The following is a 144,179-nucleotide window of genomic DNA, read 5'->3' on the forward strand; positions in this document are numbered from 1 at the left end:
CTCAAGCCTATGGGGAAACCAAGTACTCGAAAGAAAAACTACAAAGTTTTGGACAGAACCAAGGCCTTGCATGGTCCTCGGACTCAAGCCTATGGGGAAACCAAGTACAAAAAAGAAAAACTATAAAGTTTTGGACAGAACCAAGGCCTTGCATGGTCCTCGGACTCAAGCCTATGGGGAAACTAAGTACTCGAAGGAAAAACTACAAAGTTTTGGATAGAACCAAGGCCTTGTATGGTCCTCGGACTCAAGCCTATGGGGAAACCAAGTACTCGAAAGAAAAACTACAAGTTTTGAACAGAACTAAGGCCTTGCATGGTCCTCGGACTCAAGCCTATGGGGAAACCAAGTACAAAAAAGAAAAACTATAAAGTTTTGGACAGAACCAAGGCCTTGCATGGTCCTCGGACTCAAGCCTATGGGGAAACCAAGTACTCGAAAGAAAAACTACAAAGTTTTGGACAGAACCAAGGCCTTGCATGGTCCTCGGACTCAAGCCTATGGGGAAACCAAGTACAAAAAAGAAAAACTCTAAAGTTTTGGACAGAACCAAGGCCTTGCATGGTCCTCAGACTCAAGCCTATGGGGAAACCAAGTACTCCAAGGAAAAACTACGATGCCTGGACCTCAGAACCCATCTGAAGAGAACTCTCCATTAACAATTGGATTAATCCCTAGACTGCAGGGATTCCCAAGTCTGCTCTCGGATCCTCGGCACCAAAGGGATTGATGCAATATGGAGCGATATGTTACCAAAAACACAATCGGAGTCCCTTACTGATTCAGTTACCCACTCGGATGAATTATTCAGAGTTTATTGTTCTCGGACGGTCTCCTTGCACGTATTATGAAATATTCAGCTGTTATCTCGGTTAGTTTCCTAAGTTTAATTTACTGTGAATTATCGTTATTATGCCTGGTAATGTCGGTAAGCTAGGGTTAGTCGGATTATGTTTCCAGGTTTTCTGCTCTAAGTATTACTGAAGAGAAACACACACGGAGCACACACATTCACAAAGTAATTGTTGTAAAAAAAAAAAAAAGAAGAAAGAAAAATACTCAAAACAAGTAAATGAATTCCTCTTTTATTAAGACAAAGAAATAGTACAGCGTACAATAAAAAGCTGGAATAAGCTTATATTAAAGCTAACTATATAAGCGAAAAGAAAAATACAAAAGAGTAAAGATAAAGCCGAGGAAGTAGCACAGAAGAGAAGTTGGCTACTGCTTCAAGACGTTGTTCAGGAGAAACCATTCCTCAATACTTTTACATGCCTATAACTCAGGCAGCAAAAGAGCCCGACTTCAGGCCGGCACCGTTGAAGAAAAGGTGCAGGGAACCGGAGGTTGATGAGCCTCCACGGAACCACGCCTGCGGTACCGCAGACGGCGCTGATGGCGGAAAACCTTTCTTCTGACACACCAGAAATCTGGTGTGACCAGAACCTGCTTCGGATTTTGACTAAAAGCGAGGGGAGATACCGCCCCCACCATATCCAAGCGAGAGGACACCTTAAATCTGTGCCTCCCCTGCCCAGACCACATCACCTTAAGTCTTGGAAGGGTCCGGAGCCTCTGTGGCGGGTGAAGTCCCTCCACCTCCACCCAAGCCTCAAACATGTTGCACTAAGGGGAGACGACACTGGAGGTGGGAACTAGTTATGGAGAAAGGATTATGATTCTGAAGCGAGCAGAAGAGTTTACATGCCAGGAAAACAACCACCCGTCCTACTTATATAACGGGTAAGGAAGTGTCCTTTGATTTAATTTGAGCAGATTCCCAAGAAACGCTGCAGACAAGGCAGCTCTGGCACAACTTCCAACACCATCCTCCACCACAAGATTTAAAGGTCCTCGTGAAGGCGCGCCTCGAATACTGAAATGACAAAGGGCGCTGCGCGGATGAAGAATAAAGCAAGGCCCCCTAATTCGGCACATCTCCCGAGCAAATGAAAGGGCACAAGCGGCAATAAGGCGCGGAACTTGAACAAGTCACGAGGTGGGCCCAACGTCACCAAAACCCTACTCCCCAACTAAACGATCGGGCAGTAGGATTTTGAGGGGCTATTGTGGGGCCTGAGAATTCAGGGCTCAAGCCCATTATACATCAAGGCCCAAGGCCCAGCCCAAGGAAAAACTCCTCCTCGAACAGGCCAGGCCGAGGAGAAAAGGGGACAGTTAGCCATCAGAAAGTGACGTACTCCACGAAAGAGGATAAGGATTAAGAAGGAAAAGGACAAAAGAAAGCATGTAAATATCCAAGAAAAAGCTGCTGCCAATGCATTAAGTGTTCTGCAACTAAAGGAACCCTGCTTTTCAGCCTTTACAACCACCCCCAACGACTTTAGGGATGGGCTGATGGGACAAGTATCAGGACCATAAATATAACTCTACACGTGGACCCTAGAGAGTGGAGGGAAACGAGTATAAAAGGAAACTAAAGCCAAAGGAGTGAGGGGGGGGGGGGGGGAAAGAGGAGAAGAACGGGGAAGAACTTAATGCTCCTCGGACCAATTCCGAGGAGTCCAACCCTTCAGGCTACATCGTCGTAGGGCTTGGATGTTCAGACCGAACTCCCTTCTACATGAGCCCCCCTAAAATCAGGACCAGACCGTTGCCCAGCGACCAAAGGCAAGCCTTTTAAGCCCACTCTCTACAAATCATATTGTGAGGGATCTTTCATGTGCGAGCCCAACGTTATTCTTGGGCCGTCCAATAATCGTGTCCCTACAGGTGTATTTTATTTATATGAACTACTTATATTTGAAACTCTTTTTAATTTTTTAATGTTTTAGAATGTTTGAGACTCATTTATTTTTAATTTTTCTAACCTGTTTCAAATAGGATTGTTTATCATAGTTTGTTTTTATTTTTTATTAACCCAAATAAAAACCCTGTGATTTGATGGTAGTATCACTTCCTCAAGAATTTTTATTTTTATTTTTTTCCTTTTAAATAGTTAAAAAGTTAAAAAGAGTTTGAATAATTAAAAAATTACATTCAAATTTTCACTATTTGTTAAATCTTCACAGGTCATAGCAGTGTCAGTCCCTTAAAAAGTGTGCCAATTAGTAGTAAAAAACTAATCAACTCCCGTGGGTAGGGGCGGATAAAACAAGAGAAAGGAAGATTGAGAGAAAATTAAAAAAAAAGGAAGAGAAGAAGAAGAAAACGAAGCTAAAAGAAGAAGAGGATGAAGCAGTAGTAGCAGCAACGTGAGGCCGAGAAGAAAAAGCAGAGAAATCTGATATCGGCGTTGTGTCGGTGACCGGATCTGTGGTGGCAAGCGACGACAAGGTTTTTATTTTTTTCCTTTTCTTTTCTTTACCGGCCGAAATCCGGATTTTTCTCCGGTACATCCGAAATGGCTCCGGTATGGCAGGTATTTAAACCGGTACCGAATGCCACCGTTTCTGTACCGGCCAAGGTAACGGTACTGAAAATACCGGCCGTTCCGGCCGGTACGGTACGGTATCATCTTCCTTGCTTTTGATAGCTACCGACTCTCTAGTGGCTACAAGCCTAAAAATTTCAAAATCATTGTTGATTATAGAGAATGCTTTTGCCCTCAATGATTGATAGTCACAGTGTAATGAAAAGGGAAAAGTAGTTTTAACCCCGGCCACCAGGTCTTATCTAAGTTTTGGGCTTGATTGATAGCGACCAAAATGGTGTAAACACTATAAATAGTACATGAATCTCTTTTATTTGCTGATTCTTACAAAAAGAAGAAAAAAAAAATCTTTATTTGGTAAAAAAAAGTGAAAAGATAGCTCTGAAGATCTATGTAAGATATGGTATTTGACTATTTGGGGGGATACAAATCTTCTATTTTACATTTTGTTTATTACTTTATGCTACACCTGATATGTTGGAGTTTTTTGGGTTAATATTGTAAAATTTGAACTTAATTTGCGTTATAGGTACTGTTTGAACTTAATTGGGGAATTGAGGAAAGAGAAAGAATTTCGGCAATAGTGTTGCCGAAATTCAACAAAAGTAGGAGAGAGAAAGAGAAAAAGTTGGAGAGGGAAAGAAGAGGAATTTCAGCAATGCTGTTATCGAAATTCCTCTGTCCAAATTCCTACCCGATCCTGTGTAAAAAAGCAATTGCGGCAATGCCATTGCCGAAATAGGGAAAAAAAAGAAATTTTTTTTTTTGGTAATTGTGGCAATGGCATTGTTGAAAATGGGGAAAAAAATTTGAATGGAATTATGGCAATGTCATTGTCGAAAATGAGAGGAAAAAAAAAAGTTGTTGCCGAATCTGGGAAGAAATTTAAAAAAAAATGTTACATTCACAATATTTTTATAATACTTTCACAACAAATCATAGGTGATTCGTTATTATTAGTTCAAATTTAATTTTAACATTGAGATTACTTTTTTAATCTAATAATAACAACCTGCCACTTAAAATTTGTTGTAAAAATTGTGTGCACTTATCATTTCTTAAAAAATAAAAAATAATAATAGAATTGTGGTAATGGGATTACTGAAATAGGTGTAGAAAATTTTCACCTATTTCGACAATGCCATTGTCGAAGAAAAAAAAAAAAAAAAAAAAAGAGAAGAATTGTGGCAATGGGAATTTCGGCAATTACATTGCCACAATTCTTTTTTTTTTTTTTTTTAAGAATTGTGGCAATGGGATTGCCGACATAGGTGAAAATTTTCTACACCTATTTCGGCAATCCTGTTGCCACAATTCTATTCTTTATTTATTTTTTTTAAGAAATAATAGGTACACACAATTTTTACAATATTTTTACAACAAATTTTAAGTGACAGGTTGTTATTATTAGATTAAAAAAGTAATCTCAGTGTTAAAATCAAATTTGAACTAATAATAACTAATCACCTGTGATTTGTTGTGAAAGTATTATAAAAATATTGTGAACGTAACATTTTTTTTTAAATTTCTTCCCAGATTTCGGCAGCAACATTTTTTTTTTCCTCTCATTTTCGGCAATGACATTGCCATAATTCCATTCAATTTTTTTTCCCATTTTCGGCAATGCCATTGCCACAATTACCAAAAAAAAAAAATTTCTTTTTTTTCCCTATTTCGAAAATGGCATTGCCGCAATTGCGTTTTTACACAAGACCGGGCAGGAATTTGGGCAAAGGAATTTCGATAACAGCGTTGCCGAAATTCCTCTTTTTTCTCTCTCCAACTTTTTCTCTTTCTCTCTCCTATTTTTGTTGAATTTCGGCAACACTATTGCCGAAATTCTTTCTCTTTCCTCAATTCCCCAATTAAGTTCAAACAGTACCTATAACGCAAATTAAGTTCAGATTTTGCAATATTAACCCAAAAGACTCTGATATGTTGTGTCTGAATTTTTTTCTATTTTAAATTTTTGTTATTTTATTAAAAAAAAAAAGTAATATATGACAAATTGTGATTGGTAGAACGTAAAATAAAACATAAAGTTAAAAATCTTTTCAAAAATAATTTTTGCAATTGGAAAAATATGCATTATACATGTTAAAAAAAATTGTACAAAATTTCCTCGTGCCCAAGAAAGCTATGATACCGAGTAGCATACAAGAAGTAGATGTACAATAGACCTAAGACCCCAAAAATTGATTTGCCAGGAGAAAGTTATCTTGGCTGCCAACTGGTTCTGGAGACAATAACCTCCTGATTTTTATCCCAATAAAATTTAGGATCAAATCATTATAAATTATTATCACTTATTCAAAAGTATAGTTTAAACGGATAGGAAAATGATAATTTTAATCGTTTAAATATAATATTTAATATCTTCAATATACAGACTTGACCATTACTTAGTTCCAAACTTCCAACCATTCTCATATGATATGATAGGTTTAAACCAAAAGAGTTTAGAACTGTAAAATATGCGTAAGACTGCAACTTATGCATATATCATGTGCTGAATTGTTCATTAAAAAAAAAAAAAAAAAAAAAAAAAAAAAAAAAAAAAAAATTTATGTGCTGAATTCTTATGAAGAAACACAAAACAACAAATAGTCAACCGCTCAAACTTAAATTGAGTGTCACCTACCGAATAAACACTTCTATAGGATAACGACGTATATGTTAAATAAAGAAATATATAAAACTAATAGAGAAGCCATGGTATTTCCAATAAATGACAACATGAATGACTCCAGTTGAAACATCCCATCACATTTCAAACTACTAATCATGGTTTTAAAAATCGAACCGGTCAAAGAACCGTTTTTTTTTAAAATTTCCGGTTCAACCCCGGTTTTTGACCGATTTTTGGTCGGTTTTCCAGTTATTGACCGGTTTTGGAGCTTTTAACCGGACCGGATTGACTTCCGGTTCTCGGTTGAACCGGTTGGACAGGCCGGTCCGGTCCGGTTTTTTAAATAGTGCTACTAATTAATACTAATGGTCATTGGAAGAGAAATTTTATTAAAACAAATAAAATTACCTCAGTAGTCAAGCAATGAAGATAATATAGTAAAACGTCATCGTGGTCTGAGAGAATTAAAGGCAATAGTTGAGTAGTATCACTATCACCTACATGCAGTTGTTAGTTATCAATTCCAGCACTCTTGCTTGGTAAAAGTGGATACGAGAAGAAATAACCTAGGTCATATTCAACATTCGTAACACCTTCCAAAACCTTAGCCATGGTGGACATAGGTCTTTTTGTGAAATTATTTCGCAAACACCATGCTGCAACTCTCATTATATTCACAATGGGTTATATACAGTCCCATTGTGTTTGATGTGGTGCATTTGGAATGAGGGAAGTGGTACGGTTGACCGTCTACTAACTTAAAATTGTATATTTTAGATCTTTTTCCCAGCTCTTAGCATGCAACATTTGATTCTCCTACATATTTTCAAAATTTCCTCTCTCTGTTTGTTATAGATACTTGGTGACAAGTGAAGCCACTTATTTTTTTTTCTTTTTCAAACAAAAACATGTGTGATAGTTTGAACATCAGCAAGCCCAAGTTCTATAATGCAGAGTTTTAGTTCAAAAATTTTATCAACAAGTATTTAATTATCTTTCCTTTTTAGAATTTTCTTTGTTTTGCAATTTTAATTCTTATCCTTCCCTTAAGTAGTAGTTCAAGTTTGCTAAGTCTATGAGAAAAGCTTTGCGGAGCTTCAAATGATTAGGGATAGTTTTGCGAAGCTTATATTGGGGGAAGACATGACTTAGTTGGCAAATGTGTATGTATTATATAGTTGCTATATTTCAAATTCCATAACGATCCTCTATGGTAATCCTTTAATAAGATATTTAAAAGCTAGCCTAATGGAGAGCGAGTAACTATGCTTTAATATTTCAATCCATTTACGTATATTTGTCTTCTTTCACAGCAATTGTATACAGGAAAAATTTGAGGCAAGAATCTCTTGATCCTGAGAAGAAGGCTTTATGGAAAATATAACAAATTTTGCAAGATTCAGATGAATTGAAAAATTGTTGAGGTAAAACGTTTTAGATGCAGCTTTGATGCTTCATTGAAGTTTAAGTTGTTTTTCCCCTATTCTTAAGTAAGTTATGATGTCTGTTAGGTGATGATGATTACGCCAAGTTCAGATTTTTATGTATATCTTCTTGCACAACAGAAGCTTTACATGATGCTCAAAGTAAGTAAATTTTTATTTGCTTATAGTCACATTCTTTTTTTAAAGATTACACTATTTTCTCATAGGTGTGGTAGCTCATAAAAGCGTAAATATTCTTTGACAGGAAATATTGGATGTAAATATTCTTTGACAGGAAATATTGGATGGTTTTGTAGATATTACATTGTTATATGCAAAATAGAGGAGCATTATGAAGAATTCCCTTTGTTTAAGCTCATTTCAACTCAATGAAAGTAAAAAAAAATGGTGGTTACTCATTTCATATATTCCTGCAAGTGGCCTCTTAGAGAAGAGAAGTACAAACATGAAGTGATTTGAAGAGACTAATGTTAAAAAACTGGATACTATTATATGTTTAAATTTACTATATTATTTAGGTTTGAATGCCTACAGTGAAAGTAAGAGAACTAAGTTTATGTTGAATGTAAAGTTCATTAATACATAAAATGATCCTGCACAATAATGCTAGCATTACTAATAGAGAAGCCATGGTATTGCCAATAAATGACAACATGAATGACTCCAATTGAAACCTCCCATCAAATTTCAAATTGCTAATTAATAATAGTCATTGGGATCGAAATTTTATTAAAACAAAGAAAATTACCTCAATAGTCAAGCAACAAAGATGGTACAGCGAAAAGTCACCGTGGTCTTGAGAGAATTGAAGGCAATAGTTGAGTAGTATCACTATCACCTACATGCAATTGCTGGTTATCAACCCTAGCACTCGTGTTTGGTAAAAGTGGATTCGAGAAGAAATAACCTAGGTCATATTCAACATTTGCAACACCCTCCAAAACCTTAACCACGGTGGACATAGAAGGCCTTTTCGTGAAATCAATTTGCAAACACCATGCTGCAACTTTCATTATATTTACAACTTCTACTCCATGTAATTGCATATCTTCATTGTACTTATCAACCAAATCCAACAATTGATCCTCCTCAATTTTTTTCTTGAATAGATGAAGTAGATGCATTGTTTCCTCTGGTTGAGATCGATCAAGATTTCTTCTTCCACACAATATCTCTAAGAGCACCACTCCAAAGCTATACACATCTACTTTTTCTGTAATTACTGAACTCAACCATTCTGGAGCCATATAGCCAGGAGTCCCTCTCATGACTGTCACAACTTGACTCTGGTCACGGTCAACTAGTTTAGACAATCCAAAATCTGAGACTTTTGCATTGAAATTCTCATCTAAAAGAATGTTTTGGGGTTTTATGTCTAAGTGAACAATCTTCTGCCTGCAATCTTCATGTAAATAAGTTAGACCTCTTGCTATGTCAAGGATGATCTTCTTTCTATGTTGCCAATCAAGCAAAATCTTAGGATTTTTGTCAAAAACCCATTTGTCTAAAGACCCATTAGACATGTACTCATAAACAAGAAGCCTATGAGATTTTTCAGCACAAAATCCAATCAATCTCACCAAGTTGAAATGATGAATGCTACCAATTGTCTCAACCTCAGCTAAAAATGATCTCTTGATTTGATTTAAACCATCTAGACGCTTCACAGCAACTTTAGTGCCATCAATTAAAGTCCCTTCAAAAACCGTGCCAAATCCACCAGCACCAAGCTCCTTTTTGAAATTTGCTGTAATGGATTGCAAATCATCATAAGAATATCTTGTGACCATTCCTGGTATATGATCCAAATAATACTCATCACCTTCATCAGCACTTCTCTTCTTCCAAATTAGGAAAACAAAGCTTCCAATCAAAAGAAACAGACCAAATGTGATGCTAGATCCCACAATTATTTTAAGCCCATGTTTTTGCCGTTGAACACCTTGCTCATTAACATCCTGCACCTTAATGTATATTTTAAAGCGAACAAGAGAATATCGGAGTACTTCTGGAGTGGCGGTCGTCATTGAAAAGATTTGGGATTCCAAATAGCAATCCCCAGCTTCTGATCTAATTTTATAATAAAAAATAGCAGCCTTGCACCCACACTTGTTTCGGCATTCATCTTTACATTTCCCTGAAGTTATATTTCGATGGTCTGGTTTTATATCATCTGGGTCTTGTGCTCTAAAGCGAAAATACGTGATGTTCTCGGCCTCCAAAAAACTTTGGCGTCCCAAAGCTTCAGCATCACAGGACAAGTTAGTAACCGGGATGCATCCTTGGTCAGGCTCCCTTTCATTGATTGGCTTAAAATAGCTTGTTCCATTTTTATTTTTTTCCAGAGGACAAATACACTGGTTATTACTCCTGTCGACTTTGTTTTCACAAACACCATAGTTGCCGCAAGCTGTAGGGAAGTCACAGCTATAAAGTTGTGTTGCCAGAAGAATGTCATCCCTGGGTTGCGGACTAAAAGTATAGACTCTCAAGTGTCCGTCATTCTCAAATCTTGCGTACCGCGCAAATGATGCTGAACGACCAGGTAATTCTAATTCTAGAGAACCCAATTTTGAATCTAACAAAACTATGCTTCCATTCCGAAACTCAATACCTGCGATATTGATATCAGAACTTGATAAATGATAAGAATAATAGAGTTGAGGAGGATCGGAATTGATATAAGCAAAAATCCCTTCACTAGTGAGGTTGAGCGAAAACAATCGTCCTTTACTAGTGAGGCTCTTCCCTACCCCCAACTTTTGGTCACGAAACAGCGTGTCCGTTGGGTGTTCATGAGACTGCCAAATTGTTTTATTATTTTTATCCAAGAGCATGAGGTTGCATGTGGCAGTCAACTTTAGGCTAGCCACATATTTGTTGGTGATGTTTGCGGACCACACTTTAGCTCCATCAGCATTTCGTAACACCAAGCCTCTTTTGGACGCGAACTGCAAAGTCGCATTAGCACTGACCGGATTATCTGGGTTAGCAGACCATACTACATGTGGACCCAAATATGTGTCAACCGTCCCGCTGTCGTCTTGGTAATAGTCATCATAATAAAGAACGAAAGTGGCAAAGAGAAAACTGTTGCACGGTGGATTACAGAAGAAGCCACAACCACAAGCATATTCAACACCGTACTCGGATACTTTTACATTTTCACTGACAAGTATGCTTCTCGCAATTGATCCATCATCGAACTTCACAGTATTATTGGAAGCAGAAAAACTGGTGTTCCATGAAGTAGAAGAATTTGGACTCAGAAAACCACGAGGTAAGGCCGTCCCTATGGTGCGAAAAGGTGTTAAGAGAAGAGCAAGCAGGTAAAGAAGAAAACCACAAGAAGCCCAGCTGCTGCTTATACCCATACTGTCTGTAACACGTATACAGTGCTAGAAGAAAGAAAGGCAAAGAGGGCAAGGAAAACCTGATAGAATGACAAGCATCAGTAATTAGACACTTATTTATTTATTTTATTTTTATTTTTTATGTAATTCTGAATCAAGATGGATCAGGATTTTAAAAATTAAAAAAAAAAAAAAAAAAAAAAACTCCAAAAATGCATTTATATAGTATTAAAAAATTATTAATACACAAAATCATTATTTCTAAATTTAATCATCTAACAATAATAAAGACAAAATATATATATATATATATATGTTTTTTTAACTACTAGGCTGACTATGATTTTTCTTTTTGTGAAAATTAGAGCATTTATAATAGTAGTGCTAAAAATTTTAACTTTTAACATCTCAAAAAACTATTTTATTTATTTTATCACCTCACTTTATATACAATACAATCAATATCAAATATTTTATTTCTTTTATCACTTTGTTTAAAATAATATAAACAACTCATTAAAATAATAAAGGAGGAGAGAATTTTTTGAAAAAAGATATATAATCTTAATAAAATATTTTATTTTATTATTAACAACTTGTTACAGTCAATGGTATTTATACCAATTTACTATAGTTACAAAAAATTTAGTTTTAACTTCTCCAACGACACATGATTTTTTTGTTTTTTGTGATAAATTTTTTTTTTTTTTAAATACAATCAACAGTATGAATGTTTTTATTGTTTTTGTTAAGTTTTTGGATTGGATAATTACTATTTGGCTTTAGGGTAGGTAGGCTGATTGGGAAGAAAGATGGCCAAAGGTTTTGGAAATGGCACAACAACAAAAATGAGATACATCATCGCTGTTACCTTTTTCTTTTCACTTTTTAAATTTACACCGAGTCTATTTTTTGGCCTAGTAAATTTTTGTTTAATAACACTTTTTTGTAGTGGCGGAATCAAAAAAGTTTTCTAGAGGGTCCAAGTTAAATATAACAATTTAGAAAATTCTTAAGTAAAAACATTTATTTTATATAAGTTAGCTTTAATTCAATAAAGTTGTGTTTTAAGTTTTTTTTTTGGGTACTTTTTTGGACCAATTTTTTATGGTACTAAAACTACTTATAATTGATCTTAAATTAAATTTTATAGTAGCCTATTTGTTTCATACACAGTTAAATAATCACTCAATTATTACACATACTGCCTTTTTTTTTTTGGGAACAAAATTACACATACTATTTTGTCTAATATAAACATATTTTCCGAGGGGAATAATGAATATAAACAGTAACCATTGTTATAAAATTCAACATAAACATAAAATATTCAGTCAAAAATACAAAATATTAAAAAAAGACGTCAGGCGTTCGTCTGGATTGAGAGAAAAGGAAGAGATAGAGAATAGAGTAGGTTTAGTACAAAGCTTTATTCAATTTTACTCTATTCCTCTCTATCCTTTTCTCCCCTCTTCCATTCAAACAACCATTCAAACAAGCCATGAAAGACACCGATCAAACACGTACGGTAGAAAAACTGACGAAGTGGCGTCATCTACAAGCAGTAACAGTAACAAACTAAATAAAGTAATATAAACCCTACTTCAACAAAATAGAGAGAGACTTTACTAAACAAAGGAGATCTTAGCAGATAACAAAGCAAAACAGTGAGAAAAGGAAAGAGAGATTTACTAGAGGTTGGAGCGGAGCGGACGACGACAGCCAAAGCAGATTGTTGAGGTGTGGAGAAGGGATTTTTTCATTTTATCCAGGTTTTTTGATAAATTTATGGTTTGGAGATTTGTTAGAGTATTTTTGGTGTTTAGATTTGAGGGGCTGTTTTACCAAAAATGGAGGAGCTATTGAGCAAAGGAATGGGCTAGATTTTTTTTTTTTTCCTTGTATTATCTTTTATTTTTTTCGGCCACTGCTTTTCGCTGATCCTTCCTTGGTGATTTTATAAGGCAACTAAGTTGGTTGACTAGTTGACTTACAGAATAAACTCTTTTTTTTTTAAATTTTTTTTGGTGAAAACAAAATCAACTTTTTAGTGTTTTTCCGGTCGCCAAAAAAGTGTTAGGTATGCATTTAAAATATATATTTTGTTATTAAAAAAAATGTGTGGAAATACATATGGATGAAAAAATGTATGAAAATACATATAATATTGTTTAAAAATTGAAAATGGTTGATAAAAATTGTATACCAAACACCCCAACCTTTTCCGCACCGTGTTTGGAGGTTCTCTATCCCTGACTTTGGTAGAAAGGAAATTCAATAACACTAAAAAACCAAATGAGTTACAAAGTATGTTACAAAACCATTAAAACCCAAAAGATAAAAATCTAATAAGTTTATAAGCAGACTATCATACTACACAAATCGAAGGATTGATTGAGTTCCAATCTTGCCAAACTATCAGCACATCTGTTAGTTTTTCAATAGCAATGCTTAACGTGCACATAGGGAAATTGGGAGATCAGTAGCTTACATTAATCATCCACAATGGAAGATACAACATTATTAAAATAACTAGAGTTTTTTTTTTTTCTTTTTTCTTTTTTTGAGCAAAAGAATAACTAGTTAGCTAGAAGATCCATAATAGCTTTAGCATCTAACTGTATTTCTAGAGCGGTTAACTGAAGGTTTTGGCACAAAATAAGACCATACCTTAGAGCACTCACATTTGGCTTCACCAAAAACTACTTTATTTATTATACCTTCTTATTTTACAAAACACTTAACATTAAAGCATTCAAAATGGGAATGTTAAATGTCATGTTGCATTTATTTAGCATTTGCCTCTCAAAAACCTCCACCATCCGGAATTGTAAAACTAAAGAATTGTAAAAAATTTTCCAATGCTGCTACAGTGTTATCCTACTTTTATGATGGTACTGTAGACTATTGTATTTATTTTTTAATCTATTTTATTATTTCTCTCTCCTCTATGTCAGAATTCTTAACTCTCTCTCTTTCCTCATTTCGTCTCCCTCTCTCTGTGAATTGCTCTCAACTCTCACTCTCTCTCTTTGTGCCGATGGTTGAGCCTCCACGCCGGTGTGTGGGTCATGGGTTAGTGGATCGGTGGATCAACGGGTTTGGAGTTCTGGGTTTTTATTTTTATTTTTTGGCTGTGACAAGTGCTTAAAGGAAGAGATGGGTATGGCTGAATTGGGTATAGCTGAAGTGGGTCATGGCTCTCTCAAGTCTGATGTTGCTGAGTTTTGTTGGTCGTTGGAGATTGTCGATGTTTGGGTCCGATTTTGTTGGGTTTTGTTGGTCATCAGATATCGTCGGTGTTTAGGTCTAATTTTGCTAGGTTTTTGTTGGTCATTTGTGGGTTTTGTTTTGGCGATGGTGGGTGATGGGCAGTGAAGCCTTACTTGTATAATCTTTGATTTGAATATAATTCTCTTTGTTTTGAATCAATTTTGAATAATTGGTGTGTGATTTTGATTTTTTGTGTGTTGTTGTAGATTCGGTATTTAGAGAGAGGCTGAATAAGATTATGGCTTCAGACTATTTCACCACCTCGCCGGAAATGAAGGCTCAAGTGGAAGTTGTAGCTGGAAGAGAGGTAAAAATTAGAGAGAGAAGAAAGATGGGAGAGAATAGATATAATTTTGGGATAAATTATTTTATTGTATAGAAATATTATTTTAATGTGCTGTGTAAAGTCCCGATTTAAGACCATCCCTTAATGCCCATAACTTTGCTAAGAAGCTAGTGGTGATTCCAATTTTACTTGAGAATCCGCCAAGCCATCCACCCAGCTCATCTTGCACAACACCTCCACATATTCCAGGGTTACCAAGACAAGAGCCATCACTGTTTAGCTTAGCCCATCCCATGCAAAGCTTTTCCCACTAATACGCCTCACAACCTGTCCAACTGCAGCTTTGTGGGAGTACTGTGCACAATGGATAAATTCCATATCTCTTTGAAGGTGATCTTCCAGGAGGGATGATTAGGAACCTTACTATATTCCACTTTGCTGTTTTTTCCAAGCCAATCTTGGAGATTACAAGAGAAAAAATCACTATCAAAATGGTTAATTTCCAACTGGTTCCAATTTGTCTTCACAACATCACAGGCCCTTAATGTATGAATGATCATTTCCAGTTCTCTTCGGCAAAGGGCGCTGATTGTGTCATTGACGATACCTCTTGCCATTAAAAAACAATCCTTTAAATCTATGCTATCATGGAAATACATCCACACAAAAACTTGAATTCGAGGAAGTATATTAATTTTCCAAATCCACTTACCCATAAAATTAAACATAGAAAATAACATGTTTGAGAAGTAGGATACTGTTTACAAAATGTGTTAATATTAGACAAAGTTCACTTGTGGGTCCAGTCCTGCTGTACTAGCTATAATGCCCTTGCCCTTAACTCTTTATTGTGCTAATATTATTAGACCCGATGATTTGTGCCTCTATATATAAGCCTGTCTCCGTAAAGTTGAATGTGTACTCTATATATATATAAAGAGAAAAGAGAGGAGAGGAGCTAGGTCCGTCTCTAACTAACATTTGAATAAGAAGCTCAATTAGGAAGAGAAGAAATGGCAATAAGCCAAATATATTCAATTGCTCAATTGTTCTTTTACAAATGAATTTGGTATAAGCTTGTTATGTAGTAGGGGCCTATATTCAAAACATATTTAAAATTATATACAGCTATAAACCAAATCGTTAAAATGTTAATAATGATGTTATTATTTGCCTTCTACAAATTATCAAGATGGAAGCAAATCTTTTTAAGTGCTAGTATTTAACTACTTATGACCATGTGATGCACGGCTTAACCACTAATAATTATATCTCACCTAAAAATTAATTTGATAAGCTATTAGTTTGGACCGTCCGTATTCAAATTAATTTTCTTTGTATAAGCTATTAGCGGCAATAATATTCTTGCCTTAATTAAATTAAAATGTTAAGTGATATTGTTTTCATAAAAAAAAATCATAAAAAAAATGTAAAGTGATATTGGAGGAGTCTTTAGTATACTCTTGTAGTTTGAATTTGATTATGATAGAATCAAGATTCATCTTCGTTAGCTTATCTAATTTTCAAGCTGTTTTATAACTTTAGTTTCTGTCTTCTCTGTAAATGGGGTAAGGCCGCAAGGCTACCAAGACCAATTGGCAACTGGACCTTAAAAAGCATATTTTTCTGTTGGTCGAAGTAATATCATTCTTAAGGTTTATCACTATGAAGGTCAGAAGCTCGTCTTTCTCAAATTATATATACTAGTGTGTAGTCTGTACATATGCATAAATACAATTAAATATGACAGTTTTTAGACTCCTTAAACAATTGATTAAACCTAGGTAATTAGCCAAGTTGTTACTTAGTCCAATTAAACAAGTCTAGGTTATCACAATAATAAAGATCAAATCATGCAAACCAGTGGAAAATAAATAACGCACAATATGATCACCCAGGAAACCAAACCGGTAAAAACTTGGGGAGGATTTGACCTACCTATCCTCAAGGTAAACTTGAATCCACTATCTTGAAAGAATCAAAGTTCATACAAAAGGACTTATAAGCACCCCCGCTTGACTTCCTAATGCTACCAACCAGTAGAACTTACTGACACGACCACGTGCTAGCTCTGAATTCACGGACTCCTTCTTTCTTGGATTCCCACCAGCTACAAGCACCCCCGCTTGTGTATCCTTTAAGCTTTAATGGCAGCAACTGTTTTGATCATCAAGGTGTAGAGAATATCTCCTCCTTGAAAACCCTAAGTTTGTGTAAAGGAAAGCTCCTCTAGATCTCATAAGAGATTTACACAAACCGCAATATGAGCAACCCTAAAACGTGGCTAGGGTTTGCCTTTTATACTTAGGACAAATAAGAAACCCTAAAAACGTTTTAAAATAAGTAGGGCTGAGTTAGAAAATTCTGCAGAAAAGCAATCTGCCCGAGCTTTGATCGGTCGAGCCTAAGCTTCGATCGATCGAGCCAGGCCGAAAGCCACAGTGCTTTCTGCTTTACACTCGATTCCAACTTTACATTGACATACAACTTTGAGCTAGCTTTAAACACTTCTAAACACATTGTTTTGATCATGGTTTGTCAACAATACAGATTAGAGTTCTAAATACACAAAGTCTTAAACTTTAGAACCTAACAAACTCCCCCTTTGGCAATCCGTGACAAAACACAACTTAGAAGCTCAAAGTTTACAAATTGAAAAGCCCTTTACAAAATAATGCTCATAAACCAAATTCAATCCTAACTACTATCCATCAGTTGTAAGTGTAGACAGCAGCTCAATTGAATCAACCTATATGTTTCCTGAAACACTAAACAAAATGCATAACCGCATGTGTGGAAATAATACAAGTAAACAAAATAACTTCTTGATTTCAAACAACACACAAATAAAGACATATATCAATGAATAACTCATAAATATAAATCAATAAGCAGTTTGAAACAAGAAACAAATAAAGTACCAACAAAAACATAAAACTCCCCCTAACATGAATATCCCATCAAAAAACAAGGAAAGAGCTAAAAATGTTAAGTACACAGTGAAGTACCTAGATACAATCTAAAACTCCACAAGCTCCAACCAAAAACAAAAAGTCTCCCCCTGAAAACAAAAACCTACAAGTACTCCCCCTTTTTGTGACGGAATGCCAAAGGGCAAACAAGATATCCATCATCAAAAGGGAGGTGGTCTAAACTGCGCCAACTCCGCACGCAAGGCACGGATCTCATCAAGTACGTCCACCAAAATCTGTCCTTGAGCCGCCTGAATGGTCAAGACACGATCCAACGTGCGACAAATGTCTGAATTATCCATAGCATTCGGTGGAGGAACAGCAGCATCAGCATCAGCAGCAGCACCTGAAGTCTCAGCAGCAGCTGTACCTGTAGAAGAGGGAGGAGGGGGAACACTACTAGATGACGCATCTTTAGGACGAGTAGGAGGGACCCTCAATTGAGCAGCCCTCTGACGAAGAAAGGTGGCACCTATAGGAGCTATCACATGAACAGGCTCACCTGACGGAAAACCATCTAGACCTAAATAGAGCAGAATCCTATGAATGAAAATAGGATGAATCAGCGCATGCCCTACGGCAGAACTCCTATGAACCTCGTTCAAAGAACGAAGGAACAAGTGAGGAAAACTGATAGACGCTCCAAAAGTAAAGGCGTACAAAAACACACATCGTTCTAAAAGGATGGTGTGAAAGTGAGAGATAGGTCACAAGGAATGACACGCAATCCTAAATAAGAGATAGGCAGTCTCGGTAAGCTCAGCGGACGTGATCAGAGGATCAGAACTCCACTGGATAGAAGACCAGTGATGTAAGACATGATAACATCTAAAGAGGGTGACTCATCATAGGGATAGACAGCATCCCGAACAACCGGCACCCCAAGAGCCTTAGCCACCACCCGAGGGGTAATGGTGAACTCTACACCTCGTATCCAACTCTTAACTAGGGTGTTGGAATCATAGATGTGGCAAGAGAGGTTCGAGTAGAACTCTCTAATCAGGGCAGTCGGAGGTGGATGATCTATCTCTTCGAGAGGCAACCAACCCCTAGACTCAAAATTGGCCCTAATGGCCGGATCAAGCGCATCTAACACAACGGCTCGCTCAGACCAAATCTTACGCTTATAGTTCAAGGTGTCATAGGCTTCTCTACACTTATCATTCTTAAACAGCTTTACTCTAGGTGAAGACTCAGAGGAAGTGGAAGTGGTCCTATGAGCTCTAGTTTTCCTAGGCATGGTGCTAAGATAAGGATCAAACCACAGAGCGAAAGAACAAAACCACAAAACAAAACCAAGGGCAGACTGCAAGTTAGCACAAAAACAAACAAAAAAAAAATAGAATCAAAATCTATATGATGCATGAACAAGTTTAAATGTCATGATGCATGTGCTAATGCAGTGAATTAAGTCAAAAAGATTCAAATTACAAAATTGGCTTGCACATAAAGGTTTTTAACACAAAAAACCCCAAAATATAGAAACCACTTGATCAATTTAAAAAAATTGACGAATTGATCATAATACATGATATAATAACAACAATAATGACCAATTACATCAATTGGAGAAACCAATTTGACAAAATCCCCAATTCAGATCAAATTCAAAACCCTAGAATTTCCAATTTTTCAAAAACCACAAAATTGATCAAATTAAACTATAGGGAACATTAATATAACATCATGGCACAAAAACCCATTGATCAATTACACAAGAATAGGCTTGAATCATCAAAAACCCTAAAAATTTTGAAGATGCCGAAAATAGCCATGAGAATGCATGAAAAATGCATGAAAACAAGAAATAAACTTGAAAAAGAAGGGAAAAAGGGTCTTACCGGCTTCTAAGGACAACAACCTTGCAAAAAACTTGAAGGAAAACGACAAAAATTTGATGGTGGAGCCTTGAGCCAACGCAGAGAGAGAGAGAAAAGCAAGAAAAAGTTTGAATAGTGACTTTGAAAAAGTCCAAATCTGCTTTTTAAAAAACTTGATACACGAGTTTCGATCGGTCGAAAATCAGTCTTGACCGGTCGAAACAGACAAAGACTCCCTCTCTCAAAAAAATTTAAAATTTTAAAAATTTCGATCGGTCGAAAAATAGAATGGACCGATCGAATCAGGCAGAGGCTCACCATATTTTTCAGGAAAAACACAATTTTTGAAAAACAAGTTGGTTTAACTCAAAGCTTTGAAATTTAAGAACAAAAATGCATGAGTATGAGATGATATGATTTTCCAAACAAGAATTTTAAGCCTAATATTCCCAAAAACAAAATTTTGCATTCTCCACAAATTTTCAAGTAACAAATTTAGTTTGCATATAATTCAAAGTGATTGCAAAAACTTGGTTGGTCAGACTATAAACACACACAATAACATGTACAATGTTTAGCAACGAGTAACTCATGTAGTGTGTGTGACTAGCAAAGACATGAGATACATGTGAGGTGATATGTGAATAGCAATCAATCACAAAGTCTACAAAATTCATCACAAAGAATTTAAAAGAGACTATCACCTAAAGAGTTACATCATATAACTCCCACATCTCCTAGATCATAAGCTTACAATCATGTAAGTTTCTTGTATTTATGCCTCATAATATACATTGCAATTTTAAGTTTATGTGAGTTTGGCATCAAGCCTAATAGTACACACCAATTAGATTTTAAGAATTAAGCACTTTTACCGAGGCTTCACCTTATGTTCTTTTTGTGCATGTGCTACACTTTCTCGAGTACAAAATCTTATGATATGCACTAAGGTGTTCATGATTGGCTAGTGAACAATGGTGAGATGGTTATTTATGCCTTTCTCTAAAAGTTCAAGTCCAACATTTAAAAACAAGTGACTTCAAGATTAAGACATAGTAATCAAAAACCATACACATCTTTCCCACACAACATGCACTACAAATCTTCAACTAGTAGAGTGCAATAAATAAGCTCATCAAAGTTAAACAAGGTACAAAAGACATGTTATGTGAAAATAAATTGACCAACCTTGTTCTCAAAAACCAAGAAGAATAGTGCAAAAAACAAAATGTGTTTCATTTTTTTTTTTTTTAATAAAAATAAAAACACCTAGAATGAAATGCATGAATGTTATGCAATGCAAATCCTAGAGACAAAAAAAAAAAAAAAAAAAAAAACACAACCAAAGAACAATGGTCACAAATGGTAGATCAATGAAGCACAAGGACCATGTCAGAAAGACTCAGTTAGGTTGAGTCTTTTGCATCCAAAACTTTTTAGATGCACCACGAGCATTGGAGTTCTTATTCACTTGAGAATGATTACCAACTCCAGGATTGGAATAAAGGTTTAAAGCCTTTACCAAATCACCAATAAGTACCATAGGATCAAGTGCTTGAGGCACAGGTACTTTTGGTTTGTTTGCTCTCTTTGCAGCTTGCAACTTGTAACAATTTGGACATATGTGTCCAGTCTTTCCACAAAAGTGACAAACCCATGCAGGTTTATCATATGTCTTGTCCTTAGATAGGGTAGGCTTCTTAGGCTTAGATTCTTTCAAATCAACCCTAATCTTCCTAGATGATGAACCTTCTAAGGGTTTAGCAACCTCACTCACAGAGGGTTTGACAGTCTCACTCACTATCTCACTCACAGAAGGTTCAGAAGAAGAAGATGAAGGAACAAACTTAGTGGAATGGGGAGCGGACACACAGACGCTATCAACATAACCTAAACTAGTTTTGTCAGAAGATAACTTTTGAACACTCAACATTTGATCAAGTTTAGAACTAGCAGATCTAGCAACAGATAAATCAAGTTCCAAAGATTTAACTTTATCAAGCAAAAGCATGTTTTCAGTTTTCACATTGTTCAAAAGATCATTAGCATCAAACAATTTAACAAGCAAATTTTTCTTTTCAAGCTCAAGAGATTCAATTTTCTTTAGGCCTAAGTTCAACATTCATAGCATCCTTTGCAACAACTTTGTAAAGTTTGTTATAGGCCTCTTGAAGATTTGCATCTTCAGAGAGTTCCCCATCAGAAGGGTTCTCTTCAACAGATACGCTCTCATCAACTACAGCAGTAGCAGTGAAAGCAATGAAGTTTCCATCCTCATCACAATTAGAATCATGATCAGAAACTTCACCATCACTAAGGGTTACAGCCATAACCTTACCCATAGACTTCAAATAGGTTGGACATTCAGATTTCATGTGTCCATACCCCTGACATCCAAAACATTGAGAGCCCAAAGAATTATTGGAAGTTTGACCTACTTTTTCTCTAGGTTTATCATTGTTATTAACTTTAGTGGAATCATGCTTCCTAAAATTTATAGGTTCAGTAGTGTTTGTGCCTCTTGCCTTTCTATTGTTATTCTTGAGAAAGTTTCTAAAGTTCTTGGCAAGATAGGCAATCTCTGTAGCAGAGAGCTCATCATCAAATCCACCACTATCAACATCATCAACTGACTTAAGAGCCATTGATTTGGATTTGGTAGTTTTGGGTAGATCCAACTCATAGGACTGAAGAGATCCTACAAGCTCATCAACAGGGATGGAGTCCACATCCTTGCTTTCAGTAATGACAGTCACCTTGGGTCTAAAGTCTTCAGTCAAAGATTTAAGAATCTTCCTAACAATTTTAGGTTGATTATAGATTTCACCCAAGTTAAAAGCAGAATTAACAATATCATTCAATTTAGCATAGAATTCATCAAAAGATTCATCATCAGACATCCTAATTCTTTCAAATTTAGAAGTCAATTGCTGCAATTTTTTTATTTTGACAGCCTTTGTGCCTTCATGCACAGTCTGGAGGATATTCCAAACAGTATGAGCGATCTCAACATTCGAGATTCTCTTAAATTCCTCCATATAAACAGCACTAAAAATCGCATTCATAGCCTTGCTATTAAATGAAGCTGCTTCTTTCTGAGAAGTTTGCCACTCACTAACAGAAGTAGTGGGCTTCTCCCATCCGTATTCAACGGAGTTCCACACCCTCTCGTCAATGGATTTCAGGAAGGCTTTCATCCTTACTTTCCAGTAAGCATAATTATTCCCATCAAAGTGAGGAGGAATAACTAGAGAGTGTCCGTGTTCCATGACAACAGGGGTCAAGGATCAGTTCAGAGATCAAAGTATCAAAAACAAAAGAGCTACCCGCTTTGATACCACTTGACAGTTTGTAGACCCCTTAAACAATTGATTAAACTAAGTAATTAGCCAAGTTGTTACGTAGTCCAATTAAACAAGTCTAGGTTATCACAATAATAAAGATCAAATTATGCAAAGCAGCGGAAAATAAAGAACACACGATATGATCACCCAGGAAACCAAACCGGTAAAAACTTGGGGAGGATTTGACCTACCTATCCTCAATGTAAACTTGAATCCACTATCTTGAAAGAATCGAAGTTCATACAAAAGGACTTACAAGCACCCCCGCTTGACTTCCTAATGCTACCAACCAGTAGAACTTACTGACACGACTACGTGCAAGCTCCGAATCCACGGACTCCTTCTTTCTTGGATTTCCACTAGCTACAAGCACCCCTGCTTGTGTATTCTTTAAGCTTTAATGGCAGCAACTGTTTTGATCATCAAGGTGTAGAGAATATCTCCTCCTTGAAAACCCTAAATTTGTATAAAGGAAAGCTCCTCTAGATCTCACAAAAGATTTACACAAACCGCAATATGAGCAACCCTAAAACGTGGCTAGGGTTTGCCTTTTATACATAGGACAAACAAGAAACCCTAAAAACGTTTTAAAACAACTAGGGCTGAGTTGGAAAATTCTGCAAAAAAGCAATTTGTCCGAGCTTCGATCGGTCGAGCCTAAGTTTCAATCGATCGAGCCAGGCCGAAAGCCACAGTGCTTTCTGCTTTACACTCGATTCCAACTTTACATTGACATACAACTTTGAGCTAGCTTTAAACACTTCTAAACACATTGTTTTGATCACGGTTTGCCAACAATACAAATTAGAGTTCTAAATACACAAAGTCGTAAACTTTAGAACCTAACAAAATATAATTAAAATTATACGTTTCAAATTATACTTTTTATATATATAAAAGATGTTTAAATTATACATGGCATTAGAATAATAAATGAAAAAAAAAATAGAATTCTATCTAATAAACATTTCAATAATTAATTAAAAGAAAATTTGTAATCATAAATGTACTAACACACCTTATAACTAAAAATTGTTAAAGACGCCATAAAATTTTATAAACTGCCATGGTATCATAAACTAATGTGACAAGAAATAAACTTAATTAACATTATTAAAAAATTATAGATAATAGAAAAATATTACAAATTTGATTAATTATAACATATTAACGTGTCGCCAAATCACAAAACAATAATTTATTATGTTGATTAAATAACACAAATCATATTTTAGACACCTAAATTAATAAATATTTTATGGCAATTTTAGAATTTCCCTCCCACCTTCTAGGGAGGCTCAACGAATTGAGATTTAAAAAATCACTATCTACTAGTAATTTCCTTGTTCTTTCAATAAAAACTGTCATACTTCACAGCTGAGAATGACGTAAATGTAGAGGGTAAAGCGCAAAACCAAACAATTTGGTCACCAAACACTAAAAGATTTCTATGAAAAAAACAAAACTTTGAATTCCAGCACACGGTTTTGTCAAAGACTCAAGAGCTCAATGAATGAGCTATGTCCTTTCCTGTCATAAAAGTGTTTTGCTTTTTGAAAAATTGGTGTTAAGCGTGTTTTTCTTTTCAGACAGCAGGGAGGGAAAATGCCCATTTAGAGAGAGAGAGAGAGAGTATGAAAGCTGCGAAGTCTGTTTTGCTTTTTTTAGTGATAGAATGGTATTTTTATTTTTAGGGAAAAACTGGGAAGTTTGAAAGAAAGAAGAAACTTCAAATATGTTGGCGAGACCAAAAGAGTCAAAAATATCAGACCTGATTACTTGTGCATCACGCTCAATCTCATTGATGACTGATTAAAAGGCAGCTCAGCCAAACAAGAAAGGCCGTATACAAATTATTGCAATCTTCGTGGATTGGATTCTACAGCAGAGTGTCAGAGAATCTTTGAAATAACCATGAAGTCGACTCCACACCATACACACTTAGGCCTTGTTTGGTTTTAAAAAAATGGTCACTCATCATTCATCACTCGTTATTCATCACCTATCACTTATCACTCATCACTCATTACTCATCACTCAAAATATCCCCAATTTCCTACCCACCTGTTTGGCACATATTTTCAATTTCTCATCACTCAATTTTTTCTACTTTTTGTGGGACCCATACCTGAGCACTATGTCATAAATTCTGTTAGCCTACCCGCCTTCCCCCTCACTCTCTTCATTTCATTCTCTTCCACCTTCAGTCACCATTGCCCTGTTACTCTCACTGAAGCTATCCTCATTCTCTTTCATTTCTCATGTACACACACATCAACAAGAACAATCCTATCCCAAACCTACGGCCAAACCATCATAAACATACAAACACAAATGAATACAAACATAAACTCATAGGTACCCACAGATGTTCAAATCAAAACCCACAAATACCCAAATCAAAAATCACAAATACAGACCTTATGCCCAAATCAAATCCGAACCCAAACCACAAATCTGAACCCATAACAGCTACCCACATCTCAGATCTAAACCCACCACAGCCACACCACAAATCTGAACCACACACACACACCCACACCCATGTCTCAAAAATCAAAACCCTATAACCACATCTCAAATCCGAACTCCGCACCCATAAGATAGAGAGATAATTTTTTTTTTAATCGCCTGGGTATTGTTGTTCGCCTGGGTTTCGGTCTCCGCTTGGGTTTCAGTCATGAAAAAAGACTTTCTTCGCTCCAGAAGTTCGATCAACGAATGGAAATTTATGGGTTTTTGTTTCTGGGTATAAATTTATGCATGTATGAAAATGGTGGAGTGGGTCTAAAGAAGAAAGAAAGAAAGAAAAAGAAAGAAGAAGAAGAACCAAAAAAAAAAACATTGGAGTGGGTCTGAAGAAGATGGAAAAAGAAAGAAGAAGAAGAACCAAAAAAAAAAAATCTGAAGAAGGAAAAAGAAAGAAGAAGAAGAAGAACCAAAAAAAAAAAAAAAAAACGTTGGAGTGGGTTTGAAGAAGAAGAAGAACCAAAAAAAAAAATCTGAAGAAGGAAAAAGAATGAAGAAGAAGAACCAAAAAAAAAAACGCTGGAGTGGGTTTGAAGAAGAAGGAAAAAGAAAGAAGAAGAAGAACCAAAAAAAAAATCTGAAGAAGGAAAAAGAATGAAGAAGAAGAACCAAAAAAAAAAAAAAAAAACACTGGAGTGGGTTTGAAGAAGAAGGAAAAAGAAAGAAGAAGAAGAACCAAAAAAAAAATCTGAAGAAGGAAAAAGAATGAAGAAGAAGAACCAAAAAAAAAAAAAAAAACGTTGGAGTGGGTTTGAAGAAGAAGGAAAGAAAGAAAAAGAAAGAAGAAGAAGAAGAAAAAAAAAACATTTGGGGTGGGTCTGAAGAAGAAAGAAAAATAAAGAAGAAGATGAGGGGAAAAAAAAAAGCCTTGGAGCAGGTCTGAAGAAGAAAGAAAAAGAAAGAAAGAAAGAAGGAGACAATGCCGTTGGTGATGGGACAAGTCACTGGTTGAATGGGTCCCACTGAGACAGTTTATTACAAAAGTGCCACTGAATCATGGGTGATGAGTCTTGAAAACAAGGATATTGTGTTTTCATTTTTGGTCATCATCACTCAGTTTTTTGAGTGATTGGATGACCAAAACCGGGTGACCAACTATGGATGATGGTATCCAAACAAAAATTTTTCTGTGGGTCCCACAAATTTTGGATGATGAGTGATGAAAACACAATCATATCACTCAAAACTCTCTCATCCAAACAACCCCTTAGCTTCATTCAATTCATCAATTGTGAGGTAAATGAAATCCTTTCTTTTTGTTTTCTCGTTATAAAAATTGAGAATTCAATTAAAATATAATTAATTAAATTTTTTTTAAGTCTTGATTTTACATATATATATATATATATTTTTTTTTTGTTTGGGTTTGAATCTTTTTCTGAATTGGAATAAGCCGGTAGAATTACTCTTTTCATTTGATGATGACTACTCTCCTCAAATTTTGACAGTTATGACCTATTTCACTTTGGAAGAAGATTTAGATCTTACACCCTCTCTTTGTTTCTCTCTCTGATAGTATCAAAGCCATGAGATTTGTTTCACCTTACTTTGATTAATATGCTTTGATTATTATCTTGATTAGTATCCCCTCTGCCCCCCTCCCCCTAAAAAAAAACCTAGTATAAAAAAAATTAAGATTTGCCTTTATATATATATATATATATATTTGCTTCTCTTCTTTTAAAATATTTAGATATTGACTTACAAGAAAATAAATAAAATTCATGTCACTTTAACTACAAAACCAAAATAAAAAAAATAAATATGGACTAAACAAAAATCACACACAAAATATGAAATACTTATTTAGTATGTTATACTTTGTTAATGTTCTTTATAATATGAAATATTTAAGAAATACTTATTTTGTAGGTAGTATTTTGTTGAATATGAAATAAATGTTAGTTTTTATTTTCATAAATTTTTTTTTTTTTTGGTTTTAAGCTTTGGCCCCTAGGTATGAATCCTGGTTCCGTCCCTGGTTTTTTGAGATGTCAGTATATGGGTATATTTGGATTGAGCTTATTTTTGTTGAAACTGAAAACACTGTAGGAAAATATTTTTTAAATGTGTGAATAGTGCCGTGGGGCCCATTTTTAATGAAAAAGTTATTGAAAAGTGAAATTTGTGGGTTCGTGAGTGCACGGGTGCACTGTTCACCATGGAAAAGTCAACATTTGCGGCTACTATTCATGAATAGTAACCGCATTACTCTTAAAACACGTAAAAAAATAAAAAAGAAGAAGAAGAAGAAGGATGTGTTTACTACGTGCAACTGTAGCGTGCGTCTCATGCTCAAAACGCAAACGCTGAAACGCAGTAAAACGTTCAAACCAAAGGGGTACTATATATATATATATATTCAAACTCTCTTTTACTTATTAGATTTTGTATAGTTAATTTTTTTTTAATGAATACTTAAGAAGATTTTCTGAAGGCACCACACAATAAGTTGGAGCTTGCATTTCACTGTTGATCCAGATTGCCTTTTGGATCTAATCTGTTTGAAAATAAGCCTTAATGACTTAACCAATCATTCTATTGTTTTTTTTTTTTTTTTTTTTGAAGAGCAATCATTCTAATGTTTTTGTTTCTGTTTCTACTATTGTTGTTATAAATTGGGCCAGCCTTCCAAAAGTCCAATAATATCACTTTGCACGTCAAGGTGTCCAGCGCTACATTCTCGACAAACACCCATTGGGCTCGATTAATTCTTTGTTTGCAATACATTTTGTGTACTACTATGCTCGGTATTTTCTCTCGCCTTGTAAAGAGAGGTGACGCTGGGTCAAACTGGTTGTATATATGGGTGTACGGTCAGTATGGGCAAGGACCAGGTGGGTTATTTTCATGGAGTGGGGCTTTCTCTTGTTGTATTCACCATGGTCCATGGCAAAATTATAGAGCCTAGGTATTTGGGTCCAGTCCTTTTATAGGGATAGCATGCATTACCAGTTCTTAGTTTGAATTTTAATTTACTTTGGATTATGAGGAAACACTTGATCGAGAAGCAAGCCTAGATCAAGAGTTTCCTCATCAACCCCTTTTCCTGGTTTTATGTATGAACTGCACATCACACTCATCATGGTAAAGTTCTATTTTTCGTCGATAATTTTTCATTATTTGTGAATTCTAATGCATAAAATTGTTTATTAAAAAAAAATATCATCATTTTAAAAGGAAAAAAAAAAAAAAAAACAGTTCATGTAGATTATGAGGATCGAGAATTTATTTAATGTTCACTAAATTGATATTTAATTTATCTTTTACTAAAGAATTTATTGTAACATATAAAATTAATAGTTGATAATGATGCTCCATTGCAAAGTCATCTTGTTGAGGACCAAATAGAAAAAAAAAACAACTAAACAATCTTTTAGATGGAGTTAAGACAACACATACCCAAATATTGAAATCCCAAACTTTAATTTTGTAATCTAAATAAGCAACAAGCGAATTTCTCAAACCAATACATAGTTATAGTAGATAACCAAATATAATTTAAGTGGCCACTTCAATGTTTGAGTTTTTAAGGACAAATTTCAATTTTTGAGGCTGATTTTTAATTTTTGGGGGGCCAAGAATTTTTTGAAACAAAATTCTCAAATAACGGTCTATTTATTAATTAATTATTTTAGAAAATTTTCTTACTACTATTGTGCTTTTTTTTTTTAATAAAAAGTTTTTAAAAGAATTTTCTAAAAAAGGGTATTTATTGATTAATTATTTAAAAAAAATTCCATACTTCTATTATGTTTTTTTTCTTAATAAAAAGTTTTTTAAAGCATTTCCTAAAGAAAAACCAATTCCGTTTAAACAAAATACTTGTGCCATAAACGATAAGGAATAAATGGCTAAGTAATTGTTTTCATCTTTATTAAAATAAATTACAAAAACCACTTCGGATGCTTGACTATAGTCACATTAAACTTTTTTTATTATGAAAAAACAGTGATAATATATATACACACACAATTATTTTCACAATTTTTTTTTTAAAATGGGATACTTCCACGCAACAACAACATGACTAGGAGTAAATGCCAAAACAAAGAGCTAGCAATAGCAACAGTAGTGACTAGAAATGACTTGTACAGTACATGAGAGGAAAAAATGGCCAATTCATTGTGCAAGGGAGGGGATGGCAGAGAAAAATTTACTGGCATCAAGCAATTATTATACAGTCCAAACTTCCTAGACTTCAGCTTTCCAAAGTCTTTGGGAGTTCCAAACAATGACCAAAGACTTGTGAAACACTAACAATAAGTGTACTAATCTAAATCACACGTTTTCAAGGTTCATTGAATCTTTTAGTAAAAATAGTTGTATTTTGTTTTCTTTCATACAAATTGATGGCAGATATCTTTCATTCAACCACTATGTCTTTTGGTCTTTGCTCGGAACTTCCACCAGACTTGGGAAGTTATAGTCTTGTTTATTAACCAGTGTGCGTTTTCAAGGTTGATGAATGACTGAGTTGAAAGCAACGAACAAGAAAATTGAAAATTGCATGATATAGTGGATAATAGAGATAAACATGTTTCATGCTTACTAAAAAATGTAAATATACTTCAATTACTTTCATGTTTTAAAGTGTTAAATGTTATGTATGTATTTTAGGATTTAAAAAATAAATCCTAGAAAAATTATATTTGCCCCCCCTCACCCTCTAGAATTAAAACTGACCCCTAAAAAACTAAATTAACCCAACAGCCCACAAATAAAATGGTTTACACATTACCATATATATATATATATATAGAGAGAGAGAGAGAGAGAGAGAGAGATCTAACAATTAATTAACCTCCCAACAGAGGTACTTTTCCTCCATGCAACGGTCTCTCTATGTGCTATGGATAATGGAGCAAATAAATAGACCCATTTCTCGTGTGCGGAATCATTTACCTGAAGTGTGTCTCTTGTGAAAGGCGATAGTGAAACGGTGGAATCTGAACCCATTAATTTCTTTTGTCTATGACAATTTATTAACAAGTAACAACAATAGTTATTACTTTTTTTTTTTTTTTTTTTGAGAAAGTTTTAACCTATGGCGTCTGCTCGTAATAATAACTCTTTATTATTGGATTAAGACACTAATCGGTTTTTGGTATAGGCAGGGATTGAACTCCAGATCTCTTATTCAACCATCAGAAATTTTATTAATTGAGCTAATTGGAACTCACAACAATAAAAACATATTGATAATTTGGCAGTAATACACGATCAGTTATTGATTTTGTTGTAGACTATTTGTTAGAGTTAATTTTCAATGTCTGGCAATAGTAAGTTGCTTTTATGTGGGATTCTATAATACTATTGTGTACCACCGAATGTGAATCTATGTCATTCTCAAAAAAATGTGAAACTATGTGGGTATAGTTATGTGGTCATTGTTTGTATTGTTATTTAGCATTTTTCTTTTTGTAACTAATTAGTTTTTCAAAAAGAAATACAAATATTTTAGAAGTCAATGTTAGTGATTCAGTATTACGTACCTTTGATGATGATATCCAAAATTTTGAAATTCCAATTTCATTAAAAAAAAAAAACATTATAATTGTGGAAGAAAATTTTCTAAGGAACTCTTTAAATGTTTGTTGAATCTTTGTTAATTGTGAAAAAAAAAAAAAAATTATTCATGTTTGGCCTCCCCTAATTTCAAATCTTGGTTCTATCCTTGCTGGACTCTTCTGTTTGGTAAAGGTGGATTTGAGAAGAAACAACCTAGGTCATGCTCAACATTCACAACACCCTCCAAAACCTTAACCAAGATGGACATGAAAGGCCTTTTTGTGAAATCATTTTGCAAGCACTATGTTGCAACCCTCATCGTATTCACCACTTCTTCTCTACGTAAATGCATATCTTCATTGTAATTATCAACCAAATTTAACAATTGTTCCTCCTCAATCTTTTTTGTTGAATAGATCAACTAGATGCATTGCTTCCTCTTATTGAGAGCGATCAAACTTTCTCCTTCTACACAATATCTCCAAGATCACTATTCTAAAGCTATTAACACCTACTTTTTCCATAATTTTTGATTTCAACCATTATGGGAGCCATATAGTCAAGAGTCCCTCTCATAGCTATCACAATATGCTTTGGTCAAGATCAATTAGTATACACAATCTGAAATCATAGACTTCTGCATTGAAGTTCTCATCTAAGAGGATGTTATGGGTTTTATATCCATGTGGATTATTTTTTGTATGCAATCCTTATGTAAATAAGCTAGCTATGCTATGTTATAGTTTTTAGATATAATATAGCTAGATAGATATAGATATTATTATTATTATTATTAATATTATAACTTTTGGTATTATTATTATTTATTTTTTCTCTCTTTTAATCAAATAAAATTGTATTTTGACATAATTTGTGAAGCTAGCTTAAAAAAAAAATAATAATAACAAAACACCATTTCAATTTTCAACCTAATATTAGTTTTTGGGGATAGTGACAAAGCCATGATTTTAGCTCAAAGAAAGCGAGATTAAAATGTAAGATTAATTTTTTTTTTTTTTGAGAAACGAAAATAAAATTAATCTAAAAATATATTGATCAATATTAATAGTAAAATAAATAAATAATTATATGCTAATATAATTTTCATACACAATATCTTATAAATGTAAAATCAATATATATTGGCTCCACTATTGGATGGGGGCATATGTCCATCTTGAAATACTTACCATATTAAGAATATATTTAATCAAGAAAAAAATTTACATATATGAGATATGGGGTTCGAATTAGGGGTGTCAATTCGGGTTAGCGTGTCGGGTTCGTGTCGTGTCGAGGTAGGGGTATTCGACTAAATGGCTCAACCCTAACCCGACCCATTTAATAATCGTGTCATGATCCTTCAACCCTAATCTGACCTGTTAATAAGGCGGGTTGACCTGACCCAACCCATTTGACACGCTTAATAAACGAGTCGTGTTGGGATAACATGAATGTAACACAACCCATTTCAACCTACATAATATTAAATATAACATCCATCTAGAAATAATTTTTTTTACATCCTAAAAGGCAGTGCATACATTTCAAGTTTTCAACCCATATTCAAAATAATATAGTTCAACAAAAATATAACATTCATCTAGAATATAAGTTCTTTACACTCCAAAAGAAGTGCATACACTTCAACCCAAATTCAAAATAACAAAGCTTAACAAAAATAAAATAACATAGTTCAACAAAAATATAATATCCTTAAAACTCGCCAAATGCTAAGAATCAATATTGAAAGAATTTGAGCAAATAGTAGACTAATCCTGACTATGACCATGATTATCATCCATAGATTCTTTATTGATGTCCAAATTCATAACATCTTCCACAAGCTCATCCATTTTCATTTGTGCAAGTTCTATGCCAAAAAAAAAAAAAAAAAAAAGTATTAGTAGCTCTAGGGTTTATAAAGTTTCAATTTCAAATTATATCCCTTGTAAATTTTTGTAATTACTCACTTTTCTTTTTAAATTTAAAATAAAATAAATATTTATTTGTTATACGAGTTAAATGGGTTGTGTTATGTGGGTCATTTCGGATTGACACAAATAAATTGGCATGTCAAACGTGTCTATTGTGGGTTACGCGGGTTGACCTGCTTATAACACGTTTCTTATTGTGTTACTTTCGGGTCGACCCGTTTATGACCCAAACCCATTAAGGTCCAACCCTAACCCGAAAAAACCCGTGTCGGGTTCGTGTCGTGTTCACGGGTTGGGTCGAACATTGACACCCCTAGTTCGAATCTTACTTATACCAAAAACCAATTGGTGTATTGGCCTAATGAAAAATACCAATCATCTTAGAGTGAGTAATATAAAGTAAAATTCTATTGTATATATATTTGTTTTTTTAAAAAAAATCTACATATATTCATTAAAAATTAGTACAAAAAAATACCGCATAATCAATAATAAATGTCAAATCAGGGCAAGCTTAATAAGCTCCATAATATAAAAAGCCTCCAAAATCTGTGTGCTACAACAAAGTGCTGTGCCAACTACCATTTAGGAGAGAAACTTGACCAAAGTGAACCGAAATGAACTAAATTGCACCAAAGTGGACCAATAGATCGAATGGACTGAAATGCATTGAAGTAGGCCGGAGTAGACCTTTCTTTTTCTTCTTTTTTTTTGAGAAACAATCGGAGTAGATTAAATGGATTACATTAGCACATTTCAAACCTCTTGCCCTTCACGGAGACAAGGCTGCCTATAAACAAAAGTGAAGAGATGGAACATAAATAATAAATTGTACTTTCTACATGGATTACATTTTTTGTTACTTCTAAGACCTGAAGTTGGATAGCCGAGCAACACAACAGAAGCCCCCACAGCATAGCCCTCCCTTGCTTCCACAAATTCCATAAACCTCCATTTGTGAGTCTAGTTTTTCCCTTCCCTTCTTGTTCTTAGTTTTCATAAGAAATCAAATGGATGGTTTTACCTCTCGGACAATTTTTTTGAGCTGGAACTAAATTTAGAGGAATTGCCTAAACCTCTAATGTTCCATTGGAGGCCCATTTGGGCCAGCCCTCCAAAAGCCCCATGATGTCAGTTTGCTCCAGAAACACCCATTGGGCTTTTATTCTTCTTTCGCAATGCTTTTGTATTACTAGTATGCTCGGCATTTTCTCGCCTTGCGTTGAATCAAACTGGTTAATTGGGCCTATGGTGACTAGAGGTGAGTATGGGCAAGTATCAGGTGGGTTGTTTTCATTGAGTGGGCTTTATCTTATTAGGCTCAGCATGGCAAAATTATACAGCCATGTAGCTGGGTCCAGTCCTTCTAAAGGGATCGTATGCAGTCCCTGGTCCATGGGCTTGATAGAATCACATTTTTAAAAAACCTGTTTTCTAAAGAGGGGGAGGGGGGTAAATTTTCTATTGCTTTTAAGGTTTTATTTTTTAGAGAGTTTCAACTTATGACGTCTACTTCTATTGTTTTAAGGTAGGATTTGAAACTTTTAGATAAATCAATGAAATATGTATATATATTATGTGTTATTGAAACTAAATGGTGTACTATATTTATATGAACTACTTACATTTGGTTTAAAAAAAAAAAAAAACTACTTACATTTGAGACTCTTTCAATATTTTTTTTGTTTTAGAATGTTTGAGACTCCTTTATTTTTATTCTTTCTGATCTGTTTGAAAATAGGGTTAATTTAGCTTAGTTTTTGTGCTTAACAAAAAAATAAAACGATTAATTTTATTTTTTTTTTTGCATAAAAAAAAAATATGATTTGATGATAGTAATATTCCTTTAATTTTATCTTCTGATGATATTTTTCCTTTTATCCTCAGCCTTGATTTTAAATCATTTTTATTTATTCATTTATTTTTACTAACTTTCCAGCCATGCATCCCACACCTTTATATTCATCTCAAGTAGTGGTAAAATATTTAAATTACTACAGAAGATTCTTTTTTTTTTTTCAACTTAAAAAAAAAAATCAAGAATATACTAGGTTAAGCACAAGCCACAAGGTACGAATTTATCAATGTCTTTTTCCCCTCCTTTAATTGGACTGGAAATAGGATAAAGAAATCATCAAAACATCCTTGAAAAACGGTATGAAAATGTTCATTGGAATTGTGTTAGAACTTAGAAACTTGATAAATATTTGACTAAAATACAAATTACATCCATTAAGTTTTGGATAATTTTTATTTTGACCCATCTCATTTTAAAAAATGATAAAGAAATCAAGATAAACTAGGCTTAACAATAGAGTCATCCCAACTACTCCCAAAAAAAAAAAAAAAAATCAATGGAGTCATCCCACGTCAAAAAGATAAACAAATCATAAAAATATATCCCTAAAAAATGACATGAAAATGTTCAATGAAATTGTATTAGGAGCTTGATAAATATTTCACTAAAATGAATTTTACATTATTTAAGTTTGGGATTATTTTTATTTTTGATCCCTACCATTTCAAAATTTGGATTTTGTTCTTTAAAGTTTTATGGAGTCTTGAATTTTGTTTCCTTCTGTCCATGCTTGTTAATGATGTGACTATTAATTGGCAACTACACTTAAAACAACATAGCATCGATGTTCAAAAACAATAGAGACATGGGATGACATAGCATCAATTAAAAATTTGTTCCTTCGATTTACATGATTTGGCAATATGTCTACATCGAAGTTGCAATGATTTTCATTATACTAGAGAGAATAGTACTGAGGTAGCTTACAGTACATCAACAGTGGTGGCTCTAGGAATTTTGTTTAGGAGGTTATTAAAAAGTTTTAATAAAAAAAGAACTTAAATATATCGAGTTACTGACAAGAAAAAAAAAAAAATTAATACATGAAGTCTTACAATTTAATTCTACAAGTATTCAAATTTTGAATTATGAGTATTTATTGCCAATGTGGGTAGGTATGAGCCTACAATCATTTTATTTTGTTAAGTTTATCTAACATTTTTATTTTTATGCAGTTTTTATTATCTATTTGTTATTGTTTTTATAAAAATATTTTAAACAACCATACTCATTCATATATGAAATTATACACTAGTGTCGACTTAATCAATCAAATTCTTGGACAATCACTAACTTTACGATTTTTTTTTTCTTGAATTTTACTAACTTTATAACAAAAAGTTATTATAACATGATAACAATACACACACATGTAACAAACTATCTCTATTTCCTAATTATTAAATTATATAAATTTATATTATATTTATATTGTACACACAAACATCTACACACATCATAATTCACACAAATAACATTATAACAAAAAGTAATGCACACAATCAATATTAGACATACTCACACACATAATATAAATTTATAAAAAATAGTGATACTTACAATTCACAAATACTTACTTTTTATTATTAGAGTTGGAAATACTTATAATAAAAGTGTGCAAAATTTAAGTCAGGGTATGCAAAATTATTTTTAAGAAAAAATTATAGTATTAAACTAACAAAAAAAAAATTTATATATATAATTTTTTTTTTCTTGAAGTCAAGGGGTTCATTTGAACCCTTGAGAATAGTGTAGCGCCACCCCTGTACATGAAACCCTAATTATGAAACAATAATATATATTAGACTCAGAGACTCTTCTATTTTTTGGGTAAAGATCAATAATTTGCTTGAGCGTGTGCTCAGAGGCTATTCTATTTTTTGGGTAAAGATTAATAATTTGCATTTATTATAATTTGAGATTTCTACTTTTTCTAATAAAAAAAAAAATGAATACGTGAGGTGAGTTTTGTAGATTGGAAGAGTTTTAAAATTAACAAAAAAGTGATCCTATTTTGTAGAGAGTTAGAGAGTAGAAGTGAGAATTTAAATTAACGTAAAAGTAGGAGTTTATTAGAAGCAGGAAGGCAACGTAGAAATAGGAATTTATTATTTTTGTCAATTTACTATTTTAACCCCATTTTTAAATTTTAGATAAGGGTATTTTTGATAGTAAAAAAAGCAATAATTAACTTTTTTTTACCAATTTACTATTTTAACCCCATTTTTAAATTGTTGGTTAATTAATCTAGGGATATTTTTGACAAGAAAAAAAGTAATAACTAACTTTCTAAATCCTTTTAATATATACAGATACAAATAACCCCCAAAATTGATCCAAAATGGACCAAAATAAATCAAAAACCCTAGTTTTGAGTCTCCGGCTTGAGACCATCGGCCTAGCCTTTGTTCTATGGCCTAAGTCTCACAAATGGTACTATTTAAAACCATAATGCTTCCATGTGGGGTCGGGTTCAAAGAAGATCAAATACAAAACCATGGCCCACATAGCACATAAACTGAAATCTTTATTCATTAAGGAAGCGGTTTTTTCCTTTTTTTTTACTTGGCAAGTAAACTGAAATCTTGACTGTTTCTGCGGAAGTTTTCACTGTGGCATGCCACTTTGTACTTACCACACATAGGATATGTTCTCTCACTTTTGTTGATTGGTATAGCTTTGAGTGTTATCTCATGAAGCTGGTGCAACACAGGATCTGTGATCCAAGCTGACGCAAGAATAGGAGCAGTGATGCTAGCTGCTGTAATTTAACAGAAGCATAGCTAATGTATGATCTGTTAGTGTAGCTCTGTTAGAGCAAGGTTTCTAGTGTGGCAGGCACTGTTAAGTTTTGTTAAGCTCTTTAAGTAGTAGTTACTAAATCAGGTTGTTACAGGTTAGTTAATAGATCTGTAACGTGACGGTCTAGTGAGATATACGCCTGTACCATTCATAACCAGCCATAAGATCTTGGACTCAAGCCAGAAATGGACACTGATGAATAATAATATAGTTTCTCTCTATTCTCAACTTCTCTAATTATCCTCTTACCTCTAAACCTTGGAGGGCGACTCCTCAAATAAGTCAATTCCTACTCTAATCCGATTTCCTCATCGATACACTTTCACCTAAACACCATTCCATTGAGAAGGTTCATTCCATGTTAGGTGTACCTCTTGGTGCTTGGATGTATTTGTGCAGCTTCAGCTGCGTGCCTTGACTGGCCTTTCATCTAAAAATAAATAAAATATGAGAGACTCCGAGAGCATTGGCAGTGATTATTATTTTTGATGGTGTAGTCGCACTACCAATTAGTAAAATCTTACTATCCCCTATCTCAAAAATGCTCTTAGATCTCAAAAAGGCTCTGCTCTGTACAGAGTTGATGAGCCTCAAGCACACATTAGCATAGAGGCGCTAATGTGCATCAAGAGACCTCTCCCTCTCTCTCTCTCTGTATCTCTCTTCAGAGAGAGAGAATTAAAAATTTTCCGCTTAATAGGTTGTAACTGACATGCTTCGAGAAAGTTATTTTTGCTGCCTGCTTCAGGAGACCAAAAACCACATAATCTTATTATGTATCTTAATAGTTAAAGTTGTGTGGCCTAACATTTTTAAATTTAAAAAGTGGGGTTTTAGGTTTGGGTGAAGATGAGATTCAAACATAGGATCACTTATGATATATTAACTTTTACTACTTGTCTCAAAAATTTAAATTAATGGAAAATAATCAATTTATCCATTTAATCATTATTCTAATCATAGGAACTTCAATATACAAACTTGATCACATATTTCCAACCATTCTCATGTGATTTAAACAAGAATAATTTACTAGATAGCCGAAAAAAAATAACTATATACAATATACGACTCTTAACTTCTCTGCAAACTTACTATGCGTAATAAATACCCACAATGTTAAATAAACATATATGTTACTAACAGAGAAACCAAGCTATTGCCAATAATCATCGACACGAATGACTTAGGCTGAAGTTACCATCAAAATTTACACCAATAATATTAGTTATTAGGTGAAAGAATTTATTAGAAGTACCGAAGTTACCTCATTTGTTAAACAATGAAAGACACTGAAAAGTCACCGCAGTCCTGATAGAACTGATGGCAATACTAGGGTAGTAGCAATAACATGCGCTTTCTGGTTATCAACTCTAGCTCTCGTGTTTGGTAAAGGTGGATTCATGAAAAAAATAATCTAAAAAGATTCAACATCCACGACACCTTCCAAGACCTTAACCACCATAGACATGGAAGGCCTCTTTGTAAAATCAAATTGCAAACACCAATTGGCAACCATCATCATATTTACAACATCTTCACCATGTAATTGCATATCTCCACTGTTCTTATCAATTAGATCTGACAGTCGTTCCTCCTTAATCTTTTTCCTAAAAAGATCAAATAGAAGCATTTCTTCTTCTGGTTGAGAGCGATCTAAATTTATCCTTCCACATAATAACTCCAAAAGCACTACTCCAAAGCTATATACATCTACTTTTTCTGTAATTATCGAATTCAGCCATTCAGGAGCCATATAGCCAGGAGTTCCTCTCATGGTTGTTACAACTTGGCTCTGATCTCGATCAACTAGTTTAGACATCCCAAAATCAGAGACTTTTGCATTAAAATTCTCGTCTAAAAGGATGTTATGGGGTTTTATGTCCAAGTGAACTATCTTCTGTCTGCACTCCTCATGTAAATAAGTTAGTCCCCTTGCTGTATCAAGGATGATCTTCTTTCTATGTTGCCAATCAAGCAACATCTCAGGATTTTTGTGAAATACCCATTTGTCTAAAGACCCATTAGACATGTACTCATAAACAAGAAGCCTATGAGATTTCTCAGCACAAAATCCAATCAGTTGTACCAAGTTGAAATGATGAATGCTGCCAATTGTCTCTACTTCAGCTAAAAATGATTTCTTGATTTGACCAAAACCATCAAGACGCTTCACTGCAACTTTTGTGCCATCAATTAGAGTCCCTTCAAAAACTGTACCAAATCCTCCCTCACCGAGCTCTTTACTAAAATTTTCTGTTATTGCTTGCAAATCATCATAAGAATACCTTGTGGGCATTCCTGGTACATGATCTAAATAATACTCCTCTACTTCATTAGCAGTTTCCTTCTTCCAAACTTTAAAAACAAAGAATCCAATTAAAAGAAACAGAACAAATGCTAGGCTGGATCCCAATATCAATCCAAGCCAATGTTTTTGTTGCTGAGGAGAAAGAGGAACATTTTGCACCTTGATATATACTTTAAAGTAAGTTTCTTCTCTTAAATCTCTTTCATCAGCGTACATCAAGGAAAAAATTTGGGATCGCAAATAGCAGCTCCCAACACGGTTGCTCGAATTATAAATAGCAGCTTTGCACGAACAGACTTTTAAGCAAGACTGTTTGCAACTCTCTAAACTTATGTGTTGGTAGTCTGGATGTACATCTGGGAGGCCTTCTCGAAAGGGAAAGTATGTGATGTTCTGGAGCTCTATGAGAATGTGATTTTTGTTCGCGTCACAAGACAAGGGAGTAACTAGAGAGCATCCAAGGTTTGGTAGCCTGTCATTGATGGGATGAAAATAGTTTGTACCATTTATGGGTGGCGGACAACTACACTGCTCATCTGTACAAATACCATAATTGCCGCAAACCCCAGGATAACCACAGTAACCAATATCCGGATTGAGAAAATCATCGACTTCATACCAGTTTCCATCATACACTTTCAAGTGTCCGTCAGGCCGAAGTTTCATGTACTTTGCAGTAATGGTTAGGCCAAGGACTATGCCAGGTGATGGATAATCAAATTCGAAGGTAGCGAAGCTTTGATTCAGAAATTGAGAGTAATTGTATTTCATATTACTATAAGGATAATAATAATAGATATCAGGAGGATTAGAATTGATATAGAAAAACAAACCTTCACTAGTGATTGAGAATGAAAACATTCCTCCTTCACTAATGAGTTGCTGACCTCTTAGCAACTTTTGGCCAAGAACCAGCGTGTCCGTTGGGTGATCAAAAGATTGCCAAATTGTTGCATTCTTGTCATCCAACAGCATGAGGTTGCAGGTGTCATCGGTTAAGTTTAGGCCAACCACAGATTTGTTGCTGATGTTTGTTGACCACGCTCTACTTCCATTACCATCTTCTAGCACCAAACCTCCTTCCAAAGTGAGCTGTAAAGTCGCATTAAGGCTAACCAGATTCTTTGGGTTAGCAGACCATACTACTTCGGGATAATCCGATACCTTAAAATTGCCCTCTTCGTAATACAGAATGAAATTAGCAAAAAGAGATCTGTTATATGTTCGATTGTAGAAGAAGCCACAACCACAAACATATTGACCATAGTATAGATCGGGTGATACACGGGAAAGTATGATTGTCACAAATGATCCATCATCGAATTTCACAGAATCGGGAGCAGAAAAACTGTTGGTCCACGAAGTAGAAGAGTTTAGTGCCAGAAAACCATCAGGCACCGCAGTCACTGAAATGGGAAGAAGGTTTTGAAACGGAAGAAGGTAGAGAAGAATAGCAAGGCAAGCCCAGCTTAAAGCCATTGTTTGTAACACACGGTGCAGGTAGAAGAAAAAGAAACAGAAAATGGACAACAAAGGGCGGATGGAGTTACAAGCATAACCAAAGAATCTCTTACGGCAGAAATTTAAAAAAAAAAAAAAAAATTTGTAAATGTAATGCATGAGAAATTCTAGTTGACTTTTTCAGCTACAAAATCAACGTTTTTGGTCCACAAACAGCTCGAGCTATATCCGCACAAAAAAGAGGTGCTCTTTTACGCGCGCACACGGCCACAGCATTTTTGTGATTAATAATTTTGAATCTCTATCTGTATGAAATGGCATCAGATCTCGCCTATTACATTTTTTTTTTTTTTTTTCTACTTTCACTTTTTAAATTTTATATTTGATATATTTTTATTTGAAAAATTGTCAATAGAGAACCGGAAGAATAGGAAAATTATGTCCCTAACGAGTATTATTCTTATCAATGGAGAAAACATATCATTTCATTATTTATTTACTCGTATTATTTTCTGCTTGTGTCCGAAAGACAGATTATAAGAAGCTTTATCCTATGATTTTTCAATTTGCAAATAGATAAATACTTCTGCTCTTTTTTTATGATAATTAATCTTCTTATTTGTAAGTACAGATAATGGGTTTTAACCCATGATCTCACTCGCAAGTCGCAACCTAAAACTTATGATTTTGTAACAACTCCATCTATTTTTAGGTGTACCCCAATTAAAAGGTCAATAAATATAGAGGGCAACTCCCCTGATACAAAGGCAGCAACATTTCAGGAGGACATAAAACCAGAATACGTTGCAAAAAATGTATTACTTCCATCTCAAAATGTTGTTCCATCGGATCAGAAACAGTAAGTCAGTACCTTCTTGAAGTGAAGCAAATATGAATAAAAATGGTAAGCTTATAAACATGAATGAGGGGGAGATGGAAGTCAAACCACAAAGGATGTCATTACACTGAGCTATCGCTATCACCTGAACCCAAAACTTAGTAGTCATTTGTGGGACATGGACACAAGACAAGCAACTGAGAACTGATGTAAAATGATAATTAGAGCTTGGAGATGCTCCAAATGTAAATCTATACATGTACTATATAAAAGGAGCACTGAATCTGTGCCAAACTACACTCACTCTCATGTATCATATTATAAAATAACCTCAAAATCAAAGTAACCTCCAACTCTCTTGGTTGGTCTATCGGACTCGTAGATAAAGTAACAACCCAAGATTCCAATGTGATGCATCAACATCTCTATAGCAATCTCTCTAATGACTTTCACCAAACACAAAACTTCCCTAAAAATAGATTGAAATAATTAAATCTAATATTATTAATTTTTTTTAAATCAAAGAAGAATTAATACTACCTAGTACTTTTTTTTTTGAACCAATACTAGTAGGACTAGGAGTAGATTCCTATTTTACCACAATCACGGTTTTTTTTTTTTTTTTTTTGATAGAAAACTAAAATTCCATTAACATGAACGAGAAACAAATATATCAGTTGAGAGAGCGTGTTCTAAAAAACAAGGGCTCTCCTCAATTCAAGTAACATATTGCTCAACACCCTGAGCATGTTTTGCTAACAAGTGAGCTACCTGATTACCTTTCCTACTAACATGTGAAATAGAAAACCTATGAAAAGCACTTAACAGAGAACTAATTCCATACACAACTGATGCAATCGAAGATGGAGGAGGAGAAATGCCAGCAATAGCATTTGAAACCATAACCGAATCCCCCTCAAGAACAATCTCATGAAATCCCTTATCTTTAGCAAACATAATACCCAATTCATAAGCTTTTGCTTCGGCTTCCAGGGAACCTAGATGTTGATTTAGCTTCATTGACAAAGGTCCCATGAACAAACCTTCACAATTGCATATTACAACTCCTACCCCTGACTTACGTTGTTGCGCAAAGACAGCCCTATCAACATTTACTTTAAAAACAGAAGTATCAGAAGGTGACCAAACCTGTCTGCATTGTGGTTTTGCCGAGCCTAATGCAGAAGTTGCAAATGTTGCAGCATTTGCAGAAGTTGCTGCATTTGTAGAATTTGTTGCTGCATTTGCTGAATTTGCAGAACTTGGTAAATTTGAAGAATTTGCTGCCTTGAATGATTCAATATATTTTCCACACCACTTGACTAGCTCAAATCCTGTCATAAACTGCTTGCCATTTCTTTTCTCATTTCGCCTAGACCACAAAGACCAAGCAGTGGTCACAGCTAATGAGAGAACTTCCTCACCACTTTTCTGAACATGCACCCTGAACCAAAATAACTCCATAAAGTCATTAAAAAACAAATGTTGCTGCCTGCAGAACATAGAAGTAAGAACCCAGGTACCCGAAGCACATAAGCAGCTCCAAAACACATGACCTGAGGATTCACAGCCCATTTTACACTCTTCACATAAGTCATTCTCAACAATTCCTCTCTTCTTAGGGTTAGACAATGTTGGTAGAATGATTTTACACGCTCTCCACCCAAAATGTTTCACCTTATTTGGAATTTTCAAACCCCACAGCACCTTCCAAAGTGTCTTCATATCACTATTGTTTGAACAGGAACCAGAATCAGGTTGTACTCTAGACTCCATTGCAATTTTGTAGGCACTCCTCACTAAGAATTTCCCAATTGGGGTTTGCACTCCATATCAAAGCATCTGCAGGTAGAGTTGAACTTAGTGGCAAACCCAAAATGATCTCAGCCTCATATGGTACAAAAATTTGATGAATTAATTCATTTTTCTACTCCCATGTATCACTGTTAATCAAATTAGAGACCAAAGCTTGACAGCCCAACAATCTTGGTGATGATATTACTTTGAAAGTAGATGGATTTGGCAACCATTTATCATACCAAATTCGAATCTTCTACCCATTCCCAACCCGCCATCTTACTCCACTCCTAACAATATGTTGTGTAGCCATTATACTCCGCCACAAATAAGATGGACGCTTTCCAATGGTGGCTGCCACAAACTCATAGTCAAGAAAGTATTTAGCTTTAAGGACTTTATGTGCAAGGCAATTAGTTTCTATTTGAAGCTTCCAACCTTGTTTAGCTAGCAAAGCTAAATTAAATTCCTTAAGTAGTTTAAAACCCATTCCACCGTTACTTTTTGGAACACAAAGTGTCTCCCAACTCATCCAAGGCATCTTCCTTTCATCACCCTTCTGCCCCCACCAAAAATTTCTTACCATACTTGTTAGTTCCTCACAGATAGAATCAGGAAGTTTAAAACAACTCATAGTGTATGTAGGCACTGCTTGGGCAATAGCCTTTATCAAAATTTCCTTGCCACCTTTAGATAATAATTTCTCCTTCCACCTTGCCAATTTGCTAGCTAACTTCCCTTTAAGGTCCAAAAAGGTATTGCGTTTAGAGTGACCCACCAAAGATGGAAGACCAAGATATTTATCATGTTGGCGAATCACTTGAGCATCAAATCTCAATCTGAATTCTTCCTTGACATCATTAGGAGTATTTTTGCTAAAAAATAGAGAAGTTTTTGCTCAATTTTAGAGTTGACCCGAGGCTTTTTCATAAACCCCAATTATTCTTTGCAAAGATTCGCACTCTTCCTTGGAAGCTCTACAAAATATTAAACTATCATTTGCAAAAATTAATTGAGAGATACTTGGTCCGCTTTTACAAGCTGCAACCCCATGTAACACCCCATTCTCCACAGATTTTTTAATTAAAGTAGAAAGCCCTTCAACACAAATCAAAAACAAATAAGGAGATAAAAGATCACCTTGACGTAAGCCTCTAGTTGGAGTTATAGAACCACTTGGTACTCCATTGATCTTCAAAGAATAAGTATCCATGGAAATGCATTGCTTCATCAAACTTCTCCATGTAACATTAAAGCCCATTTTTTCCATTATTTTCTCCAACCAAATCCACTCAACTCTATCATAAGCTTTACTCATATCCAACTTGAGAGATACCTCACCCACTTTTCCTTTCTTCTTCTGGCTAATATGGTGCATAGTTTCAAAAGCAACTAAAACATTGTCAATTATTAATTTGCCATGCACAAAAGCACTTTGAGTATCATTGATAAGATAGGGCAATATTTTCTTGAGTCTATTAATAAGGGTTTTTTATGCTAATTTATACACCACATTACAAAGACTTATTGGACAATATTCAATAATCTTGGTGGGATTTTTTTGTTTTAGGAATAAGAACTATGAGTCTCATTAAATTTTGGTGGCACTTTCCCATGATTTAGAAAATCCAAAACCGTTTTAATTACACAATCACCAACAGATGGCCAAAAGTGTTGATAAAATCAAAATGCATTCAATTTATGAGATTATTGTTCTAAAATTTCAATTTCGCTTCCTGTCTGCCTTGTTTCTTTTAAAAAAGAAAGATTTATTTTATGTGCTATGTTGGGTTTGGATTGATATATATATATATATATAGATGGGTTCAAGTTACACATTTTTTAAACCATTGGATTTAAATAGATCCAATGGTTTAAAAAAAAAAAAAACCCTCATTATTACAAATATTCTTTTTTGGATCTCATTAATTACCCTCATTTATTACATTTTAAATCTATTTCTAAACCCAAAAACGTTTGACGTCTGACTTGTCTGCAGAAAGAAAAAAAAAAAGCCAAACACTAAAAATACGCCATATATATATAGATGAACACAATGGGGGAAATTATGTATAAAGATTTTCAGTCTTCCTAAACTCGTGGAAATTAAGGTTCACAACAATTACCTTGAGAGGTTTGAATTGGAAGAATCAAATCTTCATTATCTATGTTAACGGAGAAGCATATATCCGAGCTCAACTTGCTTCCTTTAAAAAATCTGAAAAAGCTAAATCTAGATATGCCAAACTTAACAGAAAAGTGGCTTCATGACCATCTTTCTGGACTTCCAGTCCTTGAGACCTTAGAGATAACTTCTTGTTATATGCTGAAAAGAATAAAGCTTTCAAGTCATCATCATCATCTTAAATCATTGGGATTGTCGTCATGTGATAATATGGTAGAAGTCATGGTTGATTCTCCTATATTATGTGGACTCTCATACTATGGCAATACTAGCAATATATCTATTTCATTGAATGCTTCGGATCTGTTAGAAGTTAAGTTCTTATGTGGTTTCGGCTATCGTTCTGGAATGCTGAAAGGATTAAATTCCTCTCAAAGATGGGAAATTTAAAAGTATTCGAATTGAGTAGTTTTTCATTTAAGGTATTTCCTTATTTGATTATATATCTTATTCATAAAGTATTCGGCTTGGTTTTTTTTTTTTTTTTTTTGAGAAACAGATAGTAACGTTTTTGGGTTTAGAGATAGGTTTAGAATATAATAAATGAGGGTAATTAATGAGATCATAATAAGAATATTTGTAATAATAAAGGTCTTTTTTTAACCGTTGGATTTAAGTAAATCCAACGGTTTAAAAAATATGTAATTCTAAAGAGGTTTATAGAAGGTTTTTGTGTGTATCTTATTAGGGTTTAATTTCTTATGTATAAGTGTAATCGTACTTACTGTATTTTTTGTATGAATTGTTAGGATTTGGCCATGGCTAGGGCGGTGGATTTGTCCAGACCTGGACTGCCACCAGAGAAAGTAGATGGTAGCAAGTCTCTGTACGCGTGTGTCTCTGTTTGCAAAGGCTACCCTTCTTACATTATCTATTCTATCAAATTGAGCCAACTTCTACCATCTGAATACATATCTAAATCCAAATCCAAAGGTTGCGGCAGCTCCAGCGACAGTGACAGTGTCACCCTTTGCAGCTTACCCACTTCAACATTAACCCCAATTTCATACCCAACCATCTTCAGTGCCAGTCCAAGTTCCAGTTCCAAGGAACAAGAAGGATGCAATTCATATTCAGAATTGAAATGGAATAGATTCGCAACTCTTGGGGGTAATGGTCTCCCCTACGGTATGAATTGCTGTGTTATGGGCTCCAAAATTATTCTCGCCGGTGGCTTATTCAAGAGTTCTGAATATAGCACTTGGATTTTCACCTTGGAAACCAACCCAGCTCTGGATCCCAAGCCCGAATTCCAGAACATAAACAAGAAGAAGAAGAAGATGAAGAACAACAACGACAGGAAAAACAACTTTTCTCTGAAACCTCTAAGCGCTGGCAAATCTGACCCCCTATTGGTGGAAATTGAGGGCAGGCTCTATGCCCTCGCTGGCATTCCCCTTATGCCCATTGAGGAGTTACCCAGCCCTACTTTTGAGGTATTTGACCCATCCACCCAACAGTGGTCACCTCTCCCTCCCCCTCCATTTTTCAACCTTAATGAACCTTGCTGTTTTGCCCCATGGCACGACGATGCTCGTGCTTGCTTCGATTATGTAGTGATGGACTCTAGGATCTCTGTTTGTGGTCCTTTTAGTGTGGGATACACCTTCGACATACCCACCAAAAAATGGTTTCACTGTTTATACTTTGGTATGAGTCCGAGTCCATTTCCACTTTTCAAGTTTCAAGAGTTAATCGACGGAGTATTTATCTTGACTTGTGGGAAAAGTGGGTTACATATGATCTCGACGGCCATGATGACGCCGATGTAGATGACACTATAGCAAATCGTTGCAAATTCATTCGCTTCAAAATCCTCAATACTCATCTCTCTGTATACAAGTCAAAGCCATCCAAATATAAAATTTTCTCTGACTGCATCGGCGCCTATCTCCTGTAACTTGTAAGCCTACTTAACATTCATCCCCTCTTAATTATTCATATGCTTTATTTCGTGCTCCTTTTATATGTTGGATTTTGGAATCCTTCTCTGTCATGGTATGATTTTCGCTCTCCTGTTGATTGTATGCTTATGCTTAATACCTCTTCTGTGCCACTTGCTTCTCTTCTGGTTTTATCCTTTAGTACACCCTTGCTTTTTAAAATGTGCATCGGTTTTGTGACCTTGACTCTCTGTACACTTTAAGCAAGGTAATATTACTGGTAATGACTAGTGAGCAATCTTTTGTTGATGTTGGTGTATTTGAAATGTGTTTGTGTGTGGTTGTAGTGGGCATACTTCTGATAACATAGGGGGAAAAGAGCAAGAATACTATTTATTGAAACAAATAATTTGCTGGAAAATCTGGATTGTGGTTGTTTATAAGTGGTGGGTAGAGAAAATATGTTGGTCATATTATTATTCAAATGTTTCAATCTTGGCTTTCTTTTTTGGTGGGGGGTTTTTATTAATTTTTGTCTTTTCATTTCAGATTTAATTTATTTTTTTATTTTTTTAAAGGAGTTCTTATTGAAGTTTGTCTTGACTTACACCAAACCTTGGATGGGGGAGGTTAACTATCCAGTATCCATTCCAATCACATTAATTAGTATCTTGAACTGATTCTCACTTGGTTCTGCTGTCCTATTCCTAAAACAATATATGGTTAACTGATGAGAGGTCAGTTTTGTGACCCTTGAAGCATGATAATGTTATTGGTATGGATTGTAAATTTGTGATTGTATTGATGTTGAGGTATTGGAAAATTATGCATGCGTCCTTGTGTGGTGATTTGACAGTTAAAATTCCTTAATTTGTGAGGCAGTCTCGTACACTTCTTGCTTTGTGCATGGTGCGACGCCACCTATCAGTAGCATATCAGTGTGCAAGCTTGCTTGATGTGCTGAGGCAAGTACATTTGCGTTCATTCATACTTTCATGCGCTCAACCTCCCTCCCTCCCTCCCATTTTTCATAATTGGATTTGGAGTTGGTCTTTATGTTGTAATTGTACATAGCTGCGCTATATGCATGTGCTTAGGTTGGTTAGTATTTTGTTTCAATTCTTATGTTCTTTTTAATTGCCAGGAAATCGAGGCATCAAACTAGGCACTAGAAGACTGCTCGAGGCTTATTGAGGAGTTACATTGTTGAGCGTGAGAAAAGCCCCTAACATTGGGGTCACAATTATGCTGGGAACCTGATTACCTACAGTTATGTCCGGATGCAAAAAGTATAGGTCATTGGTTAGGTCCAAGCCATAGTTACTTCCTGTCCTACATAAAAATTCTATATATTTTGAAAATTGAAAATTGAAAATCTAACTGAAAGGTTGTATGTTCTTTATGTTCTTAACACACATGTTATGTCAATCGGATTTTATTTATTATTTGATCTATAAACTTATTTTTTATACATAATTTTAAGAGGTCGATTGGAACTCTAAAGCTTAATTATTGTTATGTTTCTAACATCAATTCGCCAAAATCCCATGGAAGTTTCACTGTCTGGTTTCAAAGCTCAATTGAGCTATCTTGAACTGCTAAGGACGCAACAATTATCACAATCATAACCCTCATGTAGCAAAAATATTTGAAATCTCAAAGCACAAAATCACAATATCCTTTTTCATTTCCTTCAAAAGGAAAAAATGAATTCAAGTATTAATGATCCATAAAAACGATTATAAGGACTTGCAACTTAATATATAACAAAAGATTTTATTATACAACAAGCAATTTAACTTATAACAAGCAACATTATGTACACAGTAACGATAGTGACGTTCCTCCAATCGTGTAGTATCAATATTTGGTCGATATGATATGAGACTTTTACATTCTTAAACCTCAGGACCAAAAAGACCTAAATTTCCTCCAACAAACGCAAGTTTTTCAACACAAACCTACTTGTTACCTAACCAACAGATCCCTCAAGCTTCAAACTCATTAGTTGATTCACTTCAGAACCAAACTCGTCAGGAAGCTCATTGAAAACATCCCTGCAAAACCCAGAAATCATGGCAGCCATGGCTTTCTCATACTCAATTCCCCTCTGCTGAAAGTAAAATAGTTGATCTTCACCAATTTTGGAGGTACTGGCTTCATGTTCAATTCGAGCAGTGGGGTTCTTCACCTGTCAAAACATTTTAGAGTATAAGCCACACATAAGGATGAACAGTTTCAACACATAAGGTGTAAGAAGAACTTCAACAAGATACTGCAAAACATTTATCTTTCATTAATGATTTACCAAGGTGATTCACATCACAGACAATGAGTTTTCTAGCTATCTGAAGCGAACTCTCTAACTAAACAACACCCCCAACCGCCACTCCCCCCCCCCCCCACCCCCCCCCCCCCCCCCCCCCAAAAAAAAAAAAAACACATCCTTTCTCTCCCCACCCTGGTCTTCGGATTCAGTTGTGTAAAAGAATAGCAGTAATCATCATATACATTAAAGTTATGGCAGTAGCATTTAGAGTGGACCAATGGAAGTGACATAATTCCATCAATCATTGTCCTACCAAAAACAAGCTCAATTGTTTATTTATTCATTTATTTTCCTCTCTTCTCTCTAGGATGACGGTAATGATGCCTTCATTGTGTCATGTCCAAAAGACAGATTATAAGAAGCTTTACCATATGATATTGCAATTTTGCAAATAGATAAATAGTTCTGCTCTTTTTTAAGATTATTATTTTTTCTAATTCATGAGCACAGAGAATGGGTCTTGAACCCATGATCTCACTCTCCACCTAAAACTTATGATTTTGTAACAACTCCATCTATTTTAAAGTGTACCACAGTTAAAAGGTCAATAAATACAGAGGACAACTCCTCTGATACAAAAAGCAGCAACATCTCAGAAGGACATAATACCAGAATAAGTTGCAAAAAATGTATTAACTTCCATCTCAAAATATCATACCATCAGATCAGAAACAGTATGTCAGTCCCTTCCTTCTTTTTTATTTTTATTTTTATTTTTATTTTTAATATGTAAGTATCTTCTTGAAGTGCAGCAAATATGAATAAAAATGGTATGTTTATAAACATGAAGTAGACATGAAACTCAGTAGACATTAGTTTTTTTTAAAAAAAATTGGTAAATAGTAGTCATTTGTGGGAGAATGAAACAAGATAAACAACTGAGAACTGATGTAAATGATTTTTAGAGTTTGGAGATACTCCAAATGTAATATCTATACTAGTATTATATAAAAGGAAGCACTGAATCAGTGCTAAACTTTACTCACTCTCATGTATCATATTAAAAAATAACATCAAAATCAAAGTAACCTCCAACTCTCTTAATTGGTTTATTGGACATGTAGACAAAGTAACCACCCTATCCCCATGTGATGCATCAAAATCTCTATTGCAATTTCTCTAATGAATTTCACCACCCACAAAAATCTTTCCTGGATATATCAAATCTCCTGATCTCACCATTGGAAAGATTGTGTTCCATACAAAAATCAATCCAATGCTACTTATGAAAACAATCATAAATTCTACTTCATTTTTCTTCCTGAATATCATAAAATGCTACTTATTAAAAAAGAAACTCCAATTGTTTATCACTGAATATGCAATAACAAAACCTGATACATCAATTTTTTTTTGATAAATAAAGAAATTGAGGTACACCGGGGGTGTACATGGGTAGCATACATCAAATATTTATGAGCAGACACTAAAGATGAGACACCTAGAAAAAATTGTCAAATCAGTCAAACGGAAAAAATTCCAATTGCACAACTGATAATTGACTCTAGGATCTATTTAGTCCCAGATTTAATTTCTTCAATATTTTACAATAACTTCAACTTGGATGATATCTTTTTTAAGGAGAAAAAGAAAAAATGTCCAAATTCATATGCACTTTCAACAAACATTCAGGTTTATGACCCAAAACTGCAGTAGACAATAGACTGACACATGTAATGGGTATGTCTGGTTTGGAGGAAAATATGGAGGAAGGAAAAAGGGGGAGGGAATGAAGTTTTCCCTTGTTTCATATGGAAAACTCATAAATTTCCTATTCTTCCAGTTCTCTATCCCCCAATTTTTCATTCTCACTACCAAACCGACCCATAAGAACTAGATACATTGGGTTAGTAAACCACCTCAGAAACTTCAAACCTTCCATTACCAAATGGAAGGGTTTATACAGGACTACAAGAAATATAAATGAAAAAGAGGAAGAAGATGAAAGCAAGAAGAATAAAAAAAGAAGCAATTATACACATCTGTAAAGATTAATAGCTCAGTAACCCTAATTTGCAGACTATTTAATGCTTTTTTGGTAAATTGAAATTAGAAATTGTTGTTGTTTTCAGATAATAAGTCATATACAGAGTTCACTCACTCATCTGTCTCTGCCCTATGACTATGAGGACATGGAGATAATTCTCAGTCCATATCCCTTGCATGAACTTGAAGTAATTATAAAAAGAGAGGAGCAATGAGGCAACTCCAACATTCCAATCATTGAGAATGCCAAAGTCTTAATTGCCTCCACTTCCTCAAACATGAAATGAAACAATGAAATAAAGTACAATACAAGATACAACATCCTGTCCAGATGTAATGAAATCTCTTAAATGCTTAGGTGAAGTCATTTTTTTCCTAAATGGCTTGTAGTTGCTAGTCATTTATTGTCCCAGAAAACTTCTTTTTATGTACAGAAATGCTTCTATAATTGAAGCAGTTTATGTATACAATAATATCTCTAATCTTTCCCAGAAACCTAATTGACTCGTTGACTATCCAGATAGCTTGGACAGTCAGGTAACCTACACATTAAATGCTTGCCCGCACTGATTTTGTGTACTTTGCAAGACAGCCACCTTTGAAACTAATGTTAACTTAAATCACACCTCTAGGTAGATTCCAAAACAATATTGGCATCTTGTCTTCAACTATGCCCAATTGGCCAACTAGCATGATATAAATGGTGTATGCAACTTTCTTTTTAAAAAATGGAAAATTAATAAAAGAAATTATAATTTTTGAAAGAACATCAAAGGGTGTGGCAACCTGTATAAACTGGGAGAAAAGGGGGGGGGGGGGGGGGGGGGGCGCATTTAAATTGTATATAGTGAACATATCTAAGGGTAGGTTTCAGTAGGACCACACAGTGATAAAAAGAAATGCAAGTATGACATCCAGTAACCCCATTGGGCTGGGAAGGAAGGAAAGTGGGATCTGAATACAGAATACTCCATATAAAGCTCTTCGAACAAATTAAAAAACCAAAATAATCAGCATGAGTAATCAATCAAAAATACTAAAAACAGAAATATTAATACAAACAAACTGAAGAAATTACCTGGATGTATGGATATGTATTGGCAGCTGCAGTGTCACCAATAAGCATGGAATCACATTGAGAGGAGTTTCGAGCATTTTCTGCTTTTGACTGAACCTGAACAAGACCCCTATAGCAGTTCCTTGAATGCCCAGCCGATATACCTTTAGAAATAATCCTACTCCTAGTGTTCTTCCCTTTGTGTATCATCTTTGTACCTGTGTCTGCCTGCTGATAATTATTCGTCAAAGCTACTGAATAGAACTCTCCCATGGTATCATCACCCTCCAAAACAACACTCGGATACTTCCAAGTGATGGCAGACCCTGTTTCCACTTGGGTCCAGGATATTTTTGAGCGATCCCCAGCACAAAGGCCTCGCTTTGTAACAAAATTATAAACCCCTCCATTCCCTTCCTCGTCCCCAGCATACCAATTCTGCACCGTGGAGTACTTAATCTGTGCATCCTCAGCACAATGCAACTCCACCACAGCAGCATGAAGCTGGTTTCTATCATATGAAGGCGCAGTACACCCTTCCAAATACTCCACAAAACTCCTGTCATCCGCAACTATTAACGTCCTCTCAAACTGCCCCGTTTCCAATGCATTAATCCGAAAATAAGTCGAAATCTGCATTGGACACTTGGTGTCCTTTGGAATATAACAAAACGAACCATCACTAAACACAGCCGAATTCAACGCTGCATAGTAATTATCTTCACTAGGCACCACCCTCCCCAAATACTTCCTAACCAAATCCGGGTACTCCCTAATAGCCTCTGATATCGAACAAAATATCACACCGGCCTTCTCTAATGTCTTCCTATGTGTCGTGGCAATCGATACACTATCAAGGACGGCATCAACAGCAACATTAGCCAATCGATTCTGCTCATTCAAAGGAACACCCAGTTTATCAAAGTACCTAATGAGTTCCGGGTCGGCCTCTTCGAGGCTATTCAAAGCAGGTTTCTTCTTGGGTGCAGAGTAATAACAAATATCTTGAAAATCAATAAGTGGGTATTGGTTATCAGACCACTGGGGCTCTTTCATCTTCAAAAATTTCTCATAAGCATTCAATCTAAACTCAAGCATCCAATCAGGTTCTTCTTTAAGCGAAGAAATCAATCTAATTGTTTCCTTAGAAAGCCCCTTAGGGATCGAATACGAATCAATATCTATATTAAAACCAAATTTCTTATCGTACTCTATGTTACGAAGAATTTCCTGGATTTTCTCACTAGCACTGGGTGTAGTTGTAGTTGTAGTTGTTGAAATCGAAGACTTACCTGGTGCAGAAGAAGAAAGATTAGAACTTGTACCTTGACCCGAATACCCGACATCTGCTCGGACCTTGAAGAGCCTTGCAGTTGGGGTTTTGAAGTTTGGGAATTTTGGAATTTGGGGTTTTGGGTGAAACCCTTTTGGGAGATTATGTGAATCGTAGGTGGGTTTTGGAGAAAAGCCAGAAATAGTACCGTTAGCTAAGAGAGAAGCCATGGATGTGGTGTGGTTCGAACAGACGTGAGTGAAAGACATCAACACAAATAGAAAGAAAAAAAACTTGTTTTCTGTGCTTTATGTTTTCTTGGCCACAAATTCAAGGGGTCTCGTGTGTACAACACAAACCTCAGAGGATGAGAACACGTGGCTGTAATTTCATGATTTTTTTTTTTTTTTTTTTGGAAGGCCCTGTAGTTTCCTGATGTTTCTAACAAGACTCAAGACAAGAGTGGTAAGAAAATTTCTTAAGCATATCACAAACAAACTGATCCGCCAATCCCCAAACACATTCATAATTCACTTCCAAGTTCCAACCCTACGCATAGACGTGGCAAAACGGGCGGGTCGGGTCGGGTTCGGGTCGGGTCAATCGGGTTTGCGGGTTAAACGGGTCACGGGTCAAAACAGGTCATTTTTAAAACGGGTCAATCGGGTTGCGGGTCAAACGGGTCGCGGGTTGAGTCGGGTCGTGAGTCGGGTCGAGTTGACCCGTATTTTTCAAACAATTTTTTTTTTTTTTTTTGAAATAGATGCCATCTGTCAATTGTTTATGAGTTCCTTAATTGTGATTAGATTCTCACTAGTGATATTGTTACCAATTACCACTAAACACTTGAATTGATACCCAAATTTGGTGCAACTCCTGTTCCAGCTTTCTAGAAACTAATCTTGGTATAATCTTTAATCTATTTAAAGTAGGAAGAGAAAATAAAGGTGGCAAGTAAAAAATAACAAACTATAATGGAATACATAACATATTAAGTAAAAAAGAATAAGTAAATATTTTATAAAAATTACACCTCAATCTAAATCTACTCAACATTGGTAAACGTGGCAAAACGTGCGGGTCGGGTTCGGGTTCGGGTTCGGGTCGGGTCAATCGGGTCGCGGGTCAATCGGGTCGCGGGTCAAAACGGGTCACGGGTCAAAACGGGTCATTTTTAAACGGGTCAATCGGGTTACGGGTCAAACGGGTTGCAGGTCAAACGGGTCGGGTCAAAACGGGTCTGACCCGTTTTGCCATGTCTACCTACGCAAGTACGTAACCCAATTTATTTTTTACTTCCCACGTAAGTACGTAACCCAATTTATGTTTTAACTGATACTAAAATGCCGTTTTAGGCCTAATATTAATTTTAATATGAGTTTATGGGTTCCAGTTAACTCAATTGATAAAGTTTCTAATGATTATATAAGAGATTTGATGTTCAATCTCCGACTATACCAAAAATTTATTGGTGTCTTGATATGATAATAAACAGCTATCATCAAAAGCGGACGCCATAGGTTGAAATTTTCTCAATTTTTTTTTTTTAATAATACAAGTATCAAGCTAAAAACCGGCATCGTTTTAGTAATAGTAAAATTTGAAATAAAATATAAATAAACTCTTGAACGACATCATTTTAAGCTTTAATTTTAATTTTGAATCCTAAGTTAGATTTATTTATAGCTTCACCCTATCTCTCTTGTTAGCCTCCCGAACAGCATGTCTTCCCCTCAATCTCTTTCCTCACTCCTCAACCTCTGTCCCTTGCTGTTACCATCCTTTATTGCTCGATGCCACCATTTGATGCCACCATTCTTGAAATTTCCCCTCTCTTCTCCTTCTTTGTTAGGGCTATTATCTCAAAGTTTCTCCCAAGTTTGCAATGCTTTCTACTAAGTTTGTTTGTTTTTATTTTTATTTTTAATGGTTTTGTTTTATCTTTTATGGGTTGAGTTTGGTTTTTTCCATTTGGGTTTTTGTGATTTGAGAGTGTTTGACTTTGCTTCTAGGGTTGTTTTTAGTTCACTCATGTTGTTTGATTTTGTTCTAGAGTTTTTTTTTTTTTTTTTTTCATCACCACTCATGCCTGTTGTTTCCATGCTTGTTGTTTGATTTGTTTCTAGGGGTCGAAGATTGTAAATAATTCCTTTTAAGCTCATCCCACATAACCAAACTAATAGGCAATAGCATCGACCAAATATGGTGCAAGGCACCTTGTGTAGACCATTCTTAACACTTTACAAGTGAGATATAGTCAAACAGGCAGACATGAGGAGAAACCACAACCTATAGGTGTGGTGTAAACCCCCCAACCCCCCCCCCCCCCCCCCCCCCATCAATACTAAGTGAAAGTGCCTTAGTTTAAGGGATAGGGATAAAATGTTATAATTTTAATTTTTGACGAAAACACCATTTTGGTCTTTACATTTTGAGGTTACAGTCAATTTGGTCCCTACATTTTGAGAGCAGTCAATTTAATCCTTGCTATTTTTAAGTTTCAATCAATTTGTTCCCTACTATTAGATGGCTAACGAAATTTGCTTAAGTGGCAAACAGAATGCACACATAGCACAAATTAAATTAAAATATAAGTAGCCGTCCTACGTGTCTTAAGTGGTCCTTCCACATCAGCTTCCACCACTACTAGTCTCACGTGACCCTCACATGACCCACTTATCAACACCCTCCATTCCTCACTAAAAATGAACAAATCAAAATTTTCTATTCAAAAACACACCCACCAAGGAAATAAGTAATTTCGATTTATTGCGCTTAGATTTCTCTTCCTTTAATTTTCTCACTAACCAAACAAAAACCAAAACCACAAGCAAAATCTATAAGAGCCTAATACCATTGCATCACCACCTACCGTGTGGGTGATTGGAATGATAAAAAGAGATACAGGGATTAACTATTGTGTTGGTGATTTTAAAAAAAAAAAAAAAAAAAGTCAATCAAACAAACAAAAACAAAAAACAAATCTAGGCAGAGATTCAACGCAGAGAAGAAATAAAAAATATAAAAAAAAAAAAAAAAACAAAAACCAAAACAAAACCAACCATATCCAAACCAAATAGTGCTTAAGCAAAAAGAAAGAAAAAAAAAATTCCAACTCAAACCCAAATCCAAACAAAGCTTAAGCAAAAAACAAACAAATATCAAACTCAAACCCAAAGAAAAACCAAAATCCAAATCCAAGTAGAGCTTTAGTGAAGAGAAAAAGAAAGAAAAAAAAATTTCAAAGGTCCTTCTTTGTTAATGGCTTAAAGCCTCTAGAATGTTCTCCATTGAAGCCTAACGAGGAGGGTGTTGATAATTGGGTCTTGTAAGGGTCACACGAGACTAGTAGTGGTGGAAGCTGATGTGGAAGGGCTAATGTGGAAGGATCATTTAAGACACGTAGGATGGCTATTTATATTTTAATTTAATTTGTGCCATGTGTGCATTCCATTTGCCACATATGCAAATTCTGTTAGTCATCTAACAATAAGGACTAAATTGATTGTGACTTGAAAATAGTAGGGATCAAATTGACTGCTCCAAAAATGTAAGGATCAAATTGATCTTGACCCCAAAATGTAGGGACCAAAATGATGTTTTTGCCTTAATTTTTTTTAATTGCGATAATTAAAAACAAAATTGTAATTGTTCAATCTTTTAATAAAAAAGAAAAGGACATAGTACTAAAAAATTAGGAGACAATAATGACACTTTCTATTTTGGTAGGAGACCAAACTCCACGTATTTTGAATCCAAATCCAATTATCCTAAAAAAGAATCCAAATCCAAGAGAGGGGAAATATCATTAAGAGAGAGAGAGAGATGGTGAGAGAGTGGTAGTTTTATCGGAAACGTTTGTTTTTGTTTTTGTTTATTTTAGAAATGAAAAATAAATAAATTAGGATTTTAAAAATTATTCATTTTACTTGTTTATCCTCATTAATTACAGTTTTTTAAGCAAAAAAAAAAAAAAATTATACATGATGGTATTTTAGGAGAGCTGAAAATTCAATCCCAAATTGGAGAATTATGTTATACGTAAAATAGATAAATAGTTAGATGATAGCACTAACAATCTAAGGGTAAATTCGGTAAAAATAAAAATAAAAAGTGAAATTGGGAAATTTAGAAAAGGTTGTAGAGCCTCTTGTAAAAGCTATTAAAAATTGGAGTTTAAATAATATGTTTACTTACTAAAATTATTAGTGGGTTCCAGTTAGTTCAATTGGTAAAGTTTCTGATGGTTGAATAAGAGATCTATGATTCAATTTCTGCCTATACCAAAAACCGATTAGTGTCTTGGTTTGATAATAAAGAGCTATTATTAGGAGTGGACACCATAAGTTGAAACTCTCTCTCTCAAAAAAATAAAAATTACTAAAATTATTGTTTGATAAATGAAAGAATACCATACAAGGGAATTATTTTATACTTGTTTGGTTTTGTCTAGATAATAATAATAACTAGTCGCTAACCCGTGCAATGCACCGGAAAGTTCTTAGAAATGCTAAATATTTTTTTTAATCAAATTAAATGCATTTTTTGTTGGGTTGAGAGAAATTTAACTTAAATGGACATTTTCACTTTGGATTTTAAGGAATAACTCACACAAAAAGGAATATACAAATTTCATTAGGATTTGAGCTGGTCAACCAAGGTAGGTGTGTGTCTGTGTATATATAAGTGGACCTTTTCGCTTTGGATTTTAAGAAATAACTCACACAAAAAGGAATATAAAAATTTCATTAGGATTTGACCTGGTCAACCAAGGTAGGTGTGTGTGTGTGTGTGTGTGTATAGAGACCTTGTCACGTATTTCTTAATCTGCCAACAAAGCAAATTATTGCTCATTTGAAGCAATTTACGATGTTCATTCTAGGCAGAAGCTTACATACTTTTTGTTGTTGTGATTTACAATTTGGGTAGATGAAAAATAATATGATGTTCTATCACTGGTTATTGCCTTCACAACAAAAAGGGTAAAATTTCAAATCAAAAGATTACATATCACATTTTAAAGAAACACTAACAAAAAGTAAAATATATGACATGCACTAATAATAAATGATCATAATATTCAAAGAATTTTGTAAATCAACAACAAAATCTTATTAAATTGCTGGGGGCAGCTTTACTAACTATATTTTATCAATAAAAATAACCTTCTTCATAAGACTTGTTTAAGTTGTCATATTAAATATGAGAAAACAGGTGAAGGCATATTGTTGTTGACTCTACACTGTATCACAAAGAGTCTCTCTTGGATTGCTTCATTCTTCTCTCTGCTCTACAACTAAAGCTCCCCCATCATAAGCAACCTGCCTTGCAAAACTATGCAGACAAAAGCAGAATTCTAGAATTTTCATTTCCTACTTTTGCAGCCCTCAACAAAAGTTAAGATTCATGATTTTATCAAAATCTTCCATGCCATTATTATTAAAATTCTCAATACATACACCATTAGCATAGATACAGATTGATTCAAAAGCAGCCTTGTTTTAAAAACACCATAATGCAGAAATATCACCAGCAAATAATCGTAATATTTGAAGAGAGAAGAACGAAGCAAAATAAAAATAATTAAAATTCACAAAATGAAGAACCAAATATCAAGAACATAGAGGGAGATTGTTGGAAGCAGAATTAACAAGCCTAGCATAAATTGTTAAGATTTTAGACTCAATTGGAAAGGAAGTAATTCTAAAAGTTTTAGCTCGCCAAGCTTTCTTGCGTTGTTTTATATCTCCTGGAGTAGGGATATCAAGGGAGTTACAGGATGAGCAGATAACAGACTAAACAAATCGTCCTGTATATCAACCATCAATAACACACCCAAAATGATAAAAATCTAAATAGATTAAAATGTTAGATTGAGAAAGAACTTAACTATTTATTTATAACTGCCAAAATGTTAAAGGATTTCCAAAACTACTAAAGTTTGTCAGGGTTAAGCCTTATAAATAATAAAAGGTGGACTTGAAACAGCACACATAAATATTTGCATAGGTATGTATTTCCAATTAAAGCAATCCAACATATTTTTATTAGAGCACCCATCTACCAGCAAAGAATCAAACAATCAAGTAACAGAAATCCACACATCAGTAATCAAACCTAGTCTTCAAAAATACAATCAAGTCAGTTCACCCCATCATCACACCCCATTTTTCATATAGCAAAAATATACACCCATGAATATAAGTTATAAAACAGAAATACATGACTTAATGACACATTGAACAGCAAGATGCAGCTTAGTGACCATGGGCCATCATCAAATAGTTTATGCCAATTCATTTATTCTATTATTCCAATACATGTACAACAGTTCTCTTGTAGGCCTTTTGTCAAATACCTAACAGATATAGCCAAGAAATAGAACTTGATTGATGTACAGGTGCTGAAATAGAGGAACTTAAAAAAAATTAGAATAATGTAATCTAGAAATTAAAAACTTATTGACATATTAGGATGAAAGATATAAAAAAATAAAAAAGAAAGAAAGAAAGCAAAGAACGAAAAAAATTATGAAATAGAGGAACTTAAAAAAAATTAGAATAATGTAATCTAGAAATTAAAAACTTATTGACATATTAGGATGAAAGATATAAAAAAAAATGAAAAAATAAAAAAGAAAGCAAAGAACGAAAAAAATTACATATATTTATTTTGATTGATGGTATAATGACTTAAAAATGAATGAAAATATGTAATTTAATTCAAAGTAAAATTGAATCGATCATTCCCCACTTAAGCCAAAAAATCCAATTTATATTCAATACATACAACAAAAGAATTGGGCATGAGGATATAACCTTATTGCAACCGATGAACACCATTGTTAGTCCAGCAAATCCATCTCAAAGAGCTCCTTAACGGTCATTGCAATCTTCTTCCACACACTCATAAGAGAAAAATGTATAACAGAAGGTGCATAGTGGTAAAATACAGTGTTTTTTTTTTTTTTTTTTTTTTTTTTAGAGAAACACGTTGCTAAAATTTGGTTAAAATCAAATAAATAAATTGTGTAGCCATAGAATGATGGAATTAGACGTGTCCCTACTTTCCAGGCCACGCATGAGCCACCTTCATCTAAGATGTTTTGGAATATAGTAGAACCCTCATAAATTTTGAAGAGAAAGAAGTTGTAAAGATAACATTGTGTTGCGGCAAGAGAAGATATATAAATTAGTATGGACAGAAAATACCATACCAGTAGCAGATCATAGACTTTATGCACAAAGCACGGACAGAAACTGCAGATAAATTTTTATGAGAGAAATATGTGTTCTTATCACCAATTGAATAAAAAGACTGCTTTGTCATCCAAGAATGTTTTGTTCAAGGATCACAGCTCTGCAAACTTTTTTTCACTCTTCAATAGGTTGATTTATAAGTTTTTTGGGTCTCATTGGAGATAGAGATAGATAGAGATTGGAGTGAGAGAGAAGGAAGGAGGTAGTTGAAGGTTTCACCGTGTGTTTTTGTAGGTTTTTCAAAAACTTGGAGTTGGTCGTGTATTTTTTTAGGTTTTTTAGAAACTTGGAGTCGGCTTGAAGAGAATCGGGTTTGTATATTATTGGGTTTTATCACTTTATGTATTATCGGGTTTTAGAGAAAAAAAAAATCAGAATTTTTGTTTTTTTTTTTGAAAAATGATGCTAATGTGGAAAATTGTGGTGCCAGCAGAGGCTTTGGTTTTATATATATATATATATATATAGATAATATCTAACACAAACACAATAACAAAAAATAAAAATACCTAATCAATTTGTCAAATAAGATGTAATTTGTAAAATAAAAATACTAAATTCTATATTCTGATGTGAAAGAGATGGCATTGGCAAGACAAGGGCAAAGCGTGTTTGACACAGTGAGCAATTGTGGCCAATTTGGAAATTTAGGGATTTCAAGAACTGGATAATATAGGTATACCGTACATACAAGTGGAGATTTTAAATAAATGTCTAAAATACACTTCTTCTTTTTTGCATAAATTAAGTTTAGAGGGAATTGCAGTAAACCCACCTGTGAACTGGCCTAAAATCACTTTGCCTATCCATGGCTTAAAAGATACCACTTTACCCGCTTAAGGTAAGTTCCGTTTGTCTCCCATAATCTACCCCTGTTAAAATCAAGGGTAAATAGATAGATTGACTTTGCACGCTCCATCCTTCAGCAGTGCTTTAGGATCAGCCCAGTAAAGGCCGAATTGTTTTTAGTTTTGATCTTAATTAATCCATTGGTAAACATTATGAAGATTGGTTGCAAGCTAATCATATCCACATTTACAATAGAGCGGAGCCCAAATCCACCCTACATAGCTGCACTAAAAACAAAGATATTTGGCACTTTTGTCTTCAAGCATTCACAAGCCACAAAGAGTCACAGTGTTGGGATAAACTATGCTAACTGGATTTGCTTTGCTGTCCTTTTATTTCTCTCTCCTCCCAAAACAATATAATACATACAAAACAAGAGAAAACAAGATTAAAAAGTGTTTTTGATATAATTTTTTTTTATGAGGAACAAAGAATTCATCCCAAAACTAAAACTAAATTAAACAAATTCAACCAAATATCCATGGCTTAAAAGATACCACTTTACCCGCTTAAGGTAAGTTCCGTTTGTCTCCCATAATCTACCCCTGTTAAAATCAAGGGTAAATAGATAGATTGACTTTGCACGCTCCATCCTTCAGCAGTGCTTTAGGATCAGCCCAGTAAAGGCCGAATTGTTTTTAGTTTTGATCTTAATTAATCCATTGGTAAACATTATGAAGATTGGTTGCAAGCTAATCATATCCACATTTACAATAGAGCGGAGCCCAAATCCACCCTACATAGCTGCACTAAAAACAAAGATATTTGGCACTTTTGTCTTCAAGCATTCACAAGCCACAAAGAGTCACAGTGTTGGGATAAACTATGCTAACTGGATTTGCTTTGCTGTCCTTTTATTTCTCTCTCCTCCCAAAACAATATAATACATACAAAACAAGAGAAAACAAGATTAAAAAGTGTTTTTGATATAATTTTTTTTTATGAGGAACAAAGAATTCATCCCAAAACTAAAACTAAATTAAACAAATTCAACCAAATATTCAGATTTTATAACTATATATTCAAACCCATCTATCATTCAATTTTGTAACCAAAAACTAAAACTAAATCAAACCTATTCAAATTTTGAACACCCAGATTGTACACACCTAGAAATTTGTATGTTCAACACCTAGAATATGAAGAACATACTCCCACTCCAACCTTCCCTCACTCACCAAAACCACATTTCCTTCCCCAATTCCAAAAAAATAGTTCCCATTTCTCATAAAATCCCTTAGCACCATACCACCAAAACACTATCGTTTCAAAATCCATTTCTCAACTTCAAAGGACAATGAAAACAGAGTCAAGAGAGGTTGCTAAAAACCTTGTTCGTTAGGGTTTCCCTAGAGGTAATTGGTGGAGTCTAGGTGAGGATGATGGCAATATAGAAAGTAGTACAAATCGGCGGTGGCGAAGCCAATCATGATGGTCTTCTCTCTTCAGCAAATGTGTGAATTGATTGCGACTTTGTTTTTTGCATTTAGCATTATTTTTGAAATATTTTAGATAATTGTCATGTTTGCAAAATTATTTAGCAAACTAGCTTTTCGAGACTCTAAAACTTGAGTTGCAAGTGATGGTAATTTGATATGGAAAAAAATCCATGTGAAACTCAGACTTGAGTTCCTGCATTCTCCTCCTTCCTCTATTCCTCTTCTTTTGTTATTCTATTCCCGTATCCTTTATTCTTTTTCAGATTTGCATTCTACTTCTTCCTCTCTTCTTCTTCTTCATCATCTTCTTCTTCTTCTTCTTCTTCTTCTTCTGGTAGTTCTTCGAATCTAGTTCTTCTGGTTCTTTAGAATGCCAACACTAGAACTTGAGTCTCAAAGGCTCGAGTTTATCACCAAACTTGAGTCTTACAAACTCGAGATGCTAGTTTCCTAAATAGTTTCAAAATCATGCTTTCTAATGAAATAGTCTCTAAAATTATGCTAGATGGCAAATATCCCCATTGATTGCTTGTGATTTGCAACCAAAAACTAAAACCAAATCAAACCCACAACCATCATCGAACATAACCCATAAATCTAGAACATAAATCCAGAAAAATCATACCCAAATCAAACACCACAAATTCATCATCCTCTCTATGTCGTCCTTCTCTCTCCTGTCCACCCATAGCTATCACAACCACCATCAAAATCAGATCCAACCCAAAAAAACAAAACACACGAAGCTTATCTTAGATGACATTGTGCATACATGATAGCTTATCTCATTTTTAACATAGGTATGGGAGACAAACAAAGTTTATCTTTACTAAAATGACATTTTTTTTTGTTTTTAATTACGGATAGGCAAAGTGATTTTGGGCCAAATCATAAGTGAGTTTACTACAATTACCCTTTAAGTTAAACATATTTCTTTTTATAAAAAAGAGCTAAGCATCTAAAACTCAAACAAACAAAAAAAATTTCATTTTAACCAATACGCTTTGTCATTCATTTCAAAAATTGGCATTCTTGTTTCAAAAGAGAATGCAAATTTTTGTTCTAAAAACGAAGTCATATTTAAGTGAGTTTCACCTTGCAAGCAATATTATCCAGAGTGTATATTCTTCCAACAAAACATTAGCATAGATAAACTACATCATATTAAATGCCGGTTTGCCCAATATCATATTCACCTAATGTTTGACAAAACTGGTCATTTCCACTTAGAACAACTGTAACAACCCAAGAAAAAGCACTAGCCACATCTGCGCTATACCTCAAAAGGACTAGTCACAATTGAGACTCCTTGTAGTTGTTAATAAAGCATAGATCTACTCAGTAAATACCCGATGTGGGACTCATCACACACCCACACACATCACACAATCAATTAAATTGGGGCATCATAATCTCCTTCACTTAAATCCCTAACGTCCTCATTAGGGCCCACTTTGTGGGGTAGTGTCTCTGAGCCCACACGGGATTACCGAACCTGGTTCTGATACCATATATAACGACTCAAGGAAAAACACTAGCCACATCTGTGCTATACCTCAAAAGGACTAGTTACAATTAAGGCTCCTTGTAGTTGTTAATAAAGCTCAGATCTACCTAGTAAATACCCGATGTGGGACTCATTACACATCCACACACATCACACAGCTAGCGCTTTTCCTTAGGTCGTTACATATGGTATTAGAACCAGTTCGGTAATCTCATGTGGGCTCAGAGACATTACTCCACAAAGTGGGCCTTAACGAAGACGTTAGGGATTTAAGTGGGGGAGATTGTGATATCCCAATTTAATTGATTATGTAATGTGTGTGGGTGTGTGATGAGTCCCACATCCGGTATTTACTGGGTAGATTTGGGCTTTATTAACAACTACAAGGAGTCTCAATTGTGATTAATCCTTTTGAGGCATAGCGTAGATGTGGCTAGTGCTTTTCCTTGGGTCGTTACATATGGTATTAGAGCCGGCTCAGTAACCCTGTGTGGGCTCAGAGACACTACACTACAAAGTGGGCCCTAACGTGGACGTTAGGGATTTAAGTGGGGGAGATTGCGATGCCCTAATTTGATTGATTGTGTGATGTGTATGGGTGTGTGATGAGTCCCACAATGGGTATTTACTGGGCTTTATTAACAACTATAAGGAGCTTCAATTGTGACTAGTCCTTTTGAGGTATAGCGCAAATGTGGCTAGTATTTTTCCTTGGGTCGTTACAACAACAGAAACACAGCAGCAACCCCCTGTCCACAAAAAAAGAAAAAAGAAAAAAAAAGGGTGATGAAGATAGATAGGAAAGAGAGAGGATGCTGCAAAATAGAAGGTTATATCATCAAATTTAACGTGGAAGTAACAAGAACATGAGCACCAAGGAGATAGTAATAATAAACAATTGCATCACCTTTGACATTGCTATACCAAACCATTATATCCTAACTTAGACTGTATGAATCACAACATTGGGCAAAGCTTGTGTCGATTAACGAAGTGCAAGTGCCCTAATTTGAACATGCACCAAGTAGGTTCTGAACCCACGACCTCATCCTCCTCATTTCTATGAGAAGAGCAAGCCCCCTTTGAGCTATATGTAGCAGACAGTTTCATTTTCAAATGATACAAAATCAAACCTTACCTTAATGAATGAATACATGTGGTCGGTGGACTCCAACGGCCAAAAGAGATAAGGAAATCAAGAAACTCATAAATGTAAGAACAGTCGCATACAATGTGAAGTCACCAATCAATTCATCTAGACCAGTGTCATAGTCCTGGTCCCAAGTTCCCCACCTAAATAGCTTTGGGTTGTAAGGAAACGTAAGGTGATGGCACAACCATTGGATTGATTCAGGTTTAGAAAAATTAGTCTCAGGCAAAGCCAAGCAAGAAGTCTATTTGCAGCCTTGGGCTAAGTTTAATTTTATAAGCATCATATATTTTAAGGGCGTTTATATGTGAGTATAGGTCAAGTTCAAACATAAGTTTGCTTACTGGTCAAAGTAGGAGTCGTAGTCCCCATCTTTCTCTTTCTTTTCTATTTTCTTCTCCTCCTTCAGATAGTAGTGTTCGTAGTGTTCATATTGATCATACTCCGCAACCTCACAAAAGTCTCACTTTTACTTTTTCTTTACAACCTAAAATCAAGCACTTCTTACCTATCAAAAACTTTAAAGATCCCACATACTCTAGCAATAGCCACCAAACGACCCCATCAAGCCACCCTTAATTCATAAAAAACCACAATCCAAAATTTTCCAGCAACTTGTTCCTTTCAATAAATAATATTCTTGCTCCATTCACCTATGTGATCAGAACTAAGCCCACGTACAAGCACACATAGACAGATTGATATTTCCTAAGCCTAAACCCCCCAGCAGAACAAATGCATAGATTTCCAAAATTTGTCAGACTCAGAAAGGCACCTCACATAGACAGGATCCGTACTCATGCGCGCGCGCGCACAAAAAAAAAAAAAAAAAAAAAAAAAAAAAAAAAAAAAAAAAAATTCAATAGAAATTTGTGGGCATGACAGGATGAACAGACTGAAATGTACTAGCAGCAGTTCATCAACCAAGTTTACAAATGATTTGGTAAGTTCACAATATGAACAAAGGAAGACGAGTGCTAAATAGCCTCACAAATTAAGAAGTTGAAGTCTCAATCAACTACACAAGGACATGCATAATCTTCGAATACATCAACATCAACAGGAGAATGCTCACTACCAGGAATATTACCTTGTTTCAAGTGTTAAAGTCAAGGTCACAAAACAAATGCACATCCTGATAAGCAAGGGATAACTAAAGGATAGCAACCATGAGAGAAGTCGCACATAGACCAAGAAGATAGTCATAATAACAATTGCATCACCTTTGACGTTGCTATACCTACATTATTATATCCCAGCTTAAACAGAAAGAATTAATCACAACATTGGGCAAAGCTCCGGCTGATTAACAAAATGCAGGCGCCTAGCTGGTTGCTTTTATATATATATATATGTATGTATGTATATATGAAAATTTTAGGAATATGGTCAATAATGTCATAGGATTCCTTGTAAATCCTCTTTCTTGAACTGAACTTTAATGTGGTTCAAAAATACACTTATATTTTACATTTACATAACATAAAACCCATTAACCCCATTCAAAATTTCCACATATAAAAAAAAAAAAAAAAAAAAAAAAATACACCTTCAAAAAATAATCATTCACCTCTCAATCCATTCCAATTCAATGTCTATGTTCTATTTGAATTCAAATACTAGGCCTTAGCCACATGCAGTTACTACTTCATTAAAAAAGAAATACTTATCCTTATACTAATCTTTTCTTGATATATATCACTTTTATTATTATTGTAGAGAGATAAATCTATAAATTCTTCTTGCAACAAGGACGATTTAGGTGTATTTAACTCTCTCTTGGATTCATGTATATTGATTGATTTCAATTCCAAATTTGTAGTTTCATTCTTCTAACTCGATTACAGCGGTGTATTAAAAATTACTAGGTTTTTCTTTTTCCTTTTCTTTTAATTTTTGGGTTTGTAGATGGAAAAACAAATCCTTAAAGTAATATAACTCTGAGAAGAAAGAGTGTGATGAAATAATTTTATTTGTCGATTATCCTACTGATGAGTAGCATGTAAATGGTCGTCTGTTACTCACAAACTGTCCACAACAGTGATGAGTAAGAGTATGGACGAACGTAAATGCATTAATTCCAGACAACAATTAATGATTAAGCAATGAATAGCACGAAATTGTTACCCCCGTCCAATAATATGGAATTAAGGGTCGGTTATGAACAGAAAACGTTGGAAGTAATTTGCCATCATTGAGCATTAATTACTATAGCTGCAGTATAACGGTGCACTAAGTATTAACTCAACATGAGGCTATATAAAGCCAAGAAAGACAGGTAGTAAGACACGATCACACAATTTCCATACAAATTATAGATTTTCCAAAAGAGAATAAGCTAACTTAAGTATCGAAGGGTCCTTCGTAGGCCCCAAACCAGTGCTTTCTGTGACACAGGATTTCAGGACATCCATCATCACCTACTATTGTGATTTTTATGGAATATATATTTTTTAAAAGCTTAGCCCACATAACCAAACTAATAGCATCAAATTGATACGGTGCATGGCACCTTGTGTAGACCGGTTATTAACTTTTTACAAGTGAGGTACGTATGATCAGACATAAGGGGAAACCACACCCTATAGGTATGGTGAACTCCCTCCCCCCAAAAAAAAAAAAAAAAAATCAACTGCACCACATTGTGTATAGGCCTATGTGGAAATGCCTTATTTTATAGGATAAGGATAAAAATGGTATAATTTTAAATTTCGTAAATACAACTATTAAAAAAAATTGTAATTGGTCATTTCACTACTTTTCATTTTAGTCTTCTAAGTTTACATTTTATCATTTCAATCCTTTAAGTTTCAATAATCTTTTAACATTTTGTCTATATCTGCCATTAACTTGCCCAAAACGACCTCATTTTGACCATAATTTAATATTTAATATTCATTTAATTATTTATTTCTTTGAGATGCACTTGGCTCCGGCCAATACACCTTTGGGTAAGTTCATTAAACTTTGGGTTTTCTAGGTTTGATTTCTTCTGTATTTGATTTTTGGGTTTTTTGGGTGTAATTTTTGGGGGGTTTTTTTAATTAACATTTTTTAAATTTAAGAATAAATAATTTAATTAAAATTTTTTGAGAAGAAATTAAAAATTAAAAATTTAATATTAAAAGGGTGAACTACATATTTGATCTCTGTCCTTTACAACATATTTCAATTTGATCATTAACCTTTCCATTGTATCAATTTGGTTCATACCGTTATCTCTTAGATGGAAACTGCTGATGTGAAAAATGGACAAAAATAAAAAAATTAGGTATCGTTGATGTGGCAATAAACTAATTATTTTTATTTTATCAATTTGTCACATCTGCAATTTTCATCCAAGAGATAACAGTAAAAACTAAGTTAACACGACATTGAAAGGTTAGGAACTAAATTGATACAATCAAAATGTTAGAGATCAAACTGAAATATAGTATAAAGGATAGGGGATCAAATATGTAGTTTACCGAATATTAAATTATGGCTAAAACTTCATTGTGACGAGGTTAATGGCAGATATGGATGAAATGTTAATAGAGTAACAGACGACTGAATTGAGGAGGATTGAAACTTATAAAAACTGAAATGGCAAAATACAAACTTATAAAGTAAAGTTTTGCATTTTTCACCTAAAAAAAAAAAAGTAGTACTAAAAAATAAGGAGACAATATCGCCATTTTTTCCAGGCATCTTGAATCCAAATCCAAGTCAAAGTGAGGAGAAATATCATTAAAAAAAAAATTTGAAGAGAAATAGCCGGTGATGGTAAGAGTGGTAGTTCTATCTTAAACTTTCGTTTTTTTTATTTTTTATTTTTTATTATTTTATTTTATTTTAGTTTTTATAGAAGTGAAAAAAAAAAGATTTGGATTTTAAAAATTTGTCATTTTACTCGTTTATCCTCATTAATTACAGGTTACAGGTTTTAAGCAAACAAAAGTTATACACGAGGGTATTTTAGGACAGCTGAAAATTCAATCCCAAATTGGAGTATCATTTTATAAGTAACATATTTCCTCAAAAAGAAAAAAAGAAAGATAAATAGCTAGATAATTGCAACAACCGTCTAAAGGTAAGTACGGTAAAATTAAAAATAAGAAAACGTGAAATTGCAGTTTTTATAATCTCGCCAATTTTTGAAAAGAGAATAGTCATAGTAATTGTTGAAGTCTTGAAGAAGCTAAGAGCCTCTAGTAAAAGCTATTAAAAATTGCATTTTAAATAAAGATAAAATTTGGCAACAAACTTAGTTGTAGCCTTAGTCTACAACTAAGTTTGAGAACAACTTATTTAGATAAAATTGAAAATTTTATGCTAAAAGTGTAGGAAAAAAAAGTTAGCTGAATAGTATAATGAGACTCATGAATAATTCTAAAAGGTGCAATAAAACTCATAAATAGTACAAAAAAGAACAAAAAAACTCAAATAAGCTTAAGCAAATAAACAAATTCCAAACACACTATTAACATCTTTTTATTTGATTTGAATTTTGAAAAATCTAATATTAGATTACATTTTCTTTTTATATCTATCATGTTTGCAAAATTTCAAGAATATAAATAATCAATAGCGATATCATCAATCAAATATTTAAATTTCAAATTTTTGTAATCTAAAATTATGTATAAAAAATAAGTTTATAGATCAAATAATAAATAAAATCCGATTGACATAACATGTGTGTTAAGAACATAAAAACCATACAACCTTTCAATTAGATTTTCAATTTCCAATTTTCAAAATATATAGAATTTTATATAGGACGAGAAGTAACTATGGCTTGGACCTAACCAATGACCTATACTTTTTGCATCCGGACCTAACTGTAGGTAATCAGGTTCCCAGCATAATTGTGACCCCAATGTTAGGGGCTTTTCTCACGCTCAACAATGTAACTCCTCAATAAGCCTCGAGCAGTCTTTCGGTGCCTAGTTTGATGCCTCGATTTCCTGGCAATTAAAAAGAACATAAGAATTGGAACAAAATGCTAACCAACCTAAGCACATTTATATAGCGCAACTATGTACAATTACAACATAAAGACCAACTCCAAATCCAATTATGAAAAATGGGAGGGAGGGAGGGAGGTTGAGTGCATGAAAGTGTGAATGAACGCAAATGTACTTGCCTCAGCACATCAAGCAAGCTTGCACACTGATATGCTAATGATAGGTGGGGTTGCACCATACACAAAGCAAGAAGTGTACGAGACTGCCTCACAAATTAAGGAATTTTAACTCTCAAATCACCACACAAGGACACATGCATAATTTTCCAATACCTCAACATCAACACAATCACAAATTCACAATCCATACCAATAACATTATCATGCTTCAAGGGTCACAAAACTGACCTCTCATCAGTTAACCATATATTGTTTCAGGAATAGGACAGCAGAACCAAGTGAGAATCAGTTCAAGATACTAATTAATGTGATTGGAATGGATACTGGATAGTTAACCTCCCCCATCCAAGGTTTGGTGTAAGTCAAGACAAACTTCAATAAGAACTCCTTTTAAAAAATAAAAAATAAATAAATCTGAAATGAAAAGACAAAAATTAATAAAAACCCCCCACCAAAAAAGAAAGCCAAGATTGAAACATTTGAATAATAATATGACCAACATATTTTCTCTATCCACCACTTATAAACAACCACAATCCAGATTTTCCAGCAAATTATTTGTTTTAATAAATAGTATTCTTGCTCTTTTCCCCCTATGTTATCAGAAGTATGCCGACTACAAGCACACGCAGACACAAGATTGCTCACTAGTCATTACCAGTAATATTACCTTGCTTAAAGTGTGCAAAGTCAAGGTCACAAAACCGATGCACATTTTAAAAAGCAAGGGACAACTAAAGGATAAAACCATAAGAGAAGCAAGTGGCACAGAAGAGGTATTAAGCATAAGCATACAATCAACAGGAGAGCGAAAATCATACCATGACAGAGAAGGATTCCAAAATCCAACATATAAAAGGAGCACGAAATAAAGCATATGAATAATTAAGAGGGGATGAATGTTAAGTAGGCTTACAAGTTACAGGAGATAGGCGCCGATGCAGTCAGAGACAATTTTGTATTTGGATGGCTTTGACTTGTATACAGAGAGATGAGTATTGAGGATTTTGAAGCGAATGAATTTGCAACGATTTGCTATAGTGTCATCTACATCGGCGTCATCATGGCCGTCGAGATCATATGTAACCCACTTTTCCCACAAGTCAAGATAAATACTCCGTCGATTAACTCTTGAAACTTGAAAAGTGGCAACAAAGATACGCAACTCCTCAAACTCAGCCACAACAATAGCCATAACAACACAGATAATCCCGTCCCCTAGATGAACAAAATTAGGACGGCAATAGGAAAATTCAGGAGGGATGTCAACAGGTATAGGAACAGATTGACAATGACCATAAGTACAATGCAGGAAGTAGGCACGCAAGCAGTTGTCGAGTTGATCATGGCCAATGATGGCCTTATGTCCACGGCCACTTAATTTTATCATTAGACCCATGCCCGCAAATGGAAATGGACTCGGACTCATACCAAAGTATAAACAGTGAAACCATTTTTTGGTGGGTATGTCGAAGGTGTATCCCACACTAAAAGTACCACAAACAGAGATCCTAGAGTCCATCACTACATAATCGAAGCAAGCACGAGCATCGTCGTGCCATGGGGCAAAACAGCAAGTTTGATTACGGTTGAAAAATGGAGGGGGAGGGAGAGGTGACCACTGTTGGGTGGATGGGTCAAATACCTCAAAAGCAGGGCTGGGCAACTCCTCAAAGGGCTCAAGGGGAATGCCAGCGAGGGCATAGAGCCTGCCCTCAATTTCCACCAATAGGGGGTCAGATTTGCCAGCGCTTAGAGGTTTCACAGAAAAATTGTTTTTCCTGTTCTTCTTCTTCTTCTTGTTTATGTTCTGGAATTCAGGCTTGGGATCCAGAGCTGGGTTGGTTTCCAAGGTGAAAATCCAAGTGCTATATTCAGAACTCATGTCAGGAAAGATTAATAAGCCACCGGCGAGAATAATTTTGGAGCCCATAACACAGCAATTCATAGCGTCGGGGAGACCATTACCCCCAAGAGTTGCGAATTTATTCCATTTTAATTCTGAATATGAATTGCATCCTTCTTGTTCCTTGGAACTGGAACTAGAATTAGAACCGGAGATGGTTGGGTATGAAATTGGGGTTAATGTTGAAGTGGGTGGTAAGCTGCAAAGGGTGACACTGTCACTGTCGCTGGAGCTGCCGCAGCCTTTGGATTTGGATATGTATTCAGATGGTAGAAGTTGGCTCAATTTGATAGAATAGATAATATAAGAAGGGTAGCCTTTGCAAACAGAGACACACGCGTACAGAGACTTGCTACCATCTACTTTCTCTGATGGCAGTCCAGGTCCGGACAAATCCACCGCCATAGCAATGGCCAAACCCTAACAATTCATATAAAAAAATACAATAAGTACGATTACACTTGTACATAAGAAATTAAACCCAAATAAGATACACACAGAAGAGGGCCCAGCCCTCTACTCGTGACTTGTGACAATAGAGCTTACTGGCCCAGACTATTTGGGCCGGGTGACCCGCCCAAATTGTTTTCGACAAAACAAATGGTCTCTCTTTGATCATTTGGTCTGTGGCTCACTTTTTCAGTACTGCAAGATTGCATAGTATTTTCTTCCGGGAGAAAATTTACAATCTTTGGAAACATTCAGTAGTGGTAAGTTGCATAATTTAATGGTTTCTTTCTTTTTGAATTTGATTGAATCGCCTCTGTCACATCTGATGCAAATCTCAGTTACAAAGTTGTAATTTTTGCTTGTTCTAGTGGTGATAGCGAGTGTACTCTTGTGAATCATTGATGGGTTTTTTCAAAAATGTTTACTGCTTTTACTAACATATTAGCTTCTGTGAGTTATTCATGGGTTTACTTTTTGGCTCAAATGGGTGTCAGAAAAGATTGGTTTATGGTTCATATTTAGTTTGATGCGCCTGCTTTTGGAGAAATGGTTGTGGAGAACAAAGGGTTTTTTTAATTCATAATGTGAGTTTTTCAAACATTGGGGGTTATGGATTGTTAGAACATTTTGTTATTGAGTGTTGCGTTTTAGTGTGATCTAAAAGTACTATATGTTCCTTGGTTGTGGCAACATTGTTTGCTCCAATATGCATTGGTTTCTGTTTTGGATTTTCAAATTATTTATGAAAAGTTACTTTGCAACTGATTGTTGTTGACAGAATCATGGTATTAGTGGTGTTTCTGTTTTCTTTGGTTGTGAGAGTTTGAATGGTCTTTATGCTGTAGATGGAAAGGTAAGAATAATCACCAGGGATTGGTAGCTTGTTGCTGTCATTGGTAAAAACATGAATCTTTGCACTTAAGGCCATTTATCTTTGTTGTTCTATGGTGGTTTTCATTTACAACACTAACCTCAATTATGCATCTTCAATTGAACCAAATAGGTATGCGCTTGTTTATGCTGGTCCCTTCCTTTCTGGCCGTGGTGGAATGAAACTTTTATTGCTAAAATTAGTCTGGTCTTTGTAGGTCCCCTTGTCTTGCCTGTGAACTAAGTGAATGGTTTAATTCAGGTTTGGCCAGAAGCAAACCAGTGTACTTGATGGAATATATATTATATATATACATATATATATATATATATATTTTTTTTTTTTTTGTTGAAATTTTGAACATTAATTGATTTTGTATTGGGGGTAGGCTGAATTGTGACTTCTATTCTATGGAAGGCATACCATGATGCAGGATTAACTTGTGGTACTGTTGATTTTTTGAGTCTTTATAGTATAGTATGTAATTAAAGATTGAATATTACCCTGTCCGTGAGACACATCAACTGGAACAGATTGGGAAAATCAATACCTCTATGAACTGTGATGTCAAAAGGTCAAATTTCATCATAAGAATGAGGAATTTGATTCTTATCATAAATGCTGGTGTTATTATATATAATTTGTACAAATTCATTGTTATTACTTGTCACAGGAAATCATACACTGTTCTTTTTGCACCTAATCTATATAGTCCTCGTGAACCATACATCTTTAGTTTGATACTTAATATTATCATTCCACCCTTTCAAGTGTATGGCTAATAAATAATGACAATAAGGAGTATCGATGGAGAATGTTGCAATAGTGAAGGGAGACAAACTCATATTAAGGGGTTTGAAGTTCCATGGATATCATGGGGTGAAGCCAGAAGAAAGGAAGCTGGGTCAGAAATTCTTGGTGGATGTTGATGCCTGGTTGGACCTTCAGCCAGCTGGTAAATCTGATTGCTTGTCAGATACTGTTAGTTATACTGATATTTACCGGTAAGCTAAAATTTATAATACCTTGAAATGTGATATGTCATATGCGTTCTCACATTTTGAATGTTTGCTTTGATGGGCAAAAGTTCATCTTAGTTTTCATGGATTCTTAAACCGTCTTCTTAATGATTCCCAGTAAACGCGAAAGTTTATGGCATAACTTGAGGCCGTATATGATTAATAGACATCTAATAATGCAAACCTACATAATGTAGGCATTTTAATACCAATGATAATAATTGTGTTTTTTGATGAATCTTTTCGATGAATCTTTTCATTCTAAGAGCTATCCATATGTTATGTATGCTCCCTTTATTTATTTATTTTTTCCTGAGTGTTATGTATGTTCTGTTTGTAAATGATCAAATTTGATGGTTTGAATCGGTGAAATGAAATGCAGAATAGTTAAAGAAGTTGTGGAAGGGCCTGCACACAATCTTCTAGAGTCAGTGGCTCAACTCATTGCATCTACCACTTTCACAAAGCACCCCCAGATATCTGCTGTTCGTGTAGTAGTCGGAAAGCCTCATGTTGCAGTTCCTGGTTCTGTTGACTACTTGGGCGTTGAGATTCTCAGATACAGAAGTGTAGATGCATCAAACTGAACTTATTATTTGTACTTTTTTCTTTTTTCACCCAGCTGAACGGCTATGTTTTTTAAGCAAATACATTGGTTGCTATACATCTATAATGGTTCTTTGACTGATCTGCATTTCACCAATTTAAACAATCAAGATACTAAGAAATTAGAGTTTACCATCCATCCTCACCTTTCCTCCTGAAAATTGCAAATAGTCAGTCTCATCTTCCTTGCTGATACTGCCATAAATGCTTGTTTATAGAATACAATGGCTTGGTTTTGTGTTTCAGAGTTGGTCGAGGGTTTACATGTTTATCATTTTTCCCATGAAATATTGGGGGCAAGGAGCCCGAGTAGAAAGAGGTGTTGGAGTTGTGCGTTACAAGGTGGTGAGAGTTCTGCAGCATCATGATATCATATGATGCTCAAGCTGAGGGTTTCCTCTTCTGAAACTGGTCAATGGAAGATGTATAAAGTGCACTGTGGTTATCCCTATTGTTTATGCACTTGGGGTTTGTTGTGGTGTGTGATTCTTATGGAAAAACCCTTGAAGATTTATGAGGGTATGTGTTTATCTGAGGATGGGGTGACATGGACTGGGACGATGAGTTTGAAGGACTTGTTAGTTGTTACATAGGTTGAATGGTGCAAGTGTAGGGCGTTTATGATATTTTAGGACATCTCCACCTTGGAAAAATCCTAGTTTGAAGGTGTGGGAACTGAAAGATGCTGATATAAGTGATGTGGATTCAAAACAAGGGTAAATGGAGTGACATTCGTTCAGCAAGAAATTTGTCATGTAACTGGCATTTCATGCTAATAGCATTCCACCCATTTGATTTGGATATAATTTGTTTGACTATGAGAAATAATTTGAATCCTGCAACGTTTGTATTGGGAGGCTGGACTCTGGAGCACTTGTGTGTGACCATGTCGTTTGTGCTTCCACCATGGCCAACACATGCTCGTGAACGCACTTGAGAGGCAGTTGAAAGTGCATGAGTTCATCTCTTCAATCGCTCAGTTCTCTCTAATTTTTATTTATTTATTAGTATTTTGATAAGTCCAATACTCTAATTTTTAGCTAAATATGAGATACATTGCATTTTAAAAAATTCTATGGTCTTAAAATTCCCATGTAGATGGTGAACCACGCAATGACCATTTAATTTTGAGTAGCTTGCACCTGGTGTGAACTTCGGCTAACATTGTTTTTTTTTTTTTTTTTTGCCTTTTGTTTTCCCAGTGTGTTAAGTACCACTAAACTCTATTTGTCATGATCACCTTCTAATTGTACGAACTATTAATTTGATACGCAAAAACATATGCATACTGATGACACTGCTAGTATGGAGAGTTATCAATATCATTCACTTGAAAGGAACCATACAATAATTCTGATTGCCTGAGAGAAATATAAATTGGAAGTAAAAAGAGATGCATGTGGCAAAGGAACTTACATTCATTTTTGTTGAGGCAGTTGGCCAAGACAACCAAAAATACCAACTTACTGAATCAGTGACATGCCACTTAGATGCATTGGACATGTTGAGCACAAATGTAAGTTGTGAATCAATCCGTATGTTGATTTTAAGGGTGTATAAATATACATCTTCAGACTAGTATGGAATAAACAATAAGGGTACATGTAAATACAAAGCTTGTACCAACAATTTATCGTCTTTGATTACTCCCAACAGACAATAAGATGGTAAAACTATAACAATATATATACAGTAATCACAACTGTCCATCTTCTTTGCAACAAATTAATTATAAACACTTCACATTGACATCCAATGTAAAAACACATGAGAAATTGGCAATTCGATGAGCATTTACGAATTTGAAGCAAACCAGTTCCTGTCAATGGCAGAGACCCATATTTGGGAAAAGAAACATCAGTAAACATCAAATAAAGTTCTATTGATTCTGATGGATTATACGAAGGTACAGAAATTATAACTATTTTTCAGTATTTTTTCTATATGATTTGCTATTGCAAACATGATATCATTGCTCTAAGACTCACAAGCTAGCATGCAGGTACTGATCCAATGTGAGAGGTTTTGGACCACCAAACCAATCAATCAAGAATATATTCTCAATTTCTAACTTGAAGAACTGGAAGCTGTGATCCTCAGGCCAGTCTGTCAACCATCCAAGGCATAAAAATAAAGGTCAGAAAAAGTGGATGAAAGCAGAAGTGTTGCTAATGCATCAATTCTTGTAAATACCTTTCATCTCTGCATGCTTTGAGAACAAGGCACTTTTAGCAAATTCTGCTTCTTTGGAGTTTTTATCCACCAACTTCAACTGAAACATAATGGAGGGAAAATGTAATCCAAGCTATTCAAAATTAAAAGTTGCCCAACTTTCTAATTTGAAGGTGAGATCAAGAACTTTATAGGGCAGCGAAGGAGCTTAAAGGGAAAAGGGCTGCAGAACCTCATTGGTAAGATAGCTTGGGCAACTGTCATTTAGCACATTTGGATAGATCGTAATACCAGAATTCATAACAGAAAGATTCGATTTGAAGTTCATATAGTTCAAGCTATATGCAGGATGTTAGATATAGACTGCCTAACAAACTCTATACCAAAACAGGATGTTATGTAGCCTTTGGAAAAGTCCTTTCTCTGCTTCTGATAGTTGTTAGATGTGCTGTTATGCTTGTATGGTAGTGTGCAGCTTCCTGCTTAAGTCTTTGTTTTGTCACTAGGTGTTCTGTAATGATTGTCTTTGTTGTTTCTGATTTGTTGAATAGAATTCTGTTCATTCATATTAAGAAAGATGGTTTTTTTGGGGGGGGGGGGGGGGGCGCGAGTGGGGGAGAGGAAGTAAAAGGAGACCATTACCTAGTGTTGTTTCCACCATATGAAGACAATAATTATTTGTTGGTGTTCGTGTTCGTGTTGGTTACAAGTAACTCGCCCTGAAGTGAAGGGATTAGGGCATGGCAGATAACACCACTATTTCTAATGGACTCTTAGACTGTGGCATATATCCAACACGTGTCAGGGAGCATTAAAATGATACTTAAATGATTAAAATCATAATTTCCTATCAGTTAGAATTTGATTTTTTAATTACCAGGTGCAATTGGTAAAACTTGTCTACTCACATATAGCAAAATTAAAGGACCCATAACAAAAAAGGAAAAAAAAAAAAATAATAATAATAATAATAAGATAAGTGCAAACTGGAAATTACAGCAACAATCAATAGAGCTACAGTTAATGTGGCTAAACATAAACCAAATTAGTATTAGAAAAATTTTAATTTTGCAACAGACCTTGCCAGTAAGTGTAATTTTTGCACAAGTGGGATTCTCAGGGTCTATCTTGCCACAAGTTCCAATAGGGTATTCACTGATTGTGAATGAAGCCCTGTCATCTTTCAATGCATCTCTCGCAGTTGGATCAAGAGCTGTCAAGTAAAAGTATGGGATGCCACTACCTTTGTTAGGCAACCCATCACTAAAGGAAACCACATTCCTGCAACATATTTAGATAGTTATGAAACTAGTTCTAGATAAATGAGGTGGAGGCAAACCTATTGCAAAGAAAGGTATAACAAATAAGTATTACAAATTTTTAAATTTATTCAGAAGAGCATTTAGAGTCAAGAAATGTTCTCATTTATACACACGTGCATACATACACATACATGCACACTCGGAGATATGTGAAGTTTTAATGGCATGCATAATCTTTTATTAAAAAGGAAAGAAAAGACCAAAATTTGAGCAAAAAATAAAAATCTTAAAGGATTTTCTTGACAAAAGTAACAAAGAAAACTCAATCGTATATCTATATTTTAGACTAAAAATTAGTTATGTTTGCAGGTATCATTTGCATAATCTAATAAGAAACAAAATAGGACTCAATTCAAAAGAAGTTCACATGAAACCTTTATAGTGAAGAGGCTCTACATGCTATTAGACATGTCTTTGAACAATCAATACTTAGAAAGCCCATTTTAGCAGTATTGTAATAAACACATATTTTGTAAGAAAAAAGCAAATTAATAACTATTTCTGCTATGAAAATTTCTGGTTGCAATTAGATTCATGATCCGGAGGTATTAGATACAGAGAACAGAGACTTCTGCTATAGCTGAAATGGGAATATGGATTTCTTAATTGTGAGCATGAAGTAATCAATTTTATTAATAAAAATTTTATCACTTATATAAAAATTATTATTTACTGTCCATTAAACAGTGTTTGAGGTTCTATAGTTATCATGAGGGATCGCAAAAGGTTCAGCTTCAAGGTATTTAAGCCTCAATCTAGAGAAGAAGAGAACCAGAGTCACTATGGGTTCAACAAATGCTATAGATTCACCCAGAAACAAAATGTTGTGCCCAAAGTGTTGGTGAACAAATTATTCAGGTCACCATAAGCTTAGAAGAGTATCCCTTTTCATGTGATACAGAACGTTACATTTTTTATGAATTTGCTTCCCCAAAATGCAAATTCAGGACAGTTTAATATGTTTAATCCTCATGACATTCCTGAAAGAGATGAGGGTTGATAGCAAGGGACTCACATAAATGGTTGATTTGATTTTTTGCGAATATTCTTAATAACCATTTGACAAAAAAATTTAAATGAAATTATGCACACTTACATCTTAACTCAACTCAACTATGAGACAAAAATTTTTCACCCATTTTGCACTCTCTCCTGACATATGTACTTGAGGAAATGAAGTTTCAAGTTACTGTATATTTTTTAGATACTGTATGAGGCAGAATATCATACATACAATAATCTTCACAAGCACAAAAGTGTGACTGGCACTTGAAGACATGAGTTTTAAGGAATATGAACCCCAAAGACTAGCATCCTTGTTTACCTACAGCTATAACTCTACAAAAACATCTAAAAGTCACTGTGTATCTCGTAGAGAAGTAAAACTTTAGTAAAGAAGGAGCCCATTTCAGGCAATGCTACAATATTCTCCAAACAAAGCACTTGAATTTTAAGTTGCTTGAATTTTAAAAAATAATTCTCAAGTACGTAGAAGTAGGAAAAACTTACCCAAATGGAGCTCCTCCCAAGTCACTTGAGATGGTACTGCAAAATGAAAATGAAAATGAAAAATAAGCTTCTGTTTCAACGGAAAACAATCACCCAAATACACATATGATATTACAAAGTCAATTGTTAGGACCTTTGAAACTGAATTGTTTTGCAGCAACTAGTTTCAATACAACATAAGGTGAAAAAATATGATATATTTACGTTGGCTTCTTTGATTCAACAATTAAACAATAGAGAACTTCTTAACAATCACTTTCTTTATCTCACATCAGAATGTCCATAAAATATCTTAATATATTCCTCAATAACTTTTGCATAAGCAATATATCAAAGATGAATCTGTAATGAACCAGCAAACCAACAACTTGATTGGAAATTCCTATTGCATTTACGTCACCCAGTGACATTAAGCTTGCATGCTATATCTTCCAACATGACCAACTGAGCTCATAAAATAGCAGGGAGGTGAGAACCCTGTATGCTCTACAAGTACAAGATTAGTGAAAGAAGAGAAGAAAAAAAACTAAACATACAAAACATTTCAACAAAAACAAATAACACACAAATAGTTAACCACGACACAAAGGATTTAAACAGAGATCTGCACAATTAATTAATGTTATTGACAAGTTTACCGATCACCAAAAGAAACTGTTTGTTCTCATGACTCATTTCTATTGATACACTAACAACTAAAACTTAATCCCAAAATTTAGGGGTTTGCTGTAGATCCTCAACGCACTAGTCAAGTAGGCTGTAGGCCACATGTATTTTTTTCTACAATTCTATTCGATCCGAAGATATACTCTCTGTTACCTCCTTAATTGACATGTCAATTTTTACTACTTCTATTTATGTTATTTCGGGCCTTTCTATCATTTTTCGTTCCCTCGACTTCAATCAACTCACACATTTCAATTGATAATCAGCATAAATTGATTTTTCAATAAGATAACAACAACAAAAAAAAACCCAATTAAATTTCACCACAACCAAGTGGGGTTGCCAATCACATAGCTAAAAAACACAACTCCTAAAGAAACCAAGCTAATGGGTTTGTTTTTTAATCATAGTCAACAGAAACATAAAAACAGACCCAAAACCCAATTAGTCTATAATAAAAAAAAAAAAAAAAAAAAAAAAAAAAAAAAATTGGAGCCTTTACAAGAAATAATAAGCTAGATAAACAAGTAGAGAGAGAGCGAGAGAGAGAGAATACTTTAAGACCCCCCAAGAATTCTGAGAGACCAACCAACGAGCAGTGGCAGCAGCATTTTTTGGGTCAGGTTTCTTGGTTAGGAGCAACCGTCCCTCTATGGAACCTGGAAAACCCACAAAAAACAAGAACAAATATAAAACATAGAAACAAGAAAGAAGGACTTTGATGCCCATGATGTTGCTATATTCTGTGCTCTCCAAAGTCTGTCAGACACAGTAAAAGGGTCAAGACTCAAGAAGAAGAAGACGAAGAACTGAACAAAATATTCAAAGTATTTATAGCCCCAAAGTTTGAGGCATATCAATAGTGTCGTGTTGGCTGTTCCAAAAAAAAGATAAAAAGGATTTATCCTCTACTATCCAGCCAGGATATGCACGTGGATAAGATTTTGTATAGTTGTTGTTGTCGTTGTTTTGTTTTTTTGTTTTGTTTTGTCTTTTTTTTTTTTTTTTTTTTTTTTTTTTTTTTTAAGGAAATGTTAAACAATTCTTTTAAGATGTTGGGTCAGAAACTATGAAAAAATATAAAATAATAAATATTCTTAATAGTTTTTTATATTTTTCATAAAAATTATGTCAAAACTTTTTTATTATGATTTATTAAAAATTGCTCTAAGCGCATCTGTTAACATGACCCTTAATTTAAATCAAAAAGTCCTTTAACTTGGTTTATGATTGGAAAGACAAAACAAAATAAATATATATATATATATATATTTAAAAGAAAGAAAAATGTAAAGTTGATCTACATACTTGGCCAAAAATTTTTATTTTATTTTATTTTAAGTGGATAGCGGGGAGGGGAGATACAAACAACATATATAAGCATTTTGTTTATTTCAACATTAACATTTTTTTAGAAAATGAATTATTTTTCAAAAATCATTTTTTTTAAAAAAAATTATCTTATTTTCCTATAGTTGATAACCTTAAAATGAATTGAAAAAAATAGCTTTTAACTTCCCTTATTTAGGTTGGTGTGAGATAGAGTTATTTTTCACTAACTTTAGTAGAAATCAATAGTTTATTTTGATGTTAACATCTTATGAAATACAGCTCGAACTCTTTCCCACCTAGACCCTCAAGTATTTTGTACATGGGGAAGTGTCAATTTAGCTACAAAGTCTTCGGCCTATATTTGGTAGAAACTTTAAAATAAGTTGGAAAACTATTATTTGACTTCCCTTATTTAGCTTGACTTAAGATATAGTTGTTTTTCCAAGAAATTTTAGTAAAAAACGACTCCATCTCACACCGAGCTAAATAAAAGAAATCAAAAGATGGTTTTCATCTGAACCATTTTTTGCTAATATTACCAAATACAGAAAAATGTAAAAAAGAAAAAAAAAAAAAAACTATCTTCACATAAAGTTCCCATCAAAACAAACCGGTATAATATTTTATAATAAAAAAAAATACTAGATTGCATTTTATATATCATCTACTTTTCAATTATTATTATTATTATTATTAAATTGATATTATAATATTGATAAATTTTACTATGTAATCCTTACAAACTGATGTGCCAATTTTTATATATAAAACAAAATTTTAGTAATTCATTTATTATATTGTTAATGTGAGACGACTTATATTCATTATCAGTTTAAAAGTTTATAAGTATTTTGTAGTAAAATTAGTATTAACTTTAGTATTTTTAAGAAATTTAAAATATTAAATTTTTGACAAATATTATATAATTCTTACAAACTGATGTGTCTATTTTTAAATATAAAACGCAAATTTAAAAATTTATTTATTCTGTTATTAACATGTACAAGTTATATTTATCGTCAATTTGCAAGTAGTTTATAGTATAGTTGTTTTAACTTTAGGATTTTCCAAAAATTTAAAATAATAATTGAATAATAAATGTTTGAAATTTTAAAATTTCTATATTAAAGTTGTTCTTGAAATTTAAGACATCTTGTTTCTTGTTGATAATAGATATGGTCTAGTTTGTTTAGAGAGGTAGATAGTTGGGAGGGAAATGTGGTTCAAATTATAAAGAATATCATTACCTTATGAGCGATCACTTGAAGTTAAACCTCTCCAATATTATTAAAGACTTGATAAAATATTTAGTTAATAAAACTTTCATTAATTAAGTTATTTGACTTAAAAAATACATTGGACCACCTCCTTTTTGGCTTTTTCCCCTCTCCCATTATTTTCCTATCGAAATAAATAAATAATAGATTCATTATTTTCTCCCTATAGGATTAGGGTTTAGAAAGAACTTGGTGGTCTCCACTACACTGAACTGCAGTTAGTAAAACGGAAAGCAACTAGAGAAGGGACACTGGTCCTTGTTTTGAGGGTCACACAACTCGCACTCGCTCCAATTCACCGGCATGGGCAGTGGCGATTCCAGGAATTTTTTTAGGGTGTTCCTCAACAAGTATAAAATACACAATCTAATAAAAAGAAAATTTTGTATATTGACAACAACAACAATTAAAAAAAACACGTAAATACATAAAGTTTACAATTGCCTTCTATGTGGTTTTCTTATCAAATATTTGTCTATAATTCTAGCAAAAGAATAAACAATAAACTATAAGTTCATTTGAAATATTAATAAAATTATTAATTATTATTGTTTAGTTGTTTCATTAATATGTTTGTCTTTTATAAATTATAATTTGTTATATTATTGTTTCATTAATTATAAAATTATTAATTGTTGTTTAGCCTAACATAATTTAATTTGTTTGTCTTTTATAATGTATTTGTTAATTAAATTATTTTTTATTTTTTATTAGTTGCTTCCTCCAATTAAAATTATTAATTATTGTTTAGCCTAACATAGTAACATAATTTAACAAATGATTGTTTATTAATTAAATAATTGTCTTTTAGTGTTGCAGTACTGCACTAGCACACAGCCACTGAGCCACACACCTCATCCTCATGTGCATTTACCCCGGCCCAATGCCTCCATCCACCTCCCAATTCAACAGACAAGCCCCAATGCCCCATGACTCCCAATCACAAGACTAGAGCCAATCAGATAAAGCCAATTAATTGTATCTCACCAAAAAAACACCAACACCAACACTAAAAGACAATTAATTTATCTCACTAACACCAACACCAACCCCAACACCAACGGATAACTCCTAAAACAAGGCAAATATTAATAAAAATTTATAAAGCTAAGCAAAAACAAAAGGCAAAAATAGACAATCACAGCAAAAGGCAAAAATTTCACTTTCATTCTTCACTCTTCAGATAAAGAGTAGAGAGACTAAGACTGAGATGAAAATGAAATACCTCGAGGTTGAGGGAGGGCAGCATGCCGAGGCTGAGGGGCGGTGCCATCTGCTGTTCCCGTTCTGGAGCTCGAGTAACTTAATCTAGCAATCTCCTTCTCCGTCGAGTCAAGTTGAGTTTGAGGCCCGATCTGTCGATCTCCTTCTCCATCCATTGGTTGTTGTCATCCATTTAGTGGCGACAATCTCCTTCTCCGTCCGTTGGGTTAGGTTTTTTTTTCTTTAGGTTAGGTTTCTTTCTTTCTTCAACATCTATTAGTGTTTGGCCATCCGTTGGTTTCTGATTTCAGTATATTGGGTTTTTTTTTTTTTTTTGAGAATCTGTGGGTTTACTACCTCTGTAATCTATTGGGCTTGCCGTGGGTTTGATGTTGGGCTTGCCGTCCGTTTTTTTTTTTTTAGAATCTGTGGGCTTGCCACTTGGTCTGTTACATTTTTTTTTTTTTTTTTCCAGATTTTAGTTCAAAATTTTTTTTGGGTTTTTTTTTTTTTTTTTTTTTGCTTGAAAGTAGAACAAATATTTTTTTTTTTTAATTGGAGGGTGTTCCTAATTTTTTTTTAAGGGTAAACAAATAAAACAAATTTAATTATTATTATTATTATATATATATATATATATTTTTTTTTTTTTTTTTAAGGCCAGGATGTTCCTGGGAACACCCTGAGCCTAATGTGGCGTCGCCACTGAGTATGGGTTTCCTTTGCACTTATTTGTTGGTATAGTATCAGTCATCACTTTAATTAGCAGTTCTCCTGTGACTATCTTATCATGTTCACGTGTACCTTCTTCAAGTTTGTACCATAATTGCCTCGTGGGATAAGAACAAAATAGGAAAAATGTATAGCATGTGTCAAAAAAAAAAGGAAAAATGTATTGCACCGTGCAGTGCAGTGATCCTAAAGCTTATAAAGTTGACAAAATACTAACATAAAATTGAGATATTGAGATCCTCTAGATTTTCTATAGTACTCTAATAGTAGATTTCTTTAAATCCGAACCATTCTTTTATGATTTAAAGGTCTAGATTTTGTCATGTCAGCATTCCACTAACAGTTATTATTAGTAGAATGATGACATGGCAAAATCCAGACCATTAAATCATTAAATAATAGTTAAGATTTAAGAAAAATTATTTGATTGAGTACCCTAGGAAATCTAGAAGATCTAAATCCAAAACTGAGGGGCTTATAAAAATTATGACATAAAGTTAGGTGTTAACGGGCATCTTACGATGCTCTTGTGTTTGTATTATGGTAGGTCGTAAAATGGACACCATTGATTGAAATTATATTGTTAGATTCATATTTTTATGTAATTGGCATATCCTATGACAAAATGCACTTTGTTTGTTTATTATCTATCATTGTTTTCCACATGGTGCGCATAACATGTTTGTTAAATGCTTTAAAAAAAGACAAGTATGAAGCCAACCAAAACAGTCAATCCTAGTTTGTGCTATGGTTTCTCAGGACTAGTTGTTTTTAGATAGGCTAGTTTATTTGAGTATGGGTTCATTCATAGTATTCGACTTATTAATGATTGAACTTACTCTTGTACTTGAGGTTTTGTCATTGACTAACAAAGGGGGAGATTGTTAGGGTCATGTGTTTTGGTATTATCAAACCATGCCAAATTATGTGTCTTTTATTGAGTTTTGATGTGTCTTAAAGTTGTAATTGAAGACCAAGTTGAAGAAACAAAATTTGCTTAAGAAAATGTCAAGAAAAACACATTTTTAGCATTTTTTCAGCATATACCTTGGTAGCATCTCGATAGAAGCTCAATACCTCTCAATAGAAGCTTGAAACTTATTGTCTCCTTGATAGAAGTCTAGGTCAGCAAAATTTAACAATGTGAAAAAGTCCAAAACTTATTCGTTTAAAACTCGAATTGAGATCCATTTGAAATGATATTTAAAGGATATTATAAGCCATCTATTAGGAGGCTTTTTAGAGAGAGAAACATTGTAACCAAGTTTCTCTATTTCACCAAACCAAAGAGTTTCAAAGTAGATTTGGAAATTCCATTGGTGAAGAAGCTGAATTCATAGCAACCACCACAAACTTACTACTGTGAGGAAAACCTTCAAGAGGTTCTTGAAATTAGTTGGAGGTTTCCAATTGTGATTGTGGGTGAAGCGTTCATATATTGAAGAGTTTAGAGGTTCTGAAGCGATAGAAGGTTTCTACTGTAAGTTCATCTACTGAGATTAAATCTGAAACTTTTCTTTATTATAGTGGATTACTTTTTTGGGAAGGTTTCCCCCCCAGGTTTTTTATTATGAAAGCAATTTATTTCATTGGTTTTCTTGGATCATCATATCTCATCTTATTTATTATTCCGTTGTGCATGATATTAACATGATATTGATGTTGTATCAAAAAATAATTCATTGGTTTTTTCACATCCTCTCTAGTGTTTGTGCTATAGTGGGTCTAATAGAAACTTTTTTTTTTAGAGAGTTTTAATCTATGACATCTGTTCCTGATGATAGCTCTTTTTATTATCAAGTTAAGACACTAATCGGTTTTTGGTGTAGGCGGGAATTGAACCCTAAATCTCTTATTTAACTATAAAAAATTTTATCAATTGAGCTAACTGGAACTCATGGATCTAATAGAAACCTTTTCAAATGAAGGTGCATAAGATGTGAAAAAGTTGGTAAAAAAATTTGAAACCCTTGAAAAATAGAAAATGAAAATGCTAAGAGCATTCACAATGGGCCTAGGATATGGCAAATGTAAGGAAAATTTAGCATGTGAGGCCCAAAGTAGCTCAACAGCCGGACATGGAAACATGTAAAAATGCAAATTTTGTTGCCATAGTGCTACAGTACCATCCTAAAGGTAGGACGGCACTGTAGCATAATGGTAATGCAAAATATTGTTTTTTAATGTTTGGTTCTTCTCTCTCCTCTCTCATTATTTCATTATCTTTCTCTCTCTTAATTTTCTCTCTTTCTTTTTACTCTATCTTCTTCTTGCTCTCTCTTCTTCAAACCCGAAAACTCTGTCTTCCTTTCTCTGAGATCGGCATGGAGGCAACGACATTGGAGGCTCGATTAGCTTTTGTGGTGGAGGCATGGAGGTTATGAGTCGTGGTAGAGCCGTGGTGGAACTGTGGAGATTGTGGCTAGGTAACTGAGGTGGTGGTGTTGGGTTCTGATGATGGGTAACAGTGGCCACCACCAACACAGGCCGCCGCCGCATGCAAGCCTTTCTCTCATCCTCTCTCTCTCCATAGCTCATCTCAGACCAAGCCTTTCTCTTCCTTCTCTCTCGTGTTGCTCTCTCTTCTCTTCAAACCCATGGCTGGACCCACTAAGTAGTGTTTATGTTTGGATTGATGGTAGTGGCAATGATTATTTTTGGGTGATTTGGTGGATTTGCTGCTTTGTTCTTGGCTGGGTTTTTTTCTTTTTTTATTTATTTTTTCTTTTCTTTTGAGAAAAATCTTGGCTGGGTTGTTGGTGGTTAAATAATGGGTTTTGGTGTGGTGGTGTCTGTTGTTGGTGGCAGTGTGGCTGAAAGAGAGAAAGACATTGAGGAAAAGTGACTGAAATTAGGGATAAAGGAAAGGAGATAATTTTATATGATTTATTTATTGTATAATTTATATTATTTTAATGTGTAGTATGGTAAAATAAAAGTTGGAATGTTGGGAGTATTGTAAAATGGTATGGTATAATTGATAAAGTAGCTTTTTGAGATGATAAAATAGAATAGGATAGCATTTCCCATTGTGAAAGCTCTAACCCCATCATTTTATAGAACCATTGTATAAAATGATGCTTCTCTAACTAGTGTCGCTAAAAAACTAAAGAGTTCTCTTTTATGACGACAACTTAGGCCTTGTTTGGATGGAAAAATATCATCACTCATTACTCAAATATTATCACTCATCACCCTATAACTCATTTCCTATCACTTAAACATCCCCAAATATCACCTAAACAAACCCGGTTATGTTTTCAAATCCAAAAACTCAAAAATGTGTGACCCACACTCTAACCTAGGCTACCAGTGCTCTCAGAACCCCTACCCGCCCCCTCCTCACCCCATTTACCCCAAAACCCAACTTTACCAAACCTTCCTTCTCACTTCCCTTCTGCACCTCAACACAAACTGTCCTCTACTCAATCCTCACCCAATTGCACCGATGCCATTGATGATGGATGGGCTTTCTTCCTCCCTCATTGTCCCTGAAATTGAACCCACAACCTATGTTTGTACCTCCTTCCTCTGTCCCCAGTGTCGAAACCAAACCCAACATTAACCCAGACAAAGTGGGATTTATGTGAAGATGGAGTTGTGCTGAGGAAGTGAAGAAAGATTGGAGTGTAGCGATGTGGTTGTGCAGATGGGGTTGTAGTTGTGGAAGCAAATGCTCATTAGAGCCATTAGTAGGGAGTACGAAAAGGAGCTGCAGATTTGACTCTGCTTTGACCGTAGGGCCCAATGATGTGAGGGTATTTACGAAATTGTCACCCGTTACTTTGTTTTTGTAACTCAAAAACACCTAAAACTTGTTTTTGTTTTCAGTAACTCATTACCCAATTTGGTGAGAATTGAGTGATGGAAACAAAACCCCCAAACCCATCCAAACAAGCACCTTCTCCATGGGAACCACTTATTTTAGGTGATGAGTAATGGAAATAGGGTGATGAGTGATGGAAACCCACAAATCTAAACAACCCCTCATTGTCTTTTATTATGTTATCAGATGATAGGTTGACACAGAATTGAAAGAATATGTCAACAGTAAACACAACTGTCTCAACTTATGCACGTTTCACATTGAATAAAATGCACAAACTATTTGGAGAGTATCCAGTGAAAGCTGCAAATATCCAGTGAAACTACTAAATTAATTTTTAATATCTCAAAATGTATATGTTTATTTACTCTAATTTAGTTTACTTTTTTTTATTATTTATAATATATGTACAACATTATCCAAAACCATCTTCCATAAAATATCTAAATGCATATATTAATTATCTATAGTTGTGTATTAATTATATATATTAAATGAATTTATATGATTAGTTTTTATAAACTTTATATAATAGATAATTATTAGTTGGAATAATAATAATAAATTTAGAATATGACATTCTTACTCATGTTTAGTTGCTAATCCTTGAAACTTCCTAACTCCTTTCATATATATATATATATATATATATATGTATGTATGTATGTATAAGTGTGTTTGTAATAGAATAAATATTTATTTTGTTATAGCATAATGAAATCTTAATACTCCCTCTCTCCCAATTTGTTTGTCCTATTTGAAAAGTCAAACTTTTTAAGGGAATATTATTTATTCTCTTGTGTTTATCCTTAAATAAATTTATTAGTTTTTTTAAAGAGTTATTCTTAAGGAGGCAAGTAAAAAGGTGCCCCAATTAGATTGATTTTTTAAATATTTGTTAGTTTTCTTTTCAAATAATATTGAAAATAAAGTAGGGGTATAATAAGAACTTTAGTACATTAATGACTTTTATTTTTAGAAATTGGACAATATTTTGGGACATCCTAAAATAGAATAGAGGACAAACAAACTGAGATGGAGGAAGTATCATATTTTCTTAGAATCATATGAGAAACTTCTTCTTTTTTTTTTTTCTTTTTTTTTTTTTAAAAAAAAACTTTATGTGAGTAACAATTGAAACACTGTATTATGCAACAATTGATGCAATGCCCAAAAAAACGGGGGAAAATTAGTAACACACAATCAAGAATGTTACAAAAAAAAAAGTATATATGCATTTTTTTTTTATTAGGCATGAATCATGCTTATCTATATTAACCATTATATCTTGTAATTTTCAATTAGTGAACACATATATATAGTGTGATCAAATCACTACACTACTCTTAGTGTCTTTCTATTTTGTCTATAAAATAACTAAAGATTATAATTTTTACAAGGAAATTTATTGAAATTTTTTTTTACACATCAATAGTTGAGGGATCTAAATTATAAATGTCTCTATTGGAAATTGAGTGCCAACCAGTTAAGTTACAATATTCTTTATAAAAATTATTGAAATATTGGAAAAACTAATAATAAGTTGTACTGCACAACATGCGGGAATTCAACTAGTCTCATTTAAATGATGAGTATCAATGTGTAAGTCCTCTTAACATCTTTTAGAAATATCTTGTATTAGAATCCATATCATATGTTAATTAATGTTGTAATATTTCATTTTTATTTCAATGACTTTTTGCATTTATGTTTTGTATATATATATATATATATATATACACAAAATAGAAATTCTACTCTATTTTAAAACAAAATATTACAATATTGATGTAACACCCCAAATAATAAAAAATAAAAAATAAAAGGAAAAAAAGGGTTTTGGCAATAGAATTTTAGGTGAGGGTAATTCTGTAAATCTGTTCCTAACAAAACCTCCTTCACACGTTATCTCACCCTCCCTTTCTCAGCCCCTGTCTCTCTCTTTCTATTAGTTGGCCAAACTACCTCCCTCTCTCTCATCTCTCATTACTCACAGATACCTATTGCCCATTACTTCCATTGTGCTTTCATTTTTCATTTTGTGGTGGAAGCTTTTGGGTTAAGGATTTTGGTAAGAAACTTATTCACAATTCTACTTATTACTCCTCCTAAGATTTAGTCTACCATTGTACAAGTCTAAGTAAGAGGGAATTTAGTTCCTTTGTTTTTAGTTGTGCTAAGTTACATTGGTAATTCTTAATCTATCTATATGACAATCCTTTGAGTGGCATATAATAAAATTTAAACTTATAAGAACTTAGATTATGTGAATGTCTCATTAGATGTATTCAATACTCACTGTGCCTTGAGCTTGCATTGTGTTTGCATACCATGTTTTTGATAAAATGTGCCAATGAACATATTGTTGTTCTTTGAAAATTGTGGCATGAACCCTTCACTAAAATTGTCTCCTTTCATAAGGAAAGCTTTACTCCAAAATCTAGATCATTCTTAGTCATGTTAAGGTTTTAAGGTTTTAAATTCCATTTTGAATGTCTTGTCTTTGTATAGACACCTTTGTTATACAAGCTTGTTATGAACTAGTTTGCACATCTTTTGGAATTTTGGATAGTTGCTTTGTCTCGCTTGGGTTTTGTTGTTTAGTATCAAATGAAATACACATGCCTTGCTACCTCTATATTAAAGAGATGTGTTTTATGTTATGTTATAAATTTACATTGTTTACGGCTGGCAATTAAAATTGTTTTGAGGTTTTATTTTGGTCAAATGGATTTCTTGTGTGCTTGTTTGGTTCCTGTTAGGGAAGGGGTACTTGTCGTAGGATGGTTTTAGTACCCTTGGTTCCATTTTAGGGGATCCTTTTCGATCTTGGAGACAAGTGTGATGGTAAACTTTGTGATAGGCCTTGTTATTGATAGGCTTGATCCTAATGTTTATAGGTTCCGATATTCTTGGTTATGGGCCTAGTGATTGGGTTGCTTGATTTGGTGGTGCTTGGTTGAGGTAAAATTGGTTGGCCTTTTGAGGTAAGTGGCTTCTTAATGGGATTTTTGAAAAAGAATCATTATTGCAATCAATTATTTTATGGTTAAGCTCATTTCGGAACATTATTCATGATTTTCCTAAAATGTATTATGTGTATTATTGTTAGCTATCATTTATGGAAAACGCATGAAGAATTGAAAGTGCATCATATTTGTCAATGCATTTGTTAGCACGAAAAAGACAGGCGTCTTTGATTTAATTCTTAGGAATGGATTATATGGATTTATTGCATTATTTGCAAATTCTAAAGATGTTTTATCTTGACTTGTGATATTTGAAAAATTGATGGAAAAATCTTATTGACAATGAATGATTTCAAAATTTACTATGAGCTAACTTATTCATGAGAATTTTGTACAAAAAAGATGTTTGTTTGTCATAGCGTTTATTTATCTTATTTAATTGACTTTCTTGAATATATGAACTTCTTATTGTAATTTTTTGAGAGATTTATTGTAAACTTATCATGTCTCTTTTTACTATTATGATTTCTTTTATTGAAATTAAAATGTTCTATTATTGATTTTGTATGTAAGTTTGAATATATATTTGAATTTTTTTACAGAAAACCCTTGAGGAGGTGGAGGAGGACCTAAATACGTTTTTCCCAAACATGCTCCTTGATCTTATGCATTTTTTATGGATTAGGGGATCGACGTTTATCATAAAGAAAAGTAAGTGGAAATTAATAAAATATTCTTTAGTAGAAAACATTTATTGTTGTGCTTACTAATTGAGAATTTTATTTAAAAATATTAGTGAGAAATATGGAGAAGATGTCCTTAGCCGTTTGCACTCTATCCTAAAGCGTAGCATGCTCAAAAATGGCAATTGGGATACAAAGTATTTATGTGAGATTTGTCGATCAATTCTCTCCTTAATTGGTAAAATTCACCTCTTTATCATAGTGTGTAATTGTCATAATTTCGTTCTTCTAAGTGAGAAATATGCTTAAGTAAATCATTACTAACTATTGTTTCATAAACATATTCTATCAAATGTTAAAGATTTACCTAAACATTGTTGAAAATTATGAATTATGATGGCTGTAATTCTTTTTAATTGCTAGTATAGATGGAAAACTATTAAAAATACTAACCCTGTTTTTCCCAAATAGCCCCCTAGAATTGGGAAAAATGTAAAATTAGGATGAGCAAAGAAATATAAGGTTTTTAGAAAACAAATTTGACTAAACTTGTTATGATTTGTTTGAGTAATCTCCACCTTACTGGTTGTTTGAAATTATTCGATGGATAATAGAAGAAAAAGTAGACTCTATTAATATCCATAATTTTTTTTTTTTTTCATATTAATTCTTTGGATACTGATTAAAAGATTTGCATGGTATATGATGCTAGAGATCTGTTCTTATATTATACCTGAGGCTTCTAAGAGTCAAGGCCTATCAAGCGTTCTAACCAATTTTAAAGAAAAAATTCAAATTCATTCATCCCATTTAACTACAGAAAGTTTGAAACTCAAATGTGGGTCTTGATTTGAGCCAAAATCAATAATGTGATGTTATACCATTTGAACTTAGTTGAGTGTTTCTAAAAAAAGAAAACTTAGTTGAGTGTTAATTTTCTTCTTTTCTATTGCAGGGCTTGGAATCACATTTTCTAAAAAATCAATTTAGATTTCGAAACTTGAGGTTGATGAGCCAAGATCCAACGGTGGTTAATAGCAAATCATTATTCTCTTTTTTCCAAAGATAACTATGATTGATTATGAACTTGTTGCTTATATACACTGATATATAATTAATAATATTTTGTAAATATTTCAGTTATATAGCGTTCACAAGAGACTTTATAGGAATATGCCTGTAATCCTGAAGTTGATGTAAGCAAATTGGTTGGAGCAATCATTGATAAATTGGAAAATCCACAGGAATTTCGTGTACGCTTCCATCTATCTCAAGACTTTTTCTTTGTTGATGTAGATGTCTAGCATTTATCCTACTTATAATTTGTTGGCTTGGTAGTATCTATTTAAATATGTTCCCAATAGCTACCAGCTAAAGGAACTGCTAGCAAATCCTAAAGATATCAGGTGTGGATCAAGTATAGTAGGTTTCTTATTTCAATTGGCAAGTCATTTAGGTCAATTAGCGGTAAGTTTGTTTTTATGCATTAGAAACATTTTTTGTGTAATGTCTTGTGCTTCCTAAATAGATGCCAATTTATTCTTCTGTTCATAAAAAGAAAATTAGTTGGACGCTTTAACATTGAGTTTTAATGTTTTACTTTTGCTATAAATAAACTTGGGACAGAAAGTAAGAGACTCCTAAATCTAAGCCAAACAAACATATTATGGCATACTATGAATTACCAAATGAAAAATATAAAAGAGCAATTAGGTGTGGGTCAAGAGCTCTGGGCTTCTCTTAGTGAAATATATCATATTGTACAAATTTTTATCCAAGTTGTTAAAAGAGTAATACAAATCCTAAAACCCTTAGAAAAAATTAAATAATTCACAAATTTTATGGGGTATAGAATCTATTTTTATTTGATACTTGGAGATTTTTTGGTCGCTGCCTTAATTATATACATTGAAAATGATGTTCTTACCTATTTTATTTTCATTATATATAGCAATAGTTTGGCCAATCACTATTGGTATAATGGCAGACTTTCGGGTTCTTTCATTTTTTTAAAAAAAATTTTATTTACCTTGCATATATATAAGATCATTTAATTTCAAGAAAAGGGTTACTCATCCATAACTGTTTGAGGAGTTTTTTATTAGTAGTTATGAATGATCAATTTTCCTCAATCTTAAGATTGAGAAATACAACCGCCAAATTTGATTCATTCTTGATAGCCATTAGATCATCATAGGGTAATCCGTTTGTTTATAGATGCTCTATTACACTCATAGTCTTTAAAGGGTGCAAACCAACTATGTCGGATCTATGTTGACATATCTAGTATTGTGCATGTCATTAGTATGCCAGGAACCATATTTAAACTAGTGACATGAGGATTTCAGTCCTTTGCTCTACTAGTTGAGTTATCCTGACCATTATAGTGCATCATCCTTACTTTTGATACATACCATTGTTAATCATTCAAATTTGAAGTGCATCTGTGCCTTACTATATGAACAAGTTCAATAATACCATTGTGATTATTACAGAGTAATTTCTTGGGCCTCTATTGGTACAGTACAAGAAGATAAATGAGTTGATAAAGTTATGAAATGCTATTTAGGTAGTATTTGGATGAAGTTATGAGAAAGACCTAAGTCATGATAAAAGGCACTGGTCTCCGAAGAGAAATCTTTTGAAGAAACAAAAAAAAAAAAAAATTTGTGGTGTATGACAATCTTTCACACAATAAAATTTTTGGTGTATATTTTTTTGCATATCATATCTCGCCTTTTAATCTAACTCTATTGATATTGCAATTTCTTTTTTTTTTTTGATAAGTTATTGATATTGTAATTTCTATTTCTACCTTACATTTGTATACTTGGTATTTGGCATATACAAATTAAATATACTATGACTTCATTTTTATACTCCAGTTAGTTCATTGGTGTGAGGAGATTACTTGGGTTATAGTTAATTCTTCCTAAAGTGCTTCATTTAGAATACAAATTGCTGCTAGGATTAAAAGTATACGAGTTGCTACCTAAATGGGTTATGAGTTGTTGAGGAAGGTATGTGAACTTCCATGAGCATTGGCTACTATGGCAAAAAGAAACCAATAATTATTTGAGTTGCAATCTTCTAAATGGAGGCAGCCTACTCAGTTTACTATGAGCCCGTTTGGATAGACTGTTCAAAAAGGCTTGTCGCCCGTTTTACATAAAACGTAATTTTGTAAACCGTTTGGCTCCACAAAATCAGCACATTTGCGTTTTCAAAATCTAGAATTTTCACGTTTACAAAACACTGTAAAGCTCTACTTTTTCAAAAATGCAAATTGGGTTACTGCTATTTTTTTTCTTCAGAAAATCAAAATAGTGCCAATACAATAAGAAATACCATCTTCATCCCTTCCCATGTATATCTCCCCCTCTATTTTCTCAGTCAATCTATACTTCTCCATGTATATCTGCTACTTTATTCTCTCAGTCTCCACGGGCTCTTTATTCACTGTTCCTACTTCTGCTTTGTTTGTGGTCTTTGTTCTTTATCTCACTTGCCAAGTAACAATTCTCCGTTCCTCTTCTGCTGAATTTATGTTATAGATTTGGGCTTTTTGCATGGTGGGTTACGTGATTGTTTGAATTTGAAATCAAAATTTTGGAACTTATTTTGGCTGAGGGATTTGTTGCTGCTGCTGTTTTTGTTTCTTCATGGGTTGTGGATTTATTTGGGTTTTTGGTTGCTTTTGAGACTTGCCTATTTTGGGTTTTGATTATAATTATTGCTTTATATTTGTAGACACATAGATATCATTGGAATCATAACCCTGGTTTTTTTTTTTTTTTTTTGGTGGGTTGGGAATAATTGGATACAAGATTTTTCTTTATTATGTTTCTCATTCAAGAATCTTTAATGTGTTTATGGGCTTTTGATAAAAATTCAATTTTTAACATTCTTTAGTGATAAAAAGCTTAATGGGTATTGTAAATGCACTTCCAATATAGCGTTTGTGTGTCCTTTCTATGTGAGGTGCCCTTTTGAGTTTGACAGATTTTGGTATCTATTTAGTGTGTTGCTGGGGAGTTGAGGGTTTGATATGTCTATCTATGTGTGCTTGTAATGGGCACAGTTCTGATAATAAAGGAGAAAAGAGCAAGAATGCTATTTATTGAAACAAACAATTTGCTAGAAATTCTGGATTGTGGTTGTTTATAAGTGGTGGGTAGAGAAAGTATGTTGGGCTTTGCCTTGTAAGCGTAGTTGTTCATGCCTCTTGGTCATATTATTATCAATATGTTTCAATCTTGGTTTTTTGCTATAAATAAGAGGCTTATAGACGTTTGTTAGAACAAGGTCAAGTCTTGCCTTCCTCTCTTGAATAGCCTCTAATGCTTCAGTTGGCCTATCATAATGAATAATTGATATAGACACAAAGAAAAACGTCATGACCATGGGATATATATATATATATATATATATTATATTGGCCCCGCAATTATCAATATGGGGATCTTGTTTGATTTTGGTTTCCATAATGACATCATATACAATGTTTATAACATTACAAGTATCTTTCACTGATATTGTATATAAGTTTTTAAGGACTACATCCTCAATGAAGGGGTTTTGCCCCAAAATGTTATAAGAAACAAACAGAATAATATTTTTACAAGGGATGACAGGATGTAATGATCAAGACTTCCTAATTTATGTGGTTAAGTTAAATGGCAAGATTGCTACCATAGTGTTTTGTTTAAGCTAGCATCTGATGATGGCATGTGCTAGTTTCTCATTTTGCCAAACTCAATGTAGCTCAGCTAGGGTTGTCCAAGGACCCGCCGGAACCGACCCACCCGCTGCCGCCGACCGAACCCGCTCCGCCGCCGACCGAACCGACTGCTCCGACGGTCGGCGACGGATTTCATTCTCCAAAACCCGAGATCAACGGGTCGGAGATCGGATCTCCTCCTCTCAAATCCGAGAAACCCGATCTGACCGACCCATCATATTCCCGACGAGTTTTGAGATTTTTTTGGGTAGATCCGGCAAGTTTTGAGTTTTCTTTGGAAATATTTAAGCTAGATCCGGCGAGATTTCGCTAGATCTAGCCAAGATCTTGCCGAAAATGGCCAAGATCTCGCTAGATTTGGCGAGATCTAGCCAGATTTCTACCGTTATTCAAAATTTCCTCGTCAGATTTTGCCGTTTTTCATATTTTCTTGGCCGGATTCCTGCCGTTTCCAAATAATCAACCCCGACCGAGACCCGACCACTTTTCGACAAGAACCGTTCGATCCGATCCGATTTTCTGACTGGTCGGCGGTGGGTCTGAGAAATTGGAACCCGACTTGGTCGGGTCGGTCGCGGGTTGGGTATAAACCCGACCTAGACCGACCTGTGGTCACCCCTAAGCTCAGCTCAACTCAACTAAGGCTTCGTCCCAATTAAATTGGGTATTTCATGCAGCAAAAGCAAAAATAATAAATTTACTTGTCATTATGATTTTTTCAGGTAAATATACCTCTTAATACAAATGGCTTGAAGAGGACCTACCAAAAGTTAACTGGAATGAGACACCTTGGTTGATTGTTCTAATGAATTCCCCTTACTACAAAAAAATGGGGCTATCCCAGCGTTTGTAAAACCGTTGGCATAGCCCTAGAAAATGCCAGAATAGGGTCAAAATTCCTATCCCGGCGTTTTTTTCCCCGGCACTTCAAACTACCAGGCAGTGACAGTCGGTATAGGGTCGCCAAAGCTGTACCGGCACTTTTCAAAAGCGCCGAGATAGGTCCCGACACTTTTCAGACCCTGTTCCGACGTTTTTACTTGTGTCGGGATAGCCCTTACCAATAGCTTTGAAGACTTGTACCGGCGGATTTTAGGGCCTATACCGGCGCTTTTTGTTTATTAAAAAGTGTCGATATAGGTCTATCTATACCAGCGGTTTTATAACTGCCCCTATAGGGTATTCACGAAAATATGAATACAACCTATACTGGCACTTTTGAAAGCGCTGGCATAGGCAGTACTTATTTCAGCGTTCTCGAAAGTGCTGGTATAGGTCTTCAATGAATATAATTAAAAATGCCTATACTAGCGCTTTTGAAAGAGCTGGCATAGGCGGTACCTATTCCAGCGTTCTCAAAAGCGCTGGTATAGGTCTTTAATGAATATAATTAAAAAGGCCTATACCAGAACTTTTGAAAGCGCTGGCATAAGGCATATTCCTATACCCTATTCCAGCGGTTTTTAAAGCGCCAGAATAGGTCATTTAAAAAAAATATTTTTTAATTTTTTTAGCACTTGTTATGTACCTGCAATACATATTTTCCAATACATATTTTATAGCAACTGTAATGAACCATAATTCATATTTTCCAATAGCAAATACAATACCACATTAAACCAGGAAACTAAATATATTTAATTACACCATATCAATAATTACAACCCAAATGTCTAGAATGTTATACACAAAATAATACATCCCAAGTGTCTAGAATGTTATGAACAAAATAATACATTCTACACAACCATGTAGAATATCCTGCACAAAAGGATACGCTTTAACTATATAGAATGTTCTGCATAAAAGAATACATTCCAATTGTCTAGAATGTTATAATAAAGTTTCCAACTATGATGTGTATATATATCAAAGTTTGAAATTTTATTATAAATATCAAAATGTCACAGTAACTACTCCAAAATAGGGTCCAAAGTATCGCCTATTGTGTATCATCAAATGATAAGCGCTGAGCACCAGGAGATTGAATATCCACTGCAGAATCACCATCACCATCCAACGAATTAAAAAACACACAATGGATTAGTGTACTAAACAACAGAGTATCACCTACTGTGTATCATCAAATGATAAGCGCTGAGCATTGGGAGATTGGATATCCATTGCAGAATCGCCATCACCATCCAACGAATTAAGAAACACATAATGGATTAGTGTACTAAACAACAGAGTTAGTAGCTAAATGACACAATATCACTAGAACTCCATTTGATAGATGCAAAATTAGAACTCTTCTTGGCAGGACTTCATGCACTCTCGCTTGAGGTCTTTGCTTTTATATATATATATAAATATATATATATATATATATTGATTTCAATGATGTGACAGTTTTTTGTAAATGTTTTTATTTATTTTTTTTAATTTTGGAATAGTGCAGCAAAAATAATTAATATATTATAAATATTTGAAGTAGTTTGCAATTGTGTATATATATATATATATATATAGTAGTTATAGTGAGATAAATATATTATAAATATTTGGAGATTATGTAGTTAATGTGAGTGCCTTTAACTTTGGGATAGAAAGATTTGTTTTTGTTTCACATTTTGCACATCAAAATGATCATGCTTGTGGTTTGATATTCCTTTCACAAAGTACACACAAAATGTAATACCAACCCATTGTTGTATCAATGTTACTTATTGTTGCAATACCCTAGCAGTTCACATCTTGCAATGAACTTTGAAATTAATATGTATTATTTTTTTTAATGTAAATAATATGATGTATTATTATTATTTTACATAAATGATGAGTATAATTTGAAATGATTGACAAATCTGTCTCATAGGATCTCATTCAATATATTTTATCTTTACTATTGTCTTCATATTATTTAAAGATATATCCACCTATGAAAATTGTTTTGCATGTGTTTTTGGTATTTTTTTGTATAGGATCATGTTTTTTACCATTCATATTATTGAATTTTTTAAGAAAATATTAAGTTAATGGCATTTTGTGAGATAGTATATGTTATTTATTAGACTTTTTGTTATTATAAATTTTAGAAATATGGACTTGTCAATTATTTCAACAACCTCAAGGATCTCAAGATTTATATATATTTTTGTTGCATTGGTTGATGACAAAGAATTTATCTGCATAAATTGCATAGAACATTATTAATAGACAAAAACATATTGAATTGAAATTGGGGAAAAATGGAGACATGATTTCATGAGAATGAGATTTTCTAGAAGTATCATCTATACGTGGGGAGGAAGAAGAGTGTTTGTAAGAGGGTAAGAGTTTTTGCTTTGATTTACACGTGTGAATGGTCAAACTTTCGTCATAATATGTAAGGTAATAATTGGACTTAAGTTTTTCATAAGGTTTGGTCTAATTCTAAAAGGAAGTCCATTTTGTAGTGACTAACTTTTGGTCTAATTGGTCTAATTGTCAAGAATAGCTCATATTTGATATTGGGTAACAGTAAAAAATACTTAATAAAAAGAAGTAAAAAATGCTAAATTTATGTAATAGTAAAAAGAAGTTTCTATGATCTATTGGGTAACAGTAAAAAATACTTAATAAAAAGAAGTAAAAAATGTTAAATTTATGTAATAGTAAAAATAAGTTACTATGATCTATTAGGTAATAGTAAAAAAAACTTAATGAAAAGAGGTAAAAAAGGCTAAATGCAACATTAGAGTGCCACATGACAGGACTCGTGCACTCTTACATGAGATCTCTGCTTTTATACATACTAGTTATAGGCCCGTGCGTTGCACAGTTTAATGAAAAAACTTATAAAATAAATGTTAAATAATTATATATTTTAATAGATTCAATAAAGATAAAAGAAAAAAATTATCAAGTGTAAATAATTATCTCACTAAAATAAGGGGTAAGATTTCTTCTCCTAAAACTAAATTAAATTGATAATTCCAAATTGAATTTTAAATTGATAATTAAACAATTGATAAATCTAAAATTAATATAATCTAAAATTAATTAAACAATTGATAAATCTAAAATTAATATAATCTTGATAATATTATAAATTTAAATTAAAGTTGATAATTCAAGAATACACATGTGGAACATCTTGATAATTTGATGTAACATAAAAATCAAATAAGAAAATTGTTAAAATTAATCTATTAATTCTAACCATATTTAATCATAATTCTAAGACTCTAACCCTAAGCATATAAATTAGATCAAATCTAAGAAAATTAGTTTAAACAAAAGGCAACCAATACACAAAACCTAATCAATTTAATAAAAACAAAATACAAAAACAAAGAAGAAGCCTTTAAAAACTTGACAATGTTTTCGAATATTTTGAATTCGTTAATTAAAATCACATGAAGACAAAAAACCAATAATAACACTAAAGAAAATAAACAAAATGAAAATAATAATAATAAAAGAAGAAAGAATGCATACCTGCATTGTCATGGGATTTAGGCATTCACATATTGAAATAAGCTTCACTCCAAAAAGGATAATATTATAAATTAAAATTAAAGTTGATAATTCAAGAATACACGTGTAGAACATTTTGATAATTTGATGTAACATAAAAATCAAATAAGAAAATTGTTAAAATTAATCTATTAATTCTAACCATGTTTAATCATTAATTCTAAGACCCTAACCCTAAGCATATAAATTAGATCAAATCTAAGAAAATTAGTTTAAACAAAAGGCAATCAATACACAAAATCTAATCAATTTAATAAAAATAAAATACAAAAACAAAGAAGGAGCATTTAGAAACTTGACAATGTTTTGAATTCATTAATTAAAATCACATGAAGACAAAAAACCAATATTAACATTAAATAAAATAAACAAAATGAAAATAATAATAATAAAAGAAGAAAGAATTCATACCTGCATTGTCATGGGATTTAGATATTCACATATTGAAATAAGCTTCACTCCAAAAAGGATATATAGGGTTATATATATTGGTAGAGTACCATTTGAAATATAATTCATATAAATCTTATTGAAATTAAAGATATCTAATCAATGTGTTTGTTTTTATCCCATAAAAATTGGAATTTAAAAAAGGTCATATGAATAGAATGAAAAAAGAAAAAGAAAAAAGAAAGAGTTGATTCAACATAACGTAACATATAAAAATTAAAAATTAAAAAAAAAAAGAAAAAAGAAAAAGAGAAAGAGAACATGGTTGATAACTATAAGGAATTTTGATATATATATATATATATATATATGTATATATATATATATATATATATTAAATGTCATCAACATAGAAATTATCAAATTAATGGAGTGTATATATATATATATTTTAAATGTCATCAATGTAGAAATTATCAAATTAATGGAGATATATACTACTTTTTTAAAATAGATAGAGATTATCAAATTATTGGAGATATATACTGTTTCTTGGGATAGATTTATATTAATCACCTCTTGAAGATTTTTTTTGAAAATTTAGATGATAAATATTATCTAAATTAAATTTTTATATGTTAAATATTATCCTAATTTAAGAAATATATCCTAACAAATAAAAAAATAATGTTAATTAGATGATAAATATTATCTAAATTAAATTTTTGTATGTTAAATGTTATCCCTTAAATTTGAGAAATATATCCTAACAAATAAAAAATAATATTAATCTAATTTTATTTAATGATAAGAATAAATTAGAGTCCTAGTAGTATACTATTGTTTTTTAGTTTTTTAAAAATCTAAAATTTTAATAAAATTTCTACAATTTGGTGAAGCCACGTGGCGCAATTACGGCGTCTAAGCCCAACTTTTATTATATATAATATGATATTAAATGTCATCAACATAGAAATTATCAAATTAATGGAGTGTATATATATATATTTTAAATGTCATCAATGTAGAAATTATCAAATTAATGGAGATATATACTACTTTTTTAAAATAGATAGAGATTATCAAATTATTGGAGATATATACTGTTTCTTGAGATAGATTTATATTAATCACCTCTTGAAGATTTTTTTTGAAAATTTAGATGATAAATATTATCTAAATTAAATTTTTATATGTTAAATACTATCCTAATTTAAGAAATATATCCTAACAAATAAAAAAATAATGTTAATTAGATGATAAATATTATCTAAATTAAATTTTTGTATGTTACATATTATCCCTTAAATTTGAGAAATATATCCTAACAAATAAAAAATAATATTAATATAATTTTATTTAATGATAAGAATATATTAGAGTCCTAGTAGTATACTATTCTTTTTTAGTTCTTTAAAAATCTAAAATTTTAATAAAATTTCTACAATTTGGTGAAGCCACGTGGCGCAATTACAGCTTCTAAGCCCAACTTTTATTATATATAATACTAGTCGGAAACCCGTGCAACGCATGGGAACTTACCTATTTATAATAGACTAAAATAATTTTATAAAATTTTAAATTGATTATGAAACTATACTATTGCATGAATTGCTCCTATCTTTTTGAGTTACAATTTGATGAATAAGCCAAATTTAGATATTGAAAAAAAAATAACTAAAAAGTTTTGATGTTACCTTCAAGAGAATAATCCATAGTTATAACAGTTGAAATTTGCTAAACTGTTTCAAATATTGCAAAAAATTGAACCCAAAAATTTAGATGGTCAAACTTTCAAAAGACAATAAAATTAAAAATCAAAACATTCAGAACCTACAAATTATAAAAACAAAACAAAAAAAAAAAAGTCATTATTGCGAGACAATTTCAGTAAGGATGGAAAACTTTTTTAAGTTTTTTTATCCAATTCTTCCTAATTAATGAAAAATTTGGTTCAAACATTGTTGAACACTTTGAAGGTGCAAATAATATAGGCTTCCAACATAATCTTTAATTAATAAACAAAGAAGCATGACACCATAAGAGAAAACATAAGATAACATATAGTGCATATACCTTACTCCACAGCTGTGAGAAAATATCCACACAAAAGGAATTGAAAACTTGTACATACGTCTCCATAAGGTAAAGCTTAAGGTTATATAATCTAAAATAATATAGAATATAACATCTTTGAACCACACAAAAAGTTAGCAAACTTACTACAATACTTGTAGTTATACTATATATTGTAAAGTACTACTCCATACAAAACAAAAGCAAAAAAAACTAATTCACAAAATAGAGAAAAAACAATAGCAAGCGTACCAAAGAAATTGAAGCTTAGGGTTTTCTCTCTTAGTGGAGACGGACAGAGGAGATTGCTTTAAGGTTTTCAAAGATTTTGTCTCTTATATATATATATATATATAAAAGAGACTCCTGTTAGGACTCTCTCACTATTTAGTTTTAAAAATTAAAATTTTTTTAAATTAAAATGATGATGTGGAAAATTGTGGGAGTTTCAAAAGTTTCGGTTATATATATATATATAGATATATAGATGATATTGATTGATATGTCAACAGTAAACACAACTGTCTCAACTTATGGCACGCTTCACATTGAATAAAATGCACAAACTATTTGGATTCCAAATTCAACCAATGTTTATGAACGTTTATTGTTTAGAATACAATGTAAAACAATAAAGGTTCTCCGTTCCTGCGATTTAAATGCTTATATCAACAACATATTGTCTTATATTTTGTTATCAAACGATGGGTTGACACACTTGACACACAATTGTGAGAATATGTAAACAATTGACACAACGGTCTCAATTTACACACTTCACATTGAATCCAGTGAACAATCAAATAAGAAAAGTGGGAATTATATATTATGAACAATTCACAAAACGATGGGGATATTTAATAGTAAAGAAATTACATTTTTTTTCCAGTATTTTTCCCCTGATCAAGGGAATCATAATTCTAGCACTCATTTTTTGGGATGCAGGTACTGATCTAGTGTGAGAGAATTTGGACCACCAGCCCCATCAATCAAAAATATATGCTCAATTGTCAACTTGTAGAACTTGAAGTTGTGATTTTTAGGCCAATCTGTCAACCATTTGAAACACAAAGTGTAAGGTTGGGTACATTTAGTAGTAAAAAATATAGAAAAATTAAAAAGTAACACTTGCAACATGTCAAGTGTCTCAGGTAATAAAAAAAAAAGAAAAAAAAAGTGACCATTGAAAGAAGAATTACAATTAATGTATCAAATTTGTGCAATTACGTACCCTTCATTTCCTTATGCTTTGAGAACAAGGCGATTTTAGCCAATCCTGCTTCCTTAGAGTTTTTATCAACTAGCTTCAACTGAAATGCCATTACAGGAAGATTTTAATCCAGGTTTGTCAAAATCAAAAGCACTAGTTACTAGCAAAGACAACTCTACGTAGGCTTTCTCTTTTATTTTTCTTTTTGTTGGGGGTTGGGAGTGGGGTTGTTGAACAACAACACAAAAATAAACAAATGTCACTTTTCTCACATTTGGTTAAAATTTGAGAAAATTGGAAAATTTAAATAGGAGGAAATCTTCATCCATTATGGTGGATTTTTTTTATTTTAATAGAGATAGTTTCAAATTATAACGTTCACTTCTGATAATTGTTTTTATCATCAAACCAAGATATCAATTGATTTTTTTGGTGTGGGTGAGGATCTAACCTTAAATCTCTTATTTCATGACAAAAAATTTTACCAGTCTAATTAAATGGAACTCACCATTGTCGCAGAAACTTATATAAACTAATTATGGTTGATGCTTTGGTTTCTTTAGGACATTTCTTCAAAGTTAATAGTGCTCTTCTAGGATTATGAGCTCTCCATTTGCTTTGAAATGGATGGGTTTCATTTTTAGTTGAATATTTAATTTTAATATTGTGGGGCACAAGAATTTAGGTAAGGTACTTGTGCCGCGTGTCGTTGTTCCATTGCTAGAGGAGGTCTTGCTGTTGAGAAAAAGCTTCAGAGAGGGGGTTAGCCCTGACATGACTGGAGGGATGGTGGGTGCCTCCACATTCAATGCATCCCACCAAACCCTCTGACTGCATTTATATGGTGAAAACCCCTGAACAGTGCTGCTTTGACTGTTGCAACTCACAAGAGGTTTGGGAAGATGCCTGATAGGAAAAGCACTCAAGTGATGGACTGGACAATCAACAAATGGAGGGCTAAGATCGCTTGAAGGGAGCTATATAATGTAAGAGACCTTCTAAAAGGAAAGGGGGAAGGAATCTGTAGAGAAAACACTGTAGTATTAAGAAAAAGGAACTATAATAAAATCCCAAAGAAATATATTCAAGAGCTACTTTCCTTGGACATTGCTGAGGAAGAATTTATGTGTATCATACTTGTCTATTCATTACTTTTCCTTACCATCTTTGGCCCATTAAGGGTGTCGTCACTTCATTAAAGCCTATCTTTTCAGCCCACTCTCTACAAATTTATTGTGTTAGGCTCTTTAGGTCTTAATTCATTCATCTTTTGGACCAAAAAACTAAAGCCAACCCTTACAAATATATATGATCAGATTTACATTAATGGAAAAAAAGAAAAAAAAAAAGAAAGAAAAGAGGATTATTTTTTATGGGTAAGGTGCCTAGTTATAATATTGTTATTATATGCGAGATAATTTATGATTTACCTAATAAATTATATATATATATATATATATATATAAAACTATGATTTTTATAGTTTAGGACAATTTCTATTTTGTCATCTATGATTAAAAAAAATTACATTTAGAACTTTTTAAAAATTTCTTAGCATTATTAATTACTATATTTCTTTTATATTACATTTTAAATGTGATGAAAAATAAAAGTGGTATTTATTATTTAATTTATTCAAAATTAATTTTTTATAAATTTTTTCTATCTTTAAAACTATTATCATTATCTAATGGGTAATCCTTAATTTATCTAATAAAAAAGCTATGATTTAAAATATTTAAATAATATGACTTCAGTTGTCATCTTACTGTAGTGTGCACATATATATATATATATATACACAAATTTATTGACATCACTAATTAATCCCGTAATGTTGATAATTTAGCTCTAGCATCTTATACGCACATATATTATCCAATTAATGACATTAACATTGATCTTTGGCACCTGATGTAGATTTCTAAAACTTGTCTCTACAAATGTACTTTAATTAGTTGGATAACATATTGAAGCATATTCAAGCATAAGAATGGAAGAAATATGTGCAAATTGGAAACTAGAAAGACAGACAAAATAGTCACTCATAGTGTTGACACTCATATATATGTACAGACATACAATTCTTTTTATTTATTTTTCTTCAACCTATGTGACAATACAAATATTACAATTAGATAAAACTGATTTTGTAACTCACCTTTCCTGTGAGTGTAATTTTTGCACAACTGGGGTTCTCAGGGTATCTTCCCACAAGTTCCAAGAGGATACTCGCTGATAGTGAATGAACTTCTCTCATCTTTCATTGCATCTTTGGCAGATGGATCAAAAGTTGCCAAGTAGAAATATGGGATGCCACTACCTTTGTGAGGTAGTCCATCACTGAATGAAACCACATTCCTTCATTGTATTTGAACAATAATGTAAAATTAATATTCATCTCAAAGTGAACAAAGAACATTTTCATTCATTTGGAAAAACTAACATATTTCAGGCAATATTATATTATGCTACAATAACTTAATTAACTTCTATATATGCAGCTTGTACATGAGAAGTAACTCTCTAAGGCATAGGAATGGGAAAACCTTACCCAAATGTTGCTCCTCCCAAGTCAATTGAAACAGTACTGCAACATTAAAAAGAACAATAAGCTTCAAGTTCAACAAAGCATCCCTATACAACACAGCTATACCCATTTTGAGCTAACAAGCTAGAGAGTAGAGAGGGAGATCAATCATACTTTAAGACTCCCCAAAAATTCTGAGAGACCAACCAACGAGCTCTGGCAGCAATATCTTTTGGGTTAGGTTTCTTTTCTGTGAATAACCATCCCCGTACGAAACCATGGAAGCCCACAAATATTAAGACCAAGTATAAAACATTGAAATAGTGAAAAAATCCATTGATGCTCATTTTCCTTTTTTTTTTTTTTCTCTGGTATATGTTCAGACTCTAGGCCTAGAGTGAATACCAAGGAGAAGATGAAGAGAGAGTGCAAAAAGTCTTAGTATTTATAAACAAAATAGGTTGGATCATCATCATGTACCCTTTTGTGCATTCTAGTGCATAGCATATATAAGAAATTAAGCCATTTTGTGGTTGCCAAAAGACACTAGTGTAGTGTTTGTAATTGTGTTAGGGGTTTTAGTACAAAGAATACGCAATGCTATATTTTGGAGGGTTCAATGCCGTTTCAAAATTTGTAAGGTCGGCCAAAAAGTGGAGATAAAGTCTGTGTGGAAGCTTGGCAGTAACTAGGCAATAACATGCAAGTCCAAAGAGGGGGAAAAATAAGTATCCTTAGCCTTGACAAAATATATTGAATAATTATGTCCAAACTCTATATACCCCTTTTTTTGGGGAGTAAGACTTAGGTATAGTATTTAGGTGCTGTTCCTTAGGTTCCCTTATTAAAATTTTGCCATGTGAATTTTTTCTCATGGGATGGAAATGTATATTTTAATTAAGTAGTTACATGACTGAATCTTAAGAGAAGAATCTAAGGAACAATACTTAAAGTATTGTACCTAAATTTTGTCCTTTTTTGGGGGTATGTATATATGTATAGTTGCGTTTAAGTTGTATATGCTTGGTGTAACTTTAAACAATAATATATACAACTTATAACTGGTGTAATTTAAAACAATGATATATACCGTTCAACACTTTTTTATTGAATGTGAAATTAATAACAATCTCAGAGGTAAAATGTTGAAATTTTAAGTTTTTATATTTTAAAATTACACAAAATATAATTTTACAAATCGAATAAAAAATATTTGATTAATGAATTTTTTTTATATATTTTTGAATTATTTAATTATATATATATATATTTGAATTATTAATCCAATGAAAGTTATTAGATGGTGTTACCAACCATATATATATATATATATATTTGAACCTCTGTTTAAAGCTTTGAAAAACAGAGGTAGAAGTTTAGCACAGCATGGTCATCTTATAAATGATATTTTATTCCTCAGTTCCTTTTTTACAACTTTTTCTGTATCCTGGGTACGACGCCAGTGCAATAAGCTGGCCCACTCCCTAGCTCGCAAGGCAAAAGGTCTACCTGTTATGACCGTTTGGATGGGTGACATCCCACCAGACCTTGTATCAGTTTTCCAGGCAGATTTATCTAGCCTGCCTTAATAAAACATCTTTGTCTTTGTGGGGCCCAAGAGTCTATGGGCCCGGCTCGCTCACTTATAGGGAGTCCACAGGCCCCCAAACTAAAGGAGGCCAGGGCCCAAGCCCAAAAGTAGTGAGCTCGATATGGCTCAAAGACACGTCCGAGGACCACTTCGTCCTCGGAAAGCCCAGAACCCCACTGACGAAAATGGGATACAGGCGAGCTTGAGAGGTCAGAAAATATCTCATGGAAATAGTCCTTAATACCCTTCCTTGACATGACACTGCCCCTAACAGAGCCGGGATCTTAGGCTTTATGGATCATCTCCAGCTAATTTGGGACTAGACTGATGGGACAGATATCTGTCCCGGAAAGATCGACCCTACACGTGGACGAAGGACAACTAACGTAGGCTAGTATAAAAGAGAATGTTATGTGACCAAAGGCGGGGGCTCCCATCTGGCTTCTTGAGAAAGACTTGATGAAAGTGAGTGTCTGGATAAGACACGCCGGACATCACCTAAAATCCCCCCGATGGGTGACCGGGAACAGCGCCCTCACGCCTCGGATCATATCCGAGGAGCCAAATCCTCCTAGATACAAGATTGAAGGGCCTAAATATCCAGCCCGAAGCTCTTCCTCATGTCGGTATGCCTGTAGTTCGGCCCGAGATGCCGCCCCGCGACCCAACGCTGGCCTTTTTTGAGCCCACTCTCTACAAATATCATTGTGAGGGATTTTCCTTGCGCGAGCCCAACAACGTTGATGGGCCGCTGAAGATTTTGTGTCCCTACAGTCTTCTTTCTCAAAAAAAAAAATATATATATATATATTTATTGTTTGGAATTTACAAGGGACACTTGATTATATATGCTTAAGCGACCATATATTTACAAAGGCCACTTTCTAAAATAAAAAATAAAAACCGCATGTTACTTTTCTCTTCATTTCACTTAAAATTGAGAACTACCCTCAAATGATGCATTTGTGTTTTGAATGAGTAATTCTTAGGTCCTGAGAACAAAGAATAACGTTTCATTCTTTCATATTCATGGTGAGATCTACTCATTAAACTCACGGTAGACTTCACCACGAATGTAAAAGAAAAAAACACTTGTTTCCTAACTCTAAAAATATCTAAGAATTTTCCGTCTTCAATGAAGTTTTTGTTAAGCGTGTGGTTTTGTGTCTTCAACCATGGTGTCCTTTAAGGCACACAATTCCCATCATCCCATGTAGGAGACGCGTAGTAGGGGCTGTTTTGTATTCCTATTTCTATGGGCCGGATTAGGTAGAATTGTATGAGTCCGAATGTTTAGTTAATGGAATGGTGGAGTCATGGAGAAGTCTATTGTTTTAGCTTGAGTTAGTATTTGAGTCCTTGAATTTAGCATTTGAACATTGCTTTTGTTGTACAAAAACGGATGGAGTTAGTTTCATACAATTTATTATTCACTTAAAATTATTATTTCTTCTGTTTTTAGAAAAGCACGTTTTTAACTTAAAAATTAAAAAAAAAAAGAAAAAAAAGGGGGGGGGGGTGTGTTTGTGGTTAGGTGTGGGTATTCGTGGGTAAAATTTCGGGTAGGAATAGGCAATGAGTGCTTAAGGGGTATTGAAATTTGGATATCAACTTGAGTATAACTATGCTTATTGCAGTTTTTTTTTTTTTTTTTTTCATCGGTAACTTTCCTAAACTCAAACAAGATAAAACATCTATTACAATAGGACTTACAATTTACCTAGAACAAAGTTTAGATCTTCAACCCATAAGTTGATCATTTATAAGATATTTATGTGTATTATTTAAACAAATAACATGACTCATTGAAAATCTTTCAATTGCTTCATTATCGGTTGGAGGAAGATTCCTCCAAACAAATTTTGACCTAAATATTTCATCATTTTTCTTTCCCAATTGGATTGGTTGATTTTGTGGTTCTAAGTTGAGGTAAATTTAGTTTAACCATAAAATCATTTATGAAAAGTGAATGAAGCAAAGAAAGTGGATCATATTTGATAATCAATATTGCATATGGAAAAATTAATGCATAATTTGTTAACATGGAAAACACAAGCTTCATTGATTTAATCATTAGCAACAGATTTCATGAATTTATTGCATTATTTGAAAATTTTAAAGATGCTTTATCTTGGCTTATATTATTTGAAAAATTGATAGAAAATCTTATTAACAAGAATGATTATACAAGGTAGCACAAATCTTATAAAAATACGAATGATTATGCACTGAATATTTCATCAATTTTCTTTCCAACATACATATATTTCATCATGAAATAAGTCCCTTTTTCCTTAAAGAAATTCATCCACCCTCCTTTCAGGAACTCTCACACAGTCACCACATGAGGATTCCACCGGTTTTGTGACTGTTCCAAATACTAGATATTATCCCCTCCTTCACACATGCTTAGAAACAAAGGAAAAATGTTATGAAAAAACTTATATTCACGAGTCATGTCAGAAGTCTTGCCACAATTTAATCAACCTATTATTTGATAAACAACCGAACTCGATCTGGCAATAATGTGTGTAAATGTTAAAAATTGTCGAGACTCTTTGTTGGGTTTTCTTATACAATAACATAAGTTTTTGGAAGCATATATTTTTTTCACATCAACTCAACATTTTACAATATATTTTTCTAATACAATTTTTAAAATTTTAAAATTATAATAATTACTAAATTATTATGCTTTAGTTGAAATCAATTAAGACTCACTATTCCTTTAGGTTCTAATAATAAGTGAAAAGATATTTTATGAGACGGTCTTATGAGACTTCTCTTACAATATGTGAAATCTATATATGTGAGACCTACACATGTTGTGAGAGAGATATCTTATAAAACTGTCCCATAAGATAGTATTTTCTAGCAACACAATACTATCTGAATTTTGATTCTATTTATGAAAAGAAAATTCCAATTTTTTTTAATAAAAGGTTAGAAAAAGGAGTAAAATACAGTAGTTACCCTTAGGTTTAAGCTAATGACAATCAATTCCATTTCAAAATTGACCAATTTGATCCTGAACACAAACAAACAGTTAAAAAAGTTGACCATATTAGCTGTAATAGTTTGACTGACTTTCATATAAGTTAGTTGTAACATTGTTTATCCGTCAAACGGTTAAGATAAAGAGTTAGAATGCTAACAGCATTACACTTAATGTGCATTTAGAGACTAAATTGATCAATTCAAAAAATTTGGGACTTGACTATCATTAGGCCAAAGCTCAAGAATAATTAATTAATTACTGTATTTTACCCTAAAATAAATTATTAAAAAAAAAAATCAAATTGTCATGCCCCCAAGGTGCCCATTTCTCAGAACCAGCCCGGTGAAAGACAAAATAATAATAATAATAATAATAATAATAATAATAATAGCCCATTTCTCAGAACCAGCCCGGTGAAAGACAAAAAAAAATAATAATAATAATAATAAAAAAAATAATAATAAAAGTCCTATTCCAACCGTTGAAATCAAACACAAATCCCAGTCTGACTTTGCGCAACAATCCCACAAAGGCACAAACATCTCAGAAAACCCAAAAATCCTCAAGATCAAGATCAAGATCTCCATTGATACAGATATTGAAAAAGCAGAGAACTTCAACAATGGGTCTCTTCACATACACCATGGCAGGCGGTGGATTCATCCTGATGGGTACATGGGAAGCCCTTACCTCCACAAACCCAAATCACAATTCTATCCAATCTTCACCTCTCTCAACAATTCACCCACCACAACAAGCTTCGTCGTCGAAAACCAAAACAAACCCATCTTCCTCTTCTTCTTTAACCTTCGTTTTCTTCTCTGTCCTCTCTTCCTTGTTCCTCCTAAACTCCTTGGTCTCCTTCTTTGACGCCCTCAATTCCAATGACAAAACGGGCTCGGCGCTCCAACTACAAGTGCTCGCTATTGCCTCGCTCTTCTTGCTCTATTCCCTTACGGGTTTCGTGGTAAATTTCAAGAATTTCATTCCTATGCCTTGTTCTTTTCTTAGTTTGATTGGTCTTTTCGCTTTCGTGGAAGAGTTTTTGTTGTTTTACTTGCAGAGAAAAGACCCAAGTGGGATTGAAAATCAGTATTATGATTTGTTGCTTGTACCTATAGCTGTTTGTTTATTTGCCACAATGATGGAAGTGAAATCCCCAAAATCGAATTACCCAAAAATGGCTCGTGGGGTTGGGTTAATTCTACAGGGGACATGGTTTGTGCAAATGGGTATTTCTTTTTACACCAATTTGATTGCTCATGGATGTGCTTTGCATGAAAAGAGTAGAGGGAATTATACGATTAGGTGTAAGGGACACCCTGAGTATCACCGGGCAAGAGCGGTCGCCACGCTACAGTTTAATTGTCATCTCGCACTTATGGTGATTTTGGTCGTGGGGATTTACTCGGTTTTTGTCAGGAAGTATGGAGTTCCCGGTGATTTTATTCAGTATAGGCCGCTCAGCGCAGAAATGCAGCAAATTGAGAATGCACAATTCACTTTGGATTCTGATGATGATGTTGGTGAAGAGATTAAGGAAGTGGAGAATATGGGAAAGCAGAATGTGGGTATGTTGGAATTGGGTGTGAATGGTCATGGATCTCATTAGTGAGGTAAAAAATCTAGTCGAATTTTGAGCTGGTGAATGTAATGTTTCACTTTATTATTTTTATTTTTTGTGATTGTTGTGAAGAATGTGGTTCACTTCGTGTACATGAATTGAGATAGCGTTTTAACTGGATTTCAGTTTTGTAGATTTTGTTCTAGATTTCTAGTTATATGTTATACATCGTGTGCTTCAGTTTGATATTGTAATGAAACTCCAAACTTCATTCCTTTTCTCATTTTATGTGATTTTGATACTGATATTGAGTGGTCTGTTGTGATTCATTTGATTTAGTATTGTTTGAAGTTTTTTATTTTTTTGAACAAGCTTATCAGTTCCATGGATTTTCAATTAATCTATTTTATATAGTGTTTCTCTGTACTTGGTATTATCAACCCAATATTTCTTAGATGAAATAGAATATGGTCTTCTGATGGATTTATGAATTGCCATCGGTTAAAGTAATCTTAAGAAACATAAATTTTTTCCAAAGACTAGTTCTTTATCCCAGTAAAGTATATCATCCTTATTCAATTCTATGCGACTTTCAAAAGCCTTACAAGTGTCTGAAGTAAAATTTCTCTAATTTTGTATAACATCTGGTGTTGTTAGTCTTTATGTGGCCATTATCTATGACTACGTTGTTTGTTCGCATTGTTATTCATCATCTACAAACATGTTTTAGCATCAGAAAAGATGAAACTTAATCAGGTAAGAGCTGCCACTAAAACCCTATCTTAAAGACATTAACCAACCGTGTTAATAACTCCAAAGCATAATGTATTTGGATCACAAAGCAAACTTTTTGTTAATATTATGGGCAGCAATTAGATTAGGAACCTAAGATAGCTGTATATATGGTTAAAAAAGGTTTGGCAGAATATTCCTGCAATGTGGCTTGCATTTTTATAAGAATGGAAAAAAGTGTTTGTATGGATTTTAAGTAAAGAAGAAAAGTGATGTTCTCTCTTATTTTCCATTTTCTTGAAGAGATCCGCCACCCCCCCCCCCCCCCCCCGGCGCGGGTGCCCGTGTGTGGTGGTGAAGCCTTTTATTGAAAAGTCAATAAATTTCTTTTTTTGTTTATTTATTCTATAAAAATCTTATTTCTCCAAGCTCTTCATTCACAAACTTGTGAGGCCAGTCGTTCTCCAAGTAAATTTTCCAGGAGCACTTGGATACTTAATGAGAACATCGATATTGGAAAGGAGTGCAATTTATGTTCTCAGTAGATTTCATTGTGTTTGAGTTTCACATATGGTTTTATTTATAAAAAAAGGTTTAACATATGGTTCCTTTGTTGTGCATTTTCTACATTTGGTATGTATTTAATTTTGGGTTGGAAGCCATTGTGCTTACTTTTTGTCAATTATTTAAATGTTTATATGTTTTTGTCAAATACACATGGTGTCTATTAGAATTTTTGGTCTGACATAACTGAATGGTGTGGATTTACTTCAAAAGTAGGTAGAGATGGATGCCAGATTTCAAAAGGATGGTTTGTTAGGTTGCTTACTTGTGTATGTATTGGTTATTTGTATAAAATTGAGGCTAAAGCAATCAAATATGCTCTAAGCATTTTTTTTTTTTTTTATTCTTGCCAAAAAAAAGTGGAATATTGTTGGATGCATTGTAATTTTTTTCCCCCTGTTTTTCAAGCTTTCCAATTTTAATGAAAGTTTGGAAATCTGGTAAACTTATATTTAGTGTTTATTATTGAAAGTGATTTTCAAGCTTATTGTTTTAATGAAAAACATAATTAGAGAAGCCAGTCTTTTAGTATTTGTCTTTATTTTTTCTTTGAGCCTGCACTAATAGGTATGGGTCACACACACGCGCTCATGCATTTTTGAATCCCTTCCAATATTCTGTTCTCAACTTGTTTGTGATTGAGATGGCCTGGATCAAAATTAAGGGTCTATTTGGATTGAGGGCGGAAGGAGGGGAGTGGAGGGAAGCAAGGTAGAGTTAGCTGAAAATAGGCTAATTTTGGGTTAAATTTACTCTACTCTACTCTACTCTATACCTCTTCCCTTCCCCTCAATCCAAACGGACCATAAGATCTGTGATAGATGCTGTGAATAACCTTAGTGTGAGATGCCAATTCATATCTTAGATTTCAATGGAAATTGCAGGATGTGGAGCTCCTTATTCACATTGATTAATGCATGAAGAAATCAATTCTAACATTTTGGATGACTTATTTTACTTATATGATACTCCTATATGATTTGCACTTAGTTGAGCTCTACAATGATCCATAAAAGAATGCTTTATCGAGCACATGTGGACATGGATAAGCTTTTAATCAATTTTTTGTAAAAAGTCGTACCTGTTGACTGTGGTGTGCCACCAATATCTTAGAATCAAATTCTCGTCCCAATGCAGAGAATATGAATAAGCTCTGTACAGTTCAGCACACACAACGAGATTTTTGTTCAACGGAAGAGAATATAATCCTTGTTGAATTGAAACTACTTGAGAGTCCCCTCTCCAGGAGGATCTGCTTGGTTTTTCTTCTTTTTTTTTTTTTTTTCAAACTTGGATGGCTAGGATTTTTGCAAATTAAGATTCTAGAAGATAAGTTCCCACTTTGCACTCAGGCTCAAAGAAAATAGGAAATGACCTAGAACCAGCAGCAACCTGACTGTGTCGAGGACACTTTTTGCACATCTTTGGAACAATGAAAATACTTATCTAAAAAAAATCTCCAAAATCCATTACTTTTAACTACAAAATTATGTACACCCAAGAGTTAGACACCTCAACTCTTGGATTTCTTTAGAAGGATTTCCATTTATAAAGCCAAGACTTTCATGCATAAAAGTGGTGGAAAACATTCCATAGAAGGGGGACAGTAAAAGAAGGAACTCATGTCCTTCACTTGTCTTGGAGGAAAACCCCATCCGCTTTTATTTAAAAAATTCCAATACTCATACCCTCAAATTCAACAAGTCCCCTAAATTTACCCTATCTTATTTATGAGAACTAATTAGTAATTACTAAGTGCCATTCCTCTGTCTTCCTCATCAATCAAAACTAGAATACCATGCAAATCACTCAAGAAACAAAAATACTATCTTTGAGACTTGGCTTGTACCAACTCGAGTACTTCTCCCCCATCACTAACTCATATTCTTCTTTACTATTATGCTTTTGTATTGATTATCATATCCTTCTTGCTTTGCTTTGTGTTTATAAACATGGTTGGTTTTATCTTGAAAATGCAAAAATTGATGAAGTTGCAAGTCTAGCCATAAAGGGGATATTAGATCTTGTCGGTACTCAACAAAGTGAAGCCCTAGATGTCCATTCAATCCAAGAACTCCATCATCACTTAACGGCAATGATCCAATGACTATTTTGACACACAATACCAAAAACTTAGGGATTAAACTAATTCATGACACATTGTATAGTATAAATGTGGGGACCAAAATAGTAATTTTTTAAGTATTTTAATTATGCAAAATATTATTTTTTTCATAAGTAAATCTACAAAATAATTCAATTAAATGTAAATATTTTATTTTATTTTATATTTCTTGAAATTTCTGTGATAGAATTTCTATAGAGTAGAATTTTAAATTTCTTAAAACTTTTTTTTGACTAAATTTCTTAAAACTTAGATATTAGAGTTTTACATAAATTAAACTAACCTAACAATAAGGAAAATAGGGAATGACCTTGAAGCTACAGCTTGACTGCCACTTCAAACAACATGGATTATAACTAGTTTCGTTTGATGAGTTTAACCAAAATCCTCCTTAAAAGATCTTGCAATTCTATATTTGTGAATTAAAACTAGTGACTTTTGTGGCTTGGATTTATGTGGTTAAAGATTCTTCCAAGACTTGTTCCACTACCACACACACACACACACACACACAAAAGGCCCTTCTAAGACCAATATACAAATTAATCAATATCATATATGAATTCAGTCTGAACTGAAGAGCAGTTTTACTTTGACAAATTGAAAAAGTGGTTTATTTTATTTTATTTATAAACATGAGAAATTCTAAAACAGGATCCCATTGCCTTTGACATAGTCAAAGAAGGCATGAGCAAGCCTCAACCATAAGAAAATCGACTAAAATTTACCAAGCAAATAATCTGACATATGACAATGTCACTAAACATACATATTTCATGATCTTGTTAAAAACGGAAATATTTTTCAGATTATCTTTCGTATACTAATTAGAGACTAGAGACATAGCTATTCAAATATAATGTTCAAACAAGAAATAAAACATTGAGACAATAACATTTAACATTTCACAGTGCATATTGGCAAAGAAGACTTGAACTTGAAAAGAGGCTATTTGGGAATTGATTAATGCAAAAGAACACAATTTGATTCACACTAATTTTAATAACTTGCAGAAGTGTGGCAAGTTGAGATTGATACAAAATCACTTTTACATACCCTCCCTACTGCACAATTTTTATTATCACCAATCGCAACATATGTCAATTTGTTTTGAAAAATCAGATTGTGTGACTATACTTCTTGTTTGAGAATTGGGGTAAGCCTAGCAGGTAGCACGTAAGAGAGTGTCTCAGACCATCCAAGCATGGCATGAGAAGCTGGCTTCTCCAACCTTCTAGTTCGAAGATTATATGGTACATCAGCTTCATCACAACTAATATATATATGATATCCAAATCAAAAGGGTGGCAAGCAAATGGATACCCAGAACCTGAAATCGACTTCTTCAACAAACCATCATCGCATCCCATATCAATAACTCTAATACTATGCTCCAAACACCACTTCCCAGCATCACAATTCTTCATTCCCCACACGTTCAAAGTCCTAGCAAGCCTTTTCCCACTTATCTCTACATACCGTAGCTCTCCTTGACACAAATCACACATACTTGCTTTGTGATCAAGTCCTCCATTTACACTATCCAAGTCCCTATCACTCGGCGAATTGATCACATTACAATAATCTGTAGGACCATCATAGAGGTTATAGGCTTTAATGCCACCACCTCCAGGGCTAAGCCAATACACAATCCCATTGCAAGCAACAGCTTTAGCAGTGGAATGGTAACTGGGTCTATCCCAATTCACTTGAAACTCACTGCTCCATTCACCAGTCTCAGAAGAGTAAATCTCTGCAGTGATGACAAACTCATTTTCTCCCGGCTCTCCATCTATGAAAAGACTGATATCTTTAAGATGAAGATAAATTCAATACATTCTAAGTCAAAGCCGACTCAATGACTATTGAATCCTCCTAACCCAAGTTAAAAAACTACTAATGCCTTTGGCATTTTGAGCTAAAATATCCACGGGTTTATTACTGCCACGCCTAACATGGGAAACAAGCATAGATCTAAAAACTTGCAGTCTATGACAAATCCTAGTGACATATTAGAGATGAGTGAGTCGCTCTCAAAGCGCGCATCTCAAATACCAATATCCCAGGCAAACTTCACGTACACCTTCCTCCATTACTTTCGCTTCAGTTTTTGAAGGCTCCATAGGGTAACGAAGCTTCTTCTTCTTCTCTCTTTTTTTTTTTTTTTTTCTTTTTTTTTTTAATTTAATTTAACAACAACAAAAAAAAAGTATATATATATATATATATATATATAATGTAATAAAAAGATTTAAATTACATAATTATAATATTGTGAGAAGATGTTATTAAAATGAATTCTTTTAAAAAAAATTACCATAATTGGTTGACTAATTTGAAAATATCCAAGAATATTAAAAAAAAAAAAAATGTACTCCCCCATTTTCTTGTAACATGTTTTATTAAGAGAGTGTGTTGTGTGTAATATAACTTGCCCCACTCTCCCTTAAAAGTTACCATGGTTTTTGAGTAGAGTTGTGGTGTACTTTGTGTTAGAACCCCTTTCTTTCTCCCTTATGTATGTGTATTTGTTTCTCAAAAAAAAAAAAAAAAAATTATAAATTATTATAATGTTTCTAAAAAAAAGTTTAAATTATTATATAATTTTAGAATTGTAGCACTTTTTTTTTTTTTTCAAATATAAGTGTAGGGATATTGGGCCCGAAAGTTCATTATCTATGTATATATTGGGTCTAAGGCCCAAGCCGAGGACTAGAGGTCTTTTGAGGATGAATAAACATTGTCAAGAGAGTCCGTGTTAGTAGATGAAGAAGGTAGTTGTGATCATAATGGCCCTAGGGGGTAGTTTAAGGATGAATGCCTCCTTGGCTAACCCAAGCCGAGGTCTATGGAGGTGGTCTGCCATTCGGGGAGATGTTCCGTGAAATTCTACTAGCGCAGATAAGCATTGCAGAAACAAGAACAGGGGGGAGTCCTAAAATATCTAAGGAAAAAGATGTTACCAATGCATTAAATGCTCTGCAGCTAACTCTCTGGCCGCATTAATGTGGAGGTGATACCTGAACAGTAACCTTTAGCCTTATAGCTACTACCTAAAGACTTTGAGAAGGGGCTGATGGGACAAGTATCAAGATCAACTAGTCTGGCCCGCACGTGGAGGGTAGAGATGAAAAGGGAAAAAAGTATAAAAGAAGGGAGAGCAATCAAAATGGGGGGATCAGAAAAATCAAGAGAAACACTGTAGCAATTAGGAACCAAATCTATAATCAAACTTGTGCGAAATATATAAGAACTAGTCTCCTCGAATTGTGCCGAGGATGATTTTCTTTAGAAAATTCAATTTATTTTCCTGTTCTTGTCATTTTATTTTACCATCCAACTCATTTTAGTCCAATTTTTCAATCTACTCTCTACAAATTCATTGTTTTGGGCTTTTTAGGCCTAAATCCATCCATTTTGGGCCAAGGACTCCAATCTGGTCCTTACAATTGGCGCCATTTGTGGGAATTACTGGGGTGATAGTGAGTCTAACGTTCAACTATGCTAGGTTCAAGTTCAAATCAAACAGAATTCAAGGGGTCTCAATATCAAGATCACTTTCGTGATCTTGAGTAGAGGAGAGACCGGGAGGGGAGTGTGCACACTACCCATACGAGTAGAAGTCATTCTAGGGGTGGTAGCCACCTCTCTTATGAGAAAAATACTAAAACCATATAGTTGCAGATTGATCACTTGAAAAGAAGTTTATGTCATGAGCGGCAAAAGAGAGCTCCATCCATTTCTAACTTCTCCTCCGATGGTGAAGAGGATAATAGTTGTAGGCGCAGATCAAGGACTCCTCCTAGTGAGTCTTTCTTGTATGATAAAGATTACCATCATAAGCGTAGAAACAGAAATTCATCCTCGAGAGGCCTGGGAAATGATGCTATGAGTAAGGCACTCAACCGAATTTCTAGATCACCTTTCACACGCAAGATTGAGGGAGGAAGACTTCCTTGGCGGTTTACCCAACCCACATTCACCATGTATAATGGTCGAACAGACCCTGTAGAGCATGTTAGCCATTTCAACCTGAGAATGGCTGTGCATTCTAAGAACGAGGCCTTGATGTGCAAGGTATTTCCATCTAACTTGGGACCTGTCGTGATGAGGTGGTTTGATGGTCTAGGTGTAGGTTCCATTGATTCCTTTAAAGAGCTCACTCAAGCATTTGGATCCTGCTTTATCACGTGCAGCAGGATTTCTCGGCCTTTAGATTCCTTGTTGTCCCTGTCCATGAGAGAAAGGGAGACCTTGAAAACATATTCGGATAGATACTGGGAGATGGTTAATGAGATAGATGGTAATTTTAACGACGTGACCATCAGGACTTTCAAGGTCGGCTTACCTCTTGAACATGACCTGAGGAAGTCTTTGATCGGGAAGCCTGTTACCAATGTACGCCAGCTTATGGATCAGATTGATAAGTATAAGAGGGTTGAGGAGGACCAACAGTAGGGCAAAGGAAAGGGTAAAGTTATCCCTCAGAAGAGGAGGGATTTCAAGTCGGACTGCTACAATAATAACAGACCTTAGAGGGATTTTGCTGGGCAGTTAGGGCCCACAGCTCCTTAGGAGGTTAACACTATGTTCCGAGAACCAGTGCACCAAGTTTTGGAGAAGATCAAGAACGAGCCATACTTCAAATGGCTGAACAAGATGAGTGGGGACCCCTCGAGGAGTAATCAGAGCCTTCATTGCTAATACCACCAGGAGCGAGGGCATACCACTGAGGATTACAGAACTCTATGGAATCATCTGGATCAACTGGTCAGAGAGGGAAGACTACAGTAGTTTTTGTACCAACCCAGCAGGCAAGGAGACCAGTCAAGGTCAAGGGCTCAAGGGAACGCTTCCTCAAGGCCCTCGTTAGGCACAATCAATGTCATTTTTGCTGCACCTGGGAGAACTGGTTCCCAACCGTCTAGGATAATGTTCATAGCTCGAATAGCAGTTGATGACTCTAATTCGGAGCCAAAGAAGGCTAGAATGGAGATCCGATCGACGTTGAGTTTTTCAGACGAGGATAAGGTGGGAACCATCCAACCACACGATGATGCTTTGGTGGTTACCCTCAGAATAGGGGGTATGATGTGAAGAAGGTGATGGTAGACCAGGGCAGTGGTGTAGAGATTGTGTACCCTGACTTGTACAATGGGCTGAACTTAAAACCTGAAGATCTGACATCCTATGATTCACCTTTGGTGAGCTTTGATGGGAAGGTTGTAATCCCGAGGGGCCAAATTAGGTTGCCTGTGCAGGCAGGTTCAAAAGTGGTTGAAGTGGATTTCATTGTAATGGATGCATACTCTCCTTATACGGCCATTATGGCAAGGCCCTGGCTTTATGCCCTAGGGGCCGTTTCTTCAACTCTGCATTTGAAAGTAAAATATCCATTAGGGGATCGGGTTGAGGAGAGTCAGTCCATGGCTAGACAATTCCTTGTGGTTGCAATCATGCATCGGCCTGCAGTTAAGTCCTCGGCCTTTGCTGAAAGGTGCTTATAACAGTCAAAGTCTCCGGTGTTACCTGTAGACCGGCAAGCCGATAAGGCGAAGTGTGAGGATTTAGAGAAATTTTCCATAGGTAATGACCCAGAGAAGTTTTTCCAAGTTGGGGCTCAGCTACCGCCTCAGGAGAAGGAAGAGCTGGTGGAATTTCTTAAGACAAACGTTGATGTGTTTGCTTGGAATGCCTTCGAAGCTCTGGGGGTGGATCCGAGCTTCATCTCCCATCATTTAAATGTCAATCCATCTATCACCCCTAGGAAACAACCACCTCGGTGCTCATCTAAGGATCTAATGCTGTCAGGGACGAGGTAATGAAGTTTAAGCAGGCTAGGGCTATTAAAGAGGTGTTCTACCTTGGATGGCTGGCTAATACAGTGGTGGTAAAAAAGAAAACTGGGAAGTGGTGTGTATGTGTAGATTTTACGGACTTGAATAAAGCCTGCCCAAAGGACCCCTTCCCCATGCCTCGGATTGATCAACTGGTGGGCGCAATAGTAGGCCATCATCGGATGAGCTTTTTGGACGCTTTTCAAGGCTACCATCAAATACCTTTGGCTCTAGATGATTAAGAGAGGATAACCATTGTTACTCCTATCGGGAATTGCCATTACAAGGTGATGCCCTTTGGTTTAAAAAATGCAGGGCTACCTACCAGAGGATGATGACCAGGATGTTTGAGTCACAGTTAGGAAAAAACATTGAGATCTATATAGACGATATGGTGGTCAAGAGTAAGTTGGAGTCTGAGCACGTTAATGACCTCAGAAATATCTTTGAGATCTTGAGGAGACACAAGCTGCAACTTAATGCTTCCAAGTGTTCATTTGGTATCGGATTAGGGAAGTTCTTAGGCTACATGGTCATACATCGTGGAATTGAAGTCAACCCTGACCAGATTAAGGCAATCAACAACCTGCAACCACCTCAGAATCCCAAAGAGGTTTAGAAGTTAACAGGGATGACTGTTACTCTGAACCGATTCATCTCTCAGTCAGCAGATAGGTGTAGGCCTTTCTTTCAATTATTGAACAAGTGGAAGGAGTTTGAATGGACCGAGAAGTGTGTTTTGGCTTTCCAATAGTTGAAAGAGTATCTTTCTCGACCACCAATTATGTCTAGGCCCGAGATAGATGAAGTTTTGTTTGCCTACATTGTAGTAGCCTCTCATGCAGTGAGTTTGGTGTTGATACGGGTTGATAGTGATGTGCAGAGGCCAGTTTATTATGTGAGCAAGTTACTATATGAGGCCAAGGTCCGTTACTTAACTGGAGAAGCCATTCTGGCAGTGGTTCATGCTACACGTAAGCTCCCCTATTATTTCCAATCACACATAGTTGTTGTCCTAACCTAGCTCCCACTTAGATCTCTACTTCAGAGCGTTGACTATACAAGGAGAAGTGCAAAATAGGGTACGATCCTAGGGGTTTTTGATATCAAATTCATGCCTCACACCTCTGTCAAGGGTCAAGTCCTCGTCAACTTGGTAGTCGAGTTTACTGAAACCCCATTAGAAGAAAAAATAGAAGAAGAAAAAATAGAGGAACAAAAAATGGATGAAAAATTGGTTGGTGCAATCCCCCTACAAGAGCCTTTGTCTTGGAAGGTCTACGTTGATGGTGCAGCGAATCATAGAGGATCTGGAGTGGGGTTAGTGATGATATCCCTGGAGAGGATCACAATTGAGAAATCCTTAAGATTGGGCTTCTCAACCACAAACAACGAAGCTGAGTATGAAACTCTGCTGGTAGGGATGACCATGGTTCAGAAAATGGGTGGAAAAGCAATGGAGGTATTCTTTGATTCGAGATTGGTTGTTGGCCAAGTTCAAGGAGAGTTGGAAGCCAGAGATCCCAGAATGTAGGAATATTTGTACTAGGTTAGAAATTTATAGTCTAGATTTGAGTCTTTTAATTTATCACAAGTCCCTAGAAATAGAAATGCACATGCAGATTCTCTTGCCACATTGGCAACCTTCTCGACACAAAGTTTACCTTAGATGATCCTTGTGGAGGACTTATGTAAACCTATTAAGGTAAGAGGAAAGGTGGTTCATGTTCATCAAATAAGGGTGAGTCCTAACTGGATGGATTCTATTGTATTATTCCTTAAAGAAGACGTCTTGCCTGAGAATAAGTCCGAGGCTAGCAAAGTACGGAGGAAGGCTCCTCGGTTTTGGCTGTCCAAGGACCAAAAATTGTATAAGAGATCCTTTTCTAGCTCATATCTGCTATGCATACACCTTGAAGTGGTTGAACTACTCCTGGAAGAATTACATGAAGGAATTTGTGGAAGCCACACGGGGGGCAGATCTTTGTCTCACAGGGCCTTCACACAAGGCTATTGGTGGCCAAATATGCAGAAAGAATGACAAGACTATGTGAAGAAGTGTGACCAATGCCAGAGATTCGCCCCAAACATTCATCAACCTAGAGGGGTCCTTAATCCTTTGTCCAGTCCTTGGCCTTTCGCCTAATGGGGCTTGGATATTGTGGAGCCTTTCCCTAAGGCAACAAGGAATAAGAGATATTTGTTGGTCGGCACTGATTATTTCACCAAGTGGGTTGAAGTTGAACCACTGGCGAATATCAGGAACGTGGATGCCAAGAGATTTGTTTGGAAAAATATTGTAACACAATTCGAGATCCTTAATACACTCATCTCGAATAATGGACTTCAGTTTGACAGTAAAGCCTTTAGGAGGTACTACTGTGACCTGGGAATAACGAATAGATATTCCACTCCAGCTTATCCACAAGAGAACAGACAAGTCGAGGCTGTCAATATGGTTATAGTGAGTGGACTTAAAAAGAGATTGGATGACGCAAAGGGAAGATGGGTGGAAGAGCTACCACACGTCCTTTGGACATATTGGACTACACCTCATAGGTCCACTGGGGAGACCCCCTTTTCAATGACTTACGGGGCCGAGGCTGTCATTCCTCTAGAGACTAGGTTCCCCACACTGAGAATAAGTTCCTTCACTTCGAGCAGCAATGATGGACTATTAGAGAAGAGCTTAGACTTAATTGAAGAATGGAGAGAAAATGTCATGATCCAATTGGCCTACTATTAACACAAGCTTAAACAAGGGTATGATGCCAACGTAAAGCTAAGGCCACTGGCACATGGAGACTTGGCCTTAAGAAAGGTTTTAGGAACTGCCAAGAACCCTGCGTGGGGAAAATTGGGACCTAACTGGGAAGGGTCATACCATATAACATCGATAACTAGAATAGGTGCGTATTATCTGGAAGATCTTGAGGAAAGGGCTGTACCACGCCCTTGGAATGTAACTAACCTAAGAATGTATTATTATTAATGAAAGTTCTCTTCACCATATTTGGGTTTGTTATATTGCGTGTCATGCGATCTATCTAAGTATCAAACAGAATCTTGGTTGTGCCTAAATCCTTGGACCACATACCTTAGGAAAATTGATATCTTTTAGTCATTGTTCTAAGTATTAAACAGAACCTTAGCTATGCCTGACTCCTTGGACCACATGCTTTGGGTAAATTAATACTCCCTAACATCTATCTAAGTATCAAACAGAACCTTGGTTATGCTTGGATCCTTGGACCACTTACCTTGGGAAAATTGATATCTTTTAATCATTGTTCTAAGTATTAAACAGAATCTTAGCTGTGCCAGGCTCCTTAGACCACAGGCTTTGGGTAAATTAATACTCCCTGACATCTATCTAAGTATCAAACAGAACCTTGGTTATGTCTGGATCCTTGGACCACATACCTTGGGAAAATTGATATTTTTTAATCATTTTAATCATTGTTCTAAGTATTAAACAGGACCTTAGCTATGCCTAGCTCCTCGGATCACATGTTTTGGGTAAATTAATACTCCCTGACATCTATCTAAGCATCAAATAGAATCATGGTTATGCCTGGATCCTCAGACCACATACCTTGGGAAAATTGATATCTTTTAATCATTGTTCTAAGTATTAAACAGAACCTTAGCTATGCCTGGCTCCTCGGACCACATGCTTTGGGTAAATTAATACTCCCTGACATCTATCTAAGTATCAAACAAAACCTTGGTTTTTCCTGGATCCTTGGATCACATACCTTGGGTAAATTGATATCTTTTAATCATTGGTACTTCCCATCATTTTTTACAAGCGTCTGGGCAAAGCCTTGGTTTATCTCAGATTTTTTGGACTACATACTTGAGGTAAAATAAGTACTTCTTATTGATTAATTAAATGTCAAATATGATCAGTTACTCTAAACAACAAAAATCTTCATTGTGGTAACAAACTCAAGTGGATGTTCATGAGCGTCACTTAAAGCATTTATAGGCTTACCTATATTTGTTTAAGAATTGATTATCCCTCTGCTCCTTTAAGCTTACTAATGAGTGAGAAGCAGAGTAAATTTAAACCTGTATGCAGGTTATATTACTGTTTATGTTCTTAAAAGTTGAAATTATACCTTGTCGAGATGGTGGACTTAGTAGATTTCACCTATTTTGCTGCTGATTATATGAGATGGGATAAATTTTCTACTACTTATGCAGTTTAACGAGAAGAGTTTTACTTCATTACTATTTTCATTAAGTGTGAGATAAGATAGAAATCATATCAACTCCAATAAATGAATCACAGGAAGAAAGAAAATACTCATAACTTTCATTAACAAAGGCCTTAAAGTAAGGTAGGTCAAATACAAAGGTGTAATCTGGTTACAAATTTCGAAAACCAAAACAAAAAAAAAAGGGAAAGAGAGCTATGCTAAAATCTCTTCTTTTTTATTACGATTTTTCCTTAGGGAGGGGCCTTGGATTGTTGGGCTGCAGCCTCCAAGGATCCTTGGTCAGTGCCTTTGGGGTTACCCTTGGTAGGAAGTGGAAGAGATGCAAGGACAATTTCCATCCTAGGTGCCTCTTTGTCTTTAGTAGGATCCTAGGGAACGGCCGGGGGCTTGGTGGCATCAGAGGCCACTCCTTTGGTCCCCTCGGCCTCTTTTTCATTTACCCCTGGCTGCTCAGCCACCTCCGGAGGGCTACCAGAAGAGGGAAGGACCTTCTCGGAGCTATTCTTCTCTGGATCTGCCACCTCGGCTGGAATGTCCACTTTGGAGCTGCTAGAGGAGGAGGCATGGTTAGAGGGTAGTAGACGTTCTCTACCTTCCTAAGTATGGAAGAATCCTCAACCCCAGCTTGGTTGAGGGCTTCATTCCATACTTAGAAGCAGTAAGTCCTACACACCTCAGGGACTTCGGCCCTGAGGGCATCCTTGGTCTCAGCCACACCGACGTCATACCCGTGCTATTTCGCCTCCTCCCTTGCCTTTTCAGCCTCCTCCTTGGCGTTCTCAGCTTGAGCCTTGGCATTTTCGACCTCCTCTAGTTTTTTCTTCAGGGCAATGATTTGCTCCTTAGGGGCAACCAGTTGGTCCTCGGCGTTTCGGAGAGGTATCCTCTAGCCCTCAGCTTGCCTTTCCACGTTATCCAGAGTAGCGACGACACTTTTTCTTTCTTTCTCCTCCTCTAGTAGCTTGCTCTTCAGCTCCTGGTTGCTTTTTTCAGCCATGTGGAAGGCATCCACGACTGCTATCCTCCTCCCCTCTTCCTCCTTCATTTATCGATAGGAATAGTTCACCATCTCCTCGGCCCTAAAAGTAGCTTGGATGGCCTGGAAAGGAAGAGGAGTACAGTTAAATAAAAAAATAAAAAAAATAAAAAAACTTAACTTAAAAACTTACTTACCATAGCCAAGTCCCTCTTCAATCCGAGGAAGACTTCATACTGCTTCATAGATCTGAGATCAGCCATATCCTTGGGCAATAGCAGGGATTGTTCCACCGTGTTTGCCACGTACCTAGCTGGAAATCTCGGATGAAGGCATCATTAAGAAGGGGAGCTCCATCTAGCTCCATGCGTGGGGCCCAAATAGGGGCTGCAACTCGGTGGTCAACCCTTTTTTCTCTCTCAATGGCTGACCTCGTCCGCGTCACCCTTGGCTACTTAGCCCCCCTTTGAGGCTCGATCTCCTGGGGAGGTTGGCTCTTCCCACCCTCTACCACCTCTTTCCCTTTCTCCTCCCTTTTCCTTTTGTGGTCGGCTAGATCAGCTTGGAAGGGTTGAGCAGGTGAAAGAGTGGGGAGCCTGGTCTGAGAAGCTTTCTTAGGAGCATCTCTCCTCAGCTGGGACTCCAATAACTCTTGGAGGGTTGACCTCTGCCTGCGCTAGATGCCTATATCAACAGATGTATCGGCAGGTTGTTAGAGAGGATTGGGTTGTGTTGGGGAAGGAGAGCCGAGATCACCAGGAAAGGTTTCTGGGGACAATTTTTCGTTGAAGACGTCGAATTCGTCTTCAAAATCGAATACTTCCACTACTTTTTCCTCTTCTTCTTCTTTTTCTTCTTCCTTTATGAAGGCTAGATGAGAAGAAGTTCCCTCCTCGGTTGTATGTTATGGTGGCCGGGTGACCTTAGGATGCCCTCTTGTATCGGACCAGTGGCAAGTGTGCCTTGTGGAACTAGACCGATGATGAGAAACCCTGGAGCGGCTACATTGATCCTTTGTAAACGCGGGTCCCTTGCCTTGATTCGCATTTCAGTGCTTGGAAGGCATTGGAAATTGGAATATACTCCAAGATCAGGTGAGCAACCCTTAGTTGTTTCAAGATCTTATCCAAGCTTGCCTAATTCACAAGGTTGAAGTTGGGAATGACAGTGTTTTTGTCTACAAAACCATTGGTAAAGACAAAGGAAAGTTATCATCAGTAAAGAGCGGCACAAATTAAAGAAGATTTCAGGTACAAATACAACAAAAAAAGAGGAGCACAGAAGGTGTAACTTTAAAATAACCGTCCTAAAATCTAAGACCCCACCTGGCTACCCCTCTCTCGTCGGGCAGGTGAGGCCATCGTGCGAGTTCCTAGACACGATTAGGAAGTCTTTTTTTAGGTCTTTGTTGGATACAGGCAGGCACTGAATGAGCCTAACTTCTGGGTACCTAGATTTCAAGTAATACCCCTGCCCCTTTAAATGGTGGAGATTGTAGACCCAATTAATATCATGGTGGGTAATCCCTAACCTCATCCTATCATTAAGGGCATCTATAGAATCTAAGATCCTAAACATATTTGGGGCACACTGGGTAGGAGCTAACCTATAGGCCCTAAGATAATCCCTGGTTACGGTTCCCATGGGGATTCTCATTCTGCCTTCTATGAAGGCAATCATCGGGATTACTACCTCTCCCTCTTGCCTGTCTTCATGGCATTGTCCCTTTTTACAGTACCTGATGCCTACTTTTGGAGGGATCCTATATTGAGCCCTAAAGTTCTCTATCCCCTCCTCAGAGTCTACCAAACTCTTAAATCTACCCATTTCTAGAAGGGTTTGGAGAGAACTAAAAAGATTAAGGGGAGAAAATAGAGCCAAGGAGAGGAAGTCTACGAAGAATAGAAAAATATATGGAAAAATAGAGTGTAAAGATTTGTGAAGACTTACAGAAATAAGGAGGGTGTCCTCGGACAGACTTTTGGTGTTTGTAGAGGCACGAGTAAATTAAGAAAGTTGACAGGTTCAGTGTATGTGTGCTAGAGCTAAGTGAATGCTAAAGTGAGATAAGAAATTGATTTAAGTGGTATTTATATCAAAGAGAAAGCTACAGAGATGGAAAATTCCTACCCAAGCCCCAGCAGAATCCTCAGCCGTTGGATATGCATCGTGCCGTAAAACGTGGGGGATAGGGAGCTGCAAAAATTTAATGAAGACGTATCTCGAATGCCAAAGCACCAGGAGCATGTCTTGGGTAGTTAAAAAGGCGTCTTCACAAGTAGAGGTGGGATGCGACGGGCTTAGGGCAACTACAGTGATATCGAAATCTTCCTTTCTTCCTAAGGAGTCAGAAAGAAGAATCTCGAGGGGCTATTGTAGGGATATTGGGCCCAGGAGTTCATTATCTATGTATATATTGGGCCTAAGGCCCAAGCTGAGAACGAGAGGTCTTTCGAGGATGAGTAAACATTGTCAAGGGAGTCCGTGTTAGCGCGGATAAGCATTGCAGAAACAAAGGACAAAGGGGAGTCCTAAAATATCTAAGGAGAAAGTTGTTACCACCACATTAAATGCTTTGCAGCTAACTCTCTGGCCGCATTAATGTGGAGGTGATACCTGAACAGTAGCCTTCAACCTTACAGCTACTACCTAAAGATTTTGGAAGGGGCTGATGGGATAACTATCAAGATCAACCAATTTGGCCTACACGTAGAGGGCGGAGATGAAAAGGGAAAAGAGTATAAAAGAAGGGAGAACAATTAGAATAGGGGGATCGGAAAAATTAAGAGAAACACTGTAGCAATCAAGAACCAAGTCTGTAATCAAACTTGTGCAAAATATATAAGAACTGATCTACTCGGATTGTGTCGAGGACGATTTTCTCTAGAAAATTCAATCTATTTCCCTGTTCTTGTCATTTTATTTTACTATCCAACTCATTTTAGTCCAGTTTTCCAACCCACTCTCTACAAATTCATTATTTTGGGCTTTTTGGGCCTAAGCCCATCCATCTTGGGCCAATGATTCAAATCTAGTCCTTACAATAAGTATAATGCCTATATTATTGAAATATGAATTTTAAGGAAAGCTTTTAAATATTTATCATTTTTATAGTTTTTTTTAAGGCACATAACTGTAATTTCTAATTCCTATTTTACTTGTATTTTTTAGCCCAAGACTAAAGAGTTTGTTCCACATAGAATTAAATTTTATGTTTTTCAACCAAAAATTAAGGAAAAAAAAATGAAATTTTGAGCCCAAAACTAAAAAGACAGCCTACCAAAAGAATCAATTTAAGACTTAATTAGTAAAAAATGGACTAAAGTGGACCGGATTAGACCAAAAGGACCAAAATAGAGATAATGCACCTAATTGGACAAAAGTGGACCGAATAGAACCAAAAAAAAAAAGGATCAAAGGGACCGAGTGGGACCAAATGAACCGAAATACCACCTTTGATATGTCCCAACAGATGCGTAACGACAATAAATACGAAATTTTAACTTTTAAATAGTATATAAATGACTTGTTATTGGACAATTGCATGAAATTACATGTTAACAATTTTCAAAGGAGATATGAGGCTTTTATTCTCTCACATCCACTTTTTTACTTCCAATTTTACAAATCCATTTATATGTTTTTATTTTTAAAAGCAGACAAAACCTTTTCCTATTTTAAAATATGTATATCAGCATCAATTGTGAATGTTGTGTAAAACAGCATATGTAAAATAAGTGTAGAAGTTTCTCTTCCATTTTTACAGCCGCCTTATGAATGACCAAATATTTTGAACATGAAATGAGTCTCAACTAGTAAAAAACTGAAAATTGGAAAATACTACAACAATGCACGAATATTCCATTTGCACAACCAGTGTGCATGGACATCTCATAGAAATGTGATAATAGGCTGGACTACCTAATATTTGTTGTTGGGGTCCATGTAACCGGTCATTCTTGTAGATTTTGTCATCAAATCTCCACTGTGTCTTGTAGCTCTGAATAGAGGGGAAAAGTGACAAATATTTGATATGTCAACAACACAATGGATGTGACCAAGATTACAAACTACATGACTTCAACTTTATTTTTCAAATCTGTTTTCTGTTTGGCTAACCAATAAAATTTTGTTGAATATCATCCAATGTCCACAATATCCCCAACAACTTCCTGAATTTGAAACCATTCTGTGGCCAAACATTTCTCAAGTATATACAAATGAACAGGAATTAAGACCGGTGAGTCTTTTGTTTCCACTCTTTAAGATTCTGCTGGCATAAAAAATTACTTGCTTACTTGTTTTCCTTTAGGTTTTTTAAAGAAAATTGTTGCCACATTGAGCCAAGTAATCGACAGGGTTTAAATCAAATTGCTGAAACTGTATAAAAGTCAAAACTAATTAAAAGGTCATTTACAGTTTTCATTCTCCAATTCAGCCCTACTTATGTAACACTTACACAAAATCATGTAAAATAGAAAGCTCAATGTACTTAACAAGGCTAGAAGCCAGTAGAATTTATCTAGGCAAGCTTCATTCATGTTGTCAGAGAACCAGCCATGCCCTCCTTTTGAGCTGGTAAAGATTTCAACAAGGGAAATTGATAAGGCACTCAAGTAGCTTCCCACACCAAAAACACTAGTGTATAGAGCAAATCCCATGGTTCTCATTCTAACTGGAACTTCATTGTAAAAGAACTCTTGCATCCCAACAACAGTGAAAATGTCTGAAATGCCCAAGAGAACGTATTGAGGCAGCAACCAGAAGATGCTTAGGGGTACCGTTTCTGATTGTGATTCAAGTTTTCCCATATTTCTGCTAATCTCCAGCCTCTTTGTTTCAACAATTGCTGCAATGATCATGGCTATGATAGAGAGAAACATTCCTATCCCCATTCTTTTCATAACACTAATACCTTTTTCATCACGAGTTATCAGTTGTGTAATCGGGATCAAAATCTTGTCATATAAAGGCATTAGAAGAATTATAGACAATGTAATAGCACTCTGTAGTGTAGCCGGTGGAATCTTCAAGCTTCCAATGTTCCTCTTCATTGTCATACCTTGTTTAGTAAAGAATGTCGCAGGTTGTTGAAAAATTACTGCAAACATTAGAAGCATTGTCCATATGGGCAAAAGCCGCAGCACTACTTTCACGTTGTCAAACATGTGTACACCATTTCTTGGGTTCGCTTCCAAGTCGTTTATGCTGTCAAACTCTTCGCGACAAAGAGGTTTCTCTTGAAGCCTACAAACAAGCAAGATTTGTCATTGAAAAGTTCTGTCTTGAAGCACAAACAAGTAAGAATTGTCATTATAAAATGAAGATACCTTGAAATTGATACAAAAAAAACTTACTCTAGCTCAACCTTATCAGCTTTGTAATTTGATAACTTGACTTCACGGTGCATAAATTTTGATTTGGCTGCTTTGAAAGCTTGAACTATGCTCTCAAAGGGGTTATTACAGATAGCATCATTTTGTTTATAAATAAACATCCGTCTTCCACAACAGAAAAATGCAACGGATGTTACCATTGCTGTCATGGGAATGGCAAATCCGAGTACCCAACCAAAGGTATCTTGGATGTAGGACATAACTGTGACACCCAACAGGCTTCCACTACAAACACCAAAATACCACCATTGGAAGAATGAACTCTTTTTATGAGACTTATTCTCGTTTTTGCTACAGGGAAATTCCTCATCATCATCGAGTTGATCTGCTCCAAAGGCTTGCAATGATGGGTTATATGCACCTTGGCCTATTGAAACCAAGTATAGTGACGAAAAAAGAAATGAAGAAGACATTGTTTTGTTTGTAGAAGAAGACCATGCCCATGCCAATGCTGTTGATGATGTCAATGCCACAAGCCCCTAAAAATGAAAAACATTGTAAGAACAAACTAAATAATATCATCTTGATTATATTGCAAAAGCATTCATAGACAGGCAATATATACATTATTTAATTGTAATATATATACACAGAGAGAGAGAGAGACTATATTATCCACAATACTTAATGCTCTCTTTCTCTTGCCTGTGTACTGCCGCGGCTGCTTTTGCTGCTACTCCTTATTTTCAAAAATAAAAATAAAAATGTGACTTCTCTATTGCTAGTGACCTTAAGGCCTAGCAGCACCTGCTCCCTCGTGGGACTTAGTCCCAGGAATAAAATCATTTCACTTACAAATAGCAAAAAAGTGACTTTCCTATTCTTGGTAAATATTGTGTTGTTGATTTTTTTCAATTTATACAGAGGAAATTGATACCATTATTTCCTGTTGAGTTTGTAAGTTATTATCAGTATTTGAGGCTGGCCTATCCTTAATGAACTCTTTGTTTTGAGAATCACAAGTGATTCTTCATTATTAAGTAACAAAAAAAGGTAATAAAAGTGGTGTAAGCTTTTTGTAAAGATTAGTCCTTTAATTGATTAATTTTCTGCTCACAGTACTGCAACCTTTTTATTCTGCTACCATTACCAATAAATCTCCTTGACAAAACTACAATCCATGGTATTCATTAGTGACAAAAACACAATGCTTGGTGGTGAAATTTCACTAAAGAGAAGACATCTTTTCCATAGGGCCCCAGTTAAATATTAGTCAATTTCCTACAAAAGTGGAAGTTTTGTGTGCTAGGCCGAATGTCACCCACAATCGTAACAAATTTTCTTCATTCAAAATCCAAGCAATCACGTACCACCAGTCATGAGGTCATAATTTCCTCATACTCAAAGGAAGCAAAGTAGCAAACTTTAAAGTTCCGGCTCTGTAGTTGTCTGGCCCTCATGACACACACACGCACACACAAGGTCATTGGGTAATGAACTCTTAAAGGAGTTAAAAGCAATTCTTGAAAAGCAGTAAAGACTTTTGACCATTAAAAATAAAAATAGCAATAAAATGGTCTAATCAAACCATTATCATGATAATTATGGTGTTCACGGTGCGGTACGGTTTTGAGTTATTTTTAGTATTGCACTTTGTGGTGCGGTTTAGCTAAAACTATAATTGTACCACACCTTATTTTTGCGGTCACATGTGCAGTGCAGTGCGGTATGGTACGGTTTAGAGTTTAACAAAAACTATAACCACACCACACCTCATTTTTACGGTCACATATGTTGTGTTATGTATAAGACGCGGTTTGAACGGAATGAAATCAGTATATTTTTCAAATTTTGGGCTTTTCCTACCTAGCCTAAAACTATTTTTTTTTCCCTTTGTTTTTGGTAAAGTTTTAAATTATTGAGCTAGTTTTGCTTTATTTTGGGCTAACTTTCCTAGTCAACACTTGATAGGATTATCAAATTTTTTTTTTTTTTTTGAAAACTAGGGTTAGTAAACTATTAATAATATATTTAATATTAAAAATAAATAAATATATTAATATATAGAGAGGGTTGGGTGCGGTGTGGTGCGGTTTGTGTAGTTTTCTTATCCGCAAACCGCACTATATCATGCAATGCGATGCGGTGCGATGCACTGTTACTTGCGGTGCGGTGTATTGTTACTTGCGGTGCAGTGTGGTTATGCCATTTTACGGGTGGTTTTGATGCAGTTTATGCGGTTTGGTAAACAACCCTAATGGTAATCAGCAATCACTCAAGAGAACAAGAACTATTGAAATTAACTTATTTAATCTTAGCAAGATTAAACATTCATTTCACTCAAGGGCTATCAGATAGCGGGCGCTAATCTAGGAAGTAGCTTGGCTTGTAGTTGCTGATATAGGGTTCGTTTGGATATAATTTATTTTGTTGAAAATTGAAAACACAGTAGCAAAATAATTTTTAAATGTGTGAAAAAGTACTGTTCACTATTTTTTTTATTGTTCATATGCCTTGGTGCACTAGTCTTAAAAAAAAGAAGGCAAAAGTGGGTTTGGAAACGCAGATCCAAACCCACACATAGTGATATTCAATTGGTGACAAAGTCTTAGGCAAATAAATGGCTCTTCTTATTCCTTAATCCTCACAAAAATTAATAAATTCTAATGGACCCCAAAAGTAGGGGTGTTCGCGGTGCGGTGCGGTTTTAGGTCATTTTTAGCACCGCACTTTGCGGTGCGGTTTAGCTAAAACCATAATTGCACCGCACTTTATTTTTGCGGTCACATGTGCGGTGCGGTGTGGTTTAAAGTTTAGTTAAAACCATAACCGCACTGCACCTCATTTTTGCCGTCACATATGCGGTGCAGTGTATAAGATACGATTTGAATAATTTGAAATTGGTATATATTTCAAATTTTGGGCTTTTTCTATCTAGCCTAAAACTAATTTTTCCCTTTATTTTGGTCCAAGTTTTAAACTATTGAGCTAGTTTTTCTTTATTTTGGGCTGGCTTCTTAATCAACACTTGTTATGGTTATCAAACTTTTTTTTTTTTTTTTTGAAAACTAGGGTTATTAAACTATTAATAATATATTTAATATTAAAAATAATTAAATATATTAATATATAAAGAGGGTGCGGTGCGGTGTGGCATGTGCAGTTTTCTTATTATAAAACCGCAAACCACACTGCATCATGCGGTGTGGTGCGATGCGGTGCACTATTACTTGCAGTGCGGTGTTGTTATACTATTTTACGGACGGTTTTAGTGCGGTGTTTACGGTTTGTGCGGTTTATGCGATTTGGTGAACACCCCTACCCAAAAGTTTACCAGCTAGTCTTCTAAATTTTAAGGATATCAATTTTATAATTCAATTGGGTGGTGAATAGTGATGAATGATGACTAAGGCTCCATAATCACAATGGATTATCTAATCATCTTTTAAAGCCTTAAATAATTAGCCATCTTTTAAAGCCTTAAATAATTAGCCACACCTTGATAAGTAAACTTCTAGAAACAAGCTATGCAATATTAGTAAGTTGCAATCTCCATTCACTCGTGGGAATCACGGCCAAGTATTGTGATAATAACACTAACATTAATAACAATTAACAATAACAACAAATCAAAGAACTGTACTATGCACTCAGAATCAAATTAAATAAATAAATAAATAAAATAAGAGAGAACTAAGGAGAGAGGAATGACTCACAGCAGCATAGAGGAAAGAAGAGTTCAATATGGTGGAATATCTATCCCAATAAGAGTCAGCAAGAGGTGCCACTAGCAGTGGCAACATAGAAGTAAACCCACACCAACTGTTAACCGCTTTGGCTGCAGAAGAGTTGCTCATCTTCACAACATCTGTGAGATAAGTCACTAAATTTGATGCCACCCCTTTGAATGCAAACCTCTCCATACCAGCTAGCACTGTTAATTCAGCCATAAACAGATCAAATGAGAACTCTATTACACACATACACATTAACTAAGACATTATGAGGAAACAAATTAAGTTCATTACAAATGCTCATCCAAAGCTACAGCTATAGAATGGAGCACTAGTATATACCAAGGTGTAAAAATCCCCCATGGGGTTTTAGAGAACTTACTAGACCCAAATAAGGGTGTTCAAGGTTGAGAAAAATCATGTTTTATGGTTGAAAAAAAAGAGAGAGAAATTAAGATGATGGTATATATACTTAATTATTACCTATTAGAAGAATGCATGACTTGCTTAGTCCCTTTGTTCTCTGACCTCCAGCCATGAGTGAAGAGAAGGAATCAACTATCTGGAATCAAAGAGCCAATAAATAAGAGGGAGGTGAAAATTGAAGCAAGAATAAGTTGTAGCTATTTTGTCATTTTTATAATCAACGTAAGTAAGTTGCTTTCAACATCCAAAAACAGTTGCACCACTCATTATTGGCTCATATCTTGTTAATTACCCTTTATCTGTGTGTCCAAGGTCTTGTTTTCAAGCAATGGACACTAGACAATACACTAACGCTAAAGCTTTTCAAACATTGGTTGCATTTTTATATCAACAAAAGCTAATAGTAAGTTCCACTAAGATCAGCTTGGACATGGTGTCACGGCGACGTTATCGAGAAAGAAAAAAAATAAAAGAAAAAAGGTCGACATGCGATGCAAAACCAAATACACAGCCTCAAGTATGTGAGTTTGATTCATGGATAGCCACCTGGCATCAATGACACGTCAATGTACACACCTGTACAAACATTTCGAACGAAGATTTTCGAAGTTACAAGTATAGGATTCGATATGATATTGTGAATGATGATATAAATTACACTTTTTTGTCTAGATGAAGTCATGTAATTAATATCACATGAAAACGAATATAACATAAACAATCAAAAAGCTTTTACTAGGAAGATCTTGTATTAGAATATATTCGCGCGAGTCATTTTTCGTGACGATGAAGAAGTTCAGATTAATATTTTTTTTTCATGTAATACCACATGAAAACGAGTATAGCATAAACAGTCAAAAAGCTTTTACTATATATATTGGAGGATCTTGTTGGAATGTTCGAGTTATTTTTAGTCGTGTGGTTGATGAAGTTGTTCAAATTAATATTTAGTAGTGATAAAAAAAATGATTATAATATATTATATATTGTCATGCCTAAACTTTTTGTGTTAAGATAAGGTGGCAGCAATATAACATATAAAATCCTCACAAAGAAACTCCAAAAATTAAAGTATTAAAAGCCCAACATGTGCTTAAGCTGATAAATTCTATCTAAACCTTATTAATTTTTCTTTACACATAAGAATGATAGCAAGCAATTCATCAAATCAAGAACAAAAGGAAAAGAGAAAAAGAATGCAACCAAACATATAATATGACGTATACAATTGTAGATCATACACAAAATGCAGACTTGTTTGGGGAAAAAAAAAATACTTATATATATGCAATCCAAGCAAGATTCCTTTTTGACTGAGTTTATCTCCACCTAACTCGTACCCTATTCGATCACGCCATTTTTACTGGTATTGTTTGCGCTGTCATGAGTCATAATTTTAACTTTACTACCTTTTCTCTAATGCAATCCTACACCAGAAAAAGCTAAAAAACACAAACTGAAACACAAAATTGAATCAGTTTTATACTCTATTTTTTGCGTTACGTTCAGATCACGAGTACTGCATGACTGACACATCAGTATGCGTTACACAAATGTATGGAAAGGAAATGTCTATGGCACACACGCACACACACACAGCAAACACATGCAAACACACAACAAACACAAACTTCACAGTGACAAACGAAGAGACACACATATATGTAGCTCTGAACCAGTGCTAGCCAATGACAGAATTGGCCACCAATGTCAATTACAAAACTAGCCACAAAATGGACAGATGGCAGTCTCACACAATGGGTATCAACATTTTCCATTGTTTGGGAGATCCACTATAACTTCGCCTCATTTCCCTACCTTAATGGTTAGTGAGAAGGATAACACTTCTGCTATCCAACACCTCCACTACAAAAAGAATGCTACAAGAAAAGATAGCCAGTGACCAAAACGTAACACAATGCCTAATGGGTCATCAACACGTATGCATTTCTCTATTTCTAGATTATATTGCTCTTCTTTGGAAAATTTTTTACACTTATCCCTATTGGGTTGTTATGAATCTCTTGTGATTAATTAGCAATTTCAACTTTGGTTAGCATTAATAGTTCAATGTTGAGTTGACACGTAAGGAAAGAACACCAACGCAGAATTTAGTGCGTTTGCATGGCTTTTATACGTTGAATCCTTGTTTAATTCACTCACATGTCCTCGATCTACAATAATCTACGCAATTATTCTTATCCCAAACAAAAGATATAAAAAGCATACAATTATTGATTTTGATCTTACATGGCCCACTCTCAATTTCGGCATGCCTAGGTGGGAAGTTAATGGAATCGACATTTTAATGTGAAGCCACTGCATTATGTTGAGAAATTTTAAGCAGACACTAAATAATGATTGTTTTGTGGCCAGTGGCCACTATAAGTCGACAATATATTTGGTAGGCCAACTAGACTTCATTCTACTTATAGCAATGTTACGTCCAATAATTGATTTACCCTCTGTGGTACACCAGTTTTCAGCATCTTATTATAAGTTTTTATCTTTCTGTTGGTCATAATTACGTTCGAGGATACAAGGTTGTTCAGTAAAATAGAGTTGGGAACCATCAAGTGCCGATGGTGATGGGGAAAACATAGGATTAAGACTGTTGACTTCTAATTTTAATATATATTTTTTTTTTAAATCAGATTGGGTCGAGTTTTTGTTTTCTATGTATATACGGCTATCATAAAAATATATATTTTTACACAACTTTGCATGACTTGATATATACACAGTTATCATAAATATTATATATTTATACACAACTTTGCATGACTTGATGTGTATAAATTTTGGAGTTAAATTGGCTAAAATGTGATCCATTTTTTCTATTAACAAGCACTAATTCAAGTGCTCTAACAGAGTAGGGGACCATCAAGTAATGATGGTGATAAGGAAAAGATGGAACTAAGACTATTAAGTTCTAATTTTAATTTTTTTTAATTTAAAATTAGATTGGGTCGAGTTCCTCTGTGTGTGTCTATATATATATATATATATATATATTTGTTAATTTCATTTATTTTGAATTTGAGACTTATTTTAAATTTGCTATTTTAATTTAATTTAGGTATTTTGAGACATGAAGAAGTTGACATATTAGTTCCAAGGTAAATTGCAATCATTTATTAAATAATTAAATAAAAATCCATTTTTTCTACAATTAAGGCTGGACAAAATGGCCCAACTCGAATCTCTAGGGGGTCAAGCTTTTATCATTTGGGGAAAAATACCCCAAACCCAACTTGAAAAAAATAATAAATTGTACCTAACCAAATAACCAAAATAAAATCAGATAAACAAATTGAAGAATGTATTGGATTTCTAACAATTAGAAGAAATCAACAAAAAGAACAAACTTTTCATTTATATTATATAAATTGATTTTCTATATATAATAATATTATAGATAGAGATATGTATAAAGCATAAATGGAAATGTAATTGAGATTTTTTGGTAGGCGACTCCAAGTCTTTAAGATATTTAACTGAAACAATATTGACAAATTTGAAAGGTTATTTCAGACTATTTAAATTGGAATTTGGAAGAAGTTTTAAACTTGAAAGGTTGTTTCAGACTACTTAAATTGGTATTTGCTGGAAGTACTAGTATTCAAAAATTCGGAATCCTTTCTACGGACTTGATAGCTATAAGTTAATACTCCACAGACTTAAGGGGGAAAATTGAATATGATATCCATGTAGTTGACATAGTACAATCACATATAGTTTACTTAGATTCTCAAAAAAAAAAAAAAAATTCAATTACTTTCAATAAGGTATTGGCGCGGCTCAATTTGATTGCACTCATATTACATTAGGTTTCTTGAGGTTTTGTTTTGTCTGTCACTAAATTTTCCATTAGTAAGAAGATTTATAGAAAAATAGATGGGTGAATATATTGGGAAAGATTCTTTTCTCTTGGTTGGCAAAGTTAGTAATGCTAATTTTATCGAGAAATCAAATTGGCCGTCAACTACCACGAAAGCAAATATGGGAATGAAGCAAAACAAGGAATACAAAGAAAATATGGAACCAATTTGTGTAAATAGAAAACAAGAACACATAACATCAAGGAAGAAACTTCAATTTGAATTGATTCCATTCCATTATCTATTTACGCATATTTCTACCAGGTTCAATGAAGCCATGTTGAATTATCAAGGATTTTTTTTTTTTTTTTAATTATTAAGGATTTAGGTTCCAATAATAATTTTATATCTAAAAATTGATTAAAGTTGTATATCATTTTGAAGAATTAAAATTAAAGGATCGGAAGAATAATTTCTAGTATACATTGTTTTGCGTGAATTTTAACAAGAAGTCCTACCAAAACATATTTGTTATGAATTTGTAATAACACTTTACACCCCTAATCAATTAAAATCCATATGTTAAAAAGATTTATGATTTAGATTAAAAAAATATTTATGATTTTTATAAATATATATATTTATTTACTTTAATACTTTATTCAACCCATTTAAACCAATTTAATGGCAAAT

General features: G+C 34.4%; 10 protein-coding genes, 1 long non-coding RNA gene and 1 pseudogene across 12 annotated transcripts; 5 read left to right on the plus strand and 7 right to left on the minus strand.

Moving 5' to 3' along the window:
- Window positions 1-8,002: 8,002 nt before the first annotated feature.
- Window positions 8,003-12,757, minus strand: LOC126714995 (G-type lectin S-receptor-like serine/threonine-protein kinase SD2-5). The gene is made up of 2 exons (XM_050415419.1): window positions 12,514-12,757; window positions 8,003-10,901 (listed from the first exon to the last, which is right to left on the minus strand). The coding sequence occupies exon 2, from the start codon at window positions 10,840-10,842 to the stop codon at window positions 8,254-8,256; it is 2,589 nt and encodes an 862-aa protein (XP_050271376.1). The 5' UTR covers window positions 10,843-10,901; window positions 12,514-12,757; the 3' UTR covers window positions 8,003-8,253.
- An 11,710-nt stretch (window positions 12,758-24,467) lies between these two features.
- Window positions 24,468-28,157, plus strand: LOC126714996 (uncharacterized). Its single transcript, XR_007651729.1, has 2 exons — window positions 24,468-26,281; window positions 27,673-28,157. It is a non-coding gene; the product is annotated as an uncharacterized LOC126714996 (long non-coding RNA).
- Window positions 28,158-38,057: 9,900 nt separating this feature from the next.
- LOC126714997 (G-type lectin S-receptor-like serine/threonine-protein kinase SD2-5) lies at window positions 38,058-41,026 on the minus strand. The gene has a single exon (XM_050415421.1). It carries the CDS (start codon window positions 40,941-40,943, stop codon window positions 38,571-38,573), a length of 2,373 nt encoding a protein of 790 aa, XP_050271378.1. The 5' UTR covers window positions 40,944-41,026; the 3' UTR covers window positions 38,058-38,570.
- A 5,432-nt stretch (window positions 41,027-46,458) lies between these two features.
- Window positions 46,459-49,104, plus strand: LOC126714999 (uncharacterized). Its single transcript, XM_050415423.1, has 2 exons — window positions 46,459-47,648; window positions 48,773-49,104. Exon 1 carries the CDS (start codon window positions 46,504-46,506, stop codon window positions 47,515-47,517), a length of 1,014 nt encoding a protein of 337 aa, XP_050271380.1. The 5' UTR covers window positions 46,459-46,503; the 3' UTR covers window positions 47,518-47,648; window positions 48,773-49,104.
- Window positions 49,105-49,365: 261 nt separating this feature from the next.
- LOC126714998 (UPF0051 protein ABCI8, chloroplastic) lies at window positions 49,366-54,600 on the minus strand. The gene is made up of 2 exons (XM_050415422.1): window positions 53,022-54,600; window positions 49,366-49,819 (listed from the first exon to the last, which is right to left on the minus strand). Exons 1-2 carry the CDS (start codon window positions 54,540-54,542, stop codon window positions 49,601-49,603), a joined length of 1,740 nt encoding a protein of 579 aa, XP_050271379.1. The 5' UTR covers window positions 54,543-54,600; the 3' UTR covers window positions 49,366-49,600.
- Window positions 54,601-71,095: 16,495 nt separating this feature from the next.
- Window positions 71,096-73,949, minus strand: LOC126715000 (uncharacterized). The gene is made up of 2 exons (XM_050415424.1): window positions 72,522-73,949; window positions 71,096-71,426 (listed from the first exon to the last, which is right to left on the minus strand). Exon 1 carries the CDS (start codon window positions 73,914-73,916, stop codon window positions 72,525-72,527), a length of 1,392 nt encoding a protein of 463 aa, XP_050271381.1. The 5' UTR covers window positions 73,917-73,949; the 3' UTR covers window positions 71,096-71,426; window positions 72,522-72,524.
- A 108-nt stretch (window positions 73,950-74,057) lies between these two features.
- LOC126715002 (dihydroneopterin aldolase 2-like) lies at window positions 74,058-76,589 on the plus strand. Of its 2 annotated transcripts, none has more exons than XM_050415426.1 (3): window positions 74,058-74,221; window positions 75,632-75,836; window positions 76,234-76,589. In XM_050415426.1, the coding sequence occupies exons 2-3, from the start codon at window positions 75,640-75,642 to the stop codon at window positions 76,436-76,438; spliced, it is 402 nt and encodes a 133-aa protein (XP_050271383.1). In that variant the 5' UTR covers window positions 74,058-74,221; window positions 75,632-75,639; the 3' UTR covers window positions 76,439-76,589. The 2 variants fall into 2 exon arrangements, with proteins under 2 accessions (XP_050271383.1, XP_050271384.1); XM_050415427.1 differs by having other exon boundaries at window positions 74,130-74,221; window positions 75,604-75,836.
- Window positions 76,590-77,974: 1,385 nt separating this feature from the next.
- On the minus strand, window positions 77,975-82,987 carry LOC126715001 (uncharacterized). The gene is made up of 6 exons (XM_050415425.1): window positions 82,683-82,987; window positions 81,461-81,496; window positions 79,709-79,910; window positions 78,651-78,729; window positions 78,446-78,563; window positions 77,975-78,276 (listed from the first exon to the last, which is right to left on the minus strand). The coding sequence occupies exons 1-6, from the start codon at window positions 82,853-82,855 to the stop codon at window positions 78,252-78,254; spliced, it is 633 nt and encodes a 210-aa protein (XP_050271382.1). The 5' UTR covers window positions 82,856-82,987; the 3' UTR covers window positions 77,975-78,251.
- Window positions 82,988-106,743: 23,756 nt separating this feature from the next.
- On the minus strand, window positions 106,744-109,903 carry LOC126703230 (uncharacterized; annotated as a pseudogene).
- Window positions 109,904-114,624: 4,721 nt separating this feature from the next.
- Window positions 114,625-116,038, plus strand: LOC126715004 (uncharacterized). Its single transcript, XM_050415428.1, has one exon. The coding sequence runs from the start codon at window positions 114,768-114,770 to the stop codon at window positions 115,755-115,757; it is 990 nt and encodes a 329-aa protein (XP_050271385.1). The 5' UTR covers window positions 114,625-114,767; the 3' UTR covers window positions 115,758-116,038.
- Window positions 116,039-123,114: 7,076 nt separating this feature from the next.
- LOC126703240 (uncharacterized) lies at window positions 123,115-124,227 on the plus strand. The gene is made up of 2 exons (XM_050402197.1): window positions 123,115-123,584; window positions 123,945-124,227. Exons 1-2 carry the CDS (start codon window positions 123,115-123,117, stop codon window positions 124,225-124,227), a joined length of 753 nt encoding a protein of 250 aa, XP_050258154.1.
- Window positions 124,228-134,529: 10,302 nt separating this feature from the next.
- Window positions 134,530-139,919, minus strand: LOC126715005 (protein NRT1/ PTR FAMILY 5.8-like). The gene is made up of 4 exons (XM_050415429.1): window positions 139,723-139,919; window positions 139,222-139,439; window positions 135,527-136,044; window positions 134,530-135,416 (listed from the first exon to the last, which is right to left on the minus strand). The coding sequence occupies exons 1-4, from the start codon at window positions 139,775-139,777 to the stop codon at window positions 134,579-134,581; spliced, it is 1,629 nt and encodes a 542-aa protein (XP_050271386.1). The 5' UTR covers window positions 139,778-139,919; the 3' UTR covers window positions 134,530-134,578.
- Window positions 139,920-144,179: the final 4,260 nt, after the last annotated feature.

The sequence above is a fragment of the Quercus robur genome, chromosome 2 (assembly GCF_932294415.1).
Source record: "Quercus robur chromosome 2, dhQueRobu3.1, whole genome shotgun sequence".
NCBI classification, from domain to species: domain Eukaryota; kingdom Viridiplantae; phylum Streptophyta; class Magnoliopsida; order Fagales; family Fagaceae; genus Quercus; species Quercus robur.

Bases quoted from the DNA above. Each gene is read 5' to 3' on its own strand.
- LOC126703240 (XM_050402197.1), top strand. From the start codon at position 123,115: ATGTATAATGGTCGAACAGACCCTGTAGAGCATGTTAGCCATTTCAAC. The intron at 123,585-123,944 runs GTAGGGCAAAGG...CCAACCCAGCAG, and splicing joins AGGGTTGAGGAGGACCAACA to GCAAGGAGACCAGTCAAGGT.
- LOC126715002 (XM_050415426.1), top strand. From the start codon at position 75,640: ATGGAGAATGTTGCAATAGTGAAGGGAGACAAACTCATATTAAGGGGT. The intron at 75,837-76,233 runs GTAAGCTAAAAT...AATGAAATGCAG, and splicing joins AGTTATACTGATATTTACCG to AATAGTTAAAGAAGTTGTGG.
- LOC126714995 (XM_050415419.1), bottom strand. From the start codon at position 10,842: ATGGGTATAAGCAGCAGCTGGGCTTCTTGTGGTTTTCTTCTTTACCTG.
- LOC126715001 (XM_050415425.1), bottom strand. From the start codon at position 82,855: ATGGGCATCAAAGTCCTTCTTTCTTGTTTCTATGTTTTATATTTGTTC. The intron at 78,730-79,708 runs GTCTGTTGCAAA...ATTATGTTTCAG, and splicing joins AAATTACACTTACTGGCAAG to TTGAAGTTGGTGGATAAAAA. The intron at 78,564-78,650 runs GTATTTACAAGA...GATGGTTGACAG, and splicing joins AAAGCATGCAGAGATGAAAG to ACTGGCCTGAGGATCACAGC.
- LOC126714997 (XM_050415421.1), bottom strand. From the start codon at position 40,943: ATGGCTTTAAGCTGGGCTTGCCTTGCTATTCTTCTCTACCTTCTTCCG.
- LOC126715005 (XM_050415429.1), bottom strand. From the start codon at position 139,777: ATGGCTGGAGGTCAGAGAACAAAGGGACTAAGCAAGTCATGCATTCTT. The intron at 139,440-139,722 runs GTAATAATTAAG...CTGAATTAACAG, and splicing joins GTCATGCATTCTTCTAATAG to TGCTAGCTGGTATGGAGAGG. The intron at 135,417-135,526 runs GTAAGTTTTTTT...GCTTGTTTGTAG, and splicing joins GCTGATAAGGTTGAGCTAGA to GCTTCAAGAGAAACCTCTTT.
- LOC126715004 (XM_050415428.1), top strand. From the start codon at position 114,768: ATGGGTCTCTTCACATACACCATGGCAGGCGGTGGATTCATCCTGATG.
- LOC126714999 (XM_050415423.1), top strand. From the start codon at position 46,504: ATGGCTAGGGCGGTGGATTTGTCCAGACCTGGACTGCCACCAGAGAAA.
- LOC126715000 (XM_050415424.1), bottom strand. From the start codon at position 73,916: ATGGCGGTGGATTTGTCCGGACCTGGACTGCCATCAGAGAAAGTAGAT.
- LOC126714998 (XM_050415422.1), bottom strand. From the start codon at position 54,542: ATGTCTTTCACTCACGTCTGTTCGAACCACACCACATCCATGGCTTCT. The intron at 49,820-53,021 runs GTAATTTCTTCA...ATGTTTTGACAG, and splicing joins ATACATATCCATACATCCAG to GTGAAGAACCCCACTGCTCG.